Here is a 112,107-nt window from a genome sequence, read left to right as displayed (position 1 = left end):
GTCATTTCAGGTAGCGTTGTACAATCCTTGAGAGTCCTTTCATTGTTTCTCCCAAGTGTCTAGTACCACTGCACTGCACAAAAGTCAACGCTCAATAAATACCACTGAATGAATGACTGGATGGTTGCTCATCGAGTGAGTGAATGCCCAGTAGGAACATGAAAGAGCTGGGCCTTCGAACTAGAATTCTGTAGACTCTACAGTAGCTGCCACTTTAGCATTGATAGATTCTTGATTTGGACTTCTAAAGGAAATTTTACATGGATAGCTACTCAGGCATCATTACATTAGAAACATCATGGTTTAAGAGGCACGTAAAGTGAATTTCCGATTCGTTTTTGGCGACAATCTCAAATTTATTTCTTGTAATTGCAACAGTTGGTCTGTGGTGGGAACCAGCAAGCAAGCCCCTGACTGCAGCTTTTGGAACATTCAATGTTGAGAAGTGGCTTGGCCTGCTGTGGGATCTTGGGCAAGTCACTTCACTTCCCTCTGCCTCAGTTCCTCATCCCTAAAATGGGGATTAAAATTAACCATTTTTCCTCCCCGTGAAGAACATCTGATCTGATCCAATTGCCTTGTATCTACTCCAGCGGTGACCACAATCCTTGGCACATTGTAAGTACTTAAAGAATTCCTTTATTATTATGATTATTACCCACTGGATTATTTGGAAAGCTTTGGTGCAGAAAAAGGAGGTGCTGAGCAAGTGATTGGGAATTAGAAGTCAGCGATTCGGGAAAACAGTCATCTTAGTTCTGGTTCAGTGTGTCTCTGCCAGCAGCTGAAATGCACAACATCACTGAGGGCTTGGCAGATTTCCCCCTTCATTTGTGAAATCTGAATATGGAAACATTTCAAATGGGAACGTTTTCCATTGGACTCATTCGTCTGTTCCTTTCAAAGATGGTCTGGGGAACTGAGATTTGGTTTAATTCTGGAGTGTTTATATCTCTAAAAGGCAGCCATGGCCAACAATAGACTAGTTTTGTTTGAAAGGAGAAAGAAACCAAGAATAGGCCGAAATGATGGACAGGTTTCTTATTTAGGAATCACAAGCTCAACAACTTCTTAGCTTTTCTACTTTATCTTTGATTTTTCCCCAGTACTGGAGTAGGAGATCTCTTAAGGCCAGGGCAGGAGCCTGATTTAGGTGCAGGAGATAGACAAAAATTGCTGATAGAAAGAGAACGGACAAAGAGTCAGAGGATCTGGGTTCTAATCCTATCTCCATCACCCCTGCTGTTTAACCTTGGATAAGTCACTTTGTTACTCTGTCCCTCAGTTTCCTCATCTGGAAAATGTAGATTCAATATTTGTTCTACTTCCCTCACACTGTGAACCCCATGTGCGATAGGGACAATTGTGTATCTGCCCCGGTGCTTATCACAGTGTTTGGCACATATTAAGTGCCTAAAAAATATCACAATTATCATTATTATTGTTGTTATGTTTATTACTATTATCGGTATGATTATCAAAGTTAAAGAGCAAATAGGATTGGAATAAACTGCTAAAAGGAACTTTTAACTTGAATCTATCCCATCCATCATCCATCAATCGTAGTTATTGAGCGCTTACTTTGTGCAGAGCACTGTACTAAGCTCTTGGGATGGATGGATCTCTTAGGAAAGTGCTTGACACATAGTAAGTGATTAGCAAGTACCATAATTTGCAATTATTATTATTATTCCAGGCTTCTGTATTACACTTGGTGTCTGAAAAAGCTTCCATTTTAAAGGTGTGAATGATTCAGGTGTTAAGTGAACTGGACTCTGGTTTTCAATGTTATTTTAGTATTCATCACTTTCATTTTTAATTATTTTATCCACTCTCATTACAGCAATTAATATTCTTAAATTGATATTTTGCATGGGGTTTATTAATTTTCCAGTCTAGATCATAAGTCCAAAGTTTTCTAGCCAAATTAGAACTAAAGACTGTTTGCAAACTTTATTCTTCCCCAGACTCAGTCACTACGACACAAACTTTCTCAGAATTCTCCACAGTGTTGAAATTTTTGGCAAGCAACCAAAGATATACAGAAAAAGAATGATAATAATTTCAAGATCTGTTGAAAATCAAGAGAATTCAATAATTTTTTACAAACCTAAGAAAATAGCAGTAATATTGATGGTTTTTGTTAAGCACTTACTATGTGCCAAGCACTGTTCTAAGTGCTGCAGTAGATACAAGGTAATCAGGTTGTCCCACTTGAAGCTCACAGTCTTAATCCCCAGTTTACAGATGAGGTAACTGAAGCACAGAGAAATTAAGTGACTTGCCCAATGTCACACAGCTGACAAGTGGCAGAAGAGGGATTAGAGCCCATGACCTCTGACTCCTAAACCCGTGTTCTTTCCACTAAGCCATGCTGCTTCTCTGAGAACAGCACCCAAAGCATGAAAATCTTGGGAAGTCTGGTTGTGGTGGCTACAGGTGTGCCTTGAACTCTGAGCCACAAAGAGCCTGAAATTTGCTCTTCTAGCCGCAACATCTTGCTTAGTTTTGTTTTTGTTTTGTGTGTTTGTCCTTTTGTTTTATACCGTTTTAGTGTTTTATTGACTCATCACTCCTGATGTGTCTATCTCCAGTCTCCTCTCCCCCACTTATATACATACATCATAAGCCCCTTGAGGGCCAGGGACCATTGTCAGTCAGTCAGTCAACTACATTTATTGAGTTTTTACTGAGTGCAGAGCACTGTACTAAGCACTTGTGGGGGGAGGGGAGGGTGGTACAATATAGCAATATAACAGTCACATCCCCTGCCCACAACAAGCTTACTGTCTAGAGGACCTGGTTCTAATCATGGCTAATTTCTATCTATGTATTCTTTCCCGGGGCTTAGTACAGTTCACTGCACACAGTCCTTAATAAATATTATTACTATTGTGATGACTACTACTTCTACTACAAATACCATCACCACCACCATCTATACTGGAGATGAAGAGCACCAGAAAGAGGAGAGTTTTTGCATTTAAGAGCAATGCAAAATCTCCATCCACTGCACAGTTTAATCAACTCTCTACCTTCCTCCTCATGCTCATGATTGGTTGAGAGAGAATTAATTGCCTCAGATATATGACCCCAAAGTACCCCTACCCAGTCTCCCTTTCCAGCCATCCAACCTCCACCACCCTGGCTATGTGACATTTTTGTATTTTCTTCCTCCTCCCCCTGTCCGTATCCCACCCTTTTTGTTTTTAGCACCATTGACTACTGTAAACAGTGACATGATAAAACCTTCGTTAAAGTAATAATTGCTTTGATAAAATGACTAGAAGCAGTTTAACATGTTAAAATTAGTCATGCTAAACATTTAAACAAAGAACACGTTCTTTCTCCTGTATTTCACCCTTGGGAACTTCCCCTGTAGTGAAATTACATAACTGTATGTCTGGGACTTGGGCCCATCTTAAAGTACTTTACAAATTGTGCATGGGGAAACAATCAGGGAAAAGTTGCTATTTTCCCAGAGCTTGAGTAGGGTGTGCTGATAAGCCATAAACTGAATCTATGAGCTCCTTTGGGGCAGCCTGATGGACACTGAGTTTCCCTATCTATAGAGTTTGAAGGCAATCTGTGAGCAGGAAAGATTTCTAACTTGATATTGCTAATTTTCTTGAAACACTCTGATAGCCTATGTAAAAATGTTTCTTTTCATGTGCAGTTTCATTCACTTTTCACTCATTCAATTTTGTTTATTGAGCACTTACTGTGTGCAGAGCACTGTGAGCACTTGGGAGAGTTCAATACAACAATAAGCAGACACATTCCCTGACCACAATGAGCTTTCAGTCTAGAGGGGGAGACAGACATTAATATCAATAAATAAATAAATTACAGATATGTACATAAGTGCAGTGGGGCTGAATAAAGGGAGCAAATCAGGGCAATGCGGGAGTGGGAGAAGAGGAAAGAAGGGCTTTTATTTCTTGAACCAAGCCCCTTAAATCTGTCATGCTTACAGAGCACAGTGATGCTTTACTGTGAACACTGGAAGTGATTATCCATTTGATTGCTTGTGTAAAAGCTTGGCAAATGTGACAGTTATCATTGTCATTATTGTATGAATTTAGATATTGCGGTTCAAGTTAGCTTCAAGTTTTGTTAGAAACGCTTATTTATGAACATAATACCATTCACTGGCCTCTTGGCACGAGGCAGATCCTTTTAAAGATTAGACTGAGAAAGAAAACTGTTGTGAATCATTGAACTGTTGCCGCCTCAACATCTAGGGCAGTCATTTAATCAGTCAATGATATTAATTGAGCACTTATCGTGCATAGAGTACAGTAGAATTGGTAGACATGGTTCCTGGACTCAAGGAGCTTACAATCTAATGTTCCAATGTCCAAGTCTCTGTTCTCCTCAGGGACCCAGGCTTCCCTCCCCCAAACCCATTTATTTCTTGAATAGTTTTTCCTCTCCATGGCTCAGTTTAAGAGCAAAAAGATGCGTAAGAGATTGTTCTCCAACATAACTTTTCCTGCTCAAACACTTCAGTAAGCTAGAAAGGGACCATCTTAATTTTGAATTAGTTGATTATCTTGTATCTACCCCAGTTCTTAGCTCATAGTAAGTGTGGTATAAATACCATAACTATAATTGTTATTAGTTGGTGATGGCTCCGCAGTGCTGATCTGTGAGGGTTTCAACATTTTACTGGGAAGATGAGATCGTTTCACTCCAGAATGCAGCAGAACAACCTTCAGAAAGATAGTGGGCAGGGTTTTCTCAGTTGAATCCCTTAACATAGCAATGGACAAGAATGATAAGGAAAATATCACTATTTCACAACCATCCTTCTTTAGAATACCCTTCTTTAAGTGCTCTCTTTACTACAGCACTACTGAATTCTAGTGCTGATGTTTGCTCCCTCAGTCTGCAAAATTAACTTGGGCTTACACACCTGCCTTTCCTCCTCAACCTTCACTGCTTTTTCCCTGAGGAATAGAGTGACTAACGGCCATTATGATTTAACATCAGATAATGGTGGCTCTTGGTAGCAGAGTTAACTAGTTCTCTAGTTTTCTATTAATTCTATCATATTCATTGAGCACTTTCTGTGTGGAAAGCACTGTGTTAATCATAGTTTCTTAGCCTTCTGTTCTTTCTTATCACAAGATGCCCTTTTTCTGAGTGACTCCTCCTCTCACCAGGATAGGCTTCAGACATTTGGCCATGAAAAGACAGGAAATTGTCTGCCACCCTCTCCCACCCAGTATGACATCTTTCCATCAATCCTTCACACAGTGCGTATACGCAGCATCATATAATGGCATCGTTTGGAAGTCTGTCCAAACATAGAGCATTTCTCCTGGGGAAATGCTGACCCATCCTCATTTTTCCAAAGCCATTGCCCTCCCTTCCCAGGTCCCTGTTCATGCAATGGTCCCACCACCAACCCTCTCTGACAATGTGCTCTGGTTCAGCTGCTTCATTCACTCACTAACTACCCGCCTCATAGCTCTGGTCTGAACCCAACTGTCCTAACTGCCACTCAAGTCCCTAACTGCCAATGGCCCCTACCTCTTCAGTGTTCCAAGGCTCTGAGAGGGCAAGACGGGGGTTGGGGACATTTTCCTGATGGATAGGTAACTAGTAACTGAAGGAAGGGGAAGGTTTTCCATTTAAAGACCCAAAGCTGGTTATAACAGATCACTCTGAGGCCAGCCTGGTTTTTTACTCTGCTGAAAAGCCAAGACCCAGAGAGTGGCATATGATGGGGGCAGAGGAGAGACTAGGCCAGGAGAGACATCTCCCTGCAGCATGGCTCAGTGGAAAGAGCCTGGACTTTGGAGTCAGAGGTCATGGGGTCAAATCCCTGCTCCGTCAATTGTCAGCTGTGTGACTTTGGGCAAATCACTTCACTTCTCTCCGCCTCAGTTACCTCATCTGTAAAATGTGGATTAAGACTGTGAGCCTCCCGTGGGACAACCTGATCACCGTGTAACCTCCCCAGCACTTATAAAAGTGCTTTGCACATAGTAAGTGCTTAATAAATGCTATCATTATTATTAGATCATCTACAGGAGACCATCCTGGTCTAAGCAACTCTTCCCTCACAATCTAGAATTATTAGTTGAAACCCAAAAGTTGACTGAAAAGAGGCAAGAAGCAAGAGCACAGGCTTGAGAGTCAGAGGATGTGGGTTCTAATCTCGGCTCTGTCAATTAACTGCTGTGTGACCTTGGGCAAGTTACTTAACTTTTCTGTGCCTCAGTTACCTCATTTGAAAAATGGGCATTAAGACTGTGAGGGCCATGTGGGATGGGGACTGTATACAACCTGATTAGAACAATGCCTGTCACATAGTAAGCACTTAAAAAATACCATATTTAAAAAAGAAAAAAAAATCACTCTACCCCTTCCAGGCTCAGCTGCCTTTACTGCTTCTAGATCTGCTCACCAGGACTTTCTGGCTAGGGTGACCAGTCACCTAACAATCAATCAAGCAATAATATTTTTTTGAATGCTTACTGTGTGCAGAGCACTGTACTAAGCACTTGGGAGAGTATAACACAACAATATAATAGACACATTGCCTATCCACCAGAAATAGTTCTGTTTTCAGCTAGTCTGCCTTTCTAGAACAATTAAGGCACCTGCAGAAAACTTTGGGTCTAAGTGTCCATATTTTCATGGCCCATTTTCCTTCTGCTGCAGTTGCTGTGGCCAGGTTCAATGGCTCTGAAGTGGTGCTTATGTTCACATGGACTTAATAATAATAATAGTAATGATAATAATAATTTGGTATTTGTTAAGTACTTACTATGTGCCAGGCACTGTACTAAACGTTGGGGTGGATACAAGCAAATCAGGTTGGACACAGACCTTGTACCAACTGGGGTTCGTGGTTTCAATCCCCATTTTACTGAGGAGGTAACTGAGGCCCAGAGAAGTGAAGTGACTTACCCAAGGTCACACACAGCAGACAAGTGGCAAAGCTGGGACTAGAACCCAGAACCTTCTGACTCCAGGTCTGTGCCCTATCTACTTTGACGTGATGCTTCTGGTGTGGGTATGGTGGTTGAGGGGGAGAAACAAGATGATCTGAAGTGAGAAGAAGGTGTCGGGGGGAGGGGGAGGATTCAGTAGCCATCCCTGAGACATACTTTAGTTTCGGATGACATCAGTGTTCTTCTGAAAAATGATATCTATTCTATCCTACTGTGTTAGACTCTGGTCCTCCCTGCCACCCCATAATTTTGTGTATTCTCTTATTGCTTTGTAGTATTTACTCATAGAAAACAGTATTTTCTTCTATGGAGAAAGAGGCAGATACTGGGACCCCGGTGGAGGACCCAGTCACTGAATTCTCAGCACTGTATTCACAGGTAAGGTGAGCAGAGGTTTGAGCTTAGCCCACCCTGAAGGGGTCTCTGTCACGGTAATGACGGTGAGATTGATGTGGAGCCTTGAAAGAGAGCACTGGAGAGAACCAGAGAAGTCTGGAAGCTTGTCGTGGGCAGGGAATGCAATCATTTCTTGTTTTATTGGACTCTCCCAAGTGCTTAGTATGGTGCTCTACATACAGTAAATGCTCAATAAATACTATTGAATGAATGAATGAATCCTAAAAAGAGCCCTACCATCAGGGAAAACAATACTTAAGACATTCTCATAGGCAGGCATCGATCAATTATTATTGAACATTATTATTATTGAACATTATTATTGTATGCAGACCACTGTACTAAGTGCTTGGGAGAGTACAACATAGCATTTTGTAGATATATTCCCAGCCAATAAGGAGGATACAGTCTAGAGGGACAGACATTAATATAGATGAATAATGGATATGCATTTAAGTGCCTAGGGGATAGAGTATGTGCCTGGGAGTTGAAGGACTTGGGTTGTAATCCCAGCTCTGCCACTTGTCTGCTGTGTGACCTTGGGCAAGTCACTTCACTTCTCTTTGCCTCAGTTACCTCATTTGTAAAAGGGGGATTAAGATTCTGAGCCCCATGTGGGACATGGACTGCGTCCAACCTGACAACTTTGTATCTACCCCAGTACTTAGTACAGTGCCTGACCCATAATAAGCACTTAACAGATACTATTAAAAAGGGCTGCAGGATTAAGGGTGGGATGAATAAAGGGTGCAAATCAAAGTGCAAAGACAATGGAGAAGAGAGTGGGAGAAGAGGAAATGAAGGCTTAGTCGAGGATGGTCTCTTGGAGGAGATGTGCTTTTAATAAGACTTTGAAGGTGAGGAGAGTGAGCATTTATCAGATATGAAGAAAGAGGGAGTTCCAGGCTAGAAGCAGGACATAAGCAAACAGCAGCAAGCTAGATGAGATCAAAGTACAGTGAGTATGTTGGCATTAGACAGAAATATGCAGACTGGGTCATAGGAAATCAGAGAGGTAAGGTGGGAGTGGGCAAGCTGAATGTTTTAAAGTCAATTGTAAAACGTTTTTGTTGAATGTGGGGGTTCATGGGCAACCACTGAAGGTTCTTGAGGAGTGGGAAAACATGGACTAAACAGTTTTGTAGAAAAATGATGTGGACAGCAGAGTGAAGTATGGACTGCAATGGGAAGGGACAGAAATATGTTCTAACCTTCAAGATCTCCAGAGAAAGACATTTTGTAACCAACCTAATCCATCGGTCAAGAGTATTTGCAAGTATCTCCGGTATGCAAGCCAGAAAATGACAATTATTGGACCAGTGTAGTGATCATGTGGATAGAAAGTTTGGGGCAGATTTTGGAAATATTGTGGAGGAACAACATTAGAAGAAGCCTCGTGTACAGCTGTCCTAGAAGCAGGAGGAAATTGCAGGAGAACTGAGAGGTTGGGGCTGGCAAGGTAAATTCAGGAGCTGTTTGCATAGAGGTGGTTCTTGAAGGCATAATAATAATGGTAGCATTTGTTAAGCACTCACTTTATGCCAAGCACTGGGGGCTCACATTCTAAGTGAGAGGGAGGACAAGTACAGAAACCCCATTTCACAGATGAATAACTGAGGCACAGAGAAACGAGATGACTTTCCCAAGATCACAGTGCAGGTAAGTGGCAGAGCCAGGATTAGAACCCAGTGTGGCACAGTGGATAAAAAAGGTTAGAACCCAGTGTGGTCTAGTGTATAAAGCCTGGGCCTGGAAGTCAAGAAAGATGTGGGTTCTAATCCCGGCTCCACCACTTGCCTGCTGTGTGACCTTGGGTGAGTCATTAAACTTCACTGTGCCTCAGTTTCCTCATTTGTAAAATGGGGATTAAGACTGTGAGCCCCGTATGAGACACGGACTGTATCCAAACTAATTCATTCATTTCATTCATTCAACTCATTCAATCGTATTTATTGAGTGCTTACTGCAGAGCACTGTACTAAGCACTTGGGAAGTACAAGTTGGCAACATATAGAGACAGTCCCTACCCAACAGTGGGCTCACAGGCTAGAAGGGGGAGACAGACAACAAAAAACATATTAAGAAAATAAAATAAATAGAATAGTAATAAATAGTAAATAGTAAAATAGTAAATTTGTACAAATAGATTTGTACAAGTCTATACAAATAATTAACTTGTCTTTACCTCAGTGCTTAGAACAGTGTTAGAGCCATAAGTAAACAATTAATAAATGTCATAGAAAAAAAGTCCTTTGACTCATACTCATACTGGATACTCATTCCATTTAGGAAATTCTTCTTCAATCAATCAATCAGTGGTATTTATTAAATGCATACTATGTACAGATCACCATACTAAGCACTTGGGAGAGTATGATAGAACAGAATTAGCAGACACGTTCCTTGCCCACAGTGAGATTACAATCTAAAGCTTACAATCTTTAGGTCCGACTGCCCTGTCAGATGGGTTTCAAGCACCCATTCTTCCAATATTATATCACAGATATGCCTATCTGGGTAGATAGACATGCACTGAAGGAAGGATGTCCCCAATTCCCTAACTGCACTCTATCCAAAATGTGTCGTAACCAGTATTACATGCGGTGGAAGAAGGGAGTGCCTTAGCTAAATTCACATCGAGCGCATCCCGACAAATTCCTTACAAGTTGTATTTTTTATGGTATTTGTAAAGCACTTACTAAGTGTCAGGCACTATTCTAAGCACTGGGATAGATAATAATAACAATAATAGTAATAAAAGTACTTGTTAAGCATTTACTTACAAGCTAATAAAGTTGGACTCAATTCCTGGTACACATGGTGCTTTCAGCCTTCACTCCCATTTTACATATGAGGTAACTGAGGTACAGTTAATCCAAATTGTTAGCTCCACTACTAGATTTCTGTACACAAGGATTCATTTTTAGATATTCAGACACAAGTTTATCCTGGCCTTGTGGGACCTTGGCCTTCTTCCGTCCTTTTCTGGGTGTTGTGGGTAGGGACCATGTCTACCAGCATGTTGTAGTATAGTCTGTTGTACTATATCCTCCCAAGAGCTTAGTACAGTGCTCTGCACTCAGCAAGTGCTCAATAAATACCGTTGATCGATTATCCTTGGGCACCCTTGTCAACTGAATTTTCCTTGTCACAGATAAGCAATTGTTCTGGTGAATTCTCAGTCGTTAAGAGAGAAGCTGCCCTCCTTCAGCTCCTAGACCTAGGTAAGAAGTACTCCCAGACGGTTTCTGGCTTGCCCTCAATCCCATCGAGAATTTCTCTGGTTGTAGTTAGCAATGCAAAACGGATCCTCACCCACAGGCCTTTACTTCCACCTTTGTCTGCAGCCTCTGAGCATCTGGAGAAACTTCTTGCCTTCTTGTTCCAAAAGATTGAGGAAGAAGAGGGAAATGAAGCTATGGTGTCTGGTACTGTAGGGATACTAGAACTTCTGGTGAAGTCTGAGGGTAAGTGTCAGCACTTAGAAGTCCCTCGATTTTACTTCTTGAGAATTTGGTACCACCATCCAAGACATTTTCTTATTAAAACGGCTTCACTAGCAGCTCTGAAGAGCTGAAAACATTTAACAAATGATATCTCTGTTGCCCTCACATCACAGTTTTGACTTTTCTCCTGTCAGTCAATCGATGGTATTTACTGAGCACTTACTGTGTGCAGAGCACTGTACTAAACGCTTGGGACAGTACAACACAACAGAGTTGGTAGACACATTCCCTGCCCCAAGGAGCTTACAATCTAGAGAAGCCTACAGTCCTGATCCATTCTGACAGAGTCTCTCTTCCCATTTCTGGATGCTTCATAAGTGGTGTTAAGTACTGATAGTCACTTAGGCTGTGAGCCCCACGTGGGACTTAAGTATCTTGTATCTACTCCAGCACTTGATATGGTGCCTAGCACATAGCAAATGCTTAACAAATACCACAATTAATTATTATGCTAATGCAATTTCAGTGAATTCTTCCTCATCTACCAACCCTGATGCATTGAACTTTTCTCAGGTGTGTTCTACATAGAGTAAGTGCTCAGTAAATATCAGTGATTGACTTACTGATTGATCTCTAGCTAATAGTGAGCACACGATTGACCTTCCCCAGTTAATCGATCATCTCCGCTTCTAATCCCAGTTCCGCCACTTGTCTGTCGTGTGGCCTTGGGCAAGCCACTTAACTTCTCTGTGCCTCAGTTACCTCATCTGTAAAATGTGGATTAAGACTGTGAGCTCCAAGAGGGACAACCTGATTACCTTGTATCTACCCCAGCGCTTAGAACAGTGTTTGGCACATAGTAAGTGCTTAACAAATACCATAATTATTATTATTATTATATTCTGCAACAACCACTCAGCACTTCTGCATTCTTGGGCATTCTCTATCATAGCACTGTTGTACTTGTCTCCCATAACTCAAGGAAGCACTAAGTCATACACATATCCACTTCCACTTGGATTCCCCATTGTAAATTTCTCACCATGTACAGGAAGAGGGAGCTTAGTCATGGCTCCTGAATTCCTAGAATGCTGAACTTAATTTCCTTCTCAGTCACCTTTCCCTTAGTAACCAGTGCATTTTCTCTGCTTCCTCCAGAGAATTTCATGACCCCTTACATAATGGTTGACTTCCAGCAGGCATTGTGTCCACTTCTCCAGAATCCTAGCTACCTGGTGAGTACAAAATGAGGACTGTGTAAATATTCACTGACACTGCACTGCTGAATCTGGTAGAGTGAGTCATGAGTCTCTAGGCTGCAAACCCCTTATGGGCAAGGAATGTGTCTACCAACTCTGTTGTATTCTCCCAAGTGCTTAGTACAGTGCTTTGCACACAGTAAGTGCTCAGTAAATGCCATTGATTGATTGATTGTTTTAAATTGTAAGTCTCACAAGAGGAAGCTGAATTATCTTCCATGTAAAGCTACTCACTGATTCCTTCTTTACACTGAAGTTGTTCGTTTATGACTACAATTTTGATTTTCACTGCACTTTTGCCCATTAAGGGTAATAGTTCCCCCAAAGTCAAGTTGGATTTTTAGTAAACAGAGTGATCATTTCGATTGATGTGTGCTGAACCAAGAGTTACCTCTCCCCCAACCCCCTCGATAAAATGACATCTAGCGTAGGCAAAAGGAAATAAAAAATGGTGATGCTAAATCAAACAATCATATTTAGTGAGCACTTACAGAGTGCAGAGCACTGTACTAAGAGCTTGGGAGAGTACAATATAACAGAGTTGGTCGACATTCCCGATAATGATGATAATGCTATTTGTTAAGTGCTTACTATGTGCAAAGCACTATACTAAACTCTGGGTTACATACAAAACAATCAGGTGGGATGCAGTCCTTGTCCCACACGAGGCTCACAGTCTAAGGCAAGAGCAGGGGCTTGGGAGTCAGAGGATGTGGGTTCTAATCCTGGCCCTGCACTTATCTGCTGTGTGTGACCTTGGGCAAGTCATTTAACTTCTCTGTGACTCAGTTACCTCATCTGCAAAATGGGGATTAAGACTGTGAGCCCCACGCGGGACAACCTGATTACCTTGTATCTACCCCAGAGTTTAGAACAGTGCTTGGCACCTAGTAAGCGCTTAGCAAATACCATAATAATAATAATAATAATAATTATTATTATTAATTAAGGGGGAGGGAGAACAGGTGTTGAATCCCCATTTTGCAAATGAAGAAATTGAAGCACAGAGAAGTTTAGTGACCTGTCTAAGGTCACCCAGCAGGCCGGCACCGGCATTAGAACCCAGGTCCCATGACTCCCAGGATTGTGTGCTTTCCATTAAGCCATGCTGCCCCCTTCAGCCTGAGAAGACACTTTCCAACTCTACAGTTTTAGAGCCTGGGCTAGGGCAAATGTGAGCCTTTTGAGCTTTTCCATCTAGGAGGTGAATGTGAGACGCAATGGGAATGGAGATGACCCTCTATTTGGGAATACGTTTAATTCTGGCATTCGACCGAGAAGTATGAGAACTGGGCACTGCCCCTTAGCTTGGGGAGATGGGCTATGGTGTGCCAGGATTTTCACCTACAACCTGCCCACTCAAGCTTAAGTACGATATTTTAGTTGGAACCCAGTCCAGAACCTAGCAACAGGAATTGGGAGGGGTGGCTTCATCTTGGAATGCAGCTCTGAATGATCATTTTCCCTTTTATTTATCACTTCGGCAGGTCAAAGAAACTGTGACTAAACTCATCAACACCATGGGAAAATGTGGGCACCTGACCTTAGAATGTTCGACAGTCTTTGTCCGTTTCCTTCTAGATCAGTGTGTGCTAACATGTGATCACCCGGTGAGAGACACTAAGGCATCACTCATGCTTTTCGTCAGAATCGGCCAGGCTGAATCAATCCTCTTAGTCACTTATCAGTCATCCAGTTGATTGCTGAGTCCTTATACAACCAAAATCTCCTTCACCCTTCCTGGAAGGGGCTCAGTTGTTTGAAGCTTCTCTGGCCTTAAGAGGTTGCAAGTGTGTATGGTTTATTTTTTTGGGGGGGGGCAGGGCACACAAAATTGGGGGGGGATACTTTTGGAGGCTGTGAGAGAGGAAGTTGGGGGAGGAGTTAGGAAGAGGGAAATGAAGAAAGTTGGTCAAGAGGAAGATTGGAGAGTGGAGAAAAAGGAAATGGGGCCTAGAAGGGAGAGAGGATTAAAAGGGAAGAGAATCATCCAATCAGTAGGTAGTATTTATTGAGCACCTATTGGGTACAAGCATTATAATAAGCTCATGAGATAATCCATCAGAAGCAAGACACATATTCTCTGTCTTTAAGGAGCTTACAGTCAAAAGGAGGAGATGGACAAATAGTCAGAGCCGGAACAAGAACATAGTCGATAGTAGTACAGATATGTCTGGATGAAATAACTGAATAAATGATTGAAAATAAGAAAACATGCACAAGTACTTAATGCTGGGGATAGTAATAAAGTACATAATTAATCAATGGTATTTATTGAGTGCTTACGGTGTGCAGAACACTATTCTAAGAGCTTGGGAGAGTAGAGAAGCAGCGTGGCTCAGTGGAAAGAGCCCAGGCTTTGGAGTCAGAGGTCTTGGGCTCAAATCCCGGCTCCACCAATTGTCAGCTGTGTGACTTTGGGCAAGTCATTTAACTTCTCGGCCTCAGTTCCCTCACCTGTAGAATGGGGATCCCCATGGGACAACCTGATCACCTTGTAAGCTCCCCAGAACTTAGAACAGTGATTTGCACATAGTAAGCACTTAATAAATGCCATCATTATTATTATTAGTAGTACAATACAGGAGAGTTGGTGGGCATGATCCATGCCCTCAAAGAGCTTACGGTGTAGAGGGGGAGACAGACATTAATAAAAGTAAATGTTTATAGATATTTACATAAGTGCTGTGGGTAACTGACAAATGCTAAGTGGCTACTGGGCTTACATGACTGGGAGGTTATGAATTATTTGGGAAAACCTTCCTGAAGAAGGTGGGATTGTAGACGAGCACCGAAGATGGGAGGGCTGGGATGTGTTGGATCCAGGTTGGAAGAAAGACCAGAAGCAAGGGGTCAGAGGTAGGAGACAGGAGAGCGAGATTTAGTCAGTGGATAAGCTTAGGGGGAGCAAAGAACATGAGCTGGAGGAATAGTAGGTGATGAGCGAGGTGATATATAACCTGGGGAGGTTGGGTGGTGAGACTTGAAGCCACTGGAAATTATTTTTTGTTTGTGGTGGAAGGAGATCAGCTTTAGTGGAGGGGAGAGTTATATGAGAAGTAGCGTTGCCTAGTGGATAGAGTCTGGGCCTGAGAATCAGAAGGACTCACTCTGCCACTTGTCTGTTGTGTGACCTTGAGCAAGTCACTTGACCTTATCTGTGCCTCAGTTCCTCATCTGGAAAATGGAGATTAAGACTGTGAGCCCCATGTGGGACAGGGACTGTGTCCAAACTGATTGGCTTGTGTCTATTCCAGCACTTACTACAGTGCCTGGCACATATTAAGAACTAAACAAATATGATAAAAATGGGTGTAATAGGTTTGTTATGGACTTCCTATGGCTGTCACCCTACCCCAGAAGCTGTGGAGGCTTCCAGCGTTTAGAACAGTGCTCCAGTGCTTAGAACAGTGCTTTGCACATAGTAATTGCTTAATAAATGCCATCACCATCATTATTATTATTATCCCCATCCCCAGAGAGGTGAACACCTCTTGTTTCTGCAATAATAATAATCATGGTAATTTTAAAGCTCTTACTCTGGGCCAAGCACTGAGGCAGATACAAGGTAGTCAGATCGGACACAGTCTCTGAACAAATGGGTCTCGCAGTCTATACTGTGCTCTCCTAAGTGCTTAGTACAGTGCTCTGCACACAGTAAATGCTCAATAAATATGCTTGACTGCCTAAGAGGGTGGGGGAGAACAGCTCTTTAGTGCCTATCTTACAGATGAGGAAACTGAGGTACAGAGAACTTAAGCGACGTGCCCAAAATCACATAGCAGAAAAGTAGCAGAGCCAGAATTAGAAGCCAGGTCTCCTGACTCCCAGTTCCATGTTCTTTTCACTAAGCCTCCTGCCTTTGCATAATTAGTGCTTCAGCACAAGCGCCTTCTGCTTCCCCTTCTAGTTAACGTGGCCCTGACTGAAGATTAATCCAACACATTTGGAGGAGTCAGATTTCCTTTTATTGTGCATTTTATGGTCCTTTGAAGATCTACCAGTCATTCTGCCGGGATTCTGTCTTTTAGTTTCATCATAACTCTCTTTTTTCAGATCATTTTTTACAGAGTGATTTTATAGGAAAAAAGATAAGGTCGATTTCGATCTTGTAATGGCGTAGATTACCTTCGAGGGGCTCCAGAGTTCTAACTAGAGGTTTAGTTGTGCAGGATGTAGTTCAGAGATGTAGTTCAGAGACTAAGTACAAGACTCTGAAGATTTGACCTCGACTCCTCTTTTGGCTTCCTTGGGCCTCGGTTTTAGTACATGAAAAAAAAGGGGTCATATAATAATAATGATGATGATGGTATTTTTGAAGCACTTACTATTTGAAAGCATTGTTCTAAGCTCTGGGGAGGTTACGAGGTGATCAGGTTGTCCCACGGGGGGTTCACAGTTTTAATCCTTCCCAGACTGAGCCTTCTCTTTCCTCTCCCCCTCCCCATCTCCTCCCACCTCCTTCCCTTCCCCACAACACCTTTATATATATTTGCACAGATTTATTACTCTATTTTTTTACTTGTACATATTTACTATTCTATTTCTTTTGTTAATGATGTGCATCTAGCTTTCCATCTATTTATTCTGATGATTTGACACCTGTCCACATGTTTTGTTTTGTTGTCTGTCTCCCCCTTCTAGACTGTGAGCCCATTGTTGGGTAGGGACCATCTCTATATGTTGCCAGCTTGTACTTCCCAAGCGCTTAGTACAGTGCTCTGCACACAGTAAGCGCTCAATAAATACAATTGAATGAATGAATGAATCCCCATGTTACAGATAAGGTAACTGAGGCACAGATTTGATAAAGGCTCCGGAAAGATATCCTCTCTCAGCAAGGTATTCCAAAGAAAACTGCAGAATCTGTTCATGGTTGAGATTAAACTGAGTTCTTTTTTTTTTTATTGACCATTTGACCAGGCATTGATTTCAATATCCCTGAATGAGGGAGATTAGGAGGTTCTAGCACCTCCCGAACATCATCTTCCCACTTCATTGTAAAAACATAAAAATTGGTTCATTTGGGATTTTGTTAATTGTTTTTGTTAAGTGCTAACTTTGTGTAAAGCACTGTTCCTCTAACTGTTCAAACTTATCAGGTTGGACACAGTCCCTATCCCACATGGGGCTCACATTCTAAATTAGAGGTAGGGGGATTTGACAGTTTTTCCTCTCTCCCAAAGTCACCAGATGGGAAAAAGATAGAAGATCAAGAGAAAAAATTGAAGGATTTGTGTAGGCAGAGCTTGAGTGATTGTATCGTCAACCCTTCCATGACCAAAGTAAGTAATTTGTTCCATCAATTCTCAAGACTTGGCTCAATCAGTGGTATTTGTTGAGCTCTTACTGTGTTCAGAGCACTATGCTTAGCACTTGGAAAAGTACAACAAAGTTGGTAGACAGATTCCCTACCCTTGATGCCCTCTACATATCTACTGAGCTGTGTGCTACTGTATTTACTCAAAGTAAAGACTCTCAAATGGTCAGCACATTTGTTCTGCAAAATGCCCTGCCTTAACAAGGAGTGGTGTGCTATGAGCTAGTTAAAATTGTATATCATACAGAGAAGCAATGTTGCCTGGTGGAAAGAGCGCAGGCATGGGAGTCAGAAGGACCTGGGTTCTAATCCTGGCTCCACGACTTGTCTGTTGTGTGACCTTGGTGAAGTTACTTAATTTGTCTGGGCCTCAGTTACCTCATCTGTAAAATGGGGAAGAAGATTGTGAGCCCCATGTGGGACAGGGATTGCATCTAACCTATTTTATAATCTACCACAGTGCTTAATATGGTGCCTGGCACACAATAAGCACTTAGCAAATACCACAGTTCCATTTAGGAAATATAAAGGCTTTACAAAGGAGTGTTAAAATAGCAATCTTCACCACCCAGAAAAGGGGGTGTCTAACCTCATTTCAAGAATTTGACAATTGTGTATTCAACAGAGACAGGAAATAAGGTGGAGCCTGTCAGGAGAGAGCCAAGAGTAAGGCTGAGGGAGGGAGAACACCGATGCTAATGTGAACCTCTGTTTCATCTAGGTTCTGTGGCCATTGCTGCTGGAATACATAATTCCAGGACAATATGTCTCCAGCATTCCCTTTTTACTTAAATGTGTCCTTCTCATGGCTACAAAGCTGCTAAGGGAAGAGCGGGCAGCCCTCTCTATTGTGTATCCTGAATATAACAATCAAGGTATGTCCAATGGAGTCCATTCAGTACTCCAAATCAACTCAAAGAACATACCTCACCTTAGAATGCTGTGTGTTACGATGAGGTTCCTAGTTCAGATTCATCAATCACATTAATCCACCAGCGGTAGTTATTGAGCACTTACTATGTGAAGTGCTCTGTACTAAGTTCTTGGGAGAGTACAATACAACAGAATTAGCACAATTCTGCTGATCATTACTAACATCGTCATCATCCTCAACGATATTTATTAAGAACTTCCTGTTTGCAGTGCACTGTACTAAGTGCTTGGGAGAGGACAATACAGCAGAATTGGTAGTCATGTACCCTGTTCACTATGAGCTTATAGTCTACATGTAGCTCAGTGAAAAGAGTGCAGGCTTGGGAGTCAGAGGATATGGGTTCTAATTCTGGCTTCTCCACTTGTCTGCTGTGCCACCTTGGGCAAGCTGCTTAACTTTTCTGTGCCTCAGTTACCTCATCTGTAAAATGGGGATTAAGACTGTGAGCCCCATGTGGGACAACCTGATTACCTTGTATCTACCCCAGCTCTTAGAACAGTGATTGGCACATAGTAAGCGCTTAACAAATGCTATTATTATTATTATTATTATTATTATTATTATTATTATCATCATCATCTAATCCCAGATTGACCTAGGTCCCATCTCCAAAGATCCTAAAACAACTTGCTGCCATTTTTGTGGATTTTTAGAATAGCATCAATGTCCTATTACCAAGAAATGATTGCTTAGGGTATTGAGAGAGAATAACCTAACACTCCTCTCCATTCTGATCAAAGGGATTCTGCCAACATATACTGCAAAGCAGAGAATTCCTCGACCTCCAACCCTCTTCCTGCGACTCCTGGTGAGCGAGTTCTACCACAGCGGACTTCCTTATGGGGAAAGGCACTAGAGAGAAGGAAGTATCCTGAGCCTCCGTATCTTTTGCAAAACTCTCAGGATATTGAATAAATTGACAGAGTAAACTAGATTATGAAATATGAGACCCTTATCATCACTTTTAATGGTGAAGCAGCATGGTGTAGTGGATAAAGCGTGGGCCCGGGAATCAGAAGGTCATGGGTTCTAATCTTGGCTCTACCACTTGTCTGCCGTGTGACACTGGGCAAGTCGCTTCACTTCTCTGTACCTCAGTGACCTCATCTGTAAAACGGGGATGGAGACTGTGAGCCCTACATGGGACAGGGACTGTGTCCAACCTAATTTGCTCATATCCATCCCAGCACTTAGTAGTGTACCTGGCTAATTAGTAAGTGCTTAACAAATACCATAATCATTACTATGATTCTGTGCCAATCAAATGCCCCAATGTAAACTGAATTTGCCTCAAAGACATCAGTCTCTCTTAGATAGTCAAGTATTCATGGATAGACCCTCTAAAACTTATGACATCCCTTTCCAAGAGCCTGTTGCCATTGCAACAGGGAGGCCAGTCAGCTTGTTATGCTATTTATCCACTCCTCTGGACTAAGGGTTCCATCTGAAGAGTCCGCAAAGAGACAGCATGGTATAGTGAAAGAAAGACTGAATCTGGTAGTCACAGGGATTAGGTTTGAGTTCCAGCTCTGCCATTTGTCTGCTGGGAAGTTTACTGCTTCATGCCTCAGCTGCTCCATCTGAAAAACAGGGATCATATATTACCTGCCTTCCCTTCTCAGGATGGCACCGGGAGAGTTAGTTTCTAGTACTCTACCAGTCTCAGCTACAGGAGGGAGAATCAAGCAGGGGCATACCCATTCCAGTCCTAGCTTGGGCAGTGGCTAGTGAGTGGAAGGCAATCTGCTACAAGTCAGAAGTCACCTGTTCTGGGCAGCAGCAGCACAGGAGAGAGTCGAGGGTGGAGACTCAAATTGCGCAGGACAAGGCAATGGTAAACCATTTCCAGATTTTTACCAAGAAAACTCTATGAATACACCACCAGAACAGCTGCAGTTGGAGGTGGGGCAGAACTCCAAGGAGAGATAGATCCTTGGAATTGCTATGGATCGGAGACTACTCAACAGCATTAGACAAGACAAGATATTACCTGCCTTTTCTTAAAGGGATGTTGTGAGGACAAAAGTAGCCTGAGCAGTTTTGAAGCGCTTTGGGAAAACAAGCATACTATAGAAAATCCAGGTACTAGTAATAATTATGGTTTTTGTTAAGCCCTTATGCTGTGCCAAGCATTGTTCTAAACCCTGGGGTAGAGCCAAGGTTATCATGTTAGACAAAGTCCCTGTCTCACATGGGGCTCAGAGTCTAGGTAGGAGGGAGTAGGACTGATTGTCAACCAATCAGTCAATCAATTGTATTTACCGAGCACTTACTGTGCTTAGAGTGCTATACTAAGCACTTGGGAGAGTACAATACAATAGCGTTGGTAGACTCATTCCCTGCCCACAAGAAGCTTCAGTCTAAAGGTAGAAACAGACATTAATATAAATAAATAAATTACAGCTAACTACATAAGTGCTTTGGGGATGAGATGGGGATGGGGTACCTAACAAGTGCTTAAATATCAAATGCTTATTAATCTCTGAAAGTGTCTTATCTCCTTCAGGTTCTCTCCAGCTCAGCCAGTGTGCTGAATCAGGAGCACGCAAAGGCTTTGAGAATACTGGCACTACTCCGTCCTTCAATCAGTAAACAGTTAGGAAAGTCATGGGTTTCAAGGATAATCTGCCTCCTCAACTACTTAGAAGGTAAGACATGATCACAGGGTAGAGACATGAAGGAAGAGGTGCAGGCTGAGAACAGTATTGTCTAGCGGAAAGAGCCCTGGTTGTCAGAGAACCTGGGGTATAACCCCAGCTTGGCCTCTCAAGTGTGTATGACCTTGGGCAAGTCACTTAACTTTTCCATGCCTCAGTTCCCTCATCTGTAGAATGGTTATGAAGACTGTGAGCTCCTTCTGGGACATGGACTATGTCCAACCTATCTTGTATCTACCCCAGCGCTTAGTGCACATAATAAGTGCCTAATAAATATCAATTAAAACAAAAAACCAGCAAAATCCCAAAAACCCTGAGGGCCAGAAGTCTTCATGATGAGATCCAGTTTGAGCCAAAGCCAGTATGCAGGGGCTGAATTACCTCTACTGGGCCAAGTGTTCTGAGGTGTTCACTCAGGAAAGAGGTTTAGGACACTACCAAGTCTGAATATCAGAAGTCCATTGCTGTTGGGTAGGGATCGTCTCTATATGTTGCCGACTTGTACTTCCCAAGTGCTTAGTATAGTGCTCTGCACAAAGTAAGCACTCAATAAATACGACTGAATGAATGAATGAATGGAGGGGTGTATCAGTGCAAGAAACACAAAAGAATCAGGGATTAGAGGGATTAGATTAGAGCAGTTTAGCAGCCGCTTCTCTTAGAATTTTGAGAAGCAGCATGGCCTAATGGATAGAGCACGGACTTGGGAGGCAGAAGGATCTGAGTTCTAATCCCAGCTCCTTCACTTGTCTGCTGTGTGACCTTGAGCAAGTCACTACTTAACTTTTCTGTGCCTCAGTCGCCTCATCTGTAAAAGAGGGATTAAGACTATGAGCCCCATGTGGCACATGGATTGTTTCCAACCTGATTCCTTCTATTTTCCCCAGTGCTTAGGACAGTGCCTGTCATACAATAGGGCTTAATAAATACCATAACGAGGGGATGTTTGGATTTCAGAACATGTATAAAGTTTGATTGTGTTCCCCACATCATTACATGTCAGGATGTTTTTACCAAGTGGACAACATTCTTTCTTTTTTCTTAAGGTGACAAGAACAACTTCTCCCAAAAATTATGGGATGAGAAACTCCTGTTGGTAAGCAATTAAACTGATCATAAGGGTAGAGTATTGAGATTTGGGTAATCTTTATTGCAGATGGATAGTAAATGCAGACCTGCTTGTGGACAAGGAGATGAATTGAGTGGTTACCCAATATTCCCTTCCATTCTATCGTTCTACGATTCTCTGCAATTTTACAGTCATTTCCACCCAACTCCTAATGATCAACATCATAGGCTGGGGACACACTGAAAGAATTGCATGAACCAGGATGGCTTGGTGGAATGAGCCCAGGTCTGGGGGTCAGAAGACTTGGGTTCTAATCCTGGTTCTGCCACTTGTCTGTTATGTGACCTTGGGCAAGTCACTTCACTTCTCTGGAGCCCCATATAGGACATGGTCTGTGTCCAACCTGATGATCTTGTGTCTACCCCAGTGCTTAGTACAGTTCCTGCATATAGTAAGTGCTTAACAAATACCATAAAAACAAACAAAAATGAACGGAGCCCTATATCCCCTGAAGAAGCTCTTGTATTACTGGGGGAATGGCCAGGGGAGACAGGAAAGGACCTCAAAACCTTCTCTCCCCAGCTTCTTACTATCACTACATCAAGCAGCAGAGAATAAGCTGAAAATCCCTATTCTCCATCCCACCATCTTCCTGCCAGAGGACCTGAGTTCTAATCCTTGCTCTGCCCCTTGCCTACTGGGTGACCTTGGGCAAGTCACTTCGCTTCTTGCAGAAGACCATTTTCTGTAATACTCATATTCATGAGCTGATGAAATGTCTTGACAGGAAAATTGCATCTTTTTCCCCCTCTGCTTTTAAAGGAGGTGTGTCAACCCTCAGAAGGTAAGTAGTAGAGAAAAGGTTTATGAATCAAGGTTTATGAATCAAGCTTTATGGTTTATGAATCAAGCTTTAGTGGGAGCAGGGAAGCAGTGTGGCCTAGTGGAAAGACCATGAGCCTGGAAGTCAGGAGACTCTCTCACCAAGTGACCTTGGGTAAGTCACTCTGTGCCTCAGTTTCCTCATCTATAAAATGGAGGTTCAGCATCTACTCTCACTCCTACTTAGATGGTCAGCCCAATGTGGGATAGGCAGTTTGTTTGACCTATTTTGTTTTTACCCCATTGCTTAGTACAGTGTTTGGCCAAGAGTAAGTGTTTAACAAATACCACAATTATCAACATTATTGTTATTATTAGTAGTAGTAGAAATGTTATCTTTTGTCCAGAAAAGTTGGGTCTAGTGAAAAGAGTACACGCCTGGGAGTCAGAAGACCTGGGTTCTAATCCCCAGCTCCACCTCTTGTCATCTGTATGACCTTGGGCAAGACATTTAATGTCTCTGTGCCTCAGTTACCTCATCTGTAAAAAGGGGATTATGACTGTGATCCCTGTGTGGGGCAGGGATTCTGTCCAACCTGATTGTTTTGAATCTACCTCAGCAGTTAGTACAGTGCCTGGCAGATAGTAAGCAGCCCTAAAGGTTTGGAGCGAAGCTAAAGAAGGTTTTGGGTGGGAAGCACAGTTTGGTAGTTTAGATTTGGAATGTGTTTTCTTCTCTACTCAGTTTCTTGAGTCCACTCTCCGTGGCATAGCAGCACAGAATTGGACGGCCTCCTTTCTGGAAGCGATCACCCTTCAGCTGCCCTTTAGCCACCAACAATCTCATGAAAAGGTTTGTTCCTCATGCCACCATTGAACCCGAAAGCAGCATCCCTGCCCTTCCTCCTCATTCTCCTCGCTGATTCCCTTCCTTGGTTCCTTTCCTCCTTCTACTTTCCTTTATTTATTTCTTTTTAAAGCATTTGTGAAGCACTTACTATGTTCCAGGCACTGTGCTAAGCATTGGAGTGGATACAAGCTAATCAGATTGGACACAGTCCCAGTCCCACATGGGCCTCACAGCCTTAATCCCCATTTTACAGATGAGGTAACTGAGGCACAGAGAAGTCAAGTGATTTGCCAAAGGTCTTGCAGCAAAGTGGCAGAGCCAGAATTAGAACCCAGTTTCTTCTTACTCCCAGGCCTTACTCTAACCTTTAGGCAACACTTTCTCAATTACCCATCCTTATCTTTTTTTCCCAGTACAGCAATAGACTTCAGTCCCCAAACACTGTACATTCCCACAACTCCTAACATTGTTATAGTGACTTTTCACAATCCCATTTACTCTTTCCCTCCCTCTCCATTCCTCTTTCCATTTCCATTTCCTTATCCCCACATGAAATCCTTCACCTCTCTGTACTTGCTGCTTGCTCTCCTCTCAGGACCTCATATTTCATAACCTAATAAAAATGGCCTTAGGCCATCTCTTGCTTCCCTAACGATTGTTCCGTGCCCCTTATGTGCTTTCCCCTCTCAGAAGAGGAGAAACTTATTATAAAGTGGGCGCAAGATGAAATCCTCGGCCTCCATCTGCCGAAGCTAAATTCACTGCAAGTGGGACTTTAACCCTAGCCCCAAATCCATCACATCATGAACATCAGGCCAAGCAGCGAGAAACAGCCTGGCCTAGTGGAATACCTGTTCTCCCTCTTTCTTAGATAGTGAGTCCCTTGCGAGGCAGGGTTCACATCTGACCTAGTTAACTTGTGCCTTCCCCAGCACTTAATCAATACCATAATAAAGAAAAATGGCCTAGAATGAGAGAGAGATGAGTGCACACTAACTCAGCCCAAGCCTGTTCTTTCTTTGTGCTGCCTGGGCTTCCTAGTCAAGATGTGAGAGCATGGCTGGGTCAAACTCTTCCTTCCAACTTACACTTTTTGACACCCTATATTCTGAATACTAGAATATCAACTCCTCTAGGGCAGGGATCATGTCTACCAACCGTACTGTATGGTACTCTCCCAAGTGCTCAACAGACTGCTCTGCACACACTGAAGCATTCAATTGGTGCTTGTATACAAATTCTTACCTTCTGTTGCTTCCCAGCCCAGCTCAAACTGATTAATTACTGAATGAATCACACGTACTGAGCACTTATTCAGGGCAGGGCACTGTGCTAAGCACCTGGGAGAGTACAACACAAAAACAATTAGCAGACACAACACAACAACACTTAGCAAACACATTCCCTGCCCATAATGAGTTTACAGCCTAGGTGGGGAGAAAGGTGTTAATATGAATAAATACAAGTGATGGATTGAACACACCTCTTCTACTTTATTTCACCTCATGATTCTCTCTTGAGCCAGTCCAGTGACCTCTTCTTAGTCTCTTGGATTAAACCCAACCTGCACAGCTAAACCTCTGACTGTTTCATGCTTCCTAGAGTTTTCTCTACCGGTCTTGGGGCACCGCCCAGAAGGTATCAGAAGAGCCCCAAAGTGAAGAACAGCTGTGGGCTTGCCTTGAATCCATCAACTGCCAAGAAGCCATGGAATGTGAGGTGACGATGGTGCCAGATCCTCTTATCAATCACTCAGTCAATCCATCAATAGTATTTACCGAGTACTTACTACATGCAGAGCACCACACTTAGCTCTTGGGAGAGTACAGTACAAAACTAGTTTACAGTCTAGAGGGGGAGACAGACATTAATATGAATAAATAAGGAATTTATAGTATATAATCTAAACATACATACAGAAGTGCTGTGGGACAAATATCAAGTGTCCAAAAGGTCACAGATTGAAGTACATAGACCATCCAGAAGGGAGCCAGGGGAAAGAGGGTTTAATTGAGGAAGACCTCTTGGAGATGTGACTTCAGTATTGCTTTGAAGGTGGAGAGAATGGTGGTCTGGCGTATATGGAGGGGGACAGAGTTTCCAAGGGAAAGGGGCTGGTGTTGAGATAGACAAGATCGGGGCACAGTGAGTCAGCTGGTGTTAGCAGAGTGGAGAGATTGGGCTGGGCTGGGAAGCAACAGAAGGTAAGGATTTGTATGCAAGTGCTGAGGGGCTGGAAATGGAGAGAGGGTCGATTTGTTTAAAGGGAATAAATCCAAGTGTCCCCTTCTCCAGGGTTGTCTCCCTGACTCTCCAGCCTTCTGGTGTCTGTGTTGATTTCACTGAGTCATCTTAGGTGTCTTTTTCTTAGGGATTTGCCTGTGGAGTGGGATTCTGGGCCTCGGCCAATCTTCACGAGGTGCTACATGAGCTGAAACGGATGACAATCCTCACTAAGAAAGTTCACGATGGACAGGAGCTGTACTACCTGAAGGCAAAAAAAAAAATCCTCTATTTCCTTTTTGATTCATGCCATTGGTTGAAATGAGAGATTGTAGAGAAGTAGCGTGGCTCAGTGGAAAGAGCACGGGCTTGGGAGTCAGAGGTCATGAGTTCTAAATCCAACTCCTCCACTTGTCTACTGTGTGACTTTGGGCAAGTCACTTCACTTCTCTGTGCCTCAGTTACCTCATCTGTAAAATGAGGATTAAGACTGCAAGCCCCACGTGGGACAACCTAATCACCTTATATCTCCCCCAGAGCTTAGAACAGTGCTTTGCACATAGTAAGCACTTAACAAATGCCATTATTACTGTAGAGGAAATGAAAGGTTAGGGCTAGCAAGGGAGATTTGGGAGCCATCTGCACAGAAGTGGTTCCTTATCTTGAGTCTCCACTCATCCCCTCATCCTGCTGCTTTACAGAACAAATCCAGGTGATAGTTTATCCCCTGAAAAGCTATTCCAAGGGCATCCCCAAGGAAAAGTGATAGGTCTTTCAAAGTATTAATGACTGGGGCATAAGAGTAAAGAACCTCATCACATCGGCAGATAAAGCCACATTGGATGAAGCTGCAACTATTTAGGAAGATGGGAATAGGATTCAAAGTTGCCACCATCGTGGCTTAGTGCATAGAGCATGGGCCTCAGGAATTCAGAAAGTCCTGGGTTCTAATCCCAGCTCCACCACATGTCTGCTGTGTGACCCTGTGCAAATCGCTTATCTTCTCTGAACCTCAGTTCCCTCATCTGTAAAATGGGGATTAAGAGTGTGAGGCCCATATGGGACAGGGACTGTGTCCAATCTGATTAACTTGTATCTACTCCAGCACTTAAAACAGTGTTTGGCACATAGTAAGTGCTTAACAAGTACCCTAATAATAATGATAATAATAATAATAGTTATTATGGAATAATACACAGTAAGTGCAGTAATCACAGTAAGCGCTCAATAAATACGATTGAATGAATTAATTAATTAATAATAGCTGTAATATAGCTTTATTATAATATAATAACTATAGTTATTATTATCATTATTATTATCATCAGCATCAGTATTTACTAGGTGTTTGGAGAAGACCCACCCCATTCCCAGGAAGCTTACAATCTCAAGGACTAATTGTTCTGGCAAAATCAGGATGGAATTCAATAGAGGGGACTCTTTTGGAATGCAGAGCACAAATGCAGGATGAGTAAAGATTGTGTAGACACCATAACTACAGAAAAGGATCTGGGGAGGGGCGTCAACGTCAACTACAAGCTGACTATAGGTGTGTCTATTAATTCTATATTAGAGCTATTTAAAAAGTCAATGTGGTTCTGGGACATAGTAACATTGTGATATGCAAAAGTTGGTAAGGAATCCCTCCGCTCTACCCACCATTAGAGTAGTGCATCCAGGCTTCTGTCAGTACACTTTGAAAGACATTAGAAAAGCTGAAGGGAACTCAAAGTCACCGTCAAAATGAATCCCAAATAGAAGTAGGTGTTATTAGAAAAGGCTAAAGGAATTGAGTTTGTGTAGCTGGAGTGAGAAGCAGCATGGCCTAGTGGATAGAGCACAGGGCAGGGAGGTAGAAGGACCTGGGTTCTAATCCCAGCTCCATCACTTGTCTGTATTGTGATCTTGGGGCAAGCCCCTACTTAACTTCTCTGTGCCTCAGTTACCTCATCTGTAAAATGGGGATTAAGGCTGTGGGCTCCATATCTCTCTCAGCGCTTAGTATAGTGTCTGTCACACAGCAAACGCTTAACAAATACCATAAGAAAAAGAAGAGAAGGCTAGCCAGTCATTCAGTCAATCGTCTTTATTGAGTGCTTACTGCGTACAGAACATTGTACTAAGCACTTAGGAAGGTACAATCTAACTGACTTGGAAAATGTCTTCAAAAATATAAGGGCTTTTTTGGGAAGGACTTCAAGTGACCACTGAAAAATGAATAAGGAGAAATAGGCTTAAATTAATTCAAGACAAAAGTGAAATTGGGCAGAAAGAAAAGCCAAAATACTAAATAATAACTGTGACATTTGTTAAGGGCTTACTATGTGCCAGGCACTGTATTAAGCACTGGGGTGGACACAAGTAAATCTGGTTGGTCACAATCCCTGTCCCACATGGGGCTCATAATCTCAGTCCCCATTTTAGAGATGAGGTAACTGAGGCTCAGAGAAGTGAGGTGACTTGCCCAAGTACAAGTACAGCGAGGGTGTGGGAGTCTTGGCTTTCCTAGATTAATTAGCTGTTCACCTACCAAGAGGCAGAAGATTAAGCCATAGATCCCTAATTCCATCCTTCCTCTCAAGTCCCATGATTCCCTGGAATACTGAGCATTCCATGGATCCCAGACATGAATAAAATAATCCAGGGAGAAGTGGGAAGAGATAAATAATAACAACGATGATGGTATTTGTTAAGCGCTTACTATGTGGCAAGTACTGTTCTTGATGTGAGCTCCTCTAGGACCAGGGCTATGGAATTCAAATGTAACTGAATCATCCCCAGTAGGATGTATGCTCTGCACACAATAAGTGCTCAATAAATACTGATGGACATGGTGAAGATGAAAAAGGAGGGAGCCACAGAGCAGAAGAGAGAAGAATCATAAGAAAAAGTTGGGCCAAAGAAGGGGTGGGTTTGCAAGACAGGAAGAGCAAGGGTTGTAATTGGGTGGGGTCAGGAGTTCTTGATCTGACAGTTTCTTCTGCAATTTTCTTTTGGGATTTCCAGTTGCCTAGCTGTAAGGAGATGGTTCAACTCCTTATGCTCTGTTATCAGTGTGTAACCCTACTGACGCCAAATGAGGAGCTCCTTCCCATCATGGAATCTGCAGTTATTGAGGAGATAGTGGACTGTTATGGCTATGGCCCCAGGGTAAGTAAGCTCATTATGGCCAGGGAGGGTGTCTGCTAATTCTGCTGCATTGTACCCTCCCAAGCCCTTAATACAGTGCTCTGCCCTTAGTAAGCACTCAAAAACACCTTTGATTGATTGATCACACCCACCCATTCTTTTAAACCAAATCAAGTCAATAATTGCCCATTGTTTTCATCCAGACGATCGTTAAAATGATGATGATATTTATTGAGCACTTACTATGTGCCAAGCACTGTTCTAAGTGCTGGGGTAGATACAAGGTAATTAGGTTGTCCCACGTGGGGCTCACAGTCTTAATCCCCATTTTACAGGTGAGGTAACTGAGGCACAGAGAAGTTAAGTGACTTGCCCAAGATCAACAGCAGACAAGTGGCGGAGCCAGGATTAGAACCCATGACCTTTGACTCCCAAGCTCGGGCTCTTTCCACTAAACCATGCTGCATCTGAATCTCCTTACTGAAGCACCAGCCCCCCTCTCTGAAAAATGCTGTGCTCACCACACATCTGAGGATTATTTGCCCAACAGGACAGCAGTTGGGCACCAGAAAAGCTTCCAGAGAAGCAGCGTGGCTCAGTGGAAAGAGCATGGGCTTTGGAGTCAGAGGTCATGGGTTCAAATCCCGACTCTGCCACTTGTCATCTGTGTGACTTTGGGCAAGTCACTTAACTTCTCTCTGCCTCAGTTCCCTCATCTGTAAAATGGGGATTAAGACTGTGAGCCCCACGTGGGACAACCTGATTACCATGTATCTACCCCAGCGTTTAGAACAGTGCTTGGCACATAGTAAGCGCTTAACAAATGCCATCATTATTATTACGGGGATTAAGACTGTGTGCCCCCCGTGGGACAACTTGATCACCTTGTAACCTCCCCAGGGCTTAGAACAGTGCTGTGCACATAGTAAGCACTTAATAAATGCCATTATTATTATTATTATTATCTTCCACAATGATGGTCATCAGTCAGTCTGGTGGGGAGTTGACAAAACTCCACCAGGGGCAAAATCTGGGTCAGTGTCCAGAATGCTTCAGGGATGGAAGGACTGCATCCAACCATTAGCCACTGAGGGAGCTCAGAGCTAAAGAGCAGAGGCCCAGGAGCCTTATAAGCACCTCCCACCCCACCCTTGCCCCAGGAGAGGAGAGATTCTAAGGTGAGGGAGGTGGAAGGAAAGAAGGCAATGGCTCCTTCCATTTCCAGTCTTCCCAAGCGCTTAGTGTAGTGCACTGCATTCAGTAAGTGCTCAACAAATAATAAATACTAATTAATAATTGTGATATTTGTTAAGTGCTTACTATGTGCCAGACACTGTACTAAGCACTGAAGTGGACACAAGTAAATCTGGTTTGTCACAATCCCTGTCCCACATGGGGCTCACCATCTCAATCTCCATTGGGGTAAATGAAGCCAGAGAAGTGAAGTGACTTACCCAAGGTCACATAGCAGACAAGTGGCAGAGCCGGATTAGAACCCATGACCTTCTGATACCCAGGCTTGTGCTCTATCTACTATGCCTTCCTGCTCCTAATACTAATTTTATTACTACTACTGCAAAGGTGACCTATTCAAGACCCATAGCCACTTGGTGATGCAATGTTTTCAGTCAATAAGCCAACTCATCACATTTGATCCTCTGTAGGATACAGGTTTCTTAGAAAAATCCTAACTTGCCTCTCCATTTTGAAATTGGGCTATACAACTGATCGACATGGCCATCGGAATCTCTTTCCCAGAACACTCTCCTAGCATAATCTTAAGACTTCAGGTTGGATCCATGGCCTGGTTTGGTTCACAGGTTTGTGTTGGAGGGAGGGAAAGGGAAAGCATTAAAAAAACAACATTGCACAAACAAGCTGCTTGGAGGACTAGAGGGGAATAACCTCAGCAACCTTTCTTCTCTCCAGATCAGTAGTAACCCTGAAATCCAAAGAGAATTTGTTCAAAGTCTCCTGATAACTGGGAAATTTATGGCTCGGGAAAAAGTCACTTTTCCCAATGTGCAGCTAAGAGAGAGATCGATGATGTATCTGTTGGTGAGTGAGAGTCTTCATTACAAAGAAGTGAATCTATTCTAAGATCTAGTCAAATGTTGTCAAGAGAGGGGTCCACTTGGCAAATCTACTGGATGTGCAAAAATGTGTGTGTTCGTGTGTGTGTGTGTGTGTGTGTGTGTGTGTGTGTGTGTGTGTTAGAGATAGAAGGAAAGAGAAGAAATGTCCCTTGTATAGTGGATGTTCCTGAGTTAGTCTCTGTCTCCAATGAAGACCAAGGAAATAGAGCTACGTTAAAGCAAGAAGGATTGAAGGAGGAAAGCAGACAATGTGACGTAATATAGAAAGAAGTTGAGAACTCTTCCTTAGTGAAAAGATAGCTTATCATCTGATTTAGGGGTGACTTTGCTTGAAGGCAGGGGGCTGACCCCAGTGGGTTCTCAGACAGTCTTCCAAGCAATTCAGCTCTGTGTTTCCAGTATCCAGTGATTCTTGTAAATTTATTCTTCCTAGACTTAGAAATATTGTCATGTCCAGGCTTAAAGGGGAAGCAGCTCTGAAATGCCCACCCACCCGTATCCACACAACTGTTTTGAAGGCTCATCAAACAGCATTCCTTTCCTTCCCTGAGCCAGCTGGATAAGATTAGTGTAATAGGGGAACAGTAGGAAGACTTCCCCCTGTCCTCTGTCCACACACACACACAACACAACCACACATTCTGGGGAGAGTAGAAGGGACTGAAGTTGGGCTGGACCTTCACCTGGTCTTGTATGGACAACAGAATAGAAAGTACATCACATGATCTTATTCCACAGAGGTGTTTGCTAGGGTAGATACAAGCTGATCAGTTTGGAAACAGTCCCTATCCCACATGGGGCTCTCAATCTTAACCCCCATTTTCAATATGAGGTAACTGAGGCACAGAGAATTAGGTTCATTTATTCATTCATTCAATCGTATTTATTGAGTGCTTACTGTGTGCAGGGCACTGTACTAAGTGCTTGGGAAGTACAAGTTGGCAACATATAGAGACGGTCCCTACCCAACAGTGGGCTCACAGTCTAGAAGGGGGAGACAGACAACAAAACAAAACATATTAACAAAATAAAATAAATAGAATAAATATGTACAAGTAAAATAGAGTAATAAATATGTACAAACATATATACAGGTTCTGTGGGGAGGGGAAGGAGGTAAGTCAGGGGGGATAGGGAGGGGGAGGAGAGGGAGAGAAAGAAGGGGGCTCAGTCTGGGAAGGCCTCCTGGAAGAGGTGAGCTCTCAGTAGGGCTTTGAAGGAAGGAAGAGAGCTAGCTTGGCAGTTGTTCGAAGGGAGGGCATTCCAGGCCAGGGGGATGACGTGGGCCAGGGGTCGATGGCGGGACAGGCGAGAACGAGACACAGTGAGGAGGTTAGCGGCAGAGGAGCAGAGGGTGTGGGCTGGGCTGTAGAAGGAAAGAAGGGAGGTGAGGTAGGAGGGGGCGAGGTGATGGACAGCCTTGAAGCCAAGAGTGAGGAGTTTTTGCCTGTTGCGTAGGTTGATTGGTAGCCACTGGAGATTTTTGAGGAGGGATGTAACATGCCCAAAGCATTTCTGCACAAAGACGATCTGGACAGCAACGTGAAGTATAGATTGAAGTGGGGAGAAACAGGAGGATGGGAGATCAGAGAGGAGGCTGATGCAATAATCCAGTCGGGGTAGGATGAGAGATTGAACAAGCAGGGTAGCGGTTTGGATGGAGAGGAAAGGGCGGATCTTGGTGATGTTGTGGAGGTGAGACTGGCAGGTTTTGGTGACGGATTGGAAGTGAGGGGTGAACGAGAAAGTGGAGTTGAGGATGGCATCAAGGTTGCAGGCTTGTGAGACGGGAGGGATGGTAGTGCCTTATGACTTGGTGACTTGTCCAAAGTCCCACAGCAGACATGTGGCTGAGCCAGGATTAGAACCCAGGTCCTTTTGACACCCAGGCCCGTGCTCTTTTCACTAAGCCACGCTGCTGCCAGATGCTCATTTGATAGAGTTTATGAAGGGTAGGATAGTGCCAGCACATCAGATTCAATTCCGCCCTCTGCATTTTTCAATAATAGGACATTCTGATGATAGAGTCAAATAAGGATCTAAGCTCGCAGATCCTTCCAGACATCATGATTGCCCTGTCTTACTTGGGGTAAGTACCCTTGTCCTTTGCCTATCCATGGAGCCATTTTTAGGGAAGGAACCAGTGAAACAAATGCCCTGTGCACTATGCCCTGGGTGACTCTAAATCTCCTGGTGAATGGGTATCTAAACTGCTGGTGCTGCTGGCACATGGAGTATTAGGAGGATGACAAGCATAGTCTTGTGCCCAACGCTTAGTTTCCAACACTCCCTTGCTCCTTCCTTTCCCTGTCACTCTGTGGGGTGCCAAGGGGTTCCAACCCAGCTGACCAGGAACCCTGGTCCTGGGTTCTTTTTCTTATGATATTAAGCATTTATTCTGTGCCAGACACTGTTCTAAGCGATGGGATAGACAGAAGGTAAACAGGTTGGACACAGTCCATATCCCACATGGGACTCATAGTCTTAATCCCATTTTTTTACAGATGAGATAACTGAGGCACAGATAGGTTAAGTGACTGGCTCAAGGTCACATAGCAGACAAGTGGCAGAGCCAGGACTAGAACCCAGATCCCACTGACTCCTGGGCCTGTTCTCTATCTGCTATGCCATGGTGATCTTTTGAGGTTACCAGAAACCCAGTTGGAGGGTTTTTGAGGACCTTCTATCATGTGTGGTTTAGACTTGTGGGACAGGGACTGTGTCTAACCTGATTATCTTGTATCCACCCCAGGGCTTAGCACAGTGCTTGGCACATGGTAAATGCCTAATACCACAATAATCAGTGCTGAATGGGCTAATTGCCCTAGTTCCACCACTCCCTAGGAAAGGCCTTGCCTTTCTTTTCCAGCTAGCTTCCCCACCTGGGTTCTTTTTTTTCTTCTATGGTGTTTGGTTAGGGCTTACTCTGTGTAGAACACTGTTCTAAGCACTGGGGTAAATAGAGGTTAATTAGGTCGGACACACTCCCTCTCCCTCATGGGGCTCATAGGCTAAGTAGGAGGGAGAACAGATACTTAAACCCCATTTTTTTGTAATTGAGGGAACTGAGGCCCAGAGAAGTTAAGCGACCTGTCCAAGGCCACACAGCAAGCATTTGGCAGAGCCGGGATTAGAACCTGGTCCTCTGACTCTCCAGCTGGTGCTCTTTCCACCAGGCCACATTGTTTCCCCTGTATTTCTAGATCCCTACCTTCCAACTCTCTGGAGTTCTGGATAGCACTTCCCCCTTTTTGCCCACCTTCACCCCAACTGTAAGCCCAAATGATTACACTGTTAAGCAGGGCCAATTGCTTATCTAATAAACATCAAATGTGGAGAGGAGTCACCCCTTTCACATCTACTTCATTTACCTTCCTATCTTCTTATACCTTCACCCTTCCACAATCATCATCATCATCATGGTATTTATTGAGCTCTACTGTGTGCAGAGCACTTTGCTAACCACCTGGGAGGGTATAATACAACAGTGTTGGTAGACACATTACTTGCCCACTACAATGATGCTATTCTAGTCTCTGGAATTTTTCAGATCTATTCTCTTTCTGTTTCTATTTTTGTACTCCTACTACTACCTAGCCTGCACACTCCACTACACTCTAATGCCAACCGACTCACCGTACCTCCATCACATCTATCTCACCTCCAACCTCTCTCCCAAATGCTACCTCTGTCCCAGAATGCTCTCTCTCACTTTATATCTGACAGATAACTACTCTCCCCACGTTCAAAGCTTTATTGAAGGCTCATCTCCTCCAACAGGCCTTCCCTGACTCATTTCCTTTTCTCCACACCTTCTGTATCACCCTGACTTGCTCCCTTAATTCACCTGTCCACTCCAGCCCCACAGCAGTTATGTGCATATCCATAATTTATTTATTTGTAATAACATCTGTCTCCCCTTCTAGTCTGTAAAATCGTGGGCAGGGAATGTGTCCTGTTATATTGTTAAATTGTACTTTCCCAAGTGATTAGTCAAGTGTTCTGCACACAGTAATCACTCAATAAACAATATTGATTAATTGATACCTTAGCTGGGCCACGTTGCCTTCCATTTCCATTTGCTGCCTGGACTGAGTTTCTCTTGCCTCCTTCAGGCATCTAAGAAAATTAAGGATAACTCTGAGCAGCACGAAATGAAATAGAAGATTGTCACTTATCTAGTGAATTGGGGCAGTATAGTAAATCAAACTGGATTATTCAGAGTGGATTTTTTAAAAAATTCTCCAAAAAAATTTCCACTTCAACTTTTCTCTCATCAATTTAGGCCAGGGACAATGTTTTTCCTTCCGATTACCGTGAGTAACGTAGAACAGATGACAAATGCTGCCATACCCTTGTTAATGCTCTTAACTGGTTCTGGGAAAACAAAGGTTAAGCAAAAGAGCACTAGACGTGGTATTGTGCCCTTTAGGAAGTAATGTGAAATGCATTAATGTGTTTCCAAGGTCCCAAAATAGAAATGTTAAAAGACAGTGATGAAAAACACAATACATACACGATCAAATAGCAATGTAAAAATGTTCTACCAATAAAATAATTTGAACTAGCTTTTTTTTTATGTGTATATATGAAAATAGTAAGAAGTAGCATGGCATAGAAGATACAGCAAGGGCCTGGAAGTCATGGGTTCTAATCTCTGATTTGCCACTCTGTCTGTTGTGTGACCTTGGGCAAGTAGCTTCACTTTTCTGGGCCTCAGTTCCCTCATCTGTATAATGAGGATTAAGACTGTGAGCCCCATGTGGGAAAGGGACTGGGTCCAACCCGATTAGCTTGTATCCACCCCAGTGCTTAGTAATTATAATAGTAATGTGTGGTTTTTGTTAAGCACTTACTATGTGTCAGGCACGGTACGAAGCCATGCTGCTTCTCAGTGTCTGGAACACAATGAGTGTATAACAAATACCCAAATTATTATCATTGTTATTAAATGCTTGACTTTCAAAATGTTTTCTTTCACATCTTCTTCAGCAAGATGAGGATGCCAAGATGACAGATACCTGCTGTTTTCTCTGCTAAATAGATCAGCCATTATGTAATGCTAAAATTGATTTTTTTTTTTCACACATTATGCATCCCAGTGAAAAGACTTTAGAAGTTGAGAAAGTAGCAGAGCAGCGATCCTGGGATCCGTCATTTCCCAACCCTCCTCCCAGAACTGCAGGCCCCTCCTCCACCAGCCAGGAGGTCTGTGGGGAGCTTCTACCACGTGTGATGGGAGGAAATTTTGTAGTATTATCTCAAAGAGAAAGAGAACTCTTAGAAATTCCGGCCTGAAAAGAATCTATCCCAAAAGAGCACTAAAAGAAGAATGTTACAACAGGAGATGGCTGTATATCCAAATTCCCAATTAGGATGATGACAAAATTTTTCCAAACTATTTTAAGTAATCTTTATGGTTTCCTAATTCTACTCAGGTGAGATGGAATTAGGGGACTTGCATGAACTCTTGGTCTCAGGAAAGAACCGTTGAAATGAGGGAATCATGATTCTTGGGAAGAAATCTCCAGAGTTGCCTTAGAGCTGCACATTCCCTGTTTTCCCTACTCGTGCTGCAAGCTAGCCTCTCATGATCCATTCATTCATTCATCAATTGTATTTATTGAGTGCTTACTGTGTGTAGAGCACTTTCATTCCTGCCCCATCAGGGAACTGGACCCTCCATTGACTGAAGAAATGTACGACTTGCTCATCATCTGCTGCCTTAGGAGAATAATCTCTCTCCCACCCTTTGGACATGACTCTCTGAAGTCAGGGATCCCCAACCCCCTGAAGGTGAGCTTCTGATATGAAAAACTCTTAAGAACCCTGCCAAACCAATCCGGCCCCACTCCAGTCATCAACCCAAACTTTTTCTGCCTTAGCTTTGAGCGGTCCCTTCTCTTTCGAAGGTTCCTTTTCCAGGCTTGCTGATAGTGCGAGCCTCAGCTCACCAGAATGCACTTGTGTTGATTTCAGTCTCTGTACCAGAAAACCTTTGAATCTTTGGATAACATCATCTTGACTGTCTTGGAGAAGCAGCCAACCGCAGAAAATGCATTTGGGATATTCCAAGTAAGAGGGCAAAGGAAGAACCATCAGTCAATCAATCAATCAGTGGTATTTCCTCAGCACTTACTATGTGCAGAGCACTGTACTAAACGTGTGAAGGAGTAAAATACAACAGAATTGGTAAACACCTTTCCCACAGAGAGCTCACAGTCTAGAGGCAGGGACAGACATTAGAGTCAATTCCTGACAGGGACATCAGTGGTGTGGGGCTGAGGGCGGAGGGAATATCAAGTGCTTAATATCAAGAGGAAGGGTGACAAGAAGGGAGAGGGAGTAGGGGAAATGAGGGCTTAGGCAGGGAAGGCCTCCTGGAGGAGTTGTGATTTTAAAAGGCTTTGGAAGTGGGGAGAGTGGTGGTCTGTCAGACATGAAGGGGGAAGGATGGTGGGAGGGGAAGAGAACCATGCACTTGTGGCTTCTTTTAGAGTCAGCCAGAGGCTTGAAATTGATATCTGTGAAAGCACATCTTCTCTTGTCCTCATTTAGCACCTTTCAGAGTGGTTGACCTCAAAAAGAGCTTACGAACGCATAAGAGCGATGAAGTTGAGCCAGCTGCTTTTCTCTTTCTACAACTCTTCCGAAGTGAGTCATGCATTTTTTTATGGGGGGCAGGAGTCTCCACCGGCTGTGGGGAAGAACCACTTGGCATTCCTGGGAGAGGTCCATAAATTCTCGGGATTGTTAGGCATCTCCTGTATATTGGAGAGGCTCAGCTGTGGAGGCCTTCCATCCCTATGGACTCTGGACCTTCCTGGGTCACAAGGGTTGAGACAAGATAGCTTTGGGACTCCTCTCCAAGACAAAGCTGCTTCCGCCTCAGAGACGCCTGAGGTGGAAGGGGCACTGAAAAAGCCCCCCTAAAAATCCCAGCTTGGGGAGGGAATTTCCAGCAGGGTCATTGCCCCCCCTGTCTCTGGTAAGAACAGTTGTTGAAGAGTTCTGTCCTATTTAACCAAAGTCCAGGAATTTTATTTTTGCTGTTATGCTGATCCTTCTGCATGTCTAATAACTACATCCAGGGCTATGTCTATCCAGTCAGTCAGTTAGTCAATCCTATTTATTGAGCACTTACTGTGTGCAGAGCATCGTACTAAGCATTTAGGAGCATTCAGTACAATAATCTTACAATCTAGAGGGGAAGACAGACATTAATGTAAATAAATAATCCAGGACTCAGAAGATGATAGAGATGGTCCTTTCTGAGTTTAGTACCAGTCAATCAATCAGTAGTATTTACTAAGTGCTTACTAGGTGCATAGCACTGTACTAAGTGCTTGGGAGAGCACAATACAACAGAATTTGCAGTGGGGAAGGGGGTGTGTAGAGGTCAGGATTGAAGGATGGACCGATGCTTATTCCTTAAAGCACATTCTCCCTGGACCAAGGTATTGCTTCCAGAAGTCAATTTAGTTTGTACCAGCCTAATCTCCAGGACCAGTTGGTTCAGATGCTAATGAATAAGGCGTTCCTTCTGCACAACTAATCGTGGGGTCAAGAGGTGATCACTGCATTTCACCCTGCAGTTCACCCTGATCATGTCAGGTTGACTCCTGTTACATAATGTCTCAATTAGGGACATAAACACTTAATTAGCACTACTATGATTTGTTGTTTGTTTTTTATATATGGTGTTTTGTTAAGCACTTACTGTGTGCCAGGCACAGTACTACTAGCTGGGATAGCTACAAGTTAATCAGGTGGGACACAGTCCCTGCCCCACATAAGGTTCACGGTCTTAAATCCCCATTTCAAAGATGAATTAAAGAAAGTGAAGTGGCTTACCCAAGGTCACCCAGCAGGCAGGTGGCACAACCAGAATTAGAACTCAGGTCCTCTGACTCCCAGGCCCGATTCCACTGGACCATGATTATAATCGTATATATTCAGTACTTTCTTTGCTATCAAGAGATTTTCTCGAACTGTTGACTTCCAGCTCTGAACCTAAACTAAAACTAAAACTAGGAGGGGAGAGGGAAAGATTTCCCAGGGTGGTAGAAGGAGAAATACGACAGGAGGACATTTTCAAGTTCCCCATATGGAGCATTCTCATGATTGATTTGAGACAGACACTTGGCATGCTCCTCCCTTTCCTTAGAAGACCAGGAAAGCAGTGTGGCCTAGTGCTCTCCTACAGAATGCTGTTTCACCGAGTAGCCACTGGTAATTAATAATCACCCACATCGAGGCACTGATGCTCTCTTCCTGGCGTCCCTACAGAAACAAACCACACATAATAGCCAGAGAGAGCCTTGCATTTATACATCAAAGCAGGCATATTATTTTGGCATTTCTGGAAAGCTTTTCAGTTTAAAACCAAACATTTAGAGGGGTCATGTCCCGATGGAAAGAGCACAGGCCTGGGAGCCAGAGAATCTCAGTTCTAATCACGGCTCTGCCACCTGCCTGCTTGAATAACCTTGGATGAGTTGCTTGATTTATGTGTGCCACAGTTTCCTCTTTTGTAAAATGGGGATTAAGAGTGTGAGCCCCATGTGGGAAAAGGACTGTATCCAATTTTATTAACTTGTATCTACCTCAGTGCTTAGAACAGTGCTTGACACGTCAAAAGTGCTTAACAGATGCTATTATCACTATTATTACTAAAAATAATAATTACAATAATAGCACTTTACAATTATTATTATTTGGAAATATTTAACCTGCATGGGAAATCCCAACTCATCCACATTTTCTTGTTCCATGCAATTTAGGAAAAGAAATTACTGCCACACCTGGGCTTCTTTGTTGGCACCCTGGTTCCACGGTGCTTTGACCAGGTGACCCCTATCCACAAGTGGGCATCCAGCACCCTCCTGTCAATCCTCCAGGAGAATCGGGACCCCAGCGTGGGTAAGATGCTAAGGGTGAACCTGAAACCCACCCACTATTACCCTTATTATCTCTTATAGAGCCACAACCCCTGATTTCAACACTTGGAATGATCCAAGGAAGAGGAATCAGATCAGCTAAATGATGAAAGTTCTACAGAACTTAATTGATCAGGGCAAACTGGAATGGGGAAGTTACTGGCAAATGACTCCACCCATCTCTCGTTTGGGGACTCTAAAAAATGTCAGGGATGGCTAGCAGTCTCTCTGATTTCCTCTGTCTTAATTTACCATCCTGGCAATTCTGAAGGCAGATGAGAAAAGATCTTTCCCAATTCCAGAGGCAGCCATTGATTGGAGCATGGCCGATTGACCTGCTTCTGTCGGAAGAAGAGTGAAAGAGCCTTTAACTCAAATTCTTCTAACACAGCCCTATCGTCACTCATCCTCCCCTATCAGTTTGCCCAATTTTCGCCATTTCAATGGGTGTTATTACAAATTTCCCTTTAGGGGGACCTCAGTCGAGCCTAACCAAAGTCTTTGCTAACCAAAGGGAAACAGCCTGGCATAGTGGATAGAGCATGGGCTTGAGAGTCAGAAGGTCATGGGTTCTAATTCCAGCTCTGCCACTCGTATGCTTTGTGGCTTGGGCAAATCACTTCACGACTCTATGTCTCGGTTACCTCATCTGTAAAATGGGGATTAAGATTGTAAACCGCACTGGGGACAGGGACTGCTTCAGATTGATAACCTTGTATTTACCCTAGCGCTTAGAATAATAATGACGGTATTTGTTAAGCGCTTACTATGTGCCAAGCACTGTTCTAAGTGCTGGGTGGGATACAAGGTAATCAGGTTGTCCCACGTGGGGCTCACAGTCTTAATCCCCATTTTACAGATGAGGAAACTGAGGCCCAGAGAAGTGAAGTGACTTGCCCAAAGTCACACAGCTGACAAGTGTTGGAGCCAGGATTAGAACCCTCTGACTCCCAAACCCAGGCTCTTTCCACTGAGCCACGCTGCTTCTCACTGAGCCATGCTGCTTCTCACTGAGCCACGCTGCTTCTCACTGAGCCACGCTGCTCCTCTGAGGCACGCTGCTTAGAACAGCACATAGTGAGCGTTTAACAAATTCCATCATTATTATTTGAACTCAGAGGGAGCTCTAGGCAAGGGAAGGGCATGAGCAGGAGAAATGGGACTGAGGTAGAGTGAATAGTTTACTCTGAAAGAATCAATGTGAGCTGGAATGTAGTGGGAGAGGAATGAGGATGAGCAGAAGGAAGAAAGCTATCTTAAAAAAATGCCCAGGAATTTTTCCTTAATGCAGAGTGATGGGTTTATGAGGAGTGGGAAGACAGGTGCAGAAAACCCTTTTTTTTAACGGTCCTGGCAGCAAAGTGAAGCATGGACTGGAGAGGGGGCAGGGGAGATTGGAGGCAGGGAGTCCAGTGAGGAGGCTGAAGCAGTAGGAAGGCCAGGTTATAATGAGGGACCTGGACTAAAATGGTGATGGAAGAGAGAAGTAAAAAATAATGTGGGCATACCAAAGTGTTTCCTTTTGTACCAAGCACTGTATTGAGCACTGGGGTAGATTTAAGGTAATCAGGTTGGACACAGTCTGTGTCCCACATGGGGCTCACAGTCTTATTCCCCATTTTAGAGATGAGGAATCTCAGTCTGAAAGAAGTTATGTCTCTTGCCCAGGGTCAGACAGCAGATAAGTGACAGAGCTGGAATTGGAACCTAAGTCCTTCTGACTCCGAGGCTTGTTCTCTATCCACTAGGCCATGATGCTTCTCAGCTTCATTTGAAGGAAACAACAAACATATAGAGAGATAGCTAATTCTGCTTGCTGCTCCCTGCTGACAGTCCTGTAGCCAGTACCCAATCCACATTCCCTTCTGTAGTCATAAGCTCACAAGGACAGTTTCACACTCTTGTCTTGTCACGCTGTTGAGTCGTCTCCTACCCATAGTGACGCCATGGACACATCCCTCCCAGAATGCTCCACCTACATCTGTAATTATTCTGGTAGTGTATCCATAGAGGTGTTTCTTGGTAAAAATATGGAAGTGGTTTACCATTACCTCCTTTCATGCAGGCAACTTGAGCCTCCACCCTCAACTCACTCCCATGCCACTGCTATAAGTGAATTTATAGCCACTGCCCAAGCTGGAATAGATATGCCTCTACTTGACTCTCCCTCCCATAGTTGAGGCTGGGAGAGTACTGGAAACTCTACTAGTTATATTTTTGGAGTAAGGGAACCCCATTTTCCCAGAAGCTCCTGTTTCCTGAATTAGACCAGTGGAAGGCATGGAGGTCAAATAAAATAAAAACAAATATCAAAGGGAGATGACAATCCATTGGAATGGTGTAGCTGAGCAAAGAACATTTTAAATGCCATTGTTTTCTCCTACAGACTACTTGGAAGGCAAGGCAGATGAGTTTGAACTTAAACTGAGAGCTTCGCACTGGACTCTTAATACTCCTCACTTCAGGCCTACTGATTTAGCATGGGTGAGGACCAATAACTGAACATGAGAACTGGATCTTCTTGGGAGAAGGTTTGGGGTGGGGTGGGTCAGTAAGTTTGCTTCTAAAAGCCCTCTGTGTCATGGACGAAATTTGATAACATGCCGCACTTTCCCCAATCCAGAGCCCTCTGAAAACTCAGAAGTTATTTTGCATCCAGGACCTCCCTTGGTCTCTCCAATGATCCATAACAAGATTTTCTTTGGAGATGAACTTCTGGCATCAAAATCTTCCTGTTTGGGCTGGTGCGATTCAGAAACAGCATGGTCTATGGATAGAGTACAGGCGTGGGAATCAGAAGGACCCCTGAGTTCTATTACCAGCTCTGCCACTTGTCTGCTGTGTGTGACCCTGGGCAAGGCACTTCACTTCTCTGGGCCTCAGTTCCTTCCTCTGGAAAATCAATCAATCAATCGTATTTATTGAGCGCTTACTGTGTGCAGAGCACTGTACTAATCGCTTGGGAAGTACAAGTTGGCAACATACAGAGACAGTCCCTACCCAACAGTGGGCTCACAGTCTAAAAGGGGGAGACAGAGAACAAAACCAAACATACTAACAAAATCTACCCTGCTAGAAAAGACGAGATCACAGAGTGTGAAAGAGTATAATAATAATAATAATAATGGCATTTATTAAGTGCTTACTATGTACAAAACATTGTTCTAAGCACTGGGGAGGTTACAAGGTGATCAGGTTGTCCCACAGGGGGCTCACAGTCTTAATCCCCGTTTTACAGATGAGGTAACTGAGGCACAGAGAAGTGAAGTGACTTGCCCAAAGTCACCCAGCTGACAGTTGGTGGAGCCGGGATTTGAACCCATGACCTCTGCCTCCAAAGCCCAGGCTTTTTCCACTGAGCCATGCTGCTGCTATTTTTGTATGAGGCTTAAGTTACGAAAATGATCACAACAACCGAAAGCCAGTTTATTTGGTTTGTACTGTAGATGCTAATGGGAAAAGTTCCCAGAGAAACTGCTTTCATTCACTGAAGAGTAAAAATAATAATAATGATGATGATGGCATTTGTTAAGCGCTTACTATATGCAAAGCACTATTCTAAGCCCTGGGGAGGTTACAAGGTGATCAGTTTGTCCCATGGGGAGCTCACAGTTTTAATCCCTATTTTACAGATGAGGTAACTGAGGCACAGAGAAGTTAAGTGACTTGCCCAAAGTCACACAACTGGCAGTTGGCGGAGCCGGGATCTGAACCCCCACCAAAGAAAACTCCAAAGCCCATGCTCTTTCCACTGAGCTATCCTGCTTCTCAATTATCTATCTGTTAAACACCTACCTATTAAGCACCTATCGGGGGGCGGGGGGGGAGCTTGGGAGAGTATCGTAAAAGCTATACCCTCTACATGTTCAACATCTGTTGTCTCAACTCAAAGGGAGCTGAGTAAGCTCTCCAATGGTCACTCCTATCACCCGGTCCTCAGGACCTTTGTAGAATAGTGTCTCCTTTTTCTGAAGTTTATCTATGAGCATCTTCCTTCCATGGAACTCATGCCTTTCCTGCTGACCACCTTGGATGGAGTGGATGAAGACGTGACCCTGTCCGGCTCCATCATTGCCGTATTGAGGAATATGATGTACATCACTGGCACCAGACTCAAGGATGAGGTAATAATAATCGTAATAATGGTACTTTAGCACTTACTGTGTGTCAAGTGATGCATTAAGTACTGCGGTAGATATGAGTTAAACAGGTTGGACAAAGACCCTGTCCTACATGAAGCTCACACTCTTATCCTCATTTTATTGATGAGGAAACAGGCACAGAGAAGTTGTCACATAGCAGATGTGCAGCAGAGCTGGGATTAGAACTCAGGTCCTTCTGACTCCCAGGCCCCTGCTCTAGCCACTAAGCCATACTGCTTCTCACAACTGTGGAGTGGGTCAATAGATTTACTTCCCATGCAACAGTAGCTCTTCAGTGCTGCCAATTTTGTCATTCTGGCAACGTCAGAAGTGAGTGACTGACACATAGTAAGTACTTAACAAATACCATTCAAAAAAAAGGGTGTCACTGCATCTTGTATCTACCTCGGTGCTTAATTAGTACAGGTCGCGGCACATAATAATCACCTAAAAAAAATAATTATTATTATTAGCATTTGCACTGGAGGCGGTGAAGGAGGAGGAGAAAAGAGAGGAGGGAGGGGGCAGGGGAAGAGCCCCTTTCTGCCCACCCCAACTACCTTCTCTTCCTCCTCCTCATCTTCTCCTTCTCTTCTTTTCCTCTTCCTTATCTTCTTCCTCTTCTTCTCCCCCTCCTCTGCTCTTCCTCTCCTCCTCTTTTCCTCCTCCTCCTCTCCCTCTTTCATTACCTTCTCCATTTCCTCCTCCTCTTTTTCTCCTCCTCCTCCTCTTTCTCTTCCGTCTCATCTTATTCCTCCTTCCTAGGCACACCACGTACTCTCTCCTCGCATCCAACCCCACGCCTACTCGAACATCTTGGATTTCAGACTTTTCCACCCCAGAAGGCAGAGACTATGAGCCTTGAAAGCAACTGAGATAGCAGTTGCAGTGACTAGGTCCCCAGTGAGACCCAGTAACATGTGGACAGTAACAGGCCTTCCCAGACTGAGCCCCCTCCTTCCTCTCCCCCTCCTCCCCTTCCCCATCCCCCCTGCCTTACCTCCTTCCCCTCCCCACAGCACCTGTATATATGTATATATGTTTGTATGTATTTATTACTCTATTTTACTTGTACATATTTATTCTATTTATTTTATTTTGTTAATATGTTTTGTTTTGTTGTCTGTCTCCCCCTTCTAGACTGTGAGCTCGCTGTTGGGTAGGGACCGTCTCTATATGTTGCCAACTTGTACTTCCCAAGCACTTAGTACAGTGCTCTGCACACAGTAAGCACTCAATAAATATGATTGATTGAATGAATGAATGAATGTGGAGCTTTAGAAAACAGAATCTGTTTAAAAAATAGATATAAAATAGAGCGAAGACTGGTGAGGTGACCAGGATGAGACAGGAGACAAGTAGGGGTAAAGGGAGAGGGAACCAAGTCTTGAAAACTGATGGAACATGGAAGAGCTGGGCTTGGGAGACGGAGGTAAGGTTACTTCAGCAAATTTGCAAAAGCAGAGAAAGTGGCCAATTCTTGGAGAAGTGATTTTTGCCAGGCTGAGGTGGAACCCATTTAACCTCATCTTGGTCTAAGAATCAGATAGAGCAAGGGCCTGGGAGTCTGAAGGACCTGGGTTCTAATCCTACCTCTGCCACTTGCCTGCTGTGTGACCTTGTCACTTCTCTGTGTCTTGTCAGTTCCCTCATCTATAAAATGAGTGTTAAACATGGAACATGTACTGTGTCCAACCTGATTATCTTGTATCTACCCCAGCGCTTAGTACAGTGCTGAACACATAGTAAGTGCTTAACAAATACCTTTAAGAAAAAAACCAAAAAACAAAAAACAAAGGAAGAAGGAGGAGGTCTGGGAAGATTAGACAAACCACAGATGTCACAGGCAGCAGTGTGAAGCCTAGTAGAAGGCGCCTGAAGACTGAATTTTAAAGCACTACTGTGCGGAAAGATGAAGTAGTTTATTTCCAGATAGAATTGAGATTGTCTTTTCATCCCTTAGATACCGCTTCTGCTGACTCTCCTGGTAGGAAAACTGCACATTTTCAAGGATGAAGTAGTAAAGAGAGAAATAAGAACTACAATCCAAGATCTGGCCCAAGTGAGTCCAAAAACTGTGGTGACCAGCCTCTTGATGAGTTCACTTCCTTATAGCAGGTAAACACTGCCTTTCACTTATCCATTAATCTCTAAGGTTCTGTCATTAATAATAATAATAATGGCATTTGTTAAGCACTTACTATGTGCAAAGCACTGTTCTAAGCACTGGGGAGGATACAAGGTGATCAGGTTGTCCCACGCGGGGCTCACAGTCTTAATCCCCATTTTACAGATGAGGTAACTGAGGCATAGAGAAGTTATGTGACTTGCCCAAAGTCACACAACTGACAATTGGCTGAGCCGGGATTTGAACTCTTGACCTCTGACTCTCAAGCCTGTGCTCTTTCCACTGAGCCATGCTTCCTCTCTGCATGTCTATTTCCTCACCTCCTAAAGCCTGGATCACATCTCACCTTGCAGGGGAAAGCGGGTGATGGCGAAACAGCCAAATAGTGGGGGCAGACCTGCTGGGGCTATATTATCAGCGGTGAAGGTTTCCCTCCTAAAAAACTCCCTGGTGAATGGGCTCAGCTGGTGAATGGGGATGGGGTTGACGAGATGGCTACCAAGGCTGGAACCCTAACAACTGCTTGCTGGTCTATCTCCCCCTCTAGACTGTAAGCTCGCTGTGGGCAGGGAATATGTCTGTTATATTGTACTCTCTCTAGTGCTTAGTACAGTATTCTGCACACAGTAGGCACTCAATAAATACAACTGACTGACCTCCAGGCTCTGACACAGCACTGGCACTTTGCAGCAATCACTTTGGCCGTATATGAGTTCAGCCCGTGAAAGTCCCGCGCACACTTTGCCATGTCCACCATATACCAGCTGTGTGACCGTGGGCAAGTCATTTAACATCTCTGTGCTTCAGTTCCTTCATTGGCACAATGGGGATTCAATACCTGTTCTGCCTTCTCCCCTTGTGGGACCTGATTATCTTAAATCTACTCTAGTGCTTAGGACAGTGCTTGGCACCTAGTAAGCGCTTAACAAATACTATTGTATTATATATTTTACTGCCAGAGCAGTGAAAGGCCTGAAATTCTTCTCCTTTACCTCCAATGTACTGCCGCTTTAATTACATTTATTGTTGGTCTTGCCTCATTACACTGCTTAGCTGTGTATATTATTGCAACTTTCCCTTATTTGTTTTACCAACTCTAATTCCTAGATTAAAAGCCCCTTCTAAGACAGTAACCCTGTCTAATCCTCATTCTTGAATTTCCTTTTCCCAGAGCTTTATATGGTGCTCCTCCCAATGGAGACAATCAATAAATATGACTGAATGAATGAGTGGCAGTATCCTTAAAATTCTACAGCATTTCCTCAGTTTTGCATAGTTTACTGAGGAAAAGCCAATGAAGGCAACTGAGCCAAAGGCCTTCTCCCTCCCTGTTGAGTCTGTCTGGTATGCTATCCACTCCAGAAACCTTGCCACTCTTCAATGCACTCTCTTAGTACAGCATTCTGCATATAGAAGCACTGAATAAATACCGGTTATGACTAACTGCAGTGGTGACTTCATTAACTTTTGTGTCAATGCCAAGTCCGCCCATGACAGTTGGTTAATTATTCTTTACACATTATCATCCTCAATGGTGGCAGATATGCTATGGACGTTACTAAGCTTTGTTGCCACTCCTTGGGATTTCTTCTATGTGATGAGGGCAGAGCTGGTGTTATTTTTTCAGTGGTATTGTTAAGTACTGATGTGTGCTCTGGGATAAACACAAGGTAATCAGGTTGGATTCAATCCATGTCCCACATGGGACTCACAGTCTTAATTTCCATTTTACAGATGAGGTAACCTAAGGCCCAGAGAAGTGAAGTGACTTGGAGTTAAGTGATTCTGAGGTGGTGAATGGATACACGTATTCCTGAACTCTAGCACCCCTTGGTTGGTTTCTGTCTGCCTAAATTTGGATCTCTTCAGATCCATCATTTGCCACACATGCCTCTTAGCCTGTTCTGTATTCCACAGTGTCGACATCGAGAAGCATCCTCTGTTCATGACGTCTGTCTCCAAGGCATAAATTAATCTCCTAGCCTATTGGCCTGAGATCATGGTACTGGTGAATCCATGGCAGTCATGATAATAATTATGATATTTGTTAAGCCCTTACTATGTGAAAAGGCACTGTACTAAATGCTGTTGTGTGGCCTACTAGATAGAGCATGGGCTTGGGAGTCAGAGGACCAGAGTTCTAATCCTAGCTCTGCCACTTGCCTTCACTGTGACCATGGGCAAGTCACCTAACTTCTCTGTGCCTCAGGTACCTCATTTGTAAAATGGGAATTAAGAATGTGAGCCCCATGTTGGACAGGGATGGTGTTCAACTGGATTAGCTTGAATCTACCCTAGCGCATAGAACAGTGTTTGGCACATAGTAAGTGCTTAACAATCACCCTAATTATTATTATTATTATTGTTACTGTAAACCTCACTAAGGACATGGACTGTGTCCAACCTGTTTGCTTTTACCTTCTTTTACCTTTTACCTTTCGCTTTTACCTTTCGCTTCTCGGCCTTTTGGCTAAGATCAAGTAGTGTGGCTCAGTGGAAAGAGCACGGGCTTTGGCGTCAGAGGTCATGGGTTCAAATCCCAGCTCCACACTTGTCAGCTGTGTGACTTTGGGCAAGTCACTTAACTTCTCTGGGCCTCAGTTACCTCATCTGTAAAATGGGGATTAAGACTGTGAGCCCCCCGTGGGACAACCTGATCACCTTGTAACCTCACCAGTGCTTAGAACAGTGCTTTGCACATAGTAAGCGCTTAATAAATGCCATCACCTTATTTATTTATTACCTACTCCAGTACATAGTACAGTGCCTGGCACATTGAAAGCGTTTAACAAATACCATTAAAAAAGTCAACAATGAGGTAACTTCTGCCCTAAACTAAGCTGCCTATCATTAGGGATGGAGAAAGGGAGACTTGATTTTTCTGGAGTCCCTGCCCAAGTGTTCTCATTTTGTCTCCGCAGGGATGTCCGAGAGATTTGGAAACTGATTGGCAACAATTCCAGCCTGGCATGCATTGCACTACCAATCCTCCTCCAGCCTAATCATAAGGCAAAGAAAAGAAGAGGGTCCAAAATCCTTGAAGAAGAGTTCTCCTTCACAGCAGTGAGTCAGATGACTCTCCCCCAATTCAATAGCCTTATTGAAGGCCAAGAGGCCTTCCCTGACTAAGCCCTCCTTTCCTCTTCTCCCACTCCCTTCTGCGTCATCCTGACTTGCTCCTTTTATTCATCCCCTCTCCCAGCCCCACAGCACTCATGTACATAGCTGTCATTTATTTCTGTTTTTGTCTGTCTCCCCCTCTAGCCTGTAAGTTCATTGTGGGCAGGGAATACGTCCGTTTATTGTTATATTGTACTCACCCAAGAGCTTAGTACGGTGCTTTGCACACAGTAAGTGCTCAATAAATATGACTGAATGAATGGAACGCCCTGCCTCCTCAGATGATGATGATGATGATGGCATTTGTTAAGTGCTTACTATGTGCAAAGCACTGTTCTAAGTGCTGGGGAGGATACAAGGTGATCAGGTTGTCCCACGTGGGGCTCACAGTCTTAATCCTCATTTTCCAGTTGAGGTAACTGAGGCACAGAGAAGTTAAGTGACTTGCCCAAAGTCACAAAGCTTACAAGTGGCAGAGCCGGGATTAGAACCCATGAATCTGACAGACAATTACTTTCTCCCACTTCAAAACCTTATTGAAAACACATCTTCTCCAAGAGGCCTTCCCAGACTAAGCCCCACCTTTCCTCATCTCCCACTCCCTTCTGCATCACCCTGATCTGCACACTTTGCTCTTCCTTCCTCCCAGCCCCAGAGCTCTTATGTACATATCTGTAATTTATTTATTTGTATCGGTGTCTGTCTCCCCACCTCTAGACTGTGAGATCATTTTGGGAAGAGAATGTGTCTGTATATTGTTGTATTGTACTCTCCTAAGCGCTGAGTACAGTGGTCTGTACCGAGTAAGTGCTCGATAAATTCCACTGAATGAATGAACTGTCTTGGCTGAGGAGGTCTATGGTGACTCTTCTGGCAGGAAATTTCTCTTATGTTTTACTGAATCACTGTTTCTTTTCTCCCACAGAAAGCACAGGCTTTATGGGAAGTCATGGCTGCCCTACAATGTAAAGAACCGTTGGAAGGAATAGAGAATGAAATATTCACCACCTACCTCCTCTCTCTTCCTCTGTACAACACATTGCGTCTCTCTGAGTCCCAGATACAGTTATCCTCTTATTATTTATTTTATCACTAACATTTACAGAGTGTCTCCTAGCACTGGGGGCAGCATTGGGGGATAATAATAATTAATAATAATAATGGTATTGTTTACTATGTGCCAAGCAGTGTACTAAAGTCTGGGGTATACACAAGATAATCCGGTCCCAAATATGGCTCACATTCAAAGTAGGAGGGAGCACAGGTATTGAATCCCCATTTTGAAAATGAGGGAACTGAAGCAGAGAGAAGTGAAGTGACTTGCCCAAGGTCACACAGTGGGTATGCAGCAGAGCCAGGATTAGAACCCAGGTCCTCTAAATCCTAGGCTCGTGATCTTTCCACTAGGCTAAACTGCTTCCCTATTCAAAGACAATATGCTTCTTATTTTTCTTATTACTTGTGATATTTGTCAACCAATCAATTGTATTTATTGAGTGCTTAGTGTGTGCAGAACACTGTACTAAGTGCTTAGGAGAGCACAAACATATTGGGTGCAGAGAACTATAGGAAACACTAAGGAGAAAGTAGAGGGGCATGACTTCAAATACGATCCTTAGCCTGCTAAGGGAGTGTACAATCGAAAAGGATGGGATAAGGAGAGGACTGGGAACCAATAAATCTATCGATCGTGGACCACTGTACTAAGTGCTTGGGAGAATATAATACAATAGAGTTGGTAGTCACGATCCTTATCCTACCCACAAGAGTTTAAACTTCCTAGCAGACCCCAAAACCCCGATCAAGGGGAGAGTGCTGGGAGAGTGGTTGTTGGCTTCTCCTCTTCAAATTAAAGATAATCCCTGAAGCACAAGGAGTTGACTGTATACAACAGGGGAACAAATGAACAGTTGGTCATTAAGGTAGCCAGAGGATCAGTGCCTCATGGCCTCTGCCCCTCCTTTTCCCTTCTATCCCCTCCATACCCAATATGGTATTTAAAAAATGGTATTTGCTAAGTGCTTACTATGTGCCAAGCACTGTTCTAAGCTCTGGGGTAGATACCATGTAATCAGGTTGGATGCAGCCCTTGTCCCACATAGGGCTTATAGTCTTAATCCCCATTTTACAGATGAGGTAACTGAGGCACAGAAGAGTGAAGTGACTTGCCCAAGGTCACACAGCAGGCAAGTGTTGGAGCTGGGATTAGTACCCAGACCCTCTGATTCCCAATCCTGTATTCTTGCCACTAGGCCATGCTGCTTCCCTAAAAGAAGGGTAAAAGGAAAGGGCCCACCATTCCAAATATTAATTCAGTCCCATGTTCCATTTCATCTGGCCTCGGCTCCTGCGATGGGGAATGGATTTGGGCACCACAATTGGTTGCTGAGTTGGGGCTGGAGAGGAGAAGATGAGGTCCCCAATACCTAGAAGCCCAGCCCGATGGGCAGAGAATCCAGGCAATCCTGGCTCCACCAGTTACCTGCTGTGTGACTTTAGGCAAGTCACTTCACTTCTCTGTGTCTCAGTTACCTCATCTGGAAAATAGGGATTGAGAATGTGAGCCCCACCTGGGACAATGGAATGTGTCCAATCTGCTTTACCTGTAACCACCCCAACACTTAGTACAGTGTCTGGCACATAGTAAGTGTTTAACAAATACCATAATTAGTATTATTATTATTGAGAGCAGGAGGGTGCCAGGGAGGGAAAACTGAGTGCTTAAACCACTGAATGGCTCCAGTCCTGATGGTGGAGGGCTCGTCTCCTTTTTCCCCTTAGAATAGTAATAACTGTGGCATTTGTCAAGTGCTCACTATGTGCCAGAGACTGGACTAAGCTCTGGGGTAGATACAGGATAATCGGGTTGGACACAGTCCCTGTCCCACATGGGTCCCACAGTCTTATTCCCCCATTTTACCGATGGGGAAACAGAGGCCCAAAGAATTGAAGTGACTTACCCAAGGTCACCCAGCAGACAAGTGGCAGAGCCAGGATTATAACCCAGGTCCTCTGACTCTCAGGCCCATGCTCTTTCCACTAGGCCATGCCACTTCTCTTATCATTATGCGGCTTAGAGAGAGGTGGAAGAGAGAGGTTACATTAAGAAAGGCATTTTCCTCACAGCTTCCCTAGTCAAGCCTAGGTTCTTTTCAGCGGCATGCTTAATCCAGTCTTAATTCTCGGTAGTGACCTTAAGAAAGTCACTTAACGACTCCTGTATTTTCTTTTCTCTAACTGGCAACTGGAGAGGGTGACAACTTGGGCTTCTTCCTCTGGTTCTTATCTTCTCTGCTAACATCGACAGGGTGGCATTTATTAAGCAGTTGTGGAGCACTTATCCTCATGTTAGTATTTAGATAGCTCCCCATTGACATTAATGCTTTCCATCCACTTGTAAGTCACCGTTTGAAAGGGCGAGGGCTTTGGGGACTTTCTGAAAGATCACATCCAAGTTTTGCTCCTTACACTTGTAGGCCCATTTCTGGCCTTACGCAAACACAATGGAAAAACCCCGCCTCTTTTCTCTTTTCTGGCTAGAACCATGGAGGATGGACTCAAGAACTTACTGGAACTCCGAGGATTCCATGATGCTGTCGTCCAGACAGAGGAAGCAGGAGGATGGAAACTCCTCACTAACTTCCAGTCCCTACACATGGGAGTGATTGAGTTGGTCAGGTAAGACCAAAGGGTATATTCTAAAAGAATGTGGGACCATAAAAACAGAGCTGGGAACGTGCATGGAGCAGATTTTTCCAAAGGTTCAATCTGTCGGTGCTCCTCTTTCCAGAGCTTTGACTAAGTTTCCCATTATCCTGAATCGCAATGTTCTGGACAGCCTCTTACCTTTCCTGATGTCATCAAAGGAAGACTCCCGTATGGTCTGCACTGCCCTTTTTTCAGAGGTAAGACCAAATTTGCAGCCAAGTGGAGGCTACTGGTGAGATGCTTGGATATTTCTGGTTTGGGGTTTTTCCATTTTTTTTCTGTCCCATTCAGCTTTTAGGTGACTTGAAACTGGGGAAGCTGGAGAAACCCTCATTGAAGGAAGCCCTGAAATTAATAATAAAAAACTCCATGGATGTCAACCCCACCATCCGATTCTTGACAGTGAGAGGGCTAGGAAATTCTCTCATGGGGCTACCCAAGAAAGTAAGTCTGAGCAGGGTATCTTGCAATAATTGCCATCAAAAGTGGAGCGAAAAGGGGTTACCATGTGGTGTTACCTCCTCCCCTAGTGTTGGACTGATTCAACTTTTGTAAGCCGCGGCGCTCCTGATGGCTAGCCGTAACAACTAAAATGCCTCAATATGTCACCTCACTTTTCTTCTACAACTCAGCCTAGCAGATTTAAGTGTTGCCATAAATTCATGATGGGAAGGCCACAATCGTCTTGTAGAGGGGAAGTAAGGGCTGCAGAGAGAGAAAGGTATAATGCCATTGTAACCATTAAGATGAATACCAGTAAAGGCATATCCCTCACACTGTTGTTCTGAACATTCTGTGCCATAGTCAGAGATAGAATATAGGCTCAATGGACCATGGGTCTAACCTAATAGTGTCATTTCTTATGGTCTTATCTGAAGAGCAAAAAAACCCCAGTTTTACAAAGAAAGGGGTTCACCTGGCTGAGATCAGCCCCCTCCTCTCTCCAAGGATGTCAGCATAGTGCATTAAGCAACAGTCTCCCTCTCACCTTTGCCTCTGACCCTGAAGTTAGGGAAGGTCAATCCCCATCTCCTAGAGATGCTTTCTAATACTTAGCATTACATTTTTGCAAATGGGTAGGATATTAGAAGTTAAACTGCATTTGAATCCCTTCTTTTCCCAGGCTCTAAAGTATAAGAAGACCATTTTCAAGGTGCTAATAGACACACTATGCTGGGCTTGGGAGCCCAGGATAATTGAGGAGACCTTAGTTGTACTTGGGAAATTTCTCCCTTTACTAGAGACCTTGAAACAGCCTACTGCAGTACAGCTAGCTCTCCTGGTCCGGGCCCTGTTCACTGATGTAAGTAACCCTTCCAGACCATAAGCTCATTGAGGGCAAGGAATGTGTCGGTATTATCCTTGTGTTGTACTCTCCCAAGCTCTCAGTACTGTGCCCTGCACACAGTGAGCGCTCAATAAATGTGATTAAGCTTGGTGTAGGCAGGGAATGTATCTGTTATATTGTTGTGTTGTACTCTCCCAAGTGCTTAATACAGTGCCCTGCGCATGAGTGCTCAATAAATATGATGGATTGATTAATCAGGGACTTTGACAGCATCAGCAAATGCAAATGTTTGTGGTTGCATTATGGGCGAGGTTGTTCCTGGCAATCAATTAATCAATCCATGGTATTTATTGAGCACTTACTGCGTGAAGAGCAATCAATCAATCCATGGTATTATTGAGTGCTTACTATATGCAGGCCACTGTACTAAGTGCTTGGGAGAGCACAATGCAATAGAGTTGAGAGACCTAATCCCTACCCTCTAGGGGCTAGTTGGTGGAGACAGAAAATAAAACAAATTATGAATGGGGGAAATTCCAGCTGTTGGGTAGGGATTGTCTCCAATGTTGATGAACTGTACTTTCTAAGCACTTAGTACAGTGCTCTGCACATAGTAAGTGCTCAATGAATATGATTGAATAAATGAATCTGAGATGTGTTTTGGAAGGTCTATGGGTAGTCCACGCCCCTTCCTTGACCTTTTCTATTTATAATATTTGTTCTGCTGGGAATAAAACTCAAATCAGGTCTATGTCAGTTGATGATTCTATGCCTCTGCTATTTCCAGCCTCTTAGTAAAGCTACAAAAATGTTGACCCTCTTTACCAGGTAATATGAAGAACCTTCTGAAGTTTATCATCATCACACTGTCAACAGTGTTTATTGAACATTCATTGGGCAGAACACTGATCTAGGTATTTAGGGAATACCCAGATGGAATATAAAATGGAGTGTGTCCTCAAGGAATTTGCAATTTAATCTCTCCCTCCCTCTCTCTCTCTCTCTCTCTCTCTCTCTCTCTCTCTCTCTCTCTCTCTCTCACACACACACACACACACACACGCACACAATGTTGAACATAGTTAAGAGAACTCGATAGAGGCTAATAAGCCCAGTATACTATAGTGATACCTGAGTGCTGAGGTGGTGGAAGAGGGAATAACACTTTTGATATGAAGATTAAACAGGCAATGTTTCACTGAATTGTTGTTGTTGTCCTATGCTGTCGAGTCGTGTCCGAACCATAGCAATGCCATGGACACATCTCAGAACGCCCTACCTCCATCTGCAATTGTTCTGGTATTGTACCCATAGAGTTTTCTTGGTAAAAATACAGAAGCAGTTTACCGTTGTCTCCTTCCATGCCGTAAACCTGAGTCTCCACCTGCCCAGCACAGGTGAGTTTTGACTTGTCGCAGATTGCCTTCCACTCGCTAGTCACTGCCCAAGCTAGGAATGAAATGGATATGCCTCTGCTTGACTCTCCCTCCCATAGTTGAGGCTGGTAGAGTACTGGAAACCCTTCAGGTGTGACCCTGAGAGGTGAGCTTCACTGAATAGGTGACTTGAAAGATGAACTTTGTAAAAGGGAAAGTGTGCGGTTTGGAGAAACTGGACTGACAGCCCAGGCAGGCAATGTGAGCGATAATTAGAAGATTTCCTTGGGAAAAACAGAGGTCTGATTAACTTGGAGAAGTGGGTAGCTAGATGTGAGGGAACCAGATAATGAAGAGCTCTGAAAGCAATGATCAGAAACTTTTGTTTTTATCAATCAATTAATCAATGGTATTTATTAAGCACTTACAGTATACCGAGCACTGCATTTACCCTGACCACAAGCAGCTTAGAGTCTAGAGGAGGACCTCACAGTCTAGAGGGTAGCCAGTGGAAGATGTCAAAGAAGGGAAAAATGAACTCTGATGGCTCATAGGCAGTGTGAGACTGATGTGGGGAGGAATTTGGAGGGATGTGAAATAGGAAGGAAGTTGTGCTAGGGTGTGACTCAGACATTCTTCTGCTGGACTATTGTTCCCTTATTAGCTTGATAAAAACAAAGCTTTATTTCAACAGGGAAAATCCAGTTTACGTTTGGCCGCAATCCACCTCTTTGACCTCCTGATCTCTTATTTCGATAAGAAGAAGCCTGTTTATTTGATTCAAGTGGGAAAGAGCTTGGGCTCACTTCTGATGCTTCTTCAAGACAGTGATCCTCTGGTGGTAGAAGTAAGTTTTATTGAAAATACTACTTTTCAACCAGTCTTCTTTGGACTCCTCACCCTGGGCTTCAAGGCTCTCCATCACCTCGCCCCCTCCTACCTCACCTCCCTTCTCTCCTTCTACAGCCCACCCCACCCCCTCCACTCCTCTGCCGCTAATCTCCTCACCGTACCTCGTTCTCACCTGTCCCACCATCGACCCCCAGCCCACGTCATCCCCCGGGCCTGGAATGCCCTCCCTCTGCCCACCTGCCAAGCTAGCTCTCTTCCTCCCTTCAAGGCCCTACTGAGAGCTCACCTCCTCCAGGAGGCCTTCCCATACTGAGCCCCTTCCTTCCTCTTCCCCTTGTCCCCCTCTCCATCCCCCCTTCTTACCTCCTTCCCTTCCCCACAACACCTGTATATATGTATATATGTTTGTACATATTTATTACTCTATTTATTTATTTATTTTACTTGTACATATCTATTCTATTTATTTTATTTTGTTAGTGTGTTTGGTTTTGTTCTCTGTCTCCCCCTTTTAGACTGTGAGCCCACTGTTGGGTAGGGACTGTCTCTATATGTTGCCAACTTGTACTTCCCAAGCACTTAGTACAGTGCTCTGCACACAGTAAGCACTCAATAAATATGATTGATGATGGTGATGATGGAAAGCAACCTGATGCAGTGGAAAGAGAATGGTCCTGGGAGTCAGAGGACCTGGGTTCTAATCCAAGGTCTCCCACCAGTCTGCCCTAAGCCCTCATTACCTTCTCTCCCACTTCTTTCTGTGTCACCCTGACTTGCCCCCTTTATTCACCACCCTCACCCCACCAGCCCTACAGCGCTTAGGTCCAATTCCATAATTCATTTATATTAATGTCTGTTTCCGCCTCTAGACTGTAAACTCGTTGTGGGCAGAGAATGTGTTGGTTATATTATATTCCATTATTAAATTCTTCTTTGCCACCACTTCTTTAGAACTGTTCTCCTCAAAAACAATCCATCAATAATATATATATTATAGTCTCCCAAGTTCTTAATACAGTGCTCAGCCCACAGTAAGTGTTCAATAAATATGATTGATTGATTGACTTGTCTGTTGTGTGATCTTGGGCAAGTCACTTAACTTCTCTGGACCTCAGTTTCCTCATCCATAAAATGGGGATTGAAACTGTGAGCCTCCCTTAGTACTGGACTATATCCAACCTGATTACCTTGCATCTACCCCAGCACCTAGAACAGTGCTTGGCATAGAATAAGCACTTACCAAATACCATTACTAAACAAACATTATAATTAAATTCTTCCCTGCCACCATTTCCTTGAAACGATTCTTTTCTAGGACAATCAATCAATTGCATTTATTAAGCACTTATTTCATCATCAGTGGTATTTATTGAGCACTTCCTATGTGCAGAGCACTTCACTACATGCTCAGGAGAATCCAATACAACAGGGTTGGCAGACAGGTTCTCTGCTCACAAGGAGCAGCACTGAAAACAATGCGGGTGCACAGGTTCTCAGCCCTGAAGTCACATAACTCATCCCAGACCAGAGATTCCATCCACCCGTACCTACCTGGATGCCTTTTCTGTTTTCGAATTTTAGAGTCTCTTCTCTGTCACATGTCTCTCCCACACCCAGAACTCCAATGCTTTTCTTCAGTCCCGATCATCTGCCTTCAGTTCTGCTTACTGTTGCTCGAACAATGGGAGAGAGGCAGCACGACATAGGCCACAGGCCTGGGAGCCAGGGAACCTGGGTTCTAATCCCAGCTGTACCACTCACCTGCTATGAGACCTTGGCCAAGTCACTTCACTTCTCTGAGCCCCAGTTTCCTCATCTATGAAATGGAAATTAAATCCTCCTCCTTCCAACCTGTGAGCACCCTAAGGGACAGGGACTTTGTCCAATCTGATTATCTTGTATCTATCCCGGAGTTCAGAACAGTGCTTGGCACATAATGAGCACTTAACAAATAACATTATCAAACAAATGCCATTATTAAATTATTCTTTGCCACCACTTCTTTGGAACTGTTCTCCTCAAAAACAATCCATCAGTAGATCATATTTGCAGAGTAATTACTTTGTACAGAGCACAGTACTAAACTCTTGGGAGAATAGTGGATAAAGCATGGGCCGGGGAACCAGAAGGATCTGAGTTCTAATCCCAGCTCACCACTTCTCTGCTGTGTGACCTTGGTCAAGTCACTTCACTTCTCCGTGCCTCAGTTACCTTATCTGTAAAAGGTGGATTGAGACTGTGAGACCCATGTGGGACATGGACTGTGTCCAACCTGATTGTTTGGTATCTACCCCAGAGCTTAGTACAAGTGCCTGACAGATAGTAAATTATTAACAAGGACAATAATAATTATTATTATTTATGAGCTTAAACTCAAAATAGCATTCTCTCCCTTTCAGACTTGCAAGGCTGTGCTTTTGAAGTGCTGCTCATTTCTCGGTCAGACACCCCTGAAAAACCTGCTGGAGAACATCCGATATGAAGGGGAGATCAATTTCCCCCAGCTCTACGATGATATCTGTAAACTCCTGGTGAGTGAACACATTCCCACAGAACAAGGATGGGATCTGGGGAAGAAGAGACCCGCTTTGGGGCAACATGGTGTGGTGGATAGAGCATGTGCTTGGGAGTCAGAAGGTCATGGATTCTAATTCCGGCTCCGCCACTTGTCTGATGTGTGACTTGGGGCAAGTCACTTCACTTCTCTGGGCCTCCATCACCTCATCTGTAAAATGGGGAATGAGACTGTGAGCCCCGTGTGGGACAGGGACTGTGTCCAACCTGATTTGCTTGTATCCACCCCAGTGTTTAGTACAATGCTTGGCACACAATAAGTGCTAAACAAATACAATAATAATAACAATTGTGGTATTTGTTAAGTGCTTACTATGTGCCCAGCACTGTTCTAAGTGCTGGGGTAGCTACAAGGTCATCAGGTTGGACACAGTCCCTGTCTCACCTGAGGCTCCAATTTTACAGATGAGGTAACTGAGGCCCAGAGAAGTGAAGTGACTTGCCCAAGGTCACACAGCAGACATATGGCATAAGTGGGACTAAAACCCACATCCTCTGATTCCCAGGCCCATGCTCTTTCCACTAGACCACTCTGCTTCCCAGAAGAGAAGGTCGTGCCTGCTTTTCCTGGCAGGGAATGAAGAGCCCAATATTCACTAGCCCTTTGCCACCGGGCAAACAAAAGCGTGATCCCCAATGCTAACGAAGCGTCCATGGTAGCAACTGCCTGCATAGCAACAATTGTCCATTGTAGTTACTCTATTACCATGATTGTTTTTGCTTTTATTTGTTGTGCATTTACAATCATCACCATCTGAAAGCTTTATTTACTGAGTATATTTCAACCATGATAATCTCTCCTGGCAAAGATTTTTATCAGTGCTTAAGCTTTTTGTGGGCAGGGACTGTGTCACTTTTTAATTCGATCCTTTTTATTCTCTAGACTGTAACCTCGTTATGGACAGGAGGTGTGTCTGCTAATTCTGCTGCATTGCACTTTCCCAAGCATTTAGTACAGTGCTCTGCATGTGGTAAACCCTCAATAAATGTCACTGATAAATTGATTGATTGATACTTCCTCAGGATTTAGTACAGTTCACTACATCGTATGGGCACTCAGTAATTGCTGCTGCTATGAAAATCTAACAGGCAAATCGGCATTAATAATAATAATGATAGTATTGTTTAAGCACTTACTATGTGCCAGGCACTGTTCTAAGTGCTGGGGAGGATAGAAGCAAATAGAGCTGGACACAGTCCCTGCCCCATGTGAGGCTCACAGTCTCAATCCCCACTTTGCAGTTGAGGTAGCTAAGGCACAGAGAAGAGAAGTGACTTGCCCAAGGTCACACAGCAGACAAGTGGCAGAGTACTAACATCATAGGCAGGCAGTTTTCAGAGCTGTTCACTGTCAACATCTCTGCTGTTCTAACAGAGTAACCAGGGATTGTGCATTATCGTAACAAAAATTGTCATTATCCCATATTTGTTTTCTAGATTGAGAATTATCCTGACCCTGGTACAGTGCCTTCAGAGGCGATAGCAGCGTCCACTGCTGAGATTCTTAGTGAGTAGAATGGCTGAATGCCTTCCATTATCTTGTCTTATGCGGTGGAGTCATCTCCACCCCATAGGGACTCCATGGACACATCTCTCTCAGAACACCCCATCTCCATTAAGCCCTTAGTACAGTGCTCTGCACATAGTAAGCGCTCAATAAATACGATTGATGATGATCTCCACCTGCAATCGTTCTGGTAGTGAAGCCACAGGGTTTTCTCGGTCAAAATCCAGAAGTGGTTTACCATTGCCTCTTTCCACACACAGTAAACTTGAGTCTCCCCCCTAGAGTCTCTCTCATGCTGCTCTGCCCAGCACGGGTGAGATTTGAATTGTAGCAGATTGCCTTCCACTCACTAGCCACTGGCCAAAGTAGGAATGGAATGGGTAGGCCTCTCCTTGACTCTTCCTCCTGTAGCCAAGACAGGTAGAGTACTGGAAACTCACCAGGGGCAATCCTGAGGGGGGGTTTCACTCCCAGGGTGAACCATAGACAAAAATAAACACATGCACAACCCTGGATATCAAGAAAATTCCTTCTTGTCCTTTTTTTATTTAAGAAATTTAATTTAAACAGGTTCTTTGGGGCAAAACTAAATAGTACCTAGCACTATTTTACATACAGCTGAGCCTCAAAATATAGCCTCCTCTGGATTACACTACACGTGCCTCAGCCGAGGAGAGCATTATTGCAAAGAATGGAGATGGTTAATCTCCATCCTCAGACGAACATATAAATAATAATAATGATGGTATTTGTTAAGCGCTTTCTATGTGACAAGCACTGTTCTAAGGGCTGGCACCGACACAAGTATTCATACATATACTGATAGCTGGATAGAGTTGGGAAAAAATTATAAAAAGGAAAATTGGTTTAGGGCTTGGGATTTGGGGTTTGGAAAGTTTTTCATACCAAAAACTGGCTTGAAAGTGGTGGTAGAGGTGGGAGAGATCTCCCCAAAGACAAGGGTTTAGGGGACAAATTTTTAAAATGGCAGGTGGAGAATGGAGATGGAGTGAAGGAGGGTGAGGCGAGTATAAAATAAAATCGCTCATATTGACAATGGCTGATTTCAATCGACCATTCTATCAATGGTATTTTTTGAAGCCTTTCTTTGTGCAGAGCACTGTACTAAGTGCTTGGGAAAGTAAAATACAATTGAGTTGGAATGCACTTTGATTTGAACCCCTTAAGCATTTTAATACTCACCCCACCACACTTAGAGATATATCCTTAAACTCTGCCAATGGTAATTTATTTTCATATGTCTCCCATCTCTGGAATGTAAGTTCCTTGTGAGCAGGGATCATTTCTACCACCTCTATTGTATTAAACTCTCCCAAGCGCTTAGTATAATGCTCTACACACAGTAAATGCTCAATAAAAACTATTAATTGATTGGTAAACATGATCCCTGCCCTTAAGGAACTTTCATTCTAATGGGGAAGTGGAGTTTTTCACTGTCTCTGGCAGAATAGCTAGTAAGCCATGTTAGTTAGGTACTTGGGCAGGGTATGTGTCTGTTATATTGTTATATTGTAGTCTCCCAAGCACTTGGTACAGTGCTCTGCACACAGTAAGCACTCAATAAACACGATTGACTGACTGACAATACTGCCCCAATCTCACCTCTGCCAGCTACCTAAGGACAAAAAGCCAGTGAGTTTGGCTGACCTAAATGCAACAGCTCTAGGGTGACAACGACAGGGGTGGAGTCAAGGTTGGTGCCAAGCTTCAGAACCATTGTCCATTTCAAAAGGTGCTAGGAAAGTCAGTCATGTAGCACGACCCAGGACAAAGGTAGCCTTGCACCTAGCTACAATCTGGACTTTCTTGGAGTACAAACCCCTAGAGGCCAATAATTTCTATATGCTCTCTCCTCCCTCCCTCTCTCTCTCTCTCTCTCTCTCTCTCTCTCCCCCCCCACCCCCCACCCCCCGGTCTTGGAGCCAAAAGAGAAAACACAAAACAGCCATGTTACCATTTTTTGTCTCCTCATTCCCATCAGATTCTAAACTTTTTGACCATTAAATAACAATAGTTCTACCTGTGTGGTCCCTAGGCTACCTGAGAGATCAGAATACAAAGATGAGTAGATCAGAGAGCACCAAGGAACTCTTCAAACTGTAAGTCTTTGAATCCCTAAGCACATGAATTTAAATGAATCACACTGGACACACCTTCCACAGAACTGAAGGCTTCAGTTTGCCTTTTTGCCCTTTTTATTTTTGCCCTTTTTATACCTTGCCCCTTTTATCCAGTCACTTAAAGATTCCCCTCCCTCCCACCACTAGCTCTCCCGAGGAATAAACCCTCCAGAATGAGCAAGGCAAATTCCGCAGACAACTTTAAAGCTTTGCTTTAAACACTTGGTGCATGCCAAAAAATGGTGAACACATTTTATACTCTCTCACCCACCCACTGCAGATTATAGCTCATTCCTGGACTCTCCTGGACTTCAGCTCTGAGCTGAAGACACCCATATTACAAAGAAGAGTCCGGCGATACAAGTACAACACTGGCTGCCACAGTTCCTGAAGAGGAAGCCTTTGCAACCTCCATGGGCTCTGGGAAGTGGAGAAAGAAATAGCCAGGGCCAGGAACATGATTGCCTGAATTCCACTTGCCAGACTAATAATAATGAATAATTTACATTCTGTTCATGAGCTACTGCTATTATTTATAGGTTTGGGCTTGTGCTACCTTTGGCACCCAGAGTAATAATAATAATAATGGCATTTATTAAGTGCTTAATATGTGCCAAGCACTGTTCTAAACCCTGGGGTAGATATAAGGTTATCAGGATGTCCCACATGGGGCTCACAGTCTTAATCCACATTTTACAGATGTGGTTACTGAGGCACAGAGAAGTTAAGTGACTTGCCCAGAGTCACACAGTTGATAAGTGGGGGAGTCGGGAGTAGAATCCACAAACTCTGACTCCTAAACCCATGCTCTTTCCACTAAGCCATGCTGCTTCTCTATGCATTTATTGGGTTGCTGCAAGACCTTGGGCAAGTCACTTAACTTCTCTGGGCCTCACTTTATTGCATCTGTTCAATGGGGGTTAATACTTGGAGGCCCCATGGGCGACATGGACGACGTCCAAGCTTGTATTGTCCCCAGCGCTTAGTGCACAGCCTGACACATAATAAGCGCTTAGCAAATACTATTAAAAAAAGAAAAGGTTCAGTTGGGAATGGGCACAGCCAAAGTGTCTTAGAATGATGATCAACCCAGATTGCAGGGGGAGACCCTCAATTCCCAGACTGAATGGGGGCAACCTACACAATGACAATCAACTACAGCTATGGTTGTCCTCTTACTGCTTTGACACACATTGGTGGAGCAGTCGGTCAATCGTATTTACTGAGCTCTTACTGTATGCAGAGCTCTGTACTAAGCACTTGGGAGAGTACAATAGAACAATAAAACAGACACATCCCCTGCCCACAATGGGCTTATAGTCCAGAGAGGAAGGCAGACATATTAAATAAATTACAGATATGTGCGTAAGTGTTATGGGGCTGGGATGGGAGGGATAAATAAAATGAGCAAGTCAGGGCCTTGCAGAAGGAAGTTGAAGAAAAGGAAAAGAGGGCCTGGTCAGGAAAGGTCTCTTGGAGGAGATGTACAAAGGGAGTGAAGGGCAAGTGAGAGGGAATTCTTCATGGGGATGGACATAATAATAATAATAATGGTATTTGTTAAGCACTTACTATGCGCAAGGCACTGAACTAAACACTGAAGACTCTGTCACAGCTGAGGAAGTACCCAGAGACAGCCCCTGAGGATTTGCTGTCATTCATTCATTCAATCATATTGATTGAGAACTTACTGTGTGCAAAGCACTGTAATAAGCGCTTGGGAGAGATACAACAACAGACACATTCCCTGCCCATAAAGAGCTCACAGTAATAGAGCTAATGACAGTATCCCTGAAACAATTTCTGCAACCTTTCACACTTGTCCTTCTAGCAATAATATTTACTGAGCACTCACTGTGTGCAGAACAGTGAACTAAGCACTCGAGAAAGTACAGTAGAGTTCAAAGACATGGTCCCTACTGTCGGGAAATGTAGTCTAAGTCAGAAATAAATTGCAGGTAGAAGGAAGCAACGGAGTGAGTAGAAATATATGGATATAAGTGCAAGGTAGCTGGGTGAGTACCCAAGGAAGTGTCGTTATGGCAGGAAGATGGGGATGAGAAAAAGTAAAAATGGGAAATCTCCTGGAGGGAGTGTGACTTTAGAAGATGGGGAGAATGGTGGACTGTTGGGTGTGAGAGGGTTAGGAGATCAAGAAAGATCAAGAAAGATCAAGAAAGGGAGGGCCGACAGTAAGTGAAAAGAGAACAAGGGAAAAATCAATCAATATCTATTTATTGAGCACTTAACTGTGCCCAGGGCACTGTACTAAGTGGTTGGGAGAGTACAACCCAACAATAATTATATTATAATTATTTATATTATTTATTTATATTGTTTATTATATTATATATTATATTATATATTATAATTATAATTATAACAATAATTACATTCCCTGCCCAGAAGGAGCTTACAGCATAGAGGAAGTGTACAGTCTAGAGGGGCAGTTATTATGTTGGCAAAGTGTGCAAGCTAGGGTATGTCTCCCCTCTTCTAGACTGTGAGCCCGTTTTGTCTCTGTTGCGGAATTGTACTTCCCATGTGCGTAATACAGTATGCTCTGAACACAATAAGTGCTCAATAAATACAATTGTAGGAATAAAGGCAAAGAAAAGTAGCGAGGAAAGAACTGATTGAGTGAGTGCCTTAAAACCAAGGTCAGGAATTTCTGTTCAAATTTCTCAGACAGCAAATGTTCCCTTTAGTGGCACATTCCGGGTAGAACACTCAGTCTCTACAGTGTGGTCAGGTGACAACTCTCAGAATTGGTTTAGATGCAAATAGCACTGGATGAGTCAGGTCACTTTGGGCCCACCACACTATCCTCACATCCACGGCATATAGCATCTGAGTCATGCATCTAGGGAAAGCTTCAGAAATTTTTAGGTTAAAATAATTTTGCACCCAAGACAAATGTCCTTTAAAAGACTGCAAGGTGCATTTGGGACAGATTCTCAAATGCTTGCAATTCAATTCTGGGTGAATATATCATTGAAAACATTTTCTTGTAAAAAAAAAAGACTCAGGAATCAATCAATGGTATTTATTGAGGACTTACGGTGTGCAGAACCTATACTAAGAACTCAGGAGGGTACAGAGAACTGTGCAGCTGAGGGTTCATTCATTCATTCACTCAGTCATATCTTTTGAATGCTTACTGTGTGCAGAGCACTGTACTAAGCGCTTGGAGAGGGTGAAGTGAATATTACTATTCATGTTTCTCCATTCAGGCCAGTAAGAACATTTATGGGCAGGGCTCTTGGTAAGCAGGGCTGCGTAGTGGATAGAGCACGGGCCTGGGAATCAGAAGCCCTTGGATTCTCAAATTTCGGCTCCGCTACTTGTCTGCTGTGTGACCTTGGGCAAGTCACTTCAGGCCTCTATGCCCAGGTGCTCTCATCTGTAAAATGGGGACATGGACTGTGTCCAACCTGATTATTCATTCACTCCTATTTATTGAGTGCTTATTGTGTGCAGAGCACTCTACTAAGTGCTCAGGAGAGCACAATACAATGATAAAGAGACACACTCCCTACCCACATTGAGTTTATAATCTAGTTTATATCTACCCAAGCTCTTAGTACAGTGCCTGGCAGATAGTAAGCACTTAACGAATACCATTAAAAAAATTCATTCAATCATATTTATTGAGGGGTTACTGTGTGCAGAACACTGCACTAAGTGCTTGGGAGAGCACAATACAACAATAAACAGACAGTTCCTGCCAACAACCAGCTGACAGGATAGAGTGGTGGAGGCAGACCTGAAGTGTGGCTAGAGAAGCAGCTTGGTTTGGTGGAAAGAGCCTGGGCTTGGGAGGCAGAGGATGATGATGATGGCATTTGTTAAGCGCTTACTATGTGCAAAGCACTGTTCTTAGCGCTGGGAAGGATACAACGTGATCAGATTGTCCCACGTGGGGCTCACAGTCTTCATCCCCATTTTCGAGATGAGGTAACTGAGGCATAGAGAAGTTAAGTGACTTACAATACAACAATATTGCCCCACGTGGGGCTCACAGTCTTCATCCCCATTTTCCAGATGAGGTAACTGAGGCATAGAGAAGTTAGGTGACTTACAATACAACAATATTGCCCCACGTGGGGCTCACAGTCCCCATCCCCATTTTCCAGATGAGGTAACTGAGGCACAGAGAAGTTAAGTGACTTACAATACAATGCAACAATAAACAGACACAGTTCCTGCCAACAACCAGCTGACAGTATAGAGTGGTGGAGGCAGACCTGAAGTGTGGCTAGAGAAGCAGCTTGGTTTAGTGGAAAGAGCCCGGGCTTGGGAGGCAGAGGATGATGATGATGATGATGATGGCATTTGTTAAGCACTTACCACATGCAAAGCACTGTTCTTAGAGCTGGGGAGGATACAAGGTGATCAGATTGTCCCACGTGGGGCTCACAGTCTTCATCCCCACTTTCCAAATGAGGCAACTGAGGCACAGAGAAGGTATGTGACTTGCCCAAAGTCACGCAGCTGACAATTGAAAGAGCCAGGATTTGAACCCATGACCTCTGACTCTCAAGTCTGTGCTCTTTCCATTGAGCCATGAGGATGTGGGTTCTCACTTCTCTGCTGTGAGACCTTGGGCAAGTCATGTCATTTTTTTTGTGCCTCAGTTACCTTATCTATAAAATGGGGATTAAGACTGTGAGCCCCGTGTGGGACAACCTGATTACCTTGTATCTACCCCAATGCTTAGAACACAACGCCCCAGGCAGACTGAGCCCCCCTTTTGCTCTGCTCCTCCTCTCCTCCCCATCACCCCCTTCCCCACCCCACAGTACTTGTGTATATGTGTACATATTTATTATTCTATTTATTTTATTAATGATGGGTATATATCTATAATTCTATTTATCTATTTTGATGCTATTGATACCTGTCCACTTGTTTTGTTTTGTTGTCTGTCTCCCCCTTTTAGACCGTGAGCCTGTTGTTGGGTAGGGATTGTCTCTTTCTGTTGCCCAGTTGTACTTTCCAAGCGCTTAGTACAGTGCTCTGCACACAGTAAGTGCTCAATAAATACGATTGAATGAAGTAACGAATGAATGTTTGGCTTAACAAATACCATCATTATTATTATTATTAATATGAAAGTGTCTACCCCAACCCTTAGAATAGTCTTTGGCACATAGTAAGCGCTTGACAAATACCATAATTATTATTAATAATATAAAAATAGCTACCCCAGCACTTAGAACAGTGCTTGGCACAAAGTAAGCGCTTAACAAATACTATAATTATCATCAATATAAAAATATCTACCCCAGTGCTTAGAACGGTGCTTGGCACAGAGTAAGTGCTTAATACCATCATTATTATTAATAATATAAAAATATCTCCCCCAGCACTTAGAAGTGTGCTTGGCACAAAGTAAGCGCTTGACAAGTACTATAGTAATTATCAATATAAAAATATCTACCCCAGTGTTTAAAATGGCGCTGGCGCATAGTAAGTGCTTAACAAATACCACAATTATTATCAATATAAAAATATCTACCCCAGAGCTTAGAAGAGCGCTTGGCACATAGTAAGCTCTTGACAAATACTATAATAATTATCAATATAAAAATATCTACACCAGAGCTTAGAACAGTGCTTGGCACATAGTAAGTGCTTAACAGATACTTTAATAATTATCAATACAAAAATATCTACCAAATACCACAATTATTATTATCAATATAAAAATACTCCAGCGCTTAGAAGAGTGCTTGGCACATAGTAACCGCTTGGCAAATACCACAATTATTATTATCAATATAAAAATATCTACTCCAGTGCTTAGAAGAGTGCTTGGCACATAGTAAGCGCTTGACAAACACTATAATAATTATCAAAATAAAAATATCTACCAAATACCACGATTATTATTAATATAAAAATACATCAGCGCTTAGAAGAGTGCTTGGCACATAGTAACCGCTTGACAAATACCACAATTATTATTATCAATATAAAAATATCTACTCCAGCGCTTAGAAGAGTGCTTGGCACATAGTAAGCACTTGACAAACACTATAATAATTATCAATATAAAAATATCTACCAAATGCCACGATTATTATTATTAATATAAAAATACACCAGCGATTAGAAGAATGCTTGGCACATAGTAAGCGCTTGACAAATACTATAATAATTATCAATGTAGAAATATCTACCAAATACCGCAATTATTATTATCAATATAAAAAAAATACACCAGCGCTTAGAAGAGTGCTTGGCACATAGTAACCGCTTGACAAATACTACAATTATTATTATCAATATAAAAATATCTACTCCAGTGCTTAGAAGAGTGCTTGGCACATAGTAAGTGCCTGACAAACACTATAATAGTTATCAATATAAAAATATCTACCAAATACCGCAATTATTATTATCAATATAAAAATACACCAGCGCTTAGAAGAGTGCTTGGCACATAGTAACCGCTTGACAAATACTATAATAATTATCAATATAGAAATATCTACCAAATACCACAATTATTATTATCAATATGAAAATACACCAGCGCTTAGAGGAGTGCTTGACACATAGTAACCACTTGACAAACACTACAATTATTATCAATATAAAAATATCTACTCCAGCGCTCAGAAGAGTGCTTGGCACATAGTAAGCGCTTGACAAACACTATAATAATAATTATCAATATAAAAATATCTACCAAATACCACAATTATTATTGTCAATATAAAAATACACCAGCGCTTAGAGGAGTGCTTGGCACATAGTAAGCGCTTGACAAACACTATAATAATTATCAATATAAACATAGCTACCAAATACCACGATTATTATTATCAATATAAAAATACACCAGCGCTTAGAAGAGTGCTTGGCACATAGTAAGCGCTTGACAAATACTATAATAATTATCAATATAGAAGTATCTACCAAATACCACAATTATTATTATCAATATGAAAATACACCAGCGCTTAGAAGAGTGCTTGGCACATAGTAACCGGTTGACAAATACTACAATTATTATTATCAATATAAAAATATCTACTCCAGCGCTTAGAAGAGTGCTTGGCACATAGTAAGCACTTGACAAACACTATAATAATAATTATCAATATAAAAAAATCTACCAAATACCACAATTATTATTATCAATATAAAAATACACCAGAGCTTAGACGAGTGCTTGGCACATAGTAAGTGCTTGACAGATACTATAATAATTATCAATATAGAAGTATCTACCAAATACCACGATTATTATCATCAATATAAAAATACACCAGCGCTTAGAAGAGTGCTTGACAAATACTACAATTATTATTATCAATATAAAAAAATCTACTCCAGCGCTTAGAAGAGTGCTTGGCACATAGTAACCGCTTGACAAATACTACAATTATTATTATCAATATAAAAATATCTACTCCAGCGCTTAGAAGAGTGCTTGGCACATAGTAAGCACTTGACAAACACTATAATAATAATTATCAATATAAAAAAATCTACCAAATACCACAATTATTATTATCAATATAAAAATACACCAGAGCTTAGACGAGTGCTTGGCACATAGTAAGTGCTTGACAGATACTATAATAATTATCAATATAGAAGTATCTACCAAATACCACGATTATTATTATCAATATAAAAATACACCAGCGCTTAGAAGAGTGCTTGACAAATACTACAATTATTATTATCAATATAAAAAAATCCACTCCAGCGCTTAGAAGAGTGCTTGGCACATAGTAACCGCTTGACAAATACTACAATTATTATTATCAATATAAAAATATCTACTCCAGCGCTTAGAAGAGTGCTTAGCACATAGTAGGCGCTTAACAAATGGCGTCGTTTTTATTATTACTATAAAAATAAATGAATTACAGGGATCCAACCGAATAACATATAAACGCGACTGCAGAACCCCGCGAAGATTTCTGCTTGTTTTGTTTTGTTGTGTTGTGTTGTGTTGTGTTGTGTTGTGTCTCCCCCTTTCTAGACGGTGAGCCCGTCGATGTCGGGCTGTCGACGTGTCGTACTCAGGCGCTCAGTACAGTGCCCCGCGCAGGGGCGGTGCTCAATAAATACGAAGGGAGAAAAAGATCGCCGCAAAAACCCGGCGGGCGGACCCCGCCTAGGCCCGGCCCGGGTCCGTCTTCCACAGCGCGCGTTCAGTCGCGTTCTCGGAGAGCGGCCCCGCCCCGCCTCTCCCCGCCCCGCGGCTCGCCATTCGCTCCCCGGCGGTGATGGACAGCCCGGCCGGCCACTGAGGGGCGCGGACGCCGCACATGCAGATGACAATGGGGCGGCGGCCAATGGGAGAGGAGCGGGGCGGGGCTTGCGCCGCGGTCGTCAGGGGGCCGGCGGCAGCTGAGCGAGCGGGCCAGCGCGCAGGTGGGTGGGCGGGCGCGGGGGAGGGGAGGACTTGGGGACCCCCCCTCCCCACCTTCCTTTCCCCCACCCCCTTTCCTCTTCTCCGTTTACAGCCCCCCCCCCCTTTCCTCTGCTCCATTTACAGCCCCCCTCCCCAAAGCTGCCCTCCTCTCTGACACTTGCCCATCAATGCCCCCTCACCACTTTCCTATTCCCCTTCCCCATTTACAGCCCTCCTCCCCAAATCTGCCCTTCTCTCCGACACTTGTCCGTCAATGCCCCCTCCCCACTTTCCTATTCCCCTTCCCCCCTTTCCTCTTCTCCACTTACAGCCCCCCTCCCCAAATCTGCCCTTCTCTCTGACACTTGTCCACCAATGTCCCCTCCCCATCTTCCTACCCCCTTTCCTCTTCTCCATTTACAGCCCCCCTCCCCAAATCTGCCCTTCTCTCTGACACTTGCCCATCAATGCCCTCTCCCCATCTTCCTTTCCCCCTTCCCCCTTTTCTTCTTCTCCATTTACAGCCCCCCTCCCCATATCCTTCCTTCTCTCTGACACTTGCCCATCACACGTCCCCTCCCCATCTTCCTACCCCCTTTCCTCTTCTCCATTTACAGCCCCCCTCCCCAAATCTGCCCTTCTCTCTGACACTTGCCCATCAATGCCCTCTCCCCATCTTCCTTTCCCCCTTCCCCCTTTTCTTCTTCTCCATTTACAGCCCCCCTCCCCATATCCTTCCTTCTCTCTGACACTTGCCCATCACACGTCCCCTCCCCATCTGCCTTTCCCCCTTCCCACACTTTCTTCTCCATTTACAGCCCCTCTCCCCCCCATCTGCCCTACTCTCTGACACTTGCCCACCTTGGCCGTCACTCGCCCCCTCCCCACCTTCCTTTCCCCTTTCCCCCTTTCCTCTTCTCCGTTTACAGCCCCCCTCCCCAAATCTGCCCTTGTCCTTTCCACTTTCCCCTTTCCACTTTCCTCTTCTCCATTTACAGCCCCCCACCCCCATCTGCCCTTCTCTCTGACACTTGCCCACCTTGGCCATCAATGCCCCCTCCCCACCTTCCTTTTCCCCTTTCCCCCTTTCCTCTTCTCCGTTTACAGCCCCCCTCCCCAAATCTGCCCTTGTCTCTGACACTTGCCCATCACACGTCCCCTCCCCATCTTCCTTTCCTTCTTCTCCCCCTTTCTTCTTCTGCATTTACAGTCCCCCTTTTCCCCCGCCCATCTGCCCTTCTCTCTGACACTTGCCCACCTTGGCTATCACACACCCCTTCCCCCCTTTCCTCTTCTCCATTTACAGCCCTCCTCCCCATCTTCCTTTCCCCCTCCCCCCATTCCTCTTCTCCATTTACAGCCCCCCCCAATCTGCCCTTCTCTCTGACACTTGCTCCACCTTAGACATCACATGCCCCTTCCCCATCTTCCTTTACCTCTTCCCTCCTTTCCTCTTCTCCATTTACAGCCTCCCCCATCTGCCCTTCTCTCTGACTCTTACCCCACCTTGGCCTTCACACGCCCCTTCCCCATCTTCCTTTCCCCCTTCCTCCCCCTTTCCTCTTCTCCATTTACAGCTCCTCTCCCGCCCCCCTGCATCTGCCCTTCTCCCTGACACTTGCCCACCTTGGTCATCACATGCCCCTTCCCCACCTTCCTTTCCCCCTTCCCCCCTTTCATCTTCTCCATTTACAGCCCCCCTCTCCCCCCCATCTGCCCTTCTCTCTGACACTTAACTACTTTGACTATCACATGCTCCTTCCCCCCTTTCCTCTTCTCCATTTGCAGTCCCCCATCTGCCCTTCTCTCTGATACTTGCCCCACCTTAGCCATCACACTCCCCTTCCCCACCTTCTTTTCCCCTTCCTCCCCCTTTCTTCTTCTCTATTTACAGCTCCTCTCCCCCCATTTCCCCCCAGTCTGCCCTTCTCTCTGACACTTGCCTCGCCTTGGCCATCACACGCCCCTTCCCCACCTTCCTTTCCCCCTTCCCCCTCTCCATTTACAGCCTCCCCCATCTGTCCTTCTCTCTGACACTTGTCCCCCACCTTGGCCATCACACTCCCCCTCTCTGCCTTCCTTTCCCCCCTTTCCCCCTTCTCCATTTACAGCCACCCACTCCCATCTGCCCTGCTCTTGTGTGGGTGGCTTGGCTTTGGCCATACACGCTGCGTATAGTTGCTTAGAACAGTGCTTGGCACATAGTAAGCGCTTAACAAGCAGCGTGGCGTAATGGGTAGAGCATGGGCCTGGGAATCAGAAGGTCATGGGTTCTAATTCTGGTTCCACCACTTGTCTGCTGTGTGGCTTTAGGCAATCCACTTAACTTCTCTGTGCCTCAGTTATCTCATCTGTAAATGGGGATTAAGACTGTGAGCCCCTTGCAGGACAAGGGACTGTGTCCAACCCGATTTGCTTGTAGCCACCTCAGTGCTTAGTACAGTGCCTGGCACATGGTAAGCGCTTAACAAATACCATATTATTATTATTATTAGCTCTGCCGGCCCCCTTCTCCCTTCTACTTACTGCTCTCTGTCCTTTTGCCCATCTCCTCCCCCTCCTGCCCATCTCCTCCTTCCTTCTTAACCACTCCCCTCTCCTGTCCACCTCCCAACCCCTGTTCACCCCCCCAACACTCTTGCCCATCCCCCCAGCTCTTGCCCACCCTTTTCCTACCCACTCATTGCCCCTGCCTGCCGCCCCTCCCGCCCACCCACGCAAGGTCTGTATCTCTTGAATCCAGCAGCTAATGTCACGGGAGAGGCCCAGTGGCAGCAAAAGCAGAAAACTGGGGCCTGATGGTTTCAGTCGCAATGTGTCGTGGGTGGGAACCTGTCGCTCTCCATCCCTTTCTCATTAGAGCAAGCTCGGTTGCTGTCATCGATGTGATTATACCCGCTCCTGTTACAAAACCACTATTTTGAGGAAACATTTCACCCTCGTTTCCCCTTTTATCTACTAATTGAAACAACTGGCTAGCTCCGTATTCTACCCTTTTGGGTACTGATTAGTGAGCTAGAAGAAAATGACCACCATTTTAATTTGTGTGTATTTGGGGGGGTGGGGGGTTTGCTTTTTATTTTTGCCAGACCTCAAGTTGATGATGCTTGTGAGTTCTAGTGGTGAGCAGAAAAAGGGCAGGCCTTCACTATGAAAGCTTGTGTGCTACACTTCTCTCTGGCTTCTGGCCCCTTGCTGATTCCCCCACACCCTCTCCTCTTGAAATGCACTCGACCACAATTCTCTCCAGCTTCAAATCAATCAATCAATGGTACTTATCGAGCACTGTGTGCAGAACACCTTATGAAGCATTTAGGAGAGTACAGTACAACAGATTTGATAGACATGTTCTCCCCCTTCCAGACTGTGGAGTAGAGACGGTCTCTATATGTTGCCGATTTGTACTTCCCAAGTGCTTAGTCTAATGCTCTGCACACAGTAAGCACTTAATAAATACGATTGAATGAATGATACCTGAGGAGTTTACAATCTACAGGGGGAGACAGACATTAAAATGCATTACAGATATGTACAGAAGTGCGGTGGTGTGGAAGGTTGGGGAATATCTAGTGTTTAAAAGGTACAAATCTAAGTGTGTTGGCAACACAAAAAGGAGAAGGAGTAGAAGAAATGAGGGTTTACTCATGGAAGCTCCTTATGGGGTGAACTCATATCTACCAACTGTGTTGTATTCTTCCAAGTGCTTAGTACAGTGCTCTGCCCACAGTATAAAAGTATATACTTATATTTTTCATAGAAACAAAGGTGAATTAGAAATTGGTAAAAGTAGCAGCAACCGATTAGAATTAAACATGCAGGACTAATCATTCATTCAGTCGTATTTATTGAGTGCTTACTATGTGCAGAGCACTGTACTAAGTTCTTGGGTAGTACAAGTCGGCAACATATAGAGACGGCCCCTACCCAATAACGGGCTCGCAGTCTAGAAGGGGGAGACAGAAAACAAAACAAAACATGTAGACAGGTGTCAAAACCGTCAGAATAATCATTTCTACTCCTGATTTTGCTGCCTCTGACTCCTTAGTTCACAATCTGGAACTCCTCTGCTTCCCACAAGTCCTCCAGCCCATTTATCTCCCCAGGTCACCGTTCTCTTAAAACCCCACCTCTCCTGATTAATTTATCACATCCTAGTCACGTCAACACATCACCCCCAGCACTTACATACAGGCATTCCCCTGATGACCTTGCCAGCTACTATCAGGCTCCCTCACCTCCATGGCTTTCATAGCCACTCTCTCCTCCTTCTCAACCATCCCTCTAGAGGCAGCTCTCCTGCCCCTGAACTTCAACCCAGCTCTAAAACTCTCGTAGCCCACTAAGAGGAAAGCATAAGGTTAGGGCAGCATTTCTGTATGATTTCTTGCTGACTTGAAATACGTTTAAATCGATAATATTCCATATCTAAAATGGGAAAAACCTATTTGATAGAGCTATTCATTGGTCATGAGGAAAAGGGCTGCGAATGTACAAATTTTGGATTTGGATTATATACAAACATATATAAAAGTCTGTAAGTCCTATTGTTTTCTTTCTTTTCTCTAGATATTCTAGTTTTTTCCACATATTTTTACAATCGGAAGACCAAAACTGGACAGAATACCTCAGTACTGTAAAGACCAAGTAAGCAGAAGGATTTCTTCCTAATTGTTGCTTATTGTTCTCCTTCTAATATACCCCAGTACTGCAGGTTTAATTCCTGGATCCTAATAATAGAACAGTCAATGAAGAGTAGGACTCATTGAACAGTTACTATGTGCAGAGACTGAACTAAACCCTTGGGAGAAAACATTTGAGTTAGTAGCAGACACCATCCCTACCCTCAAGGAGCTTGCAATCTAAATTCCTGCACGTCCTACTTCTACTCATTCATCCTAGTATCATTTTTATTTTTTGAAAAAAAGCATCCCAATTCTTACTGTTAGCTTCCTGAAATGGTGATCAAAACTCCCTTCTGTCATTGGAAACCTCCAGTGGCTACCCAGCTCCCTGATTATCAAACAAAAAATTTTTTCCCATTGCCTTGAAGGCTCTCCATCAGTTCTCTCTCTCCTTTACCCTACTGGCTCTCTCCACTTGCTCCCCCGGAATTATACTCTTTGCTCCTCCCGAGCCCACCTTTATAATTAACTGTACCTTATCACCTACCACAGACCCCTTCCTTCCTCCTGCAGGTTTCCCAGCCTGGAATGCCCTCCCCCTAAATCAAGGCTCCCCTCATGAATTCTCAACACTCTGAATCTTATCAACCCCACATCCCGTAGCACCTGTGTATTTACTTATTATACCCACACTCACTATTTCTTCATACTTGTACATTCCATTATTTATTTTGACATTTCATCCTGGCAAATTCATTCTATGCCTTATCGACGTTTGTTCTTCCTATGGCTACTATTTGAAAATGTTTTGTATGCTTGTATTTTTCACTACTTTTGAGCAGGAGCGTATCTGTTACTTTTGCCGTACTTCCTCAAGGTCTAAGTACTGTGTGTCGCACTCAGTAGGCACAATATAAATAATGAACGCCATTACCGCTATCAATGTGCCTTGGGATCTCTGGTCTCTTTTTTCCACACTTGGGCCTAGACAGTCTTATCCTGTACTTCTCACTTTTGGTCATTTATGTCACCATTATACTCCTGATTTGTGCATGTCCATATTGCAGTTCAGACTTTCTCAGCCTTAATTATGCCAATAATTTCCCCTTGTCCTTGTTTTATTTTTTGTGGTATTTAAGTGCTTACTCTGTGCCAAGCAATGTTCTAAGCGCTGGAATAGATACAAGGTAATCAGGTCCCACATGGGGTTCACAGTCTTAGTAGAAGGGAGAACAGGTAGTGAATCCCATTTTGCAGATGAGGGAACTGAGACACAGAGAAGTGAAGTGATTTGCCCAAGATCTCACAGCAGGTATGTGATGGAGCTGGGATTAGAACGCAGGACCTCTAACTCACAGGCCTGTGCTCTTTCTAGTAGGCCACACTGCATCTCTGTTTTGATTGTTGTATTCTGTTCTGCTCTATTGTGATTACAGAGAGCCATTCTAAATGTTCTAGAACAAGGATCCCAGAAGGAATAGTCTTAGTAAACTGTAACTAAATAATAATAATAATGATGGTATTTGTTAAGCGCTTACTATGTGCCAAGCATTGTTCTAAGCGCTGGAGTAGATACATGATCAACAGGTTGTCCCACTAGGGGCTCACAATCTTAATCCCCGTTTTACAGATGAGGTAACTGAGGCACAGAGACGTTAAGTGACTTGCCCAAAGTCACACAGCTGACATGCGGCGGAGTCGGAATTGAACCCATGACCTCTGACTCCCAAGCCCGTGCTTTTCCCACTAAGCCACGCTGCTTCTCAGATTTTGTAATGCTGACTTTGAGGGGGAAAAAATTCACTTTCCTCCCCCCACAAAAGAACCATAGGATGGGTTGAAGTTCTCCACATAAAGATGCTGTAGCTGTTTTGTCAACGAAGCTGTTTATCCATATCTGATTAAAATCTCACCACCAGTGGTGTCAGCTTTGAATGCATAATAGCTACCTGTATATTTATAGAGTATCTAATGCCTCACTATTCTCTTTTCTCTTTATTTATTTATTTATTTTCTCTTATTTCAATATGGTGAGAAATCTTAACCCATATAGATTTCATCATCACTACTTTCACGTCATTATTGTTATCATCAAGAGCATTTATTGAGTGCCAAGCACTGTCCTAGGGGCTCAGGAAAACATACATATAAAGAAAAGAGCATGATTAATTGTGAGAGCCATAGCCTTCTAATCTAAAGATGGGTTTTTATATAGGCAAGACCTGAACTTAGAGGTCTCATTTTTGTAAGAAGAGGTTATAGAGAGTATTTGAATCAATAAATGGTATCTACTGAGTGCTTACAGTGTGCAGAGCACTGAAATAAGCACTTAGAGTACAGTACAATAGCTGGTAGATACGTTTTCTGTCCACAAAGAGTTTCCAGTCTAGAAGTAAGTGAAAAGATTAACTGGAACTTTTTGTTTTGTGTTGTTTTTGTTTTTTCCTGCAGTCTTGTCTGCCTGACTCAAACAGCTGAAAATGGCCTTGAATTTCTGTTGGATGCTTTTTACATTCTGGGTGTTTATTTTTTCAAGTGCAGTTCCTCTCCAGGGAGATCAGCAGATGATTCTCCTGGTTTCGTTTGATGGATTCCGCTGGGATTACATATATAAAGCCCCAACACCCAATTTTCATTATTTCATGGAACACGGTGTTCACGTTAAACACGTTACTAATGTTTTCATTACAAAAACCTATCCGAATCATTATACTTTAGTGACTGGTCTGTATGCTGAGAGTCATGGCATAGTTGCTAATGAAATGTATGATCCTCTCCTGAACCAAACCTTCTCCTTGGATCACATGAACATCTCCGAATCTAAGTTTTGGGAAGAAGCAACTCCGATTTGGATCACAAACCAAAGGGAAGGACATAGAAGTGGCGCAGCAATGTGGCCCGGGACAGACGTGAAAATACATAAAACTTTCCCAACTCATTATATGCCTTACAACGAGTCTGTTTCATTTGAAAACAGAGTTACCAAAATTATAGAGTGGTTTACTTTAAAGGAGCCAATAAATTTGGGTCTCCTGTACTGGGAGGATCCTGATGAAATGGGCCATCATTTAGGCCCTGACAACACACTCATGGAAGCAGTCATCTCCGATATCGATGACAAACTGGGATATCTGATGGCAAAAATTAAGAAAGCCAAGTTATGGGACAAGGTGAACCTCATAATCACAAGTGATCATGGGATGACAGAGTGTTCTGCGAAGCGGATCATAGAACTCGACCAGTATGTGGACCAAGACCACTATATCCTGGTTGACAATTCTCCAGTAGCCGCCATTCTGCCTAAGGAAGGTAAGTGCTTTTGGATGGGATCTTTACAATTTATGGGTACCTTCTCCCCTTTGCTCTACCTCCTCCTCACCACAGGTTTTGATTGGGGTGATCACCGACTTAATCGTAAATTAGTGAAAACATCCAAAAAAAGAAGTATGCAATTCTTCTGATTCAGGGCCTGCTGAGCTCCTCAGGAGTGTCTTCTCTCAGGAACTGCTCATTTCAACTCCATGGCAAATGGGGAATTTGGTGTTCACTCATTCATTCAATTGTATTTATTGAGCACTTACTGTGTGAAAGCAGTGTACTAAGTGCTTGGGAGAATACAAGACAACTACAAACAGACAAATTCCCTGACCACAATGAGCTCACAGTCTGGGGGGGGAAACAATATGAATATAAATAAATACAGATATATACGTATGTGCTGGGGGCTGGGAGGAGGGATGAAGGGAGCGAGTCAGGATGACACAGAAGGGAGTGGGAGGACAGGAGGGCGTAGTCAGGGAAGCCTTCTTGGAGAAGATGTGCCTTCAATAAGGCTTTGAAATGGGGGAGAGAAATTATGAGGAGGGAGGGCATTCCAGACCAGAGGCAGGATGCGGGAGAGAAGTCGGCGGGGAGATAGATGAGATGGATCTAGAGTGAGAAGGTTAGCATTAGAGGAACTAAGTGTGCAGGCTGGGTTGGAGCAGAGAGTAGTGAGGTGAGGTAGCAGCAGCATGGCTCAATGGAAAGAGCCCGGGCTTTGGAGTCAGAGGTCATCGGTTCAAATCCTGGCTCCGCCACTTGTCAGCTGTGTGACTTCGGGCAAGTCACTTAACTTCTGTGTGCCTCAATTACCTCATCTGTAAAATGGGTAGTAAGACTGTGAGCCCTACATGGGACAACCTGATCACCGTGTAAACTCCCCAGTGCCTAGAACAGTGCTTTGCGCCTAGTAAGCACTTAATAAATGCCATTATTATTATTATTATTATTATTATGAGGGGGCAAACTGGTGTCTTTAGAACATCCCCTTTTCTTGGGGTGAGAATATATTCTCCGCTGTGGTGCTAAAATACTCAGATTTAATTGACTGAAACAGAGTTCACGTTTATTTAGATAGAACCCATTATAATCATTTCCTCCCACTGAGGCCTTCGTCTTTGGAAAAAAGAATTAAACTACAGCTCGTAACCTTTTTGTTTGTGCTTTAATTGTCTGAAAGAGTTAGCAGTTTATTTTCCTTTGTGGGATATTTGTTATGACTGTATCACAGTTGTTGTTTACATTTAAGTTACATCATCATCAATTGTATTTATTGAGTGCTTACTATGTGCAGAGCACTGTACTAAGCGCTTGGGAAGTACAAATTGGCAACATATAGAGACAGTCCCTACCCAACAGTGGGCTCACAGTCTAAACATTGAGTTGATGTTTCTAATAAAGGATAAGAATGGCTTTCTTTTGATAGTATTTATTTCTCAGCACCATTTTTCTTCTTTTACAGGTAAATTTGATGAAGTATATAAAGCCCTGCTGAATGCTCATCCTAATCTAACTGTTTACAGAAAGGAGGATATTCCAGAGAGATTACACTACAAACACAACCATAAAATTCAACCAATATTAGCAGTGGCTGACAAAGGATGGGCAATCTTACAGAATAAATCAGACACATTTTTGTGTAAGTATTTTATTGTCCTTTCTTCTTTCAACTTGCTTTTATTGCCTTAGCTGCCAGGTCCGCAGAAGAGTTTTCTTTACTAAGAATTTACTGATAGTAAATATGGGATAACTGAATGCATAGTCAGTATTTCAGTTCATTAGATAGTGGTATTTATTGAGCAACCTACTGTGCCAGAAACTTGAAAAGTACTGGATAAAAAAGTAGCACATTCTCTCCCACAAGAAGAGGCAAACATTAGAACATTTTCAACTAGAGAGGTCATAAATAAAAGGGGCAGATATACATGAGTGCTAAGGAGGTTATATAAAAGTTAATAAGTGCTTGAGTTGGGTGAAGAGATATGATTTATTCATATAATGTAATAATGATATTTGTTAAGCACTAACTATGCAGCAAGCACTGCTCTAAACGCTGGGGTAGATAAAAGGTAATCAGGTTGTCCCATGTGGGGCTCACAGTCTTAATCCCCATTTTCCAGATGAGGTAACTGAGGCACAGAGAAGTTAAGTGACTTGCCCAAAGTCACACAGCTGATAAGTGGCAGAGCTGGGATTAGAACCCCAAACCTGTACTCTTTCCCCTGAGCCACACTGCTTCTCTGTCTGTCATCCCCTCTAGACTGTAAGCTCCCTTTGGGGCAGGGAATGTGTCTTCCAACTCTGTTGAATTGAAATCTCCCAAGCAGTGCTCAGTACAGTCAGCACTCAATAAATACCCATGATTGATGGATTGATCGATATAGCTAAGAGTGCTGGAAAATTGGTTGGGGAAGGTGGGATTTTAAGAGGGGTTTGAATGTTGGGAGAACTGTGGTCTGCCTGATGTGGAGAGGGAGTTCAAGTCTGGGGAACAGGCTGAGCAAGCATTCAGAAGTGGGAGAGCCGAGGGCGAGGTACAGCTAGAAGGTTGCCTTGGGAGGAGCATAGGTAGCCAGTTGGGGAATAGCAGGAGAGAACAGATAGGAAAGGTGGGGGGCAGATGGTGGAGAGCCTCAAACCTGACTGTGAGGCATTTTTGTTTGAACTAGATGGCTCAATAATACACACCTTAACCCTGGGCAGCCATTTTAGATGCAAATACCTTCATATGTAAGTCAAAGAATTCATGTTCCTGGCTATCATGTTATTTGTTTTACAAAATCTTTACTTCTGGGTGCTTCAAACCCTCTATGCTCCCCCATCATGGTTAAATTATGCAATAACGCTGTATTTCCATGGCATTTTTCTTCCTATGAAAGAGTACAGAGGGAACAAAATTTGAATTCAAAATTCAACATGGGTTTTCATGGAGATTACTTCACTTTATCCTCGGCATTAGCTAGGAGAAGGGAGGGGCAGATGGTTTCTCTTTCAGGTCAGTGGAGATACTGTGGGCCAGTGTGGTTTAATGCCTCACCTAAGATTACTTAGTTCAATGCCAAGTGCTTAGTACAGTGCTAATTGCTTATCACAGTACTTTTCACACTTTAAGCGCTCAATAAACATAATTGAATGAATGAATGAATTACATAGTTGGCACTGACACACAAGAATCCCTGTTCATTTGTGTCTCAGAAGAGCAATGAAATGACCCAGGCACTTCTAAATTCATTAGAACAGATTCATTGACAAATCAAGCAGTGTGGTTTAGCGGAAAGAGCCCGGGCTTGGGAGTCAGAGGTCATGGGTTATAATCCTGGTTCTGCCACTTAGCTGTGTGACTTTGGGCAAGTCACTTCACTTCTCTGTGCCTCAGTTACCTCATCTGTAAAATGGGGTTTAAGACTGGGAACCCCATGTGGGACAATCTAATTAACTTGTATCTACCCCAGCACTTAGAACAGTGCTTGGCACATAGTAAGTGCTTAACAAATATCAGGATTATTATTATTATTATTATTAATTATTTCCATTTTTTTACAGGCCAGTGGATAGGATGAGTCTAATACCTTATTCTCTCTCTTTACAGTGGGTAACCATGGCTATGATAACTCATTCATGGAAATGCATCCAATCTTCCTGGCCCATGGTCCTGCCTTCAAAAAGCATTATTTCAAAGAAACTATGAATTCTACAGACTTGTACCCTTTGTTGTGCCATCTCCTTGGTATTACGCCCATGCCGAACAATGGCTCTTTCAACAGTGTACGGGATATGCTTGAAACAGTAATTCCAAGAGTTCCATTGACAACTGCGCATCCAAATGCTAGTGTAAAGCCAAGAATTTATGAACAGGAGGAGTCATATGCTTATTTTATAGGAGTCGTTCTTGGTAGCATTATAGTTATTGTGTTTCTTCTGGTTTTTATTAAACACTTAACTCGCAGTCAGATACCTACCATACAAGACCTACATGCTGAAATAGCTCAACCATTACTGCAAGCCTAGCATTGACTCGCCACACTAGTTCTGCTGGATAACTCTTTCCTCGTTTAAATGCTTCCAGTTCTAAGACTCTAATTTCAGTCATTTGCACAAATAGCTCACTAAGCACCCATAGGCATATTTACAGATGATCATCACCTGTGTAGAATTAAAACATAAAAACACGCTTGTGTTGTCCTCTGACAAGCATTTGAGGTTAACCGTCACCATTAGCCAGTCTGTGCAATATGATATACGGTATTAATATATGTATAGACATAGTGACCTTAAATTCTCAAATCCTTAATTAGTGTAATATAATCTATCACTTTCTGACAACCTAAATAACTTTATAGATCTATCTCAGAATGGTGTTTTTTGCCTGGAAGTTAACAATGTTCCAGTATTTGCCTTTTGAAGGGGTTTTGAGCTTAAAATATCTAGAAGAATGTCATGTGGAAATCAATATGATTTATCAGTTATTGGATGTAAAATTAAAACCGTTCTTTGCTTAGTTATGTGAGAGCTGATGACTAATTGGGAAAAGTATTCAAAATACTAGACCTTCTTGCCTAATTCAGAAATCACAGCATATATATACAATTGATTGATTACACTGTGTATTACAAAATCATGCCCATTAATTGGCTTTGTGAGTTGTTTTTACAAACTTGTCACTATCATCTAATAGCAATGAGTCTCATTCTGTTTTTTAAAAAATGTCCTCATTTCTTTATAACAGTAGTTATGTTTAAAAGTAGTCATGTGACTTAGAAACTTAGGGGTTATTTTCTGATGTTCTAAAATATTTTTCTTCTTACAAAGGTAGTACATTCTTGTCATTATTAGCCATTTCTTCATAGAAGCTAAATGGAGGTAAAAATCAATGAATAATATCCTGAAAAACAGCTCTAGTAAAATCCTCAAGAGCATTATAATTTTTCTATACAATCCTAGTACAGATTTAACACATTTTTGATTTCTAGTTTTTAAAGAATGCCCATTCATTTAAAAGAAAAGATCAACCAATTTTTCAGAAAAGGTGTGGATTATTTCATCGCAGAATGTGAGTCCTTGGAAATAAACCTGAATTAAGTTTATAGTGAGAGGAAAATGTTTAATGCATTTACTTATTGATTAAAAATAAACTGTGAACTGTAACCTAGCGCTAAAGGTGAAAATTGTAGTGTAAAAAACAAAGTAAGAGCATGCTAGGAACAATAACAGCATATTCATGTTCTCTTAGATCTGTGAATAGTTTTTATTTTATTAATGTCAGAATTTACCTTAAATGTTAGCACTTTAATGGTGGTTGACAGCCTTATAAAATTATGCCAGTACCTATTCTAACTGTTTATAAGCCTGGATGTTATCAACCTTCTCAGAATCCTAGTGTGGGTTTGGCATCTTGGAATGTGAATGTGCACCCAAAACTGACTTTATGCCTCTGACTCCAGGATTGTAATTTTTGTATTGATATGCAACTCTTCAGAGGGGATTACTTGCTTTGAGTGTGAAGTGTTCAGTCGTTTCCTGCATATTCAAATTGACCTAGAAACCACTTCTTTGTTCAAGCTGCTACGGGGTGTAAGTTCCTTCAAGACTGCAAAGAGAAAGTAAAAGCTGTAAGTTTTATACAGTGATTAAAAAGTCTGATATCCAAACATAATGGTTCCTTTTTTGGATATTCACCATTGTTCTTACAGATTTAAACAATCGTGTTTTAATGAATGAGAAACAGGAGCAATAATGGAAAAATGTAGGAGACACATTTTAGTTAAATCTTACCTCAGTTCCTTTCTATTTCATAAATGACTTTCAAATTTGCAGGAAACTAATTATCTGCTCTTTTGGGCACTTGAACTTCTGCTCATTCATGTCTTCTGTTAACTCCACTTTCTCACTTTATCTTTGGTTTTCTTCTTCCTGTTCCTGCCCTCTGTTTGTTGGGCTTTCTGAATTTAGCTTGATTGTACCCCTCTTTTCTCCCTTCATTAGAACTTTTTTCCTCCTCTCTTGTGGTTTTCCTACTCTTGTCTGCTCCTGCCATGCTTAGCTGTCCTCACTCCTGAGCCTGTGATCATTTTCCATCTGGCTTCCCTCCTACCTTTCTGATCTGCGTTTAGGTCCAGCTGTGCATGCGTAAAGCATTCAAGGGTAGACCATGAATGCTTATCTAAAATTACCTTGCATTTTTCTCATGCATAAGTATTATTACCTCGAAGTTTTGCAATAGTGTGTTCCTCAGGTCTGACTGGGAGTGTGTTTATGGTTACACGTTTGTATTAACTCAGTTGTCCAAGTCCCAGATTGCAGTACCCTGAGGAGAAGTAGCATGACCTAGTGGATAGAGCACAGGCCTGGGAGACAGATGGACCTGCTTTCTAATCCCAGCTCTGCCATTTGCTGTGTGGCCTTGGGTCAGTCACTTCACTTCTCTGTGTCTTAGTTACCTCATCTGGACTATGTCCAACCCATTTTGTACAGTGCTTGGCGCCTGGTAAGTACTTACCAGATGCCACAACTATTACTCCTACAAGAGCCCAACTAGGCCAAGAGGATGAGGGGGTTCTGAAAAAACTGAATTGCTATCTGTCAGTTGTTCTGATGATTTTGAATACCTGTGTACATGTTTTGTTTTGTTGTCTGTCTCCCCATTTTAGACTTTGAGCCCATTGTTGTGTAGGAACCGTCTCTATATGTTGCCGACTCGTACTTCCCAAGCGCTTAGGACAGTGCTCTGCATACAGTAAGTGCTCAATAAATATGATTGAATGAATGAATGAATATAGGCTTTGGTGATGTGAGGAATACTAGTGGAACATAGCCTCCAATACCTACCTGTTGGAGACTGGGGCGTGGCGATTAAATTTGTTCCATGCAGATATGGGGCAAAACACAACTGTTCTGAAAAGTTATCTCCCCAAAATGTGATATATGCAAATGTGTGTTCATGTGATAGTTAATCTTTTCTTTTTACATTGGAAACTAAGTCATTATGGGCTGTGAAAACTCCTTGTGTCCTTGAACAGTTCATAAAAAGAAAAAAAAAATGGCTAGATGTAGATAATTCATAGGGTATGGATGTTTGAGGCTTCACCTGATTTCTATTCTCATTTTTGTAATTGGGTTTAAATTTATTTGGGCAGTCTACTAACTCTATTATATTGTGTATTCTCCCAAGTGCTTAGTACAGTGCTCTGCACATAGTAAGCACTCAGCAAATATAATTGATTGATCCTATTTCTGCCCTAGTTGATGGAACTATATTAACAAAATTCAAATAATACTTTCCCCCCCGCCTCCATCTATACCCTAATAGTCACTGTACAGATAAATAGAAGTATAATTTAGGTTCAAAATCAAATTTTATTTCACAAGCCCTCAAGGAAGTGTGGATCAAGTGAGAGATAGCTTTTTTTTTTGCAAGAGATGGCATTTTAGCAGGGCTTATAAGGTGGGGAGATTTGATGAATGAGGAGGAACGAGGTGCTAAGCAAAGGGGCTGGGGAGTGCAGTAGTTCACAAACTGTAAAGTCAAAATACTGAAGTGTGAACAAAGTTTCTGATAAGAACAGTGTTATAAATGAGGGGTTGATTCCTAGATCAAGGTCTGCTATGGATCAGTTTTAATTATTACCACCTAGAATTGTAGATTCAGTTGCTGGCATGTAATATAGGGCTACATTATATAGTGTAGGAGAAGTTCCATGATAGGGTATAACTGACTTTTAGTTAAATGGACACCTTGAGCCTCCCTGGTGACACTGGCTTTCAATCTGGTCACTTCCCTGGCCCCTAGCCTCTCCTGCCCAGCCTCTTCTCGTTAATTTTCTCCTCCCTCACTCACACACCCAGAATTAGTACCCTAAAGGAGGCTATGAATAAAGTCTATACTGATGTATTGTAAAGCTGCAATGGTGTAAGTTTAGGAACTTTTTATGTGGCCGAGTCCATCCTGAAACACCTTAAGAGCTGTCTGGTAAATTTTGTGAGAGGGATAGAAAATAAACACACTCGTATCTCTCACCCTCCTCCCCCCTCACCTCCCACCTTAATAAACCACTTTTAAAAGTGTGATTTGGGTAATAATATAACTTTTATTTTTCTCTAAGCAAAAGCTTTCCACAAGGACTACAAACAATAGTCAAAATATAAATGTAATAAGGCACTCATTTTCAACAAACACTGGGCTCCATTTACCTTGCTCACAAGTGAATACAGATTGCCCCTTTATTAAATACTATCACCTGTACCTTCTTGAAAATTTAACTCTCCACAGAGCCCTCCTACTGCAGGAAGTTACTCAATCTTGGGAAAAATCCTCAAGCCTTAATCATTCCAAAAATCTAAGAAACCAAACAGATAGTCTAGTGGATGTCTAGCACATCGATTCAACATATACAATATGTAACAGTATGGACTTCAGCGCTTTAAAGGTGTTCATAAATTCTGTTAATAACACCATCATTTTTTAATAACTAGTGGTACTCTGTTGCTTTGTACATTATCAGAAATGATGCTATAAGGTGTGATTAGCCAAAAACAAGCAAATTCTTACTTCCTGTAACTGGCAATGTTTACTTTGATACCAGTATTTTCCTTCCACTAGCCAGAAGAATTCAGTTTTGTTATCACCTTGTATTTTAAATACAAAACCTATTTGTAACAATATAATTTTACTCATGTCTAATCTTTTAGAATCAATCTATTTAGTGGTTTCTAGAGGGTTTCAGGGTACAGTTGAACAAAATATAGACCATTTTGAAAAGTCATTAAGTGCAATTCCTTTACATAAATACTTTTGCTTGGCCTTCAATAACCATTATATTCACAAAAAAATCCTTGCTACAATAACCTCAGATTAAATTTCACCTAATTAAATTTGTTCACAATTTCATTTACATGAAAAGTTAAACATGTATGGAATCTTTGGGATGAGATTTTTAAGAAACATTTTACAGAGAGCCAGAGCACAGAGAAATACATGTGTTTTCTAGAAGAGGAAGAGATACTGTTATTACCAAACTTCTCTTCCACTCTCTTTATAGGCCCTGGATTGTACATTTATTTCCACCTGGCAAGGTCTTCTTCTGAAATGTGCATTTAATGAACTTTGAGAAAGCAGTTGCAGCAATACTATATTCCCCTTAAAAATTAATAGGGCTACTAAACTTACCACCAGAACTTCCCGGGACTTGGTTTAAGGAGGATTAATTTTACATTCCTCTCAGACAATTTGACCACAATTTGTAATTGCATGAACACTGGCTACCTTAACTTTAAATGTTTTCTGCATGTAACAAAATATGTAAAAATGCAATATCTAATCCTTCCTTCATAAACTAACCTCTAAAATATTCTCAAAACATTTGGTATTTAAATTGTATATTTTTACTCCTAAATCAATCAATTCCAAAGTAAGTTGATATTCCAAAATATCAACTATTTTAGCAATCATTAATTATCCTCTACACCTGGATTTGAAGGGTAACTCAAAAAGACAGGGTTCTCAATATTGTTAGTTTTCTGGATATAGGTCTTGCCCCTTAATATTGCATTTACAAAGTAATACTTAAGAATTTGCTTTCAAATAAAGAAGACTTCCTCCTTTCTCCCTACTGGACTATATCAGAAGTAGATATAGGACCCTTGGGCCCTCAAACACTGAGAGAAAACCAGGCTATATTAATTTAAAATTAGATATGGTGGTTTATACATGGCAGGTGGCTTGGGGATAAATACAGTAATCTACAAAGTTACATTTTGAGTTGTACCAAATGTTCAAATGTATTACTCAATGCTGATTTTTTCAAATGGACTGATATTGAAATAATTTTTCTTTGACATCAGGATACCCCATTTTAAGTTGCTCCAAAATAGCTGTAATTCAAATCTGCAAATAAGTGGAAAAAGAAAACTAAAAGAATCTGATGGGAGTCCAAACATAATTAGCTCTTACTTTGCTTTCTTTGCTAAAAGTGACATAGTTTAGGCCTTGGACACAGTCACTTGAAAATATATTTAAGGATAGAAAATGTCTCTTCCAAAGAGTGTCTCTGAGACTAGTAAGAAATAAGAAAGGAACCACCTGTATTTGAAAGAACTGACCTTTAGAAGACCAAGAAGCTAACAATGAATTTCAAGTCCTATTACTCCAAGAAGGTTGAACAAGCACTGACTTTAAATAAATAGGCCAATTACCAAATCTCAAATCTGAGGTCATCTTGTCCAACCATTCCTTTCCCTACAGACTCTCTTATTGTCTGCCTGATTTATTTATCAGTATATTTCAGAAAAGAATTCAGTGCCTCCATTTTCAAATTAATGCAAAAGTGCAGAAGCCTTTTCTCCCTGATACGTACATAAATGTGCAAGAATTGCAAAACATTAAGTTTTATTCTAAAATATATTAAATTTCACAAGAAACTAAAGTGTTAATATTTTTCCAAATTCACTAGGCTCCACAATTAACTGGGTTCATTTCCAGTACTAGTAAAGTTTTAATACTTTTCACATTAGTACATGCTATGCCTCGACTGCCAAAGTATTGTAGCATTAAGTAATTTACAAAAATGACCTCCAGTTCTAGAAACGGATCCTCTACCTCATCTGATGTTAGGTGATGAATCTTACTGTGGTCCAGAGATCCTCTATTCGTGAACACACAAAAGATTCATTGACAAAGTCAGGCAGAGGTTCTGTCTATGATGGGCACAATTCAGTGCAGTGTTATTCATGACTAATGTCATGAATTCATGACTAACGTGTGCTTCGAGACACTCCTATCCTTCAACTGATGTTAAGCTCTGCTATCCAATTAATGGATCATCATCGTCATCTTGCAGCTGAAGTCGGGAAAATGGACGGGGTGATCCCATCTTGTTTTTCATGATGATTATAAGACAGGTCAGAGTAGTTAGCAACAAAAGGACACCGATAACTATTCCAATAGCTTCTGGAAGATTTATACACCACTGATCCGCAAGCAGACACTTGGTGTTCCCAAAAGTTCCATTATTGGGTTGTGGCTTTAATCCCAGGATATGGCACATCATCGGATAAACGTCAACAGTGTCGATTGACCTCTGTCTGTAGCCTTTGTGAAAGGCAGGACCATGAGCAGCCAGAAAGGGATGCATGCTGGGGAGAGTATTGTCATACCCGTGGTCACCTACTGAGAAAACACAGTGATGTTAATATACAGAAAAAAATGTATATCTGCAATTCAAAAAAGGTCAAATGTGAAAAAGCAAACACCCAGATTAAGTGTGTCCCCTTCTTCCTACGCCTCTTCAAGTTTTAGAGCTTTCCAGATGGTGAGCAGCTAGTTTTCTAGGGCCATTTTGGTCAATAGGGGATATACCTGACATCAGATTGAGGGAGAAGAGGAGAGTTAAGGAGGAGTTGTCTTTGAATTTTGCTAGGGGACTTTCCAGAGTTAAAATCCTGAGAAAGTTACTTTTGATTCCTCTGACAGTCATTAAAACAGAAGAGGACTAGGGTGGAGGGGGCTGGGAGTGAGAAGAGGAGAGGGACCTAGAGCAAAATCAAAAAATAGCAGCACACCTCTTGGAGCAGAGAGCCTCATACTGTTGCTACAACCATGTTCTAAAAATAGCACAGAAGGGAAGAGGTGTATGAGGCTGTCAGTTCCACCTGCAGGGCTTGCTTTTTGAGGATGCTTCTTCTGACAACACCTCATTTTATTCATTCAATAAAGGTGGCCCCTCCCCCTGCCATCAACCTAGATCAGTGTTTCAGAAGGCTGCTCGTTGTCCTGGGCAATGGAATTTTCCAAAACTAGGAATTCACTGGGGCATTTTTTAAGTGAGCTATAAAATCAAGAGGGTATTCCAGCAAAAAAAAGAACTTGCTTTTCCTACCAAAATATCCATCCAGACACATAAACTAGTTAACAGAGGTAGGTTTGCTATTGCTACTGTTCCCCTGGTTTTCCCTGTACAAATCTACCAGACCTCACTCCTCCTCCCCTTCAAAACCCCATGGAATTCCCACCTCCTTCTCCTCCTCACCCAGGAAGCCTTCCCCCTTTAACTCCCTTCTTTCCAAGTCAGAGCAGCGAGGAGACACCTCTAAGGACTTGGGAATTTATACCCACTCAGCATTCATAAGTACTCAATTCACTTATTCTGATATTTCGTTTTAGGACATTTTGTTCTATTTCCTATTTAATCCTTGCTCTTCCTACTACTTTGCCTACTAGTAACTCCTTTGTTTGTCTTGCCAATGACACTGGCGAGACATTTCCTTAAGGTCCATTTCCTTACCTTTCCTTAATTTCCTTAAGGGCATTTCCTTACCATTTCCTTAATTTCCTTAAGGTCTGGGAATAGGGTTGTACTTCTGTGGTACTTTTCTAAGTACTCAGAACTGCACATTTCATTCAGTATACAGTCAGTAAATACTGTTATTACTGCTACAAATTGATACTCAATGTGAGGCAATGCAATGATTCTATTCTTAGCCTGAAGTTCTATGATCTTGAGGCAGACAGAAGTCTACTTACAATAAGGAATTATTACTCTACCAGTAAGTGGCTTTCCACAGAGTCAAAACAGAGTGAGCTTTGGCTTATGCTAACATCTAATTTACCCCACATAGCTAACAGAAATGTGCAAAGAAAGCACTTACATTTTTTAAGTGAATCATTCTGTACAATTGTCCAGCCTTCATCAGCAACCAGAATAATGGGTTGAATGCGGTCATTATGTTGATAATGAAATCTTTTTGGAATGTCCTCTTTGAGATAGACTTTCATGTTTAGGCTGCAGTTTTTCAGCAAGTTGTAAACATAAGTTTTATCTGGAAGAGAAATAAATCAACAACAAATTCTACATTGCATACATTTTCAAAGGGCAAATTTATGATTGAAGAAAGAATTCTGGCTAAATAGTAGCATCGTTCCCTCATCAATATGAAATTCAAGGAAACTCAGTTTTGGTGCCCTAACTGAACTTCGAGGCCTTAAATATATCAGCATTTTTGGGACACGGTAACAATAATAAATAAGGTATAGGATCATGACTATATAAATAAGAAAGCAGGGATTTACAAAGTACACACAACTTGTAAAATGTTTCAACTACTAAACATGCAGGCTTGAACATCTGGGGGTTCTGACTTTTCAGAGGTGTCAAAGAATACATATTCTCTGGTCGGGGGCATATTACTGACAAAGGCTGAGAATATATGAGCTGTCCCTGGGAACCTGAAGAAGTGGCAAAGAGAAAGGCTTTTCATATGCACTCTCACTATGTGTCATATCCTCAGTTTGGACCATGCGTATACAAGTTTATAAACATATTTCAGAAAAAAGTACATACTTCCTTTAGGTAGTATCGCAGCAACTGGAGTCGAGTCTACTAATGTGTAGTTCCCTCGACTGATGCAAGTATCCAAGTTTATCAATCTATCCTGGGAACACTGAGCCATTCCATGATCACTTGTGATGATTACATTAAGACTTTGCCACAGTCCTAGTGCCTTGAGTTTTTGGACGAGGTTGCCGATATGGTTATCCACTTCTTTCAAAAACGGACGCATTTTCTCTGTCTCTTCGGGGCCATATTTATGCCCGCTGGCATCTGGCTCTTCCCAGTAAAGGGTTGCAAAGGTGACTGGAGGGTCAGAGGTGGTCAGCCAGTTGGTAATGTTGCTTAACCTTTCATCAAATGTTACTGAAGAACTATAATTCATATAATATGAAGGAGTTGTATTGTGAATTTTTACATCAGTTCCAGGCCACATGGCCGCAGCGCTTGTTCTATTTGCCTGAAGTTCATTGGTCACCCAAATAGGTGTTGCTTCATTCCACCAAAAAGACTCTTTGTCATTGTGATCTGAAAAGTACTTCTTTGTTGCTGCATCATACATTGCATTAGCCACAATGCCGTGGCTTTCTTCATACAGGCCTGTAACTATACTGTAGTGGTTTGGAAAGGTTTTTGTAATAAAAACATTTTTTACTTGTTCTACTAAGACACCCTCTTCAATAAACTTCTGGAGGTGGGGAAATTCATAGTTGTGCAGATAGTCAGCCCTAAAACCATCAAAAGAGACTAGCAGTAACCTAGGTAACAAACCAATTGTTGTATTTCCGCCACAAATGGTTATTGTTCCAGAAAAAATGAAGGTCAATACTAACTTCATTGTGCTTGACATTTCAAGGAAAAACATCCAAGAGACCTAAAAATATAAGTTCAGAAATGGTAACTGCAGTAGTAATTTATCAACTAAAATGTTTACAGAGCTCACAGAAAATTAAATAACATCTTCAATCTCTGACTTACATTCTTCCTCCTCTCCAGAACTCCTTCTCCCTTTAAATCTGCCAGTCCTCAGCTACCTTCATCTTCAAAGCCCTTCTGAAATCCCATCTCTTCTAGGATTTTAACTTTTACATTTTCTTCTGCCTAGGTCTTATCCTCTCAACCATCAGATCAGCATTTTCACACCAACCCAGGACTTATGCACTCACAGCCTGCCACAGGACTTGTGTATTAATATCAATTTACTTGCTCTATTCTACTTACTCTACCAACTCTGTTACATTTCACTCTCCCAAGCACTTAGTACAGGATTCTGCATACAGTAAGCCCTCAAAAAATACAATTGATTGATTCATTTATCTACTACATAAGCACTACTTCTGCCTATCTGCAAATTATTTTTTAAGTTCTTTGAGGGCAGAGGATCATGTCTTCTGCTTCTTTTGTACCTTTCTGAGTGATTAATACAGTGCTCTACACATCATAAGCATGCAGTACTATAGATAGATGTAGTACAAGGTAGGAATTGTTAAGAGCCTCAACTCAGTTTCTCTTCATTTAATAGTAATATTCCAGCTCCCTTGTCATTCCCATGATTTCTATCCTCTAAAAAATCAGAAAATTATCCTCCTAAATCTATGAATTATGAGAACTTTATTTGGTAAATGAACAATTAGGCCATGATTTATTTACTAAGTCAAACTACTTAGAGTGTGCTTAAGTATTTATAATTTTGATTAAGTGCCAACTTTCTGATTCTAAGACTAGCATCATACAAGCAATTAAATGAAGAAGTTCAATAGTATAGAGTCCTATATGGTCCATATTTTCTACTGTTATGGTTGTAAGCTTAAGATAATGATAAATTGCTTTCAAGACAAAGACGATTGAAACATTTTAGACAGATTCAAGTTTACATCCTACCCCTGAAATTGTATAATTTATTGTGGACAAATTTGCCCAGTCTCCCCAATGAATTTTAAGGGGTGGGGGGCTAGGCACATATTGCTCCCATCTCACAGGTATCTCACCTGCTCCTGAATTTTGCAAGCTCCACCCTAGCTCCTGACCCAGAAACTCTCTCTGAAATTTGATCGCTGAACCCAGGGTCTATTTGAACCCAGAGTCAAAGAATGGACATTGTAGGATCAGGCCAAAGTCTGAATAACCAGTTCCCTTTTAGTTGGTCAAAATAGGCCCATGGGTTCATGATCCCCGTTTTAGTTAGCAAAATTCTCAAGTTTCTTTTTATAGTTCTAAGAAATTAAAGTAATAATTACATTTCAAATCCTTAAGTTTGTAAGTGATGTTTGTACATGGGTCCCTACAAAACTTAGTCAAGCAAAAAAGGTAATCTAATACTAGAATTAACTGGGTAACTGAAGCCAGTATATGTCCTTTCTAATTTGAATTATCCAAGTCATATGCTACACCTGGTCTAGAAATTTTCATTGACTAAATCTATGAATAAACCTCATACATTTGGAAACACACATGAAATACAAATTTGTATGGAAACTAGTCCTATCCCATCATTGTAAAATTGTTTTCTGTATCTCATGAGATCATATTTAGGTAAAACTTTCAAACTTAACCTCAAACTAAAAATGATCTTTTAGAGAAAAAGTCAAGGTTAGTTCATGTCCATTTAAATCTCATTTGTTCCACATAAAGACCAAATCAAATCAGTTCAGCAATTTGGATTAAGAGTGCATAGAAAAATATATGAAATAGTACTTTTTTGGTTGCAAAATAAAATTGTGTTTTCTCTGGGTAAACTTTAATGTAAAGCAGAGAAATGGACCTCAGAAAAGACCTTCGGCTGGGAGTGGGAAAAAAGCTTTGAATCGTTACATATCATATATCAAATCTGATGATATGGAGCCTTATGGCCTTTCCAAGTTTGAGTCTTAACATATTAACATAAGATGAATTTGACTTCCTAAAAACAATGGTGAATGCTTTACAAATTAAGGTAATATTGATTAGTTTTCTTTTGTGTTGGATTTCAGTACAAAGGGAAAAAAACAATTGCATACAAATTCTCACCTAGGACCTAGCCCCTCATATCTTAAAGACCTTAAGATGGCTACCAAGTGTTCCTGGATACCTGCCGTTTGAAAGTTTCATTTAGATTAAATACCATGCTGTCCAATTACAATTCCTCACAAGATTGCAATCATGTCTACTTTACTGAAGTCCCCCAATCAGTCAATGGTATTTATCAAACACTTCACGGGAGCAGAACGCTGCACTAAATACTTGGGAGAGTATAATAGAACAACATTCCCTGCCCAAAACGAGCTCACAGTCTAGAGGACTGAGTGATGAGTTGTGGCACAGATAACAGGAAAAAAAAGATGGCTTTAAAGCCATTTATTCAGTTATTTCAAATACAATGTAGTTCAGCCATCTCTTGCTTATCCAGATATCAATAGCTCAATTTTCAGATATTCCTGTTTCCACCGAATCATACTAATCAAGCATATTAATTACTCCTATTAAGTTATTGGGAAGGCACACTACAAATAGTATACATGTTCCCCTTTCCTTAAGGAGATAACTATCTAGCAGAAGGAATAGAGACTAAGATAATCTTGGGCACTGTTGGGAGAAAGGTGATGACTGAGTCTTTCGGAAATTGCGGTATGGCCAACGGCCTCTCTTAAGCCCCACTCTTGAACATTCATGCAATGCAATCGTATTGAATTGAGCACTGATGATGCAAAGCACAATGCTAAGTGCTTGGTTTGAGGTAGAAAAGGAGCTCCCGGAGTAAAAGGGGAGTGAAGCGTTAGTTATATTACCCCTCCTGCAAAAGCAGGAGATAAGGGGAAAAAGAATCAGGAAGGAGAAAGAAGTAAGACCCCACTTCTGGAATAGAATGTGAGCTCGTTGTGGGCAGGGAATGTGCCTGTTTGTTGTTGTATTGTACTCTCCCAAGCTCTTGGCACAGTGCTTTGCACACAGTAAGGACTCAATAAACATGATTAGAATTGGGATTAAAGCATCGCCTTCCACTTGGTTCGGATAACATTCAATCAATCAGCAGTTGAATACTGAGTGCCTTTTACAAGCAGAGTACTGTAAAAAATTCTTGGAAGGGGGCACTAGGGAGAGTAAATAAGATCCTTCTACTCGAGGAGCTGACAATCTAGTGGGGGACCAGGGGATAGAAGGTGGAGAAGCAGTGTGGGCTACTGGATAGAGCACAAGCCTGGAAGTCAGAAGGACCTGGGCTCTAATTCTGAATCCACGACTTGATTGCTGTGCAACCTTGGGCAAGTCACTTAATTTTTCAGTTACTTCATCTGTAAAATGTGGATTAAGATTATGAGTCACATGTGGGACGTGGACTGTGTCCAACCTGATTAACTTGTATTAACGGTGCTTAATACACTGCCTGGCATAGAAAGTGCTTAATACCATTAAAAAAAAAAAAGACTGGATGGGTGAGTAATGGTGGGTCGGTTGATAGCAGTTCTATAGCGATCTCTGATGCCCAAAATGCTTAAACTCACTAAGATTATCCCCTTCCACTCTATCTCCTGATTAAAAATGATTAAAATTCCTTCCTTGCTGAGTCACTTCATTGCACTTGAGTCCATACCCCTGAGCACTTATGTACTTATCTCATCCCTTACTGCAATTATGTACATGTCTACATATTACCTGTAATTAATTTTAATATCTGTCTCCTCTGCAAGAATGTAACCTCCTTCGGGGCAAGGATTTAGACACATCCCTCTGTAAAGTCTCATCTCCTCCGAGAACTTCCCTGATTAAGTTCTCATTTCCTCTACTCCTTTTCCCTTCTAAATTACCCTTGCATTTGGATTTGCATCCCTTCTTCACCCCACCCTCAGCCCCAAAGCACTTATGGACATACAAATCCGTCATTTATTTATAATAATATCTATCTCCCCCTATAGACTAAACTCCTTTTGGACAGGGAACACGTCTACCAACTATGTTATCCTGTACTCTCCCAAGTCCATAGTACAGTGCTCTGTACACAGTAAGCGCTCAATACATACGACCGATTGATCCTCTAATATCAGCTCACTGGGCCTTACTCTTGTCTCTCTTACTGTGGACGTCATTTACAAATACACTTGATTACTTTAACAACCCAAGAATTTAGTATAGTGATCTGCAAATGGTAAATATTCAGTAACTACCACTGACTGACTGACTTGATAGATTTGCACTCCCAAGTGTCACGGTACACTTTAGGGAGTTTTGTAATACTGGTCAGCACTTTGTGTGTTCAACAGTTCGTTGGGGAAGAACGTGAATTGCCTCATCTTCCTTCCCAAAAGTGTAGGCGTAATTTCCCTGGGGTTAATGGGTCTGTATATAGGCAGATTTATGGCACAAACACCACTCTACTACAGATAAGAGATATTGCAGTATGCCTATACATCCAGATAAATCACTTAAGTCTCCCATGACAGGAATACGTGAGGTGCAAGCAATAGTAATTCAGTAACAGAGACCTCCAAAACATAATCCCGGTTTAACTACAGATTGACCCCTCATCTAGCACAGTTCCTTAATTTAACCTGGGTTATCCCACAAAGTTAGCAACCTCTCCTTTTCTTATGGGACTCCCTTTATTGTGGTATTTACAACCCCAAGGTTCCTAGCAAGAGGCAGAATGCAGCAACAGTCCTCTAGACTCTAAGCTCGTTTTGAGCAGGGAAAGTGTGTTTATTGTTATATTGTTCTCTCCCAAGTACTTAGTATAGTGCTCTGCACAAAGTAAGCGATCAGTCAATACAATTGAATGAACACTGATCGCTTTAGCCTCACCTCTCCTTTGTCCCAATCTTTCCCTGGAATGTCTGGGCTCCAGCTGATGTCACCTGGGGGACGGCGTCTCCAGGAGTAACTGACAAAGCATGCAAACATATTTGCTCTCTGGATCTGATGCGTCCCACCCCAAGAGGTCTCCCCTCCCCACACCCAGCCAAAACCCTACAAATTACCCTTCTTCTTTACGTAGTCCCAGATCCTTAACCTCCCATACAGATCCTTACTCCTTGAATGGGATTTTAAGGACAAATACCACGGAGCGGCCACTGATTTGCGGTTAACACTTGAGCAAGACTCTTAAAATTTTCCATGGCTCGGTTTCTATGCACAAGTTTGTCTTTATTCATAAAGAAAACAACCCGGGCAATATTAAATAGGGATCCCACTAAAACTGTTCAATACAGAAGGACAAGATGAATTTTGCCCTCCCAACACTTCAAAGTACACGTTCTTTTTTACCCCTTTTCCCATTCACTTGACATGACCGTTCCACCCATCCCCGGAAGAATGTCCCTGGGTTTACTCTAGTTACACCAGGATTTTATTTTTAAGGTCACTTCCAAGAGACGGTCAGCTCCTTTAAGGCAGGAATCGCGCCTATCAACACTTTTGTATTGTACTCTTCCATGCCCTTCAAGCAGCGCTCTGCACAGGGTGTACAGTCTAGACTTAACTCTTCATGGGCAGGGAAAGTGTCTCCCAACTGTTAGACTCTACTCTCAATCAACCGCATTTATTGAGCATTTACTAAGTGCAGAGAACTGTACTAAGCTCCTGAGAGAGTACAATTCAACAGAGGGGCAGACAGGACACGGCCCATAATGAATTTACAGGCTAGAGGGGGAGAGAGATTCCTTCATCCTTTCAATCAATCATATTTATTGAGCATTTACTGTGTTCTGAGCACTGTACTAAGCACTTGGGAGAGAACAATACAGCGATTAGCAGACACCTTAACCATAACGAGTTTACAATCTAGAGGGCGTGACAGACATTAACATAAGTAAATAAATTACAGAGATGTACACAAGAGCTGTGGGGGGGATGAATAAAGGGAGCAAGTCAGGGTGACAACGCAAAAGAGAGTGGGAGAAGAAGGAAGGAGGGCTTAGTCAGGGAAGACCTCTTGGAGGAGACGTGCTTTCAGTAAGGCTTTGAAAGAGGGGAAGAGTAATTGTCGGATTTGAGGACAAGTGATCTGAGCCAATTTGAGACAAGTGCATTGTGCTCTTGATGCCTGTTTACTTGCTTTGATGTGTCTCCTCCCCCTGTAGACTAAACCCGGTGAGGACAGCGGCTGTCTCTCTTCATTGCTGAATTAAACCTCCCAAGCGCTTAGTACAGTGCTCTGCACACAGTAAGCGCTCAATACGATTGAATGAATAAAAGCACACTATAAACTCTCAGTAACTACGACTCATCGATTAATTAAAAACCGAATAGATACCACGGACAGAGGAGTCATCCGCCCTGTCCAGATCGGGTCGTGCGAGCCAGCCGGTGCCCATCTAGCAGCAGGAAGGCAGCAGGCTAGACTCAGGTCATCTTTGCTGGCCTCACCTTCCCCCCCTCCCCCTTTGCCCTCCCCAGGGGCGTCCCTCCTCACGGATGACCCTTCCCCTTTCACCCCCTCAGCCTGACAACCCACCCCCCAAGTGTCCTTTCCCACCCCCTCTCGCCCCGTGGCTTTAATGGAAACAGCCCAGGCTCGGGAGTCAGGGGTGCTGGGTTCCAATCCCGACTCCGCCCCTTGTCAGCTGTGTGACTTTGGGCAAGTCACTTCCCGTCTCTGTGCCTCAGTTACCTCCTCTGTAAAACGGGGATGAAGCCTGTGAGTCCCACGTGGGGCTACCTGGTATGACCCCCGGCGTTTAGAGCAGCGCTTGGCACATAGTAGGCGCTTAAGCAATACCAACATCATCGGAGAAGCAGCGTGGCTTAATGGAAAAGAGTCCGGGTTTGGGAGTCGGAGGTGGTGGGTTTTAATCCCGGCTCCGCCACTTGTCAACTGTGTGACTTTGGGCAAGTCACTTCACTGGCCCTCAGTTCCCTCATCTGTATAATGGGGATTAAGACTGTGATCCCCCCATGGGCCCACATGATCACCTTGTAACCTCCCCAGCGCTTAGAACAGTGCTTTGCACATAGTAAGCGCTTAACAAATACCACCACCACCATCATCATTATTATTATATAGCTATAATTCTATTTGTTCTGACGATTTTGACACTTGTCTACAGGTTTTGTTTTGCTGTCTTCCCTTTCTAGACTGTGAGCCCCTTGTTAGGGAGGGACCGTCTCTAGATGTTGCCGACTTGGACTTCCCAAGCGCTTAGGCTAGTGCTCTGCACACAGTAGGCGCTCAACAAATACGATGGAATGAATACAATTGATTAGAGAAGCAGCGTGGCTCAGTGGAAAGAACACGGGTTTAGGAGTCAGAAGTCGTGGGTTCGAATCCCAGCTCTGCCACTTATCAGCTGTGTAACTTTGGGCAAGTCACTTCACTTCTCTGGGCCTCAGTTCCCTCATCTGTATAATGGGGATTAAGACTGTGATCCCCCACCCCCACCCCGTGGGACCACCTTATCACCTTGTAACCTCCCCAGCTCTTAGAACAGTGCTTTGCACATAGTAAGCACTTAACAAATACCACCACCATCATTATTATTATTTTCAGCGCTTAGAACAGTGTTTTGCACATAATAAGCGCTTAATAAATGCCACCATTATTATATAGCTATAATTCTATTTGTTCTGACTATTTTGACATCTGTCTACAGGTTTTGTTTTGCTGCCTTCCCCTTCTAGACTGAGCCCGTTGTTGGGGAGGGACCGGCTCTAGATGTTGCCGACTTGTACTTCCCAAGCGCTTAGTCCAGTGCTCTGCACACAGTAGGCGCTCAACAAATACGACAGAATGAATACGATTGATTAGAGAAGCAGCGTGGCTCGGTGGAAAGAGCACGGGCTTAGGAGTCAGAAGTCGTGGGTTCGAATCCCAGCTCTGCCACTTATCAGCTGTGTGACTGTGGGCAAGTCACTTCACTGGGCCTCAATTCCCTCATCTGAGAAATGGGGATTAAGACTGTGATCCCCCCGTGGGACCACCTGATCACCTTGTAACCTGAACAGGGCTTTGCGCATAGTAAGCACTTAACAAATACCACCACCACCATCATCATTATTATCACTGGGCCTCAGTTCCCTCATCTGTAAAATGGGGATTAAGACTGTGATCCCCCCGGGGGACCACCTGATCACCTTGGGACCTCCCCAGCGCTTAGAACAGGGCTTTGCGCACAGTAAGCGCTTAACAAATACCACCATTATTATACCAAATACCACCACCACCACCATCATCATTATTATCACTGGGCCTCAGTTCCCTCGTCTGTAAAATGGGGATTAAGACTGTGATCCGCCCCGTGGGCCCACCTGATCACCTTGGAACCTCCCCAGCGCTTAGAACAGGGCTTTGCGCATAGTAAGCGCTTAAATACCACCACCACCACCATCATCATTATTATCACTGGGCCTCAGTTCCCTCATCTGTAAAGTGGGGATTAAGACTGTGATCCCCCCCAGGGGACCACCTGATCACCTTGGAACCTCCCCAGCGCTTAGAACAGGGCTTTGCGCATAGTAAGCGCTTAACAAATACCACCACCACCATCATCATCATTATGATACAGCTATAATTCTGTTTGTTCTGACGATTTGGACACCTGTCTACAGGTTTTGTTTTGCTGCCTTCCCCTTCCAGGCTGTGAGCCCCCGTCTTTGGGGAGGGACCGGCTCTAGATGTTGCCGACTTGGACTTCCCAGGCGCTTACTACAGTGCTGTGCGCTCAGTACGAATGAATGAATGAATGAGCAAACCCCCTCCCCCCCCCGCCTCCCTCAGGGGCGTCCCTCTCATCACCCCCGCGGCCCCCTCCCCTTTAACCTTCTGACAGGAACCCGACCCTCCCCCATGACCCGGGCAAACCGAAGCCCCATGGCGGCCCTCACCCGCCGCCGCCTCCGTCTCCTCAGGGCGCCCTGGCGGTTGGGGGGAGGCGGGGGAGGGACCGCGTCCCCACGGCGCCTGCGCGGCGCGCAGCGGCTCGCGCCCGGCCTCGCGCGCCCGCGCCCGCGCCTGCGCCGCCCGTTAACCGCCCCGTCTCGCGCACGGCCGTTAAACCACCCCGTCTCGCGCCGGGCCTCGCGCGCACGCGCGGGGGCCCTTGAAACGTCCTCATCCCCTTGCTCCCCCCCCCCCCCCGCGGCGCGCGAGTGCCTCAATCCCCACCTTATAAATTGAGGCCCACAGAAGTGACTCGTCCAAGGTCACACAGCATCCAGTCGATCGGATTTAATAATAATGATGACATTTTGTTAAGCGCTTACTACTACTAATGATGGCATTTTGTTAAGCGCTTACTAATAATAACAGTGATGGCATTTTGTTAAGCACTTACTACTAATAATAATAATGGCATTTTATTAAGCGCTTACTACTACTAATAATAATGATGGCATTTTGTTAAGCACTTACTACTAATAATAATAATGATGATGGCATTCTGTTGATTGCATACTAATAATAATGATGGCATTTTGTTAAGCACTTACTACTCATAATAATGGCATTTTATTAAGCGCTTACTGCTAATAATAATAATATTGATGGCATTTTGTTAAGCGTTTACTACTAATAATAATAATGATGGAATTTTGTTAAGCGCTTAATACTACTAATAATAATAATGATGGCATTTTGTTAAGCACTTACTAATAATAACAATAATGGCATTTTATTAAGCGCTTACTACTACTAATAATGATGGCATTTTGTTAAGCGCTTACTACTACTACTAATGATGGCATTTTGTTAAGTGCTTACTAATAATAACAATGATGGTATTTTGTTAAGCACTTAATAATGGCATTTTGTTAAGCGCTTACTACTACTAATAATAATGGCACTTTGTTAAGCACTTACTGCTACTAATAAAAATGATGGCATTTTGTTAAACGCTTACTACTAATAATAATGATGGCATTTTGTTAAGTGCTTACTACTAATAATAATGATGGCATTTTGTTAAGCGCTTACTACTAATAATAATGATGATGGCATTTTGTTAAGTGCTTACTACTACCAATGATAATGATGGCATTTTGTTAAGTGCTTACTACTACTACTACTAATAATAATGATGATGGCATTTTGTTAAGTGCTTACTAATAATAACGATGATGGCATTTTGTTAAGCACTTACTAATAATAATAATGGCATTCTGTTAAGCCCATACTACTACTAATAATAATGATGATGGCATTTTGTTAAGCATTTACTACTACTACTACTACTAATAATAATAGCATTTTGTTAAGCACTTACTAATAATAATGATGGCATTTTGTTAAGCACTTACTAATAATAATGATGATGGCATTTTGTTAAGCGCTTACTAACAATAATAATAATAATAACGATGGCATTTGTTAAGTACTTACTATGTGCCAAGCACTGTTCTAAGCGCTGGGGGGATACAAGGTGATCAGGTTGTCCCACGTGGGGCTCACAGTCTTAATCCCGATTTTACAGATGAGGTAATTGAGGCCCAGAGAAGTGAAGTGACTTGCCCAAAGTCACACAGCCGACAAGTGGCGGAGCCGGGATTAGAACCCATGACCTCTGGCTCCCAAGCCCAGGCTCTTTCCACTAAACCATGCTGCTTCTCTAACTATGTTCCAAGCACTGTTCTAAGCGCTGGGAGGATACAAGGTGACCAGGTTGTCCCACAGGGGGGCTCCCAGTTTTCATCCCCATTTTACAGATGAGGGAACCGAGGCACAGAGGAGTTAAGTGACATGCCCAGAGTCACACAACTGACACGCGGCAGAGCCGGGATTTATTGAGCACATACTGTGTGCAGAGCACTGGACTAAGCGCTTGGGAAGTGCAAGTCATTCATTCAATCATATTTAATAATAATGATGGCATTTGTTAAGCACTTACTACATGCCAAGCACTGTTCTAAGCGCTGGGGAGGATACAAGGTGATCAGGTTGTCCCACGTGGGGCTCACAGTCTTAATCCCCATTTTATAGATGAGGTAACCGAGGCACAGAGAAGTTAAGTGACTTGCCTAAAGTCACACAGCTGACAAGCAGTGGAGCCGGGATTTATTGAGCGCTTGCTGTGTGCAGAGCACTGGACTAAGCGCTTGGGAAGTACAAGTCGGCAAAAGATACAGTCCCTACCCAACAACGGGCTCACAGTCTAGAAGGGGGAGACAGACAACAAAACATGTAGACAGGTGTCAAAACCGTCAGAATAAATCGAATTATAGCAAAGTGGTGGAGTCAGGATTAGAACCTATGACCTTCTGGCTCCCAGGCCTGCAGTCCATCTACTACACCATGCTGCTTCTTTCTTTAAGGACACCATCATCTATCGGATTTGAGGGGAAGTGATTTGAGACAAGTGCTCAGTACAGGGCTCTGCACACTATAAGCTTTCAATAAATCCAACTGATTGATTAAGCACTCCATCAATACCACTGATTGACCAAGTTTTCTGCTCTCCCCAAACTGGGTCATGGGTTCTAATCCCATCTCCACCACTTGTCTGCTGTGACCTTGGGCAAGTCACTTCACTTCTCTGGGCCTCAGTTTCTTCATCTGTAAAATGGAGATTGAGACTGTGAGATCATGAAGATGAATGTGAACATGATCATGAACACCTGGCTCAGTGGAAAGAGGAGTCAGAGGTCATGGGTTCGAATCCCGGCTCCGCCAATTGTCAGCTGTGTGACTTTGGGCAAGTCACTTCACTTCTCTCTGATCTCCCATCCTCGTGTCTCTCTCCACTTCAATCCATACTTCATGCTGCTGCCCGGATTATCTTTGTCCAGAAACGCTCTGGACATATTACTCCCCTCCTCAAAAACCTCCAATGGCTACCGATCAATCTGCGCATCAAGCAGAAACTCCTCACCCTGGGCTTCAAGGCTCTCCATCACCTCGCCCCCTCCTACCTCACCTCCCTTCTCTCCTTCTACTGCCCAGCCCGCACCCTCCGCTCCTCCACCACTAATCTCCTCACTGTACCTCGCTCTCGCCTGTCCCGCCATCGACCCCCGGCCCACGTCATCCCCCGGGCCTGGAATGCCCTCCCTCTGCCCATCCGCCAAGCTAGCTCTCTTCCTCCCTTCAAGGCCCTGCTGAGAGCTCACCTCCTCCAGGAGGCCTTCCCAGACTGAGCCCCTTCTTTCCTCTCCCCTCGTCCCCCTCTCCATCCCCCCGTCTTACCTCCTTCCCTTCCCCACAGCACCTGTATATATGTATATATGGTTGTACATATTTATTACTCTATTTATTTATTTATTTATTTATTTTACTTGTACATTTCTATCCTACTTATTTTATTTTGTTGGTATGTTTGGTTCTGTTCTCTGTCTCCCCCTTTTAGACTGTGAGCCCACTGTTGGGTAGGGACTGTCTCTATGTGATGCCAATTTGTACTTCCCAAGCGCTTAGTACAGTGCTCTGCACATAGTAAGCGCTCAATAAATACGATTGATTGATTGATTGATTGATTGATTCTCTGGGCCTCAGTTACCTCATCTGTAAAATGGGGATTAAGACCGTGAGCCCCCCGTGGGACAACCTGATCACCTTGTAACCTCCCCAGCGCTTAGAACAGTGCTATGCACATAATAAGCACTTAATAAATGCCATTATTATTATTATTATTACTAACGTGAAGATTCATGTGGGACAGGGACTCTGTCCAACCCAATTTCCTTGTACCCACCCCAGGGCATATAGTAAACACTTAAAAAAACACCATAATTAGTATTATTATTATAACTCCTACTCCACAACATGAACTTACATGAAGCCCTTTTCTCCTCTTCATTATCAACAGTATTACTAAGTATCTACTATGTATAGACCCCTCTCAGGGTCCCCCCTGCAGAGTCTCTGGTACTCTACCAATCTTGGCTACGGGAAGGAGAGTCAAGCAGAGGCATACCCATTTCATTCCTACCTTGGGCAGCGGCTAGTGAGTGAAAGGCAATCTGTTACAAGTCAAAACTCACCTGTGCTGGCCAGCAGCGGCCTGGGAGAGAGTCAAGGGTGTAGACTCAAGCTGACTGCACAGAAGAAGGCAATGGTAAACCACGTCCACAGTTTTACCAAGAAAACCCTATGGATACACTACCAGATTGCAGATGGAGGCGGGGCCTTCTGGGAGAGATGTGCCCATGGCGTTGCTATGGGTCAGAGACAATTCGACAACATAAGGCATGAAAAGACTATGTGTATAGAGCACTGTAACGGGGAACCAGCCTGGGAAGATATCCTGAACAACAGTCAGCAAGAACAGGAAACAGCTGTAAGCAGGAGAGTCTATAAGCACATGCCAGGAGAGGCAGTAGACAAACAGAAACATGCAAAACACGGGAAGAGAGAACCCCAAGCAAATGAAAATAGCAAAAAGATTACTACCTGGGGATAACCCCAAACAAACAGGAATTCCATTGTATTGTACTCTCCCAAGTGCTTAGTACAGTGCTCTGCATAAATACCCTATATCAATCAATCAGTGGTATTTTATTATGTTACTGTGTGCCGAACACTGTACTAGTCTCTTGGGAGAGTCCAGTACAGGAAAATTGGTAGATACGATCTCCGCCCACCAGGAGATTATCACCTTGAGGGAGGAGCCTTCAGACTAGGGGGAAAAGGAGCTGAGAATTCTTTTAAGGGCTTGAGTGAAGTTTTTCTACATTTAGTTATTTTAAAACTCATAATAATAATGATGATGGCATTTGTTAAGCACTTACTATGTGCCAAGCACTGTTCTAAGCACTGGGGTAGATACAAGGTAAGCAGGTTGTCCCACGTGGGGCTCACGGTCTTAATCCCCATTTTACAGATGAGGTAACTGAGGCCCAGAGAAGTTAAGTGATTAAAAAAGTGTTCATAAAACAGTGTTACAATTATGTATCTTAAAATACATACCCACTGTTTCATCCTATTCCAGGTTACTTTTCTGCTATTCCCTTACTGTCATTTTTCTCGATTCCAAGTCCATCTACTGATCTGAACAGCTCCTCTTTCCTACTTTTCCATAAGATTGACTGCAGGGGAGGACTTGCTAGGAGATGGAAGTTAACTTTGGTGTGTTTCCTGGGTCCTCTGATACCTGGCCACTGACATTAGTGACAAAAAGCAAAAAAAAAAAAAAACCCAAAACAAACAAAGGTCCTTTTTATTTAAACACCAGGTGTCAGAGGAAGAGTGTTTCTGCGAATAATTTACTTTGTGTTTGGGGATTTGCTTCCACCTTGGTTTAACAGAGCTTGAATTTGCAGACACTGAAGCTATCATGCAAATCCCATCTGTTGAGCCAAACATTTAAATGAAGGTTAGGGAAACTGATAAGCACAGCCCGAAGATAAAAGGCATTTAATAGCTGCTTTTCAACATAGGCTTAGAGGCGATGAAATGCACGGGGATTAAAATTTTAATGGCGACAAAAACACACCCGGAGTTTTCTTTCCACCTAATTGTAGATAATTGTACAATTTTGGAAGGTCGGACAAATGAATCAGGCAATTTGATTTTGACGTGTGTTATTCTGTAATAGTCTTTTCATACTGTTTTTGTGACCTGTCTCTGAACAATCACTCTCCATCTTCTTCTCCATTCTCTCATGGGCACAGAGTTTTGAGGCTGGATAGGTGTGAGCTAGGCATTTTCCCCAGGTGTAGGCCTGGGGAATGGGATGGTATAGCTTTCTCACCCATCTTTCCACCCTTCTTTTCCCTCCTCCCCACTCCTATGCCCCAGGGAGGGAGGGATTTCATATAAGGGAGGGATTTCATATGTGCCAAGCACTGTTCTAAGCACTGGGTTAGATACAAGTAATCAGGCTGTGCCACGTTGGACTAACAGTCTTAATCCACATTTTCCTGATGAGGTAACTGAGGCACAGAGAAGTTAAGTGACTTGCCCAAGTTTACATAGCAGACAAGTGGCCAAGTAGGGATTAGAACCCACTCCCTTCAGACTCCCAAGCCCATGCTCTATCCACTATGCCATGCTGCTTCGGTGACTTCAACCTAGGTTCTGTTGGCTCTATTAGGCCAAAGGGGATGTAATGGTGAAAACTAGAGTAGGAATTTGTTAGCCTAGGATGAAAAGAACAAAGATTGAAAAGAATTTGAATAAACTAATGGACAATGGGTTAATAGAGGGAAATTCCGGAATACAGAGGGAAAAGTTATTAAATGATACCTTCCTTAACATTAGGGTGGAAATCAAGAAAGCAACCTTCTTGCATCCTGAAAGCAATCTATTGTCATTGTTTCCGACAGAATATTTGACTGACTCACTTATGACATTGCTTATGTTCTTATGGATGGCACAGAAACTTGGTATCCTATTTTGAGAAACCATTCCTGTTGTCAATCCCTCATGCTATGAAGTAAGTCTAGGTCCTCCTGTTCTAGCTTTGGTGGGGATGGAAAATGTGATCTTCATTCTGTACATTATTGGAGACCATTATTCATTAATCTCAGCTTTCTCTTCTTCTGGCAGGCCAGTTAAAATTTTAGGGCTTACACTCAGAGGGCAAGCTGTTACAAAACAGAAGTTGGGGAAGTTGGAAGAGACCCAAAGATAAACAAAACTGTGAGAAATGTGGAAGTTGTCACTGGACAACAGAGTGAAATTAATTAAGCAGTCTTTTTATAATTATTGTTATTATAATTTTTATGTCAGTCACATCTGGTTGGTACCCAGTACCACTGAACACAACCCTTTAAGACCTTCTTTCACTTCTTACAGGGAGAGAAGAAAGGCGTTATTCAAAAGGAAATTACAATCTGGACATGAAGCATGAAGGGCTCGGGATGAACTTGGATGTGTTTTATAGGCTAACTTTTATGCATTTCAATGAGTGGAAGGCAACAAGAGAAGCAAAATGGAGATGAAATTTTATAGGACGTCGGTCTGCTGCTGGAAAATTAGTGGAAATGGTCTTGGCCAGATAAAAAGGAGAAGTGAGATGGGAGGGAGACAGTAGAGGGAGAAAAGTCATCCAAAGGAGGAAGAAATTTGGGGTCTCTAGGGATGATTTGGAACAAAAAAAAGTTCACTGCTATATGGAGAGATTTTACATGCATAAGCAGTTCTGAGTGCAAAGGGAATGGAGAACTGAAGAAGAAACAAACAGAAAAACTTGAATGAAGGTGAACTTGGGAGGCCCAAATATGGTAGGCAATGAAGATCAAGAGGTTGAACCAATGTGATGGTGGGCAACATCAGAAAGGACAGGGACAACGTATGCAGGATCAGAAGCACAAAAGCACCTTTTATCCAAATGTCAAACGATAAAGTTGGAGGGCCTGGGCTAAGGAAACAGGGAACCCGGATCTGGGGATTTTAACAAACAGGGAAAAGATATATGATAGTTTCAAAATTAAGAACCGTCTTAAAGTGAAAACTTGCATTGGGGAATCAACATTTTCTGGGAGAATCAGATTGAGCAAGTTTTAATAGGCAAGCCCAAGGATGGACACAATGAAATGAAGAAAGTAACAGCAAGGTGGAAAGGAGGGCAGGAAAAATCATTTGTGAGGTTTTCAGTATTTTAATGGACTATTTTTAACAGAAGAATAAAAGTACTAAATAAATAAAGCTGCTTTTCTATTTTTTTGTTTTCTAAATAAAGAAAAGATACTAGCTTCATAGTCTTTCCTTTTGCCATCCCTCAGGTCTGATTTTCTAGTTCTTTTTGTCTTTATAAGATCCTCCCAAGTTATTAATACTTTACTCATTTTTAGCGTCCAGAATCATACAGAACGTGCTAATAAGGTTCTGACCAGTGCTAAATACAGTTGGAAGATTTCCTCATATGAAGCATTTTGGGTTGATTGTGTAACCATATTGTGGTTTGCCCAGTGACATTACTTAATACAAACCTTAGTTCCAGGCACAGAAACTTGAAAACAAAACAAAAAGTACAAAACATTATTTGGCCTAGTGCCAGGTTTCAGAAGCGATGTCCCCCTTCAAATATTTCTCATGGAAGGAATGGAAAATTCTTGAGCAAAATTTGTACTAGGCTTAAATCCATTTTGAGGACACAGAGATATCAATCAATCAATCAATTGTATTTATTGAGCGCTTACTGTGTGTGCAGAGCACTGTACTAAGTGCTTGGGAAGTACAAGTTGGCAACATACAGAGATGGTCCCTACCCAACAGTGGGCTCACAGTCTAGAAGGGGGAGACAGAGAACAAAACAAAACATATTAACAAAATAAAATAAATAGAATAGATATGTACAAGTAAAATAAATAGAGTAATAAATATGTACAAACATATATACGTATATACAGGTGCTGTGGGGAAGGGAAGGAGGTAAGGCGGGGGGAATGGAGAGGGGGAGGAGGGGGAGAGGAAGGAGGGGGCTCAGTCTGGGAAGGCCTCCTGGGATATAAGGTGCTTGTAAATAAGGCAATGGTTATATAGGAAGAAAGAAAAGAGAAAACAGAAAATAGAAAAAATAATCATTCACAAGAAATTTCTGAGAGGCCATCAATTCTATCCTTTAGCCTCTAGGAAGTTTTACATCTAAACCAACAGTGGCAGAAAGACTCAATTCCGATTTTCATTGCAAGAACAGTTCAACCTGTCTATAGAGGCTAACCTTCCATGACAACTCCAACTAGCAGCAAACCACAACTGATAAATCCACTGGGCATTCTTAAGTGGTGATTAAACAAGATTGTGATGTCCTTGAGATGAACAACCATGTCTTTCTTCTCCTTGCCCATAATTTATTTTAGTGTCTATCTCCTTCATTAGATTGTAAGTCCCTTGTGGGGGGGGGGGGGGGGGAATCATGTCTACTAATTCTGTTATACTCATCCAAGCACCTAGTACGACAATCTGCACAGAATAAACACTCAATAAATACCACTGATTGATTTTACTTCTGTTGGACTCTGCTAAATGGTTAGTGCAGTGCTTTGCACACATTTAAGTCTTACCTAATAAGAACTCTGCAGGAAGCCCTCCCCAACAACCTTGTTTTCTCTCCACTCTATTATTCCAACCAGCTCCTTTATCTTGAGGAAGTTTTCCCATTGGGTGAATATCCCTGAGCATCAGTTGGCAGACACATTCCCCACCCATAAGGAGCTCACAGTCTAGAGGATAAGCTTACATTCTTCTTGCATGTACTCCAGCATTTAGTACAAAATAAGTGCTTAATAGATAACATTTTTATGGCATTTGTTAAGTGCTTACAATGTGCCAAGCACTGTACTAAGCACTGGGATAGATACAAGTTGATCAGGTTCTAATCCCAGCTCCACCATCCGTCTGTTGTATAACCTTGGGCAAGCCATTTAACTTCTCTGTGCTTCAGTTACCTCATCTATAAAATGGTGATAAAGACTGTGAGCCCCACGTGGGGCAACTCTTTTACCTTGTATCACCCCAGATCTTAGAATAGTGATTGGCACATAGTAAGTGCTTAACAAACACCATTATTATTAATATTATTATTATTATCATCAGGTTGGACACAGTTCCAGTCCCACATAGCATTCACAGTCTTAGTCCCCATTTTACAGATGAGGTAACTGAGGCCCAGAGAAGTGAAGTGACTTGCCCAAGGTTACAGATTAGAAGACAAGTGGTTGAGACAGGATTAGAACCCAGGTCCT

The 112,107-nt window shown here is 42.8% G+C and overlaps 3 protein-coding genes and 1 non-coding gene across 8 annotated transcripts; 2 read left to right on the top strand and 2 right to left on the bottom strand.

The window, feature by feature from the left end:
- Nucleotides 1-5,536: 5,536 nt before the first annotated feature.
- Nucleotides 5,537-63,423, top strand: LOC119932288 (maestro heat-like repeat-containing protein family member 1). Of its 2 annotated transcripts, XM_038751386.1 has the most exons (35): nt 5,537-5,603; nt 7,244-7,346; nt 10,519-10,588; nt 10,712-10,831; nt 11,969-12,045; nt 13,557-13,679; nt 17,256-17,354; nt 18,111-18,264; nt 19,064-19,131; nt 20,830-20,971; nt 22,027-22,076; nt 23,617-23,724; nt 25,324-25,440; nt 26,093-26,215; nt 28,951-29,094; nt 31,003-31,131; nt 33,179-33,258; nt 36,839-36,965; nt 37,149-37,244; nt 37,728-37,823; nt 39,953-40,091; nt 42,495-42,592; nt 44,083-44,232; nt 46,214-46,368; nt 49,300-49,441; nt 50,424-50,563; nt 53,039-53,176; nt 53,289-53,403; nt 53,498-53,650; nt 54,330-54,509; nt 56,565-56,717; nt 59,122-59,253; nt 60,734-60,803; nt 62,860-62,923; nt 63,225-63,423. In XM_038751386.1, the coding sequence occupies exons 2-35, from the start codon at nt 7,275-7,277 to the stop codon at nt 63,229-63,231; spliced, it is 3,831 nt and encodes a 1,276-aa protein (XP_038607314.1). In that variant the 5' UTR covers nt 5,537-5,603; nt 7,244-7,274; the 3' UTR covers nt 63,232-63,423. The 2 variants fall into 2 exon arrangements, with proteins under 2 accessions (XP_038607314.1, XP_038607315.1); XM_038751387.1 differs by lacking the exon at nt 63,225-63,423 and having other exon boundaries at nt 62,860-62,927.
- On the bottom strand, nt 55,902-56,039 carry LOC119932698. Its single transcript, XR_005452439.1, has one exon. It is a non-coding gene; the product is annotated as a small nucleolar RNA SNORA7 (small nucleolar RNA).
- Nucleotides 63,424-71,303: 7,880 nt separating the features above from the next.
- ENPP5 (ectonucleotide pyrophosphatase/phosphodiesterase family member 5) lies at nt 71,304-84,915 on the top strand. Of its 2 annotated transcripts, XM_038751389.1 has the most exons (5): nt 71,308-71,344; nt 75,891-75,968; nt 78,398-79,255; nt 80,730-80,906; nt 82,857-84,915. In XM_038751389.1, the coding sequence occupies exons 3-5, from the start codon at nt 78,427-78,429 to the stop codon at nt 83,273-83,275; spliced, it is 1,425 nt and encodes a 474-aa protein (XP_038607317.1). In that variant the 5' UTR covers nt 71,308-71,344; nt 75,891-75,968; nt 78,398-78,426; the 3' UTR covers nt 83,276-84,915. The 2 variants fall into 2 exon arrangements, with proteins under 2 accessions (XP_038607318.1, XP_038607317.1); XM_038751390.1 differs by lacking the exon at nt 75,891-75,968 and having other exon boundaries at nt 71,304-71,344.
- Nucleotides 84,916-87,331: 2,416 nt separating this feature from the next.
- ENPP4 (ectonucleotide pyrophosphatase/phosphodiesterase 4) lies at nt 87,332-102,404 on the bottom strand. Of its 3 annotated transcripts, none has more exons than XM_038751392.1 (4): nt 102,376-102,404; nt 92,599-93,460; nt 91,907-92,077; nt 87,332-90,428 (listed from the first exon to the last, which is right to left on the bottom strand). In XM_038751392.1, exons 2-4 carry the CDS (start codon nt 93,449-93,451, stop codon nt 90,064-90,066), a joined length of 1,389 nt encoding a protein of 462 aa, XP_038607320.1. In that variant the 5' UTR covers nt 93,452-93,460; nt 102,376-102,404; the 3' UTR covers nt 87,332-90,063. The 3 variants fall into 3 exon arrangements, with proteins under 3 accessions (XP_038607320.1, XP_038607319.1, XP_038607321.1); XM_038751391.1 differs by lacking the exon at nt 102,376-102,404 and adding an exon at nt 99,809-99,869; XM_038751393.1 differs by lacking the exon at nt 102,376-102,404 and adding an exon at nt 93,565-93,841.
- Between the last annotated feature and the right edge of the window lie 9,703 nt (nt 102,405-112,107).

The sequence above is a fragment of the Tachyglossus aculeatus genome, chromosome 9 (genome assembly GCF_015852505.1).
Source record: "Tachyglossus aculeatus isolate mTacAcu1 chromosome 9, mTacAcu1.pri, whole genome shotgun sequence".
In the NCBI taxonomy this organism is placed as follows: Eukaryota; Metazoa; Chordata; class Mammalia; order Monotremata; family Tachyglossidae; genus Tachyglossus; species Tachyglossus aculeatus.
Note: the sequence above shows the minus strand (reverse complement) of the source record. Positions and strands in the feature narration are given on the sequence as shown.

Bases quoted from the DNA above. Each gene is read 5' to 3' on its own strand.
- LOC119932288 (XM_038751386.1), top strand. From the start codon at position 7,275: ATGGAGAAAGAGGCAGATACTGGGACCCCGGTGGAGGACCCAGTCACT. The intron at 10,832-11,968 runs GTAAGTGTCAGC...TGCTTCCTCCAG, and splicing joins ACTTCTGGTGAAGTCTGAGG to AGAATTTCATGACCCCTTAC. The intron at 25,441-26,092 runs GTGACGATGGTG...TCTTTTTCTTAG, and splicing joins AAGAAGCCATGGAATGTGAG to GGATTTGCCTGTGGAGTGGG.
- ENPP5 (XM_038751390.1), top strand. From the start codon at position 78,427: ATGGCCTTGAATTTCTGTTGGATGCTTTTTACATTCTGGGTGTTTATT. The intron at 79,256-80,729 runs GTAAGTGCTTTT...CTTCTTTTACAG, and splicing joins CGCCATTCTGCCTAAGGAAG to GTAAATTTGATGAAGTATAT. The intron at 80,907-82,856 runs GTAAGTATTTTA...CTCTCTTTACAG, and splicing joins TAAATCAGACACATTTTTGT to TGGGTAACCATGGCTATGAT.
- ENPP4 (XM_038751391.1), bottom strand. The intron at 92,078-92,598 runs GTATGTACTTTT...TTTCTCTTCCAG, and splicing joins TGCGATACTACCTAAAGGAA to ATAAAACTTATGTTTACAAC. The intron at 90,429-91,906 runs GTAAGTGCTTTC...GTGTTTTCTCAG, and splicing joins GAATGATTCACTTAAAAAAT to TAGGTGACCACGGGTATGAC.